General features: G+C 37.2%; 4 protein-coding genes across 6 annotated transcripts; 3 read left to right on the forward strand and 1 right to left on the reverse strand.

The window, feature by feature from the left end:
• The first annotated feature begins 15,009 nt into the window (after positions 1 to 15,009).
• ASDURF (ASNSD1 upstream open reading frame) lies at positions 15,010 to 19,745 on the forward strand. The gene is made up of 4 exons (XM_025934842.2): positions 15,010 to 15,193; positions 17,347 to 17,400; positions 18,617 to 18,692; positions 19,510 to 19,745. Exons 1-4 carry the CDS (start codon positions 15,104 to 15,106, stop codon positions 19,578 to 19,580), a joined length of 291 nt encoding a protein of 96 aa, XP_025790627.2. The 5' UTR covers positions 15,010 to 15,103; the 3' UTR covers positions 19,581 to 19,745.
• On the forward strand, positions 19,621 to 24,382 carry ASNSD1 (asparagine synthetase domain containing 1). Its single transcript, XM_025929403.2, has 3 exons — positions 19,621 to 21,108; positions 21,623 to 21,804; positions 24,015 to 24,382. The coding sequence occupies exons 1-3, from the start codon at positions 19,621 to 19,623 to the stop codon at positions 24,298 to 24,300; spliced, it is 1,956 nt and encodes a 651-aa protein (XP_025785188.2). The 3' UTR covers positions 24,301 to 24,382.
• Positions 24,383 to 25,900: 1,518 nt separating this feature from the next.
• Positions 25,901 to 100,510, forward strand: ANKAR (ankyrin and armadillo repeat containing). Of its 2 annotated transcripts, XM_086719125.1 has the most exons (24): positions 25,901 to 27,646; positions 29,743 to 30,386; positions 38,850 to 39,287; positions 40,711 to 40,874; positions 41,771 to 41,874; positions 46,349 to 46,529; positions 47,499 to 47,718; positions 49,217 to 49,252; positions 57,621 to 57,822; positions 60,529 to 60,737; positions 62,904 to 63,008; positions 65,146 to 65,387; positions 69,760 to 69,928; positions 75,859 to 76,100; positions 76,270 to 76,423; positions 76,508 to 76,669; positions 82,267 to 82,373; positions 84,024 to 84,146; positions 90,885 to 91,043; positions 91,726 to 91,843; positions 93,660 to 93,769; positions 95,277 to 95,473; positions 98,029 to 98,075; positions 99,356 to 100,510. In XM_086719125.1, the coding sequence occupies exons 2-24, from the start codon at positions 29,786 to 29,788 to the stop codon at positions 99,601 to 99,603; spliced, it is 4,338 nt and encodes a 1,445-aa protein (XP_086575251.1). In that variant the 5' UTR covers positions 25,901 to 27,646; positions 29,743 to 29,785; the 3' UTR covers positions 99,604 to 100,510. The 2 variants fall into 2 exon arrangements, with proteins under 2 accessions (XP_086575251.1, XP_086575252.1); XM_086719126.1 differs by lacking the exon at positions 29,743 to 30,386.
• On the reverse strand, positions 81,928 to 112,034 carry OSGEPL1 (O-sialoglycoprotein endopeptidase like 1). 2 transcript variants are annotated; one of them, XM_025935033.2, is made up of 9 exons: positions 111,966 to 112,034; positions 110,508 to 110,748; positions 105,914 to 106,301; positions 104,918 to 105,122; positions 104,693 to 104,841; positions 103,758 to 103,888; positions 103,563 to 103,634; positions 102,040 to 102,145; positions 81,928 to 82,092 (listed from the first exon to the last, which is right to left on the reverse strand). In XM_025935033.2, exons 1-8 carry the CDS (start codon positions 111,988 to 111,990, stop codon positions 102,067 to 102,069), a joined length of 1,290 nt encoding a protein of 429 aa, XP_025790818.2. In that variant the 5' UTR covers positions 111,991 to 112,034; the 3' UTR covers positions 81,928 to 82,092; positions 102,040 to 102,066. The 2 variants fall into 2 exon arrangements, with proteins under 2 accessions (XP_025790818.2, XP_086575261.1); XM_086719135.1 differs by lacking the exon at positions 111,966 to 112,034 and having other exon boundaries at positions 105,914 to 106,296; positions 110,508 to 110,641.
• Between the last annotated feature and the right edge of the window lie 6,761 nt (positions 112,035 to 118,795).

Genomic DNA, 118,795 nt, shown 5'->3' on the forward strand with positions numbered 1-118,795 from the left:
GAGTAAACGAACTTTTGTGTATCTTGATTGAAGTGGTCGTATGACCACACACATTTGTTTAAATTCATAGGACAGGCCACTAAAAATTGTAAAATTATACTTTAATTTTTTAATAAAAAAAGTAATGATTGTCTATAGAGTGAGGTGGGAAATAAAATGGAAAAAGCAGGAATAGAAGCAGCTAAACTTCCCTGAATATAACTTGTTTTGTGTATTTACTTTGGAACCATGTAAATTTTTACATAAATATAAAAAAAAATTTTAGGGGCACCTGAGTGGCTCAGTCAGTTAAGCCTCTGACTTTGGCTCAGGTCATGATCTCATGGTTCGTGAGTTCGAGCTCCATGTCAGGCTCTGTGCTGACAGCTCGGAGCTTGGAGCCTGCTTTGGAATCTGTGTCTCCCTCTCTCTCTCTGTCCCTCCCATGCTCATGCTCTGTCTCTCTCTCTCTCTCTCTCAGAAATAAACATCAAAAATTTTTTTAATAAAAGAAATTTATTTTATTATTTTTTAAATATAATTTATTGTCAAATGGGCTTCCATACAAACCCAGTGCTCATCCCAACTAGTGCCCTCCTCAATGCCCATCACCCACTTTCCTCTCTCCCCCACCCCCCATGAACCCTCAGTTTGTTCTCTGTATTGAGAGTCTCTTATGGTTTGCCTTCCTCCATAGGGGAAGGAAAGGGGAAATAAAAAAATTTTAAGTTGCATAAAGCATTATCTAAAAATCTGCCAAGAGAAACTATCTGAAATTACTTTAAAGCATAGTAATTTAACTCTACACATTTAGTGAGATATTCCCCAAAGGCAAATATAACTCATATTGTTGATAATAGTGTTGGTACTTTTATTCTGAGACTATAAGAATAATGAGGTTAAGTTAAAACCCTATAGTCATGAATTAATTTGGGAACTGTATATGTTCACTTTTGGGTTTTTTGCTTCCATGATGCTTGATGCTTCAGAGATAAGATAGAGATAGAGATAGAGATAGAGATAGAGAGAGATAGGTAGAGATGGAGATATTAAAACTTGTCTTACCAGGTGGCATGTAGGATTGTGTCCTTAGACACAAGATGAACTTAGATGAACTGGGCCCTAAATTACAGAAGAGCTTTTAAAACTCTAATTCCTGGAAAGTTTATTAATAACTTCTCTTTGAGTATTCCACATCCAAGAAAGTTTCAATGTTAGTTTATGTTTCTTCTTTTAATCCAAGTTATAGTTAAAGTAATCCTTTTAGGGAGCTTCATAACAATCTTACAATGACAGTGCTTATTATTATCCTTATTTTGCAGATGAGGAAACTTAGGCACAGAGCTCTTGAAACTTGCTCAGCGAATTAAAACTATCTAGTGAATTAGCAAATTAGAACTATCTCAGATTTGGAAGATAGGATTCCACATTTTTAGACTAGAATTTACTTATCCTGGGGTGTTGAATATTTCCTATTTACATGAAAGAAGAAACAATGAAATGCCATAGGATTTTTGTTAATGCTGTTGCATTCTGTTTAGTTTATCAATCAGAAACAGATAAACTTTGGGGCGCCTGGGTGGCGCAGTCGGTTAAGCGTCCGGCTTCAGCCAGGTCACGATCTCGCGGTCCGTGAGTTCGAGCCCCGCGTCGGGCTCTGGGCTGATGGCTCGGAGCCTGGAGCCTGTTTCCGATTCTGTGTCTCCCTCTCTCTCTGCCCCTCCCCCGTTCATGCTCTGTCTCTCTCTGTCCCAAAAATAAATAAAAACGTTGAAAAAAAATTAAAAAAAAAAAAAAGAAACAGATAAACTTTTATGATGAGGACCTTTAGTCAGAATTTATAATTTTAAGATCAGAAATAACTAAGCATTAAAAGTAAAAAAGGAGAGAGAGAGAGAGAGAGAGAGATACTGTAGAGCTCAGAAACAGGGGTTATCACTCCAATAAAGGGCTATAAAATATTACCCCAGCTTCAAATATTTGGTTTCAGGAGGATTTAGTTCTCAGTGAGGACACCCTTTTCCCACCAGTTCCTTTCTGGTTCCTTCTGGTTCTTTCCTTAATATGTAACCTTCTTCATATATCACAAGGGATATCATATTTAAGTTACTATGCTTAGGAAGTTTATGAAATATTTTATGTTTTTCAAAAAAACAAAATTTGTTAATAAAAGAATTCCTGAATTGAATAAATGAAAGAATGGTTCAGGGTCTTATTAGTCTCATGATAGAAATTTTCACGCCAAGCTAAGATGGCAAAGTAGTAGAAGAACCCTAGGCTTGCCTTGTCCCTCAAACACAGCTAAGTATCAAATCATTCTCAATACCTATGAAATCCAGCTGAAGACTGACAGAACAAACTGCACAACTAGAGAGAGAGAAGAGGCAACATTGTGGAAGGTAGGAAGTGCAGAGATATAGTTTGAGGGAGAAACAGATAACGGGTGCTGTGGAGGGGAAGGAGTGCTGGTCACAGATGGGAGAGAGAGAGAGAGAGAGAGAGAGAGAGAGAGAGAGAGAGAGAGAGAGAAGCCCACAGGGGATGGCACAAGGAAAACACTTCCCCAAAGCCACTGAATAGGAAAGTGAAAGGGGTTGATTCTCACGAATTTTTACAACCAGCTTAAACTCCAAAGACTGGAGTTTTAGAAGTCAGTGCTGTAGCAGGTGTGGAGGCTGGCAGAGCAGTGCTCCTGTGGAGAAGGAAGGCAAATAGCCCAAGGGGCAGATGATGTGATCTGAGGATCCCCTGGGATGCACTAGGAGAGAGGGCTCCCTCTTCTTGGAGAGCATCTGGGAGAGGTGGCATTGCCTCTCTGAGGACAAAAGAGCTGGCAGGTTCCATTTCCTTCCCCACCCCTCAGCACAGGTGCACAGACACCTGCTGAGGATGGCTAACCTGTACACTGATCTCTGACTGCGCTTTACTCCAAATCCACCCCCTTGAGCTTTGGTGTGACTGCCTTTCTGGAACAAACCTGTTGTTCTGGAACAACAAACCTACTGCAGGGAGAGCCTCCCTCAAAGGATCAGCACAGGCCTCCACAAAACCAGGTTCCTAAAGTATGGAGTTTTAAAACTCAGCTCGCCTGCCTGAGATAGAGCCCAAAGTGCACTGCACTGCTACATGACCAGACAGCCCGGATGCAGGGTGAAGGCAGGGATCTGAGGGAAACCTGGAACACAGGAGGGAAGACTGTTCACTCTTTGGGGAGGGTTTTCGGACAGGGGCAGGTATGACCTCCCCTCTCCGGGGATGAAGGAAGGGGCTGGCATCATTTCTCTCCCCCATCCCTCAACATAAACTAACTTCAGCAAGCAGCACTGGTGGCTTAAACCACTTACGTGAAGCCCCCCCCCCCCACACTCTGCTGTTGCTTCTTTGCTAGGACAAGTGTGCCTGAGAACCAGAGAAGTAGGGCTCTCCCCTAGAGGAGGAGCACAAACCCCCTCTCCACCTCCCAACCTGCACACATCACATCTACTGACAATAGAGTTCTGCAAAGCTTTAGCTCTAGTGTAGATAGTATCACGTCTCTTTTAACAAACAGACCAGAGAACACCTAGTTAAAATTTGCCACACTCTGGCCAAGGTCCAAACATTCCCCAGTGCAGAAAAGGAGAAACTCTGCAGATGACTAACCTGAGGGAAAGAACAGTCAAAACACAGCAGCAGAGTGCACACAGCACACACCAGGGACATTTCCTGAACCACCAGGCCCTGGACAGTACATTATCTCTTCTTAATATAGCCATTACTCTCAGTAGCAGGAAACATTACAGGTTTTCCTAACACACAGAAGAAGACAGAGACCCAGACAAAATGCCAAGAGAGAGGAATTCATCCCAAAAGAAAGAACAAAAAAGGTCACAGCCAGGGAGCTAATCAAGACAGATATAAGTAATATGCCTGATCCAGAATTTATTGTTTTAATTTTATTTTAATGTTTATTCATTTTTGAGAGAGAGAGAGACACAGCATGAGTAGGGTAGGGGCAGTGGGAGAGAGAGGGAGACACAGAGAATCCAAAGCAGTCTCCAGGCTCCGAGCTATCAGCACAGAGCCCGATGCATGGCTCAAACTCACAGACCATAAGATAATGACCTGAGCCGAAGTCGGTCACTTAACTGACTGAGCCACTCAGCTTCCCCAACTGATCCAGAATTTAAAGCAACAATCGTAAGGTAGCTGAGCTTGAGAAAGGCATAGAAGATACCAGGGAGTCCCTTACCACAAAGATAAAAGACCTAAAACCTCACTATGCCAAAATGAAAAATGCAGTAACTGAGATTTGAAACTGACTGAATGTAATTACCAAAAGGATGGAAGAAACATAGGAACCAATAAGTGAAACAAAGATAAAATTATGGAAAATAATGAAGCTAAAAAGAAGAGGGAAAGAAAAATATTAGATCACAAATATGGAGTTGCTAAGGAACTCAGCAACTCCATAAAGCATAATAATATTTATATCATAGAAGTCCCAGAAGAAGAGAGAAAAAAAGTGGACAGGTTTATTTGAGAAAATTATAGCTGAAAATTTCCTTAATCTGGGGAAGGAAACAGGCATCCAAATCCAGGAGGCACAGAGGACCCCATCAAAATCAACAAAAACAGGCCAACAGATGTAGAAAAAGCATTAGAGAAAGTACAGCATCCATTCTTGATAAAAGCTCTCAAGAAAATAAGGATAGGGGAACATACCTCAATATCATAAAAGACATATACTAAAGACCCACAATTAATATCATCCTCAGTGGGGGAAGAACTGAGAGCTTTTCCTCTACATTCAGGAACAAAACAGGATGTCCATTCTCACCACCACTGTTATTTAACTTAGTACTGGAAGAACTAGCCTCAGCAATCAGACAACAAAATGAAATAAAAGGCATACAAATTAGCAAGGAAGAGTCAAACTTTCACTATTTCCAGATGACATGATACTCTATATAGAAAACCTGAAGGACTCCACCAAAAAATTGCTGGAACTGATAAACAAATTCAGTAAAGTCGCAGGATCTATACACCAATAATGAAGCAGTAGAAAGAGAAATAAAAAAATCAATCCCATTTACAACTGCACCCAAAACCATAGGATACCTAGGAATAAACCTAACCAAAGAAGTGAAAGTTCTGTACCTTGTAAACTGTAGAACACTTTGGAAAGAAACTGAAGAAGACACAAAGAAATGGAAAAACATTCCATGCTTATGGATTGGAAGAACAGTGTTAAAATGTCTATACTACTCAAAGTAATCTACACATTTAATGCAATCTGTATCAAAAAACTACCAGTGTTTTTCACAGAGGTAGAACAAACAATCCTAAAATTTGTATGGAGCCACAAAAGACCCCAGACAGCCAAAGCAATCTGGAAAAAGAAAAGCAAAGGTGGAAACATCATGATTCCAGACTTTAAGCCATGTTACAAAGCTGTATTCATCAAGACTATGTTACTGGCGCAAAAACCGACACATAGATCAATGGACAGAATAGAAAACCCAGAAATGGACCCACAACTACATGGTCAACTAATCTTTGACAAAGCAGGAAAGAATATCCAATGGAAAAAATACAGTCTCTTCAACAACTGATGCTGGGAAACTAAACAGCTACATGCTGAAACTGGACCACTTTCTTACACCATACACACAAATAAATTCAAAATGGGTGAAAGACCTATATATGAGACAGGAAGCCATCAAAATCCTAGCGGAGAATACAGTCAGCAATCTCTTTGACCTCAGCCATAGCAACTTCTTATTAGACATGTCACTGGAGGCAAGAGAATTAAAAGCAAAAATGAACTATTGGGACTACATCAAAATAAAAAGCTTCTGCACTGCAAGGGAAACCATCAACAAAACAAAAAGGCAACCTACTGAATGGGAGAAAATATTTGGAAATGACATATCATATAAAAGGTTACTATCCAAAATATATAAAGAACTTTTACAACTCAACACCCAAAAAACAAATAATCCAATTAAAAATGGTTAGAAGACATGAACAGACATTCTCCAAAGAAGACATTCAGATGGCCAACAGACACATGAAAAGGTACTCAACATCACTCATCATCAGTGAAATACAAATCAAAACTACAATGAGATATCACCTCATATCTGTCAGAATGGCTAAAATCAAAAACACAAGAAACAAGAGGTGTTGGCGAGGATGCAGAGAAAGAGGAAGCCTCTTGTACTGTTGGTGGGAATGTAAACTGGTCCAGCCACTGTGGAAAACAGCGTGGAGGTTCCTCAAAAAATAAAAAAAAAACCACAACTACCTACAATCCAGCAATTGCACTACTAGGTATTTACCCAAGGGATACAAAAATACAGATTCAAAGGGGTACATGCACCCCAATGTTTATAGCGGCATTAACGACAATAGCCAAACTATGCAAAGAGCCCAAGTATCCATTGACTGATGAATGGATAAAGAAGACGTGGTATGTGTGCATATATATATATAATGTGTGCATATATACACACACATATATATATAATATTAGCTATCAAAAAGAATGAAATCTTGCCATTTGTAACAAAGTGGATGGAGCTAGAGCTAGAGTGTATTATGCTAAGCCAAACAAGTCAGTCAGAGAAAGACAAATAGCATATGATTTCACTCATGTGGAATTTAAGAAATGAAACAGGTGAATATGGGGGGGGGGCGGTCAGAGAAAGAGAAAGGCAACCATAAAACAGACTCTTAACTATAGAGAACAAAGTAAGGGTTGCTGGACAGGAGAGTGGGTGGGGGGGTTGGATTAAATGGGTGACAGATATAAAGGAGGGCACTAGTTGTGATGAGCACTGAGTGTTACATGTAAGTGATGAACCACTAAATTCTACGCCTGAAACTAACATTACCTTATATGTTTACTAAGTGAAATTTAAATAAAAACTTGAAATTACATAAAAAAGAAAGTAAACAAAAAGCAAACAAACAGAAAATGCCGAGATAAAAATTTCTTTAGTTGAACTAAACATTTTAATTAAACCATGTGCCTTATAGAAAAAAAGCCCAGTTACGGGCTTATATTCATGGAGAACCCCACCTAGTTATATTTTATCTTCATCTACATGACTCTAAGTAAAATTACAATTAGTTCAAATATTAGTACCAGTTGTATGATCATAATTTCAGTTATTTGAACAACACAGTCTCCCAAGTTCTAACTGCCTGACTTCATACTCTTTCACCTCCTCCCTCTTTCCCTGTCCCCTATATATATTCTTCTGCAAAAGCCATCCTCTGCCCCTTCTTTTTTTATTATTACTTATTTTGGGGAAAGCGCAAGTGGGAGAGGGGCAGAGAGAGGGGGACAGAGGATCTGAAGCGGGCTCTGCGTTGACAGGCCGACAGCAGTGAGCCTAACGTGGGACTTGAACTCACAAACCGCAAGATCATGACCCGAGCCAAAGGCGAACACTCAACTTCGCCACCCAGGTGCCCCTACCCCTTCTTTCAAGAGGCCTAAACCACCAGGCTGGACTGCAGTGGCAGCCATACCTATGATGACAGCAGCATCAGCAGTAAGGCTTTAGTCATCCGGAATTTAATCTCAGCCTTGTGTACTCCACTTCCACTATAAACCATTGGGAGCTATGGACACATATCCATGTGTTGTTTTGTTTTGTTTTCCTAGGGCAAGCCAATAACCACAGCATAGCAGCGCTTTTAATACTAAAACAACAGAACCTACAAGCTAACTTGTAAATTGAACTACCTTGAACTAACTTGTTTGCTTGTTTACACTATGATAATACAAATAGAATTTTCCTGGTAGTTGCTTCACAAAGAAAGAAAAAAACACCAAGGTAGAGTTACATTGTTACCATAAACAAATTTTTAGTACAGCTTTGTAAAACCTTATTATAGCTAATAGTCAGAACTAGGATAAAAATACCCAGCTATGAAGAGCTCTGCATTATAAAGAAGGCATTCTCTACAAATGTGCTTCACTAATACATCAATTAGATTTTATTTGTTCCTGTTGATTCACTCAGATGGACACATTTCTGCATGTTTTAGAAGCACCTAAATGCAAATTTGGTAACAATAAATGCCTAATCACTTTGAGACTCTTTAGATATTAAGCATTTCATAACTTTATTTCATTGACTACCATTCACTGTAGTCTAGCTCACAGAGATGGTTATGTTTAACTTTGCTTCTTCATTAATGTGGAACAGAACTTTTTAAGCACATCCTTAGTCTTTCCTAAAAATTTTTTAATGTTTATTTATTTCTGAGAGAGAGAGAGAGAGAGAGCACGAGCAGGGGAGGGGCAGAGAGAGAGGAAAACACAGAATCCGAAGCAGACCCCAGGCTCTGAGCTGTCAGCACAGAGCCCAACATGTGGATTGAACTCATGAGCTTTGAGATCATGAGCTCAGCTGAAGTCAGATACTCAACTGACTGGGCCACCCAGGTGCCCCAAGCATATCCTTAGTCTTTGAGAACATGTGAACATGTGACAGAAGTCATGGAAAAAGCTAAGATAATTTTAATCAACCTCTTTCTTAACTGTCAGACAAGTAAAGATGCATGGGCAGTATAAGAAGCATTTTTCACTGGTGTCATTCACAAGCCACACTGACCCCTACCTAGATTGTAAGATAGTATCACCAATAATGAAGTGTTCAGATCCAGTTAATACAAGACCAGGGCCGAGACCAGAGTGAGGTGTATGAGATACCTAGAGTGGAAAATCTAAAGAGGTGCTCGTTGCAGCCCCTGAGAGTGTGTGCATCCTTAAAATCTGCACCTATGTGTCTCATTTGTCTTACTCCAGTCCCTGCCCTACACAAGATCCCCAAAGTGATGTTGGCTGTAGGAACCAAGGGTGCCCGATCTCCACATTCCATAGCTGAAACTAAACTGCAGAACCAATCTTATCTCTGGTAGAAAGGGTTTACTCATCTTCAGCACAGTGCTTGGGAGACTCAGCCATTTCCCTTAAGTGACCGAGATCAGCCTGGTATGCTTTTCAACTAAGCTAAGACACTGCCTCCTTCCCCCCCCCCCCACCAAGTGCCTGTATGATAAGACCCAGGAGTCCCCCTTCCAGATACCAGAGCCCTGCTTATAAACACTAGTCCAAGATCTCAGGCCTCGTCACCTTCTGACAGAATTCCTGATGCAACACACCTACTTAGATTATAGTATTACCTCTTCCTTGATTTTACCTCCTTGTTATTTGACTCTAGAGCCTGGTCCAAATCCCACTCCATGCAATTTCCAGTTCTGTCTGCTGCTGAGACCACCCTCTAGGTGGCTGATCTAGGCTTCTTATAAGTCTGTGGCTCGATGTGTCACCTTTCAATTGGCATCCAGTAGCCCTACCCCAGCAAAGTGAACAGAACTATTTATTGTGACAACCAAAAATGCCTCCAGCCTTAGCCCTGTTGAGAATCACTGGAAGTAGAAGATAGGACCTATTTTCAATAAGAAACAGGCCAAGCATTTTGGAACCTGGTTCTTTCCAATCCATTGGTTCATAAATCTTGCTTGTGTCAAATTCATTTTGGGGAACTTCTCTTTCTATTATTTTTTAGTTTTTGGGAGAGGGTGCATGTGAGGAGTGGAGAGAGGCAAAGGGAGAGAGAGAATCTTTTTTAAAAATTTTTTAACAGTTTTATTCATTTTTTAGAGACAGAGAGACAGAGCACGAGCAGGGGAGGGGCAGAGAGAGGGGGGGACACAGAATCCAAAGCAGGCTCTAGGCTCTGAGCTGTCAGCACAGAGCCCAACACGGGGCTGGAACCCATGAACCATGAGATCATGACCTGAGCTGAAGTCGGCCACTTAACTGACTGAGCCACCCAGGAGCCCCAGAGAGAGAGAATCTTGATCTTGCTTGTGTCAAATTCATCTAGGGGAACTTCTCTTTTTATTGTTTTTTATTTTTTGAGAAGGGGGGGTGGGGGGAGAGAGTGTATGTGAGCAGTGGAGAGGGGCAGAGGGAGAGAGAGAGAGAATCTTGATCCCCCGGCCCTGGGATCATGACCTGAGCCAAAATCAAGAGTCAGACACTCAACCAACTGATCCACCCGGGCATTCATCTGGGGGAGCTTCTAACTTACCCTTTTAACACACACTTAAATAGTGCTTACTATGTGTCTTAAACTATTTTAAACACCTGACAAACATTAACTCATTCAATCCTCATAACAACCCTTTGAGTTAGGCATTATTATTATTCCCATTCTACAGATTAGGAAACTGAGGCTTGAAGGGTTAATGACTTATTTACCCAAAGTCACACATCTAATAAATATAAGCCTAAATTCAAGCTCAGCCCTTTGGGTTATAGGGTAAATGGTAAACATTATGTTATGCAGCAGACAACCATATCCCATTCCTAAAGATTTGTTTCAGTAAATATAGGGAAAGGACTGAGATATCTGTATGCAATATGAACAAAATTTTGAGGTGACTTTGTATAGTTAGAAGGGCACCCACCACCAGCACTATTCCACACCTCATTGTGGAGAGACAGAAAGGAGACTTATGTGGCTAGAAATGTGTGTTATAATATACCAAGAAAGCAAAGAAAAACAGTGGTTGGGGGCACTATTCATTCAAAACCTTGGAAGACAAGGTAATAATACACCTCACTTTCATAAAATAGTCAACAGTGAACTATGTATTGTTAAATGGAATAAAATATATTAAGAATGTAGCATCAGAGGAAGAGAATAGCATTAATAAACATGAAATTATCTTGTTAAGTAGATACATGACAGCAATGGACTTAAATGAAGGAAGAACAGCCTTGCTGGTTGTATGGTGAGATACAGATAGTCCTGAACCAGTCAGGCAAGACAAATGATAACAGGTAACCCCAAAGTGTGATTTTAAGCAAAATTATAGCAGCTGAGGGGGGAAATAGACACGACTGGATATACATGAAAAAATAAGATAAAATGTGAAAGAACTTTGAAAGCAGTTTAGCACCATACTAATATAACTATCACCACTTTGTTTAGTAGTAGGTCATCTTAAGTGGCCCCCAGGAATAGAACACACACAACAACAACGAAACCAAAACAACAGAAATATCCAAACCAGGCAGAGCCATAAGCAACAATCCACCACCAAAAGGGAGTGAGCAGCTGTAGACCAATCAGCAGTATTTCTGACTACTCAGTATGGAAATAATTGAGTCAAAGAGTAAACTCAAACCTGAACCAGAACTTTTACTCTGCCAGCCACTGCCATAGAAGGTGGAGTACAAAGAAGACCAATATACTGAGAACTTGGTTTCTAGCATTATAGAAAAGCTTCACTTTTTCCTGCAAGCACAAATTAAAATCACATCCCATGTGTCAGGAAAGGTGTGTTCCCAGGTTCCCACCATCTCGGCTGTATTAAACCCTAAAAGTGTTGGAGAACCAGCCAGGAGGTGAGTTAAAAGAATGCCAAATTTCAGTTTTTAATTAATATAATATTTGGTAATAAAAATTTTAAAAACTATTATCTGGAGCACCTGGGTGGTTCAGTTGGTTAAGTGTCCGACTTTGGCTCAGGTCATGATCTTATGGTCCATGGGTTTGAGCCCCACATCAGGCTCTGTGCTGACAGCTCAGAACCTGGAGCTTGCTTCTTATTCTGTGTCTCCCTCTCTCTCTGATCTTCCCCTGCTCATGCTCTGTCTCTTTCTCTCAAAAACAAGCAAACATTAAAAAATTTTAAAAACTATTATCTTGTGAATATGCCCTCAAAACTTTTTTCCCCTTCCCCTATGTTAATCTGTTTCATTTCTTAAATTCCACATATGAGTGAAATCATATGGTATTTATATTTCTCTGACTGACTTATTTCACTTAGCATAATACACCCTACCTCCATCCATGTCATTGCAAATGGCAAGATTTCATTCTTTTTGATAGCTGAGTAATATTCCAGTGTGCGTGTGTGTGTGTGTGTGTGTGCGTGTGTGTGTGTACCATATCTCCTTTATGAATTCATTAGTCAATGGCCATTTAGGCTCTTTCCATAATGTGGCCATTGTTAATAATGCTGTTATAAATATCAGGGTGCATGTGCCTCTTCAAATCAAAATTTTTGTATCCTTTGGGTAAATACATAGTAGTGAAATTGCTGAATCATAGGGCAGTTCTATTTTTCACTTTTTGAGGAACCTCCATACTGTTTTCCAGAGTGGCTGCACCAGTTTCTGTTCCCACCAACAATGCAAGAGGGTTCTCCTTTCTCCACATCCTCACCAACATCTGTTGTTTCCCATGTTGTTAATTTTAGCCATTTTGACAGGTGTGAGGTGCTGTCTCCTCCTGGTTTTGATTTGTATTTCACTGATGATGAATTATGTTGACCATCTTTTCATGTGTCTGTTAGCCATTTGGATGTCTTCTTTGGAAAAGTGTTCATGGCTTCCACTCATTTCTTAACTGGATTATTTGTTTTTTGGGTGTTGAGTTTGATAAGTTCTTTATAGATTTTGGATACTAACCCTTTATCAGCTATATCATTTGCAAGTATCTTCTCCCGTTCTGTAGGCTGCCTTTTAGTTTTGTTGACTGTTTCCTTTGCTGTGCAAAATTTCTTATCTTGATAAGGTCCTAATAGTTCATTTTTGCTTTGTTTTCCTTGCCTCCAGAAACATGTCTAATAAGAAGTCGCTACAGCCAAGGTCAAAGAGGTTGCTGCCTGTGTTCTCCTCTAGGATTTTGATGGTTTCCTGTCTCACATTTAGGTCTTTCACCTATTTTGAATTCATTTTTGTGTATGGTATATGAAAGTAATCCAGCTTCATTCTTTTGCATGTAGCTGTCTAGTTTTCCCAACACCATTTGTTGAAGAGACTGTATTTTTTCCACTGGATATTCTTTCCTGCTTTGTCAAAGATTAGTTGACCATATAGTTGTGGGTCCATTTCTTGGTTTTCTAGCCTGTTCCATTGATCTATGTGTCTGTTTTTGTGCCAGTACCATACCATCTTGATAACTATAGCTTTATAATGTAGCTTGAAGTCTGAAATTTGATGTCTCCAGCTTTGCTTTGCTTTTTCAAGATTGCTTTGGCTATTGACTGAGATTCCACCAAAAAGTTGCTAAAACTGATACACAAATTCAGCAAAGTCACAGGATGCAAAATCAATTACAGAAATATATTGCATTTCTATATACACCAATAATAAAGGAGCAGAAAGAGAAATCACACCAAAATCCATAAGATTTACAATTGTACCAAAAACTATAAAATACCTAGGAATACCTAACTTAAGAGGTAAACGTTCTGTACCTTGTAAACTATAGAACACTTAGGAAAGAAATTGAAGAAGACACAAAAAAATGGAAAAACATTCCATGCCCATGGATTGGAAGAACAAATAGTGTTAAAATGTCTATACTACTCAAAGCAATCTACACATTTAATGCAATCTGTATCAAAATACCACCAGCATTTTTCATAGAGCTAGAACAAACAGTCCTAAAATTTGTATGGAACCAGAATTTCTTTAATATAAGAGACATTATAATGGAATTTATTAATACTCTCCAGAAGTATGAAAACATTTTACACTCAGCAACATAGAAAGGCTATTCTGAAATATAGACACATGTACACATAGAAAGCTTATAGCTTCAGTTTTACATCTCAATCCCAGGTTGAAAGCAAAACAGAAATACAAACCTTCACCAGCCCAGATCTCAAAAAGCAGTTCTATTTCCCAGTGGGCACAAAGTTCTTAATTAATTTGAGCTCACAAAAGACAAAAAGACCATAAAACTGGATTCTCTTTCATCTCTCTTCTAATAGAGACTAGATCTCCATCATGCAACAGGTATCTTCAAATGTTTATACCATAAAATCAAATTCCCAATCACTGCTGCTACCAATGTATAATAACTTATCAGACATGCATTAATTAGAAACAAAAACAAATTTTTAAAAATCAGTAAAAAGTAAAAGTAGACAGTTAACTTAGTTCTATAACCACTTTGAATTTACTCTAAGAGCCAATAAAAGATACGCCTGGGCCTAAATAACTCTGAGGTGCACTTCCTTAGCCATACAATTTCACTCCCTCAGTTGAGTACACATCAGTTGGCATCTCCATGGAAGCTTGAGAGCTCCTATGTTGAAGTATAATTTTCAAATATACAAAATCATGTCTCTCATGCAAGTATAATATGAACATATGTCATATTACTCAATTTTATTCATTTTATTCAATCCAATTAATGAAGGAACAGATGTCAAAACAACAGAGTTTATTAAAAATTAGGCATATATTAATAAAAAATCATTATTAACTGCAGAGTTAGATGTAAAACTGATTAATTTCTTACAGAACAATCAATCACAACCTGTGGCATTATCTGGTCCGCCAGATAGAAATTATTTGCATCTCTGCCACAAAATTTACAAGTTAACCTCTGCTCCTGCATAATTGTAAAATAGCCCAGTCAATAGAAAATAACGTTCAGAAAAGATATTAAAGAACACCTCTTAATCTCTTGCCTGTTTACAACGTTTGGATAATTTTTCTCATAGGAGATACTGTAAATATTGCATACAACATACTTATACTAAAAATTTATTCATTTATCAGAAATTTATATTTAACTAGGCATCCTATATTTATCTTTTAACCCTAATAAGTAGTTAGCAAAAATTTTACCAAGTCTGTAGGGTTCCGTTGCCAAAAATGTTATCTATTAAATCTATGCCTAGTTTCATATCCTTCTTTGCCTAGATAATAAATAGGAAGTGGTATTTTTACCGCTCTTCTATTCTTTATGTTTACCACTGGGGGGCGCATATAACTCACAATCCACTGGATTCCAGCTCGTGTGGTGACCACAGGAGCTTTTCCACGTCAGATCCGCTAGGGCACCGTTCAGATACCACTCCCATTTCACGAACGTCCTAAGCAACTGTGCGCACGCGCACAACTGCTCCCAAGACAGAGCGGGTTTGCGCAGGCGCTCTAGCAAATGCGCAGCCGCTATCGGTAAGACTGATGGGAAAGTGAAAGGAAGGGGGTGGGGGCCGCTGGGAGCGCGCATGCGCTGAATTGGAGCCTGTTGGGTAGTGGGAGCTAGTGGGGTGCCGTATCCTGAGTTCACCGTGCTCTGTGGAGATGCCCGGCCGTGGGTCTCAACCCGAGGACCGCGCTGCGCTGTTCTCTGCAGATAACTCGACCCCGCACAAGGAGGATCTTAGCAGCAAGGTGAGTGTAGGACGAGTCGCGAACCTTCGGACTGGGCTCTGCTTGACTCCAAAGAAGATCCACCGCGCCACATGGCCCGCCCTCGACTTTGCCCTGAGTCTTAGCACTTGGCAGCCACAGTTAAAGGGAGATCGTGAAATTTGCCCCAAGAGTAGACCCATTTGGCAGTGGGACAGAGGCTTGGTTGAGGTCTTTTCTCTCTACTCTTTGTAAACCATTAGAAATACGGCCCACCCCAGATCCGGATGCTACAGTATTTCCCATCTCAGAAAATGTCACCACTATCCATTCAGTTGTCCATGCCAATAACCTGGAAGCCATTCTTGACGCCCATCACCTGCCAGTTCTACTTCTGAAGTTCATTTCAAATAGATCCCTTCATCACAGTGTACGCTCACCATCCTAAACGAGCCATCTTCATCCACCATCGGGAATCTTCCATAGGTTTCCTAACCACTCTCTCCGCATCCATCCTTACCTTCTTCCTATCTGTTCTCCACTGTAGCGAGAGCAATGATCCTGAAACGTGTATCTGATGGTCACTGTTCTACCCAAAAAGGTCGGGGCTGGGGGGGTGGGGGGAGGGCTAAGCAATGTAAATCTTAACTGCCATAAACAAAAATATACTGGAGATGGGAATGGTTATAGCCATTCAGGTATTAGATGTCCTAGATTTTACTTTAGTTTTGTCCTAAACTAACAGTACCATCTCAGGCAAGTCACTCATCTCTCCGTATCCGTTTCCTTGTTTGAAGTAAAGTGAAATGTATAATGTACACCTGTCATTCCTAAAATGAATGGGGAAGCACTGTTCAAACGTAAGTCTGAAGGTTATACAAATTTGGTCTTGGAATTCAACTCCAATCTAGCCAGTTACTACACTGACTGGAGAAACAGAAGAGTACACACCCACAGGGAGTGAATTTTCTTTTCATTTTTTTTAAATATATGAAATTTATTGTCAAATTGGTTTCCATACAACACCCAGTGCTCATCCCAAAAGGTGCCCTCTTCAATGCCCATCACCTACCCTCCCCTCCCTCCCACCCCCCATCAACCCTCAGTTTGTTCTCAGTTTTTAAGAGTCTCTTATGCTTTGGCTCTCTCCCACTCTAACCTCTCTTTATTTTTTTTTCCTTCCCCTCCCCCATGGGTTCCTGTTAAGTTTCTCAGGATCCACATAAGAGTGAAAACATATGGTATCTGTCTTTCTCTGTATGGCTTATTTCACTTAGCATAACACTCTCCAGTTCCATCCATGTTGCTACAAAGGGCCGTATTTCATTCTTTCTCATTGCCACATAGCAGGGAGTGAATTTTCAAACCACATACAACCTACTCCAATTACTACCATAGCAAGCCATTTATGCTGATGTGTGACAGATCTGTGAGGTGTGTGAGGTAGGACAGAGTTTATAAAACCTGCTTTTAGAGGCACTGATAACACAATGTAATCAGTCATGTTCACAGTATAACTGCCCTTGCTGAAAAGAGTTAGAAATTCACTCCCACTTAGTTGTGCCCTAGCCTACTAATAAAAAGTGAGGGCTAGTTCAGCAGTGCCAGCACTGTGCTAGTCTTTGAAATGTAAAGAGGAATAAAGCCACGATGGAAAGTGATAACACCTTAACAGCCCCAGGTAGGTCATTTAGTACTACTTGTTTGTTCTGCATGTGTGGCTGCACTATTTATACATGAATCATGGAAACCATTGATATTTGAGAGGGAAGAAAAGTAGCCTACTCCTTATGACATTTGCTATTTGTAAAAAATAATAATAATAAAAATAAAACATAACTTAAAAGAAGTCATTAAAAATACTCTTGGTGCTTATTGTCTATTTTAAATAAAAGGTGCAAACTTAGTTTAGTAACTCTGGTCCTTGCATGAATGCTGGTTACCAACACTAAACCCTCTGTCTGGGTTCAGTGGGCTTTCTGACACCTATCAAGTATAATCACTGTTTCCTTTTTCAACTTCCCCCCAGGCGCACCCTCACACACTGCTGTTGGAAAGAATCTATGTGTTCACAGACTGCCCATCTGGATAGTCAGTAAATTATAATCCCATATCCCATCTCCAATTTTAAAGGGCCCTCAATTGAACATACTTGATAGCCTCTGATTTAAGAAGTTTTTCTTTTATTTCAATAGATTAAAGAACAAAAAATTGTTGTGGATGAACTTTCTAACCTGAAGAAGAACAGGGTAAGTTATTAGAGTAATTCTGAATTGTATGTGGGAGAGTTTGATTATATTAACTATATACTAAAGTTACAAGAATTATATCTAAGATTTATATTTACATTAAAATTTGCAAGATGTCAGCATTCTTTTTAGTTACATTGCAAAAGTGAAAAGTGTCCAAGATTTTATACACATACATACTTATATGTTAATTATAGTTGATAATATTTTATTCCCATCATATACAATTCACATAACCTTTGAACTAAAAGGTACTAATTATACAATGTAATCACTAATGGTATTTATTTTATACTTGAATTTGGTGTTTTCTTTTGAAATAAATAACCTTAAAATATATTTAGGAGACTATGCCTTTAAGTGAATGTGGATAGTTGTTGAAAAACAAAAAGGATAAATTGCTTCTCTCTTCCTCACATTTTTTACACAAATCTGCCAAATATTTAACATGGTTATTTAATGACAATTCCATTAATGTATCTATAAACAAGCAAGCTACTGCTTTATGTGTAGTAATACTGTCAAAAATTACATTTTAAAGTTCAGGAAGAAATTATTTTGAGCCCTTTAAAATATTCGATACTGACAGGTTGGTTAGCCCTTTCTGATACTGTCACTTAAAGGAATTTTAGAACTTAAGTCACAACTGATACAAACTTTCTAGAGGGCAAGTTGGCAGAGTATATCAAAGCCTTAAAACTATGTAGCATTTTGACCCAGTAGTTCCCCTTATAGGAATTGATACCTATGAATCATGGGATTATACAAAGATTTAGTTACAAAGAAATTCATTACAACTTTGATTTCTAAAGTTGGTTGTACCTTCAATGTGTAAAACATGAAGACTTAACCAAATAAACTGTAATGTTATACCCATACAATAATGTTGTAAAAGAATGTTTATTGATAACAGAAACTGTTCCCAATATGTTGTTCCTTGAGAAAAGCAAATAATAAATCTGTATTTATAATAAGAGCCTTTTTTGTTCAAGAAAACTGATGTGGTATATACAGAAAAAACATTTCACTTCAGTGTTAATGGTAGCAATTTCTAGATGGTAGAATAATGGGTGACTTTTGTTTACCTGTAATTTGCTAAGGTATTGTTCTGAATATACGTTACTGAAGTTCAGGAATATATACTAAAAGGGTTCACAGTTTCGACATAACACTTTTTAGATCAAATCATAATATTAGCCTAAATTATGTTTTGCAGAAAGTATATAGGCAACAACAGAACAGCAACATATTCTTTCTTGCAGACCGAACAGAAATGCTTTCTGAAAGCAAAAGTAAGTTTATTTGGTATATTATATAGAAATGCATGGAAAGTCTTTTCTAGGCTTTCTGTAGAAAATAATAGTAGTGCCTAAATTATATTGTCTATCTGAATGTTTAAATCTATATCTGAAGATTGGATGGTGATATACATATAAGTAAGATTAATGCTGTGGTTTGGGTTTCTTCAAGTTAGCCTAAGAGTGTTAGAAAGCTATAATTATTAATGTGTGCTTTAGAATTTTAGATAGATCTAGGTATGAAAATTTTCTACAACTTTCTCCTTTTATGACTTTGAGTGAATTACTTTGGGACTCAAAAGTTTTGTGGGATTTAAACAAGAAAGGGAAAAGAGAACCTGGGTGACTCATTTTGGTTAAGCATCCAACTTTGCCTCAGGTCGTGATCTCATGGCCCCTGAGTTCAAGCCTGTGTGGGGTTCTATGCTGACATCTTGGAGCCTAGAGCCTGCTTTGGATTCTGTCTCCCTCTCTCTGTCTCTCTGCCCCTCTCCCTCACTCTCTTTCTGTCTCTCAAAAATAAATAATACATGTTAAAAAAACTTTTAATTAAAAAAATAAATAGGAAGGGATGTATAAAGTTCATAGTCCAGTGCCTAGGCCAAAGTAAGCATTTAATAAATGGAAATTATTTTCCTAAAAGTTAAACATTGTAATCAGAAGCCTGTTGTAAATGATTATTCACACTAACACAGTGCATATACTCAAGTGCTTTGATCTTGGTAAGTAGCCTATGTTGCTCTATGAATTACTAGGTGAAGGTCCAAGAATTTTTATTTTACTTGACGTATCTTCTCCCCTCCCCCCACAGATATATTGGATGAACTGAAAAAAGAATACCAAGAAATAGAAAACTCAGAGAAGACCAAAATCAAGAAATAATATTTTATTTTATCAAGAAATAACTTGATTTCACATAACAATGTGTGGCATTTGCTGTTCTGTAAGCTTTTCTGTTGAGCATTTCAGCAAAGATTTGAAAGGGGATTTACTGTATAATCTTAACCGACGGGGACCCAACAGTAGTAAACAGTTGTTAAAGTCTGATGTTAGCTACCAGTGTTTATTTTCTGGTCATGTCCTTCACTTAAGAGGTGTTTTGACTGCCCAGCCTGTGGAAGATGAAAGAGGCAATGTGTTCCTGTGGAATGGAGAAGTCTTTAGTGGCATAAAGGTTGAAGCTGAAGAAAATGATACCCAAGTAATGTTTAATTATCTTTCCTCTTGTAAGACTGAATCTGATATTTTGTCACTCTTCTCAGAAGTCCAGGGTCCTTGGTCTTTTATATATTACCAAGCATCTAGTCATCATTTATGGTTTGGTAGGGATTTTTTTGGTCGTCGTAGCTTGCTTTGGCATTTTAGTAATTTGGGCAAGAGTTTCTGCCTCTCTTCAGTTGGTGCCCAAACATCTGGAGTGGCCAACCAGTGGCAAGAAGTTCCAGCATCTGGAATTTTTAGAATTGATCTCAAGTCTCCTTCCGTTTCCGAATCTGTGGTTTTAAAATTGTACCCTTGGAAATGTATTTCTAGGGAGAATGTTATCAAAGAATGTGTTAATAGCCTGACTCAAATTTCAGCAAACTTGCCAACATTTGTATCAGTGGTAGCAAATGAAGCCAAACTCTATCTTAAAGAACCTGTTGTTCCTTTAAATATGACGTTGCCACAAGCTCCATTTGAGATTTATTGCAGTAACATTGCTAGTGTCCCACCTACCAGGGAAACGCTTCAGGTCTTTCTTACTGATGGACACATGAAGGAAGTAGTTCAGCAGTTCATTGATGTCCTGAGTATCGCAGTGAAGAGACGTGTCTTATGTTTACCTAGGGGTGAAAACCTGACACAAAGTGAGGTTTTGAAAAGTTGTGATAGGAAAGCAAATGTTGCAATCCTGTTTTCTGGGGGTATTGATTCCATGGTTATTGCGGCCCTTGCTGACCATCATGTACCTTTAGATGAACCCATTGACCTTCTTAATGTGGCATTCATGACTAAAGAAAAGACCATACTTACTGGTTTTAACAAAAAGAGGAAAAAACAGAAAAACCATTGTGAAATGCCTTCTGAAGAATCCTCTAAAAATGCTGCTGTTGCTGCTGCTGCTGCTGCTGCTGGTAACGATGATGATAGTTCTGATAAACAATTCAGTGTACCAGATCGTATCTCAGGAAGAGTGGGACTGAAGGAACTACAGGCTGCTAACCCTTCCCGGACTTGGAATTTTGTTGAAATTAATGTTTCTCTGGAAGAACTGCAAGAATTAAGAAGAACTCGAATATGCCACCTGGTTCAGCCCTTGGATACAGTGTTGGACGATAGCATTGGCTGTGCAGTCTGGTTTGCTTCTAGAGGAATTGGTTGGTTAGTGACCCAGGACGAAGCAAAATCATATCAGAGCAGCGCAAAGGTATGGCACAGAATGTCTACTCGAAGAATTTCTGAGATCTAATTTTTATCCTTTAAAGCTATTAGCATTTAGATTGCAAGAACATAACGTATTTTAATTGCATTTAATCTACAATGCAACATAGAAGACTTTTATTTAAAAAAAAAATTTTTTTTAACGTTTATTTATTTTTGAGACAGAGAGAGACAGAGCATGAACAGGGGAGGAGCAGAGAGAGAGGGAGACACAGAATCTGAAACAGGCTCCAGCCTCTGAGCTGTCAGCACAGAGCCCGACGCAGTGCTCGAACTCACGGACTGTGAGATCATGACCTGAGCCGAAGTCAGATGCTTAACCGACCAAGCCACCCAGGCGCCCCTAGAAGACTTTTTTAAAAATTGGGCATATTTTTACTACTTTATGACTTGCCGTGTGTTTTTTGTCTGAAGATGTTATTTTTGAGATTATAATTTTTTAAGCTGTGCTTTTGTCTTTATCATATATCATAAAAAGGGATTTCTGTAAACCGTTACAGGTGGTTCTTACTGGAATCGGTGCTGATGAGCAACTTGCAGGTTATTCTCGTCACCGTGTCCGCTTTCAGACCCATGGAATGCAAGGATTAAATAAGGAAATCGAGATGGAACTGGGTCGAATTTCCTCTAGAAATCTTGGTCGTGATGACAGAGTTATTGGTGATCATGGAAAAGAAGCAAGGTAATTCAAATTAAGTGTTGTGGGTAATTTTGTAAACAAACAAACAAAACATTAGCCTGTGGAGAATTTTAGGTTCCTTTCTTTGGAGACCACTCAAATGAGTAACAGTAGCAACAATAATATGTTGGCTTTATATTAAAACACCGTCAGTCAGAGGGAGAGTGGGGTGGGCGGGGCAGCCAGAAGAGCACTTGTTGTCCAGAGCTCATTCTGTAAGCAATGTCTTGGCATGACTGTTATTAGTACCACAGCGAAAAAGACTATAAAACCGAGGTAGTGAAATGCTGAGAGAAAGTATTTAATGGGTTTGGTTTTGTTGTAAATGTTTACTTTCCTCCCAGCAAGAGCATAGGCCCTACCCCCACGTTTTGCCCTCCAGTGTTAGAGAACCCAGTTTTGTCTCTAGGGACATATATGCATGCTCGATCCATGCTGATGTAAATGCTGGTTCCAGAACTGGATTCCCCTCTGCTATGTGTGTTTTGAACTCAGTTTGGTCATATGTTGCAGGTTACCTAAAACTTGCCAAGAGATCAAGGCATTTACATATGTATACTTTTTTTTAAATTCAGGGGTTTATTTTTACCTAACAGTATATTTATGGTGGTAGTGAACAAGTGCTTGAGAACACCTTTTTAAATTATTAAGGATAAAAAAAATGTGTTATAGTTATAAAAAGCAGAAGTTTGTTCAAGTGGGTTAATTTATTAAGTGGTAGTTTATTAAAAGGGTACAGCATGCGAGAACAGGGAGTCCGAATCAGCTTTGTGAGAACATCGTAATACACCTACTCTAACACTTCACCATTTCTTACCTCTATTTCAGTTTCTTATATATATTATATAATTTAAATATATACCACAGTATAAAAACTTTAAAAATATTTTCCTTTTGAAGGGTGTGTATATTTGAGAGAGAGCGATATTCAGTCCTTTATTTCAGGTAGGTCAGAGAAAAGGGAATTTATTTTATTTCGTAGAACAGTTAATTCTAAACGCCCCATATGATACCCTCAGGTAAAAGTGCATATGAGGAATGTTTAAACAGCTAATAGAGAATTGTGATTTAACAAATACCCTGATAGTGGGTGGATATAAATAATTTATTACTAAATTATTATACTTTTATTTATGATTTATTTATTTATTGTTTATTATGCATTTGGCATGCTGTTAATTCAGCGATCAATTGATTAGATTATGCTATATATAGATTTGCTTTTGCGATTAATTCATTTTTATAAAATATTTCATATGACGAATGCCTTACCTTTTCTAGTCTCTCTACTGGAGCTAGGATAAAATTTAATAAAACAGAAAGAAACACTACTGTAACAGTATTGCATATTAAGGAATTGGCAGGAGAGTATTAAAGTATTTTAGGGGCACCTAGATGGCTCAGTGGGTTAACCATCTAACTTTAGCTCAGGTCATGATCTCATTTCATGAGTTCCAGCGCCGTGTCAGGCTCTGTGCCGACAGCTCAAAGTCTGGGGCCTGCTTCAGATTCTGTGTCTCCCTCTCTCTGTGCCCCTCTTCCACTCATGGTCTATCTTTCTCTGTCTTTCAAAAATGAATAAATGTTAAAAAAAATTTTTTTAGAAAAAAAAAGTAAACAAAACAAAACAACACAGAATTTTCTAGGAAATCAGGGAAGCCAAAGGGCAGAAAGTTAGTTTTTTAAATCTAATACTTTATTGTGTTATACTGATTTGTCACCATTTAAATGGGTTGAATGTAATTAAATAATTTTGATACTGTAAGATTTTACCATAAGTAAACATTTCACAATTTCAGGATTATAGAGTGCTTCTATATTGATCTCATATTCATTCTCTTTTTATATGATAAAGAACAAACACAGATTGAATAATTGACCTAAGACCATACTTGTTTTCAAGGCACTGCTAAAGATTCCTTGTGAAACAATTTGAGATTATTTCTTACCATAGGCCTAATGTATTTATTTTTTCAGGCAAAATTTATTTTGTAGTATATGTATTAAAATTAGTCACATGAAACATTTGTCAGTGTGATTACATTTTAGGTGTGAAATTGTGTAAATAACCAGAATATTTTTAATTGAGAAAAATAGTGCCATGAAAAATTAATTTGATGCTATAAATTTTAACATTGAATAAAATGCAAAAGAAATAATCATAACAAATTGGGTCTTTTTATGTAGTGGTTATGTTTATCTATTTATTTTAGATTTCCTTTCCTGGATGAAAATGTCGTCTCCTTTCTAAATTCCCTACCAGTTTGGGAGAAGGCAAACTTGACTTTGCCCCGTGGAATTGGTGAAAAACTAATTTTGCGTCTTGCAGCAGTGGAACTTGGCTTAACAACCTCTCCTCTTCTGCCGAAACGGGCCATGCAGTTTGGATCCAGAATTGCAAAAATGGAAAAGAATAATGAAAAGGCATCTGATAAATGTGAAAGGCTCCAAGTCATTTCCTTAGAAAACCTTTCTATTGAAAAGGAGATTAAAACATAATATTTCACAATGTAACAACATTTACTGAATGATGATTATGTAAAAATAAAACACTCGGCTGCTTTATTATTATATAATGTAATGGTTTTAAGGTTCATTACATGAATTTATATTTAACTATATAGCTTAATATAACCAAGTTAGTCAAGTTGACGAGAAAAAGAGAATACTTGAAAGAATAGTTGGGATGTTTTAAACTGTGATATCAACATTGCTTTGAGCTCTTACATGGTAATGTCCCACCAGCAACAAAAGAAGGCAGCTTTTACTGACTCTTGTCATGGTAGCTACACCCAGAAATAACTCAATTTGTCATTGTCGTCAGGGGCCTGGCTTAAACAGGGCCTTCTTTGGCAGAAGAGAGAACTCAGGTTTACAGAAGCTAAGCAATTTGCTTGAGATTCACACTCCTGAGCAATACTTGGTACTTCTGTTACATCTCTTTAGGCAGCTCATTTTCTCAGTCAGAACTTGTGACTGTTTTAAGCATTCTGTCCCACACATCTGTGCCTTCCTCTCTTTGCCCCATTCTCAGCTCATGACCTGAGCTTTTCACAGATCAAAGTCATCAGGACAGGAAATGTGTCCATCCACCCATCAAAAAGCTGTGCCTCCACCTGCTTTCTGTATCCCAACCCTTGCCTGTCTCGTCAGCCCCTCTTTTATAGGATCCTTCCTATCAACGTTTAAAGGAGTCTGGTCTAACCAATGTAAAATGCACATACCTAGTTCTATATTTTCCTCTGCTTACCATCTCTTGCCTCCTATCCATACTCCATCCTCTCCACCTTTTCAGCTCCACTCCAGCCTTACATCCGCCCACATTAGTTGTGACCACCATACCAAGGTCACTGGCGTCTATCCCCAATCAGTGCTGACACCCTTTCTGGATCTGTTCAGAGTACTTCGATTCTTTTAATCTTAGTGGGAAAGCAGTTTCAGGATACTGACAAACAGAAGTCTGTTGGACACTTTCACATGCCCTGAATTTATCCCCTGGTAAATGCAATGTCTAAACCATATTTAAATACTACTTTAATGGCTTTCATCCCTTTACCTGAAGGCAGACAACTTCCAGTATCTATGTGGTCCTGAGCACCAAACTGACATTGCTCTTTATTAGAAGTAGATAAACTAAGAGGTTTGCCTAGCGGCCTAGATTTGAATATAGTAACAATTTTTAATAATAACAATATAGTTCAACACTAAAAAGATCTATCATCTATATTGTGATGACTATGTAAGCAGGCACTACTTTATGAGCTTTACATGTATTGATCCAGTTGAATCTGTAGGGAATTTCCAGGTCATCTCCAGCAGAATACTTGTGTGTAGGTGTTTTGTTTTGTTTATTCCTCAGAGGGCCTGGTTTCTTTTTAGAACCTTCTTACTACTAAATTCCATAAGCCTGGGATGAGGATCTGTGTTAGTCCTTAAACAATTTTTCCCAAGATTTGAAACAGTTGGAACAAACCATCTAGGTACCTGAGCAAAAAACTTTTAAGTAGAAGAATTTACATACATTGTTCATAAGTGCAAACATGCAAATCTCTTAAAGAAGCAGGGATTTTTTCACATCCCCTGCCCTGAACAGCAATCATAAATTTTTAATACTACCTCCGTAGCAGCTGAAATAATGACATGGTTGGACTAAGAAATTCTGCCCCCAAATGTTATAAAACCACCTTGTTGGCAAACTCTGTGGAAAAGTTGAAGTTATCCCCCTTGAGGTAGCAGCAACAGCCAATGAAGTTGGGCATTCCCCTATTCACAAAACACTTCTCTTGGCTTCTGTGACTAATCTTGGTCTTCATGACAGCTGTCTCTGTGTTCTTTGGTAACTCCATCCTCTCCACCTAACCTTTAAATATTAAATTTCTCAGGTCTCCCATCCTAGGTTCTGAGCTTTTTTTCTCAGTTCTTTCCCTCAATGATTTCAGCCACCCCCTTGGCTTTTGTCACGGTAAGACTGCCCAAATGTATGCATCTACTGCAGGCTGCCATTCTAACCCGAGTTGTATATCTACAGCATATATGGCATCTCTACTTGGGTTCTCTTACAAATATATCAAGGTCAGTATGTCCACAGCTGAACTCTTAATCTTGCCTTGATCTCCCATTTCTCCTGACAAATTTGGGTGCCACCTGGACAACCACTCTCTTTTTGAACACTCAACGCCCATTCAGTCTGTTGCCACTTCATTATTTCTCGAATCCATCCACAGCGCTGCATCTCCGCTGCCACCGCACTAGTCTGTACCTAGCATCTACTGCCACCAACCCAGCCTAAACTTTTACAATGAAGCTCAGAATCATCAACTCAGCGACCCGGGTGATCTGGCCCTCATCTGCCTCTATGGCCAGTTTTGTGCCCACGTCTCTCTAGTTCTTTAACCAAGGTTTTGTTTGGTTTCTCAAAAAGTTCAACTTTCTTCTCAACTGGATTCTTCATCACCTGTTGTGCCCCGTATCTGGAAAGCTATTTCTCCAACTCCACTTGGATAGCTCTTTTTCATCTTCCAGGCTCAGCTTAAAATATCACTTCCACTGGGCACCCCTTCCGAGCCCCTGGTTTTGGTTAGCCTTCCTTCATATGCTATCATTACATCTCACATTATCACCCTGTTTCAAAATACTTGTATGATCATCTGTGTAACTGGAAACACCTTGAGGTTTTGTGTCTGTCCTGCCCTCCAGCGGTCTCCAACTCCTGGCACAGTGCCTGGCTCATAATAAACGTTCCATAAATATTTGCTGACTGAAAGAATGATGATGGAGGTAGGATTCCAACTCAGGACTCCTTCGGGGCCTGGAGCCTTCATCTCTGCCACTCTGGTTTTGCGTTTTCATAGAGACAAATCGTGAAAGGGAAAAGTAATGGGGAAGCACGGTGCCCAGAACACGCAGCGGGACTGAGTTTTAAAGAACGGAGGGGCTGGGACACCTGTACGGGAAATTTCAGCAGTGCGGTGTGACCGCGGAGCGGGGGAAGGCCCTACGTGCCGGCGGACACGGGCGCCCCCTTGCGGCGCAGCCGGGCTATCCTCGCGCCAGAACTACCGGCTTCCACACGCAGATCTCCCGCTAGAAGCAGAGGACGCCCGGGAGGGTCGACGGAGTGCGCTGGGCAAGCAGCCCTCCGCAGGGAGTCTCCTCAGGGGGACTGCCTTCAGATCCCACCCGCAGCGGTTCCCCCCTGCTCTCGCCCACGCGGGGCTCCGGACGGTGGATTCTGGCCCAGGGAGAAGCCATTCGAGACGGCCACCGTCCCTGGCCTCCAGGAATATTCTAAGGACCAGTGTGGACGCAGTCTCCCTCTCCTGGACAAGGAAACAATCATTTCAAAGTAGGTTTCTTCCCTTCCCTTGTCCTTGCCTTTTTCTCGCGTCCATGTGGGCATAGGTCTTGGACAAACCTGGCTTGGCTCTAATTCCGAAGGTATGAAACCATAGGCACAGTCTGTAAACTTCCTAGTCTCCATTTCTGCGTCTACCTAGTGGGGATACCAACGCCTATCTCAAAGAGCTGGGTTCTCCAAGTGTCCTGCCCGAATTAGCAGTATGGACATCATCTCTAATCTTTCAGAAATGCAGATTCCCTGGCTCACTCCAACCGACTGAATCAGAAATTCTACAGCAAGTTCCAACAACCTGTTTTAACAAGCCCTAGAGGTTTCAATACAGGCTAAATGTTGAGAATCACTATATAAGAAGGGCCAATTAAATGAAATAAATAAAATACTATGTAGAAAGAACTGGACAAATAGTAGATGCTCAAAAAACAGTGCTTATGATCATTATTTTTCCAGGAACAGAAAGGCATTTAGTTACATAGAAGCAGAAAGTTAAGCAGGCTCTTCTTGTCTTTCCTTTTCCTTTAAGCAGGTCTTTATTTTCTTGCTTTTAAAAAAACTGAAAACAGGGGCGCCTGGGTGGCGCAGTCGGTTAAGCGTCCGACTTCAGCCAGGTCATGATCTCGCGGTCCGTGAGTTCGAGCCCCGCGTCAGGCTCTGGGCTGATGGCTCGGAGCCTGGAGCCTGTTTCCGATTCTGTGTCTCCCTCTCTCTCTGCCCCTCCCCCGTTCATGCTCTGTCTCTCTCTGTCCCAAAAATAAATAAAAACGTTGAAAAAAATTAAAAAAAAAAAACTGAAAACAAAACAAATCTACAAAAAGCCTTCTCCAACAAAAAAGGAATAGATACGCAACAGTAGCTTCTCTATCAACATTTCTTTTTGACATACTTCTTAGTGTCTTTTGACTTCTTTTGAAAAGCAGAATATGATTAATGTTAAAGGCATTTTCTTTTAATGTTTATTTGTTTTGAGAGAGAGAGAGAGAGAGAATGCGTGAGAAGGGGCAGAGAGATAATGGAGAGAGAATCCCAAGCAGGCTCTGCTCTGATATCACAGAGCCCTACATGGGGCTGAATCTCCCAAACCATGAGATCATAACCTGAACAGAAATCAAGAGTAGGATGCTTAACTGAGCCACGCAGGTGCCTCAAGGTTAAAAGTTTTATTATTTTATTTTAACTCAAATTTCAACTTTCTTATGGTGCAATTAGCTTAAGATTGAAAATTGTAATAGAACTACCATATGACCCAGCAATTCCACCTCTGGGTATTTAACTGCAGAAAATTAAAACACTAACTCAAAATGATATATGCACCCCCATCTTCACTGTAGCATTATTTACAACAGTCCAGATATGGAGACAACATAAGTGTCCATCAGTAGATGAATGGATAAAGAAAATGTGGGTAATGTGTACAACAGAATATTCAGCCATAAAAAAGAATGAAATATTGCTATTTGCAACAACATGGGTGGACTTTTAGGGCATTATGCTAAATGAAATAAGACAGAAAGACAAATACTGTATGATCTCACTTATATGTAGAATTAAAACACACACACACACACACACACACACACACACACACACACACACACAAGTTCATAAATACAGGGAACAGATTGGAACAGATTGGTGGTTGCCAGAGGAGAGGGTTGGGGGGTAGGTGAAGTTTGAAGGGAGTCAAAAGTACAGACCTCCAGTTATAAAATAAATGAGTCATGGGTTGTAATGTACAGCATGACAACTACAGTTAATACTGCATTGCATATTTGAAAAGTTGTTGAGATAGCAAATCTTAAAAGTAGGTATTACAAAAAACAATTTTGTTACTATGTATGGTGTTGATGTTAGCTAGACTTATTGTGATCATTTCAAAATATCTACAAATATTGAATCATTGTGTTGTAGACCTCAAACTATTATAATATTGTATGACAACTGTACCTCAATTGTTAAAAATGTTATTAAAACAAGACTGAAAATGTAATGGTTGATCATGAAACAACCTAATAAAGGTGCAGATTTATTTCTTGAGAAATCTAGCTTCATTACCATGACAAATTTCATTGCCTTTTTCTTTTTAGTCATTGCAGAAACTTCAGAAAGGACACCTACAATTAATTAGAAATGTTAAGATTGCCCAAAAAAGGATTACCTAGATTTGATCAAATTCAAGATGAAGAAACCTACCTGGAAAACTTATCCGTACAGAGAAATGCTTCTGTTTTTTTTGAAAAATATGATCGGAGTGAAGTACAAGAGTTGCTAACTACTGCCTTAGTCAGCTGGTTGTCTGCCAAAGATGATGTCCGCTCTCAGTTGGACATCCCATGTGGAATTATGAGTCAAATGAATAATGTCAGTTTCTCCACTGCAATCCTTCTGACTCCTGTGGACCCTGTTGCCCTCTTAGACTATAGAGAAGTTCATCAAATTATAAGGGAGTTGGCTGTTGGAATTTATTGCTTTAATCAAATTCCCTCAGTCAGTTTAGAAGCTAATTATGATCAGAGTTCTTCTTGTCAATTACCACCAGCTTATTATGATACCAGAATTGGGCAAATTCTGATCAATATTGACTACATGCTGAAAGCACTGTGGCATGGAATATACATGCCCAAAGAAAAACGAGCCAGATTCTCTGAATTATGGCGTACTATCATGGACATTGATCCAGATGGGAAGCCTCAAACAAATAAAGATATTTTTGCAGAGTTTAGTGCAGCAGGTAAGAGAATTTAATATGTTTTATTAGAAGCCGTCTTTTTAATTTAGTAATTTATCTTTGGCTCAGTTTTACGTATTTAGTCACATTTCTTAAAAGAGATATTTTGAACTCCAAAGAATCTTTTCAATAAACCTTTCATTTTTTTCAATGGCACCAAAATTATGTTTAAGTCTTGCGTCTTTCATCTTAACCTCCAACTTCTGCAGAACAGATCAGATTTCAAATACTTGATAGAGTTTTCAGTTTATGCCTTTTCTTACACAGCCTAAGTAGGAAAATCAGTAATAGAGTCAAGAGTAGAATTGGAATGCAATGAGAAAAATCTCTGAACTTGAAAACAAAATGATTGCCAGTTTGGTTAGTCATCTATAATGCCATTTTTGTAAATCTCAAAAATGAATGATATGAAAGTTGAAGTTAAGGATCAATGTGCATCAATGATCTAAGCTTTGGTATTTTAGTAGCATTTGGTTTAATAAGTATTTTTGGTTCACCTAATTTTTAAATTCCTTCTTTTTTTTTTTATTTTTTAAAATGTGTAGTTATTTTTGAGACCGAGAGAGGCGGGGGAAGGGGGAGAGAGACAGAGCAAGAGGGAGACAAGAGTCTGAAGTGGGATCCAGGTTCTGAGCTGTTAGCTCATGAACCTTGAGATCATGAGCTGAACGGAGGTAGGGTGCTTAATGGACTGAGCCACCCAGGCACCCCTTAAATTCCTTCCTTCTTAGGGCCTGACTTCTCTAAAGCCTGTATATTCACAATAGGTACCACTAAATCCTGTGCATCTCCTCAGCAAATGTAAATTTTTTATTCTTAAAAAAAAAAAAAAATTCCTGTAAGTTCCTTGGTAGCAGGCCAAATGGAATGGAGAGTAAAATGGAAAATGTGTGCTCCAGACAGTATTCCCGACTACTTTCGCTGATTAAATATATCTAATCATTTTCTAAATAGATTTCCAGTTTGTGGGCACAGGCTTTAAAGAGAAGTCTCAATTCAGTTAAAAATGTACTAGAATTTCACTTGACTGGAGGAAAGAGCACAGCAATAGATTTTATATAGATTTTAATCTCATTGGAAACTGGAAAAGGATGACAATTTGTCTTCAGAAATAAAATGTCACTCAGACGCTTCCTTTCTTGACTATTCTGAGAACAAATTTGTTGATTTGTGTATTGCATGTAATTGTTTGCACTTTATGGGGTTGATATTCAAAATATAAGATTTTCAATCTTTATTCAGTGTGTTTTTATACATAATCTTAATATGGCAATAAGTTTCTGCATAACCTTACTAAGGAAGAAAAGAATTAATATTCTCCCCTAATTAGCCACATTTCCCTTGGCTAAATAGATCTAATAACAGAAGCTTTTAATGATCAATTAGGTGGAAAAGAACCACTTTTTATCTGAATTGTACATGTAATTGAGGAGAAAATTACCTGAAAAAGACTTTAGTTTGTCAATATAAATCTGGTTACTAAAGCAAATGCCCTGAAAACAAAATTTATTGTTTCTTAGCGTCTCAATAAAATGTGGAAGAATTGTGATCATTTGAATATTTAATACAGTTAATGGTAAGGTAGTTTCATGGAGTTTTCTTATTTTTCCTTCTGTCATTGATAGCTAAATAAAAAATTATACATACACATACAAAATATACATATATATGTTCAAAAAGGACTCTAGTTTGATTTATTCATTTCACAAATATTCACTGAGTTTTTATTTCTAGCTTAGACACAAAAGTAAGTCTGATGTCAAGAACAAGTAAACAGGAAGCTTACATACACATAAGCTCCATGAAAAAGAAGACCCTTACCTGCCCTGTTTATCCCTATGTTTTGTGCCTAAGATAGTCCCTGATACAAAGTAGGCATCAACAGATATTTGTTAAATTGAATTAACTGAATTGAGTTTAATTGAATCAATGAAGAATTAAATGGGAACAGGGGTGTTACACAGCTTGAGGGGATTTCTACCATTACCAGTTGATCAGATTGGAAATTAAGTCTAGCATGGATGTCCCAGAGGGATTTAATAACTGAACTGAGGGAGCAAGTCCTCAGCAAGCATGTCACAGATAGATAGATCAGCTCAAAGTTTTGACTAAAGTGTCCAATCAGGATGATGTACAATGACTACAATTGGATGGTCATTCCCCAACCACCACATTCAGAACTATACACCACTGAACACTTCTGAATTTGGGCTAAGACGTAAACCACAGAAGTGCTTGTTTGCTACTTATGCTATTTACTGTATCTACCACTGGACTGCTGTGAAGTTCAAGTGCCTGAGAATAAGGTTTGCTTGATGGCAGTGAGGCAGCCTGACTCACCTGCTCTGGGTTGGGTTTTCAGAGATGTTTCAGGCTCTGTAGCCTTACTGTACTAGCAAGCAGTACAGTCTCTTGAAGATGGTATTTCTGTGTCTCAAAGGTAGTTTAGATAGCTAATAGCTCTCATTTCCATGCAGGGTAATCAACTTCTGTTGAGAGCAGTCTCCAAGAGTAGTGAGTATAAGGCAGAAATTCTCCTCTTGTGGGTGAGAATTATTCAATCTGTGGCGTTGGTGGAGTAAGGACTAATGCCACCTGGCTTGGTGCAGAGTACCATAGGATTGGAGGGTCACTGGCTTCTGAAAGATTATAGCTATAACTGGAACTAACAAATCCCTTCTTGTTGTTCAAGTATTTGAAGTGAGAAGGCTGAAGCAATGAAAAATATTGCCAGTAATATCTAGTGAATTCCATTCATTTCTGCATTCCCTTGACAGTTCCCTCTTAAAGGACACTGACACTTTGGCATGACGTAGCTGCATTGTTGAAGAGAATATGACATGGTCAAAGTCTTAAAAACACATTTCAGTGTTTTCCTAGAAGTAGTATCATTGCTGGTAGTTTACAATCTCCAAGGCTAGATCAGGTAATGTAAATAAATTAAGATGTCATTTTGGTAGTTGATGACACTTCTATCCTGGAAGTTGTCCACTAATCCATTTGCTAATCACTGGAAGACAGCAGGGAACATTGCACAAGCCAGATGATGTTTCTCTGTAATTGAATTGGCCAAGATGTGTCTGGGAAACTAAGTTGCATGGTTTGCCTTTCCTGATCGAGATGATGGCAAGAGCTTTATGAAGAATTTGAGCTCTACAGATGTTAAGGATCAGCAGATATTGATAGTGGTTTCCAATGATGTTTGAGACTTGACAATTCTGACAAAAATTGGGTTTGCTTTTCTTCCCTTTTTACGAAGATTACTTGGAATCATCATTCCCACCTGGCATTTGTCAAGCAAGGCAAGGGCCAGAGCTGAGAGATTTGACTGGTAAAGAAACAACAAGCCCTTTTGAGAGTCACATATTTAGGTGGAAACTTTCATCATAGAAGTCAAATTCTGGAGAGTGATCTGGGTTAGAGGTACATACTAAGGAATCATTCACATATGAAAGTCTGAAAAGCCTTTGGATCATTTGGTGAGAATATCAATAATAATAAGGGACAAGGCCATGATAGGAGGGAGCATATGTCCTACTGTGTAAGAACAGAGAGCTTCTGGTTAGTGGATGACAAAATTGAATATATCATGTGACTTCATGGCCCACCATCTGGTCTCTTCAGCCCAACTATTGTATCTGAGGCTACCCCAATAAGGATCCTCTCAGAGTGATGCTCCTGGTTAACAGGATCAGAGACAGGTAGAGATGTTCTAATCAAGTTGTAGGGGGAGTGGGGGAGCACCCAGAGACTAACTGCCTACATTTTCAGGGATGATATTAAAAATACTTAACCACCAGTACAGCATGATCACTGAGCAATAAGAACAGACATCAGCCATAATGTTGGAGTAGGATCTCAGAGACCTCTTGTTTGTCACAGGTAGCCTTTGCTGGATCATGAAGCTTTCCAGGAGATCCCAGGGGAGGGAGGTATTCAAACAGCTTGGGGCTATAGCAATTCAGTTTACCAAACAATAAGAAAGGGATCAATATTTTTACAACCGATGTGGCCATATTGATACATGTCAGCTAAATATCAGCTCCAGACAGTTCTACTTAATTCTCCTTTCCTGGCTGGGAACCCATGTCTAGACTAGTTGTGACTCTGATCCCTTTTTCACTGTATATGAGTGAAGCTGGAAATCTTTCCAAATTCAGTCACTCCACCACCATGTGCCCTTGGGGAAAGTGCTGTTACATTAAAGCACTTTGTAATATTGGCTGTCAGGCCATCAAAGATGAGCATCATACCAAGACAGAGATTTTTTTCTCCCTTACTATGCTTGGGAGTCTGCTGAAGCACCAGCAGCATCAGCATGCTTCAGGCACTGTAACAATGGTGTAGTGCAAACAATGGTATATGACCAAGCAGAATGCACACCAGACCTTTACGGGAACAGGAACAGGTACGGGCTCCCCATCATGCACCACATTTGGAACATCGCTGTGAAATCTTGCACAGCCCAAGTGTCAGACTTGGGGAAAGGAACCCAGACTCTTAGATTGTGGGGCTTTTTATATTTCATGATCAGGGAAACAGCAGGTCAGAGGCCAGGTACAAAGGCAATGTGTATTAGCCTAGCTTACCCCCAAATTAGAGCCTGAAATGGGGGCTTAAATCAGGGTAGATTATAGGAAATAACTCTAAGGAACAGAAGTGGGGGGCAGGAAAAGTGAATAGAAAAGGAGGAAACATCAATCCAAGGATGTGCTGCTGAGCTTTCATTAAGATCCATTTTGTAAGGACTCTGAGGAATCCCATAGAATACACTTCAGAATTGTCAGCCCAAGGGATGGAAGAGGGCAGTGTGTATCCCCTGACTCCCCCTCCTGGATTGGTCAAAGGTTGCTCCCTCACTCTCCAGATTTGTTCTTGCATTGGAATGACTGGATGGGTTCCATCAGAAGTCTAACACAGCAGTGGTAGAGAAGTCCCAGGGTAAAAATAAGAGCCATGTGGTGCATCTGAAGCAAAGCACAGTTACATCTTTGTGAAGCTGGTTAGGGCAACAACAGCTAGAGTGAAAAATACAGTCTGGGAGGAAGTGAGGTAGAAGTGTCTGATAAACAGAGTGACTCTTGGAACCTTGGCCCCAGCTCTATCCTCAGTGTTTGAGGATGATGCTCAACAGAGGGAATGCTCAGAGGAATGCTCAGAGAGGGAATGCCACTCCTCCACTGACTTGACCAGGAAACTGGGGTCCAAGCCTTGTAGTTGTGGCTATACAAGGGCAAGCTAGCAGCAAGAATTTCTATATCATCATCCATATTTGGGGAAGTGGCACCTCCTCTCTTGGCATGACTGAGAGACTGGGCTCAAGTCTTGCAACTGCCCATGTCACTGCTCTCAGAAAACGATAGCAACAGCAGTAGAGAAGGAGAATCCCAAACTCCGGTCATATTACCTAGTTTTCTGTAGGGGATTTTAATTTCTTGATCTGAATAATTCTTGGATTCTTCAATGTATTACATAAGGTTTGTAGGATGAGAGGAAAGAAGGAAAAACATATTTTTGTGATAGAAAAATGTGGGAGTGACTTTTAGTTAAGACACACACACACACACACACACACACACACACCAAAGACCTTGTTTAATACTACAACTGGAAGTGAATTGGGTTTGTTTGTTTTTTGGTTTTGTTTTTTATGCCTCTGCTTATTCCCTGCCCTTTTATCTGTAATGCCCTCCTCCTGCCACTTTACCTCACCCTTCCCCATTCTTCCCCAGGTCATTGTTTCCCTTCTCAAGACTTGATTCAGACACAGCCTCCTCTGTCCTATGCACACTGTATCATTTAGTATTGAAATTACTGATTTCATCTCTGTCTCCTGTATTAGCCCTTAAGCTCCTTCTCAAGAGCACAGAAAAAATGTCTTTTTTGTTTTTAAATTCTCAGCACCTTATAGAGCGCTTGCAGATAGTAAACTTTCAATACTTGTGGAAATTAAGTGGTTAATAACAATAGAATGTGAAAGAAAAGGTATTGAAGGAGACTCTTGGGCTTCTAGTTTGAGGAACTGATAGATAAATAGAATCATTAACCATGACAGAATGAAAAGAAAAGCAGATTGGGGGGAGATCAAGGATGAATTTAGTTTGGGAGTGCTTCTGTGACGTTCAGATAAAGATAAGAACTAGGCATTGAAAAAGAATTGAGTTCAGGAGCAAAAAGCAGGGCAGGAGATAAGATTAAATTAGCATAGTATAGAGGTTAAAACAATGGAATCTCGTGTTTCCCCTCCCTGTCCTCCAAATTCAGTTATATCCAATTTTTCTATTAAATCCTTTTTCATTTTCTACATTATTATGACTTTGTACATATCTGATTTGTATAACATGCTGTGATCACACTTCCTCTAATAACTTTTATTTTTTGTGACATGAACAACTGTGTCATTAAAACAAATTAGTTCAGTTTTCCGATTCAGCCCCAAACTTTTGAACAGCAATATCGAACTCCTCTCAGTACAGCGAAATATCAGGTAGCGCAGCAATTCCATTTTTTCCCTTAGCGATGTCTCAGTCCACACCTTCCTTCATTCTCCTATGTACGCGTGAACTGACTGGTATCTTTTCCAGGCAATTTCTCTTCCGGTTCTCCAAAATCCTTTCTCCCTTTCTCGACCCTCGCAGCCCTGCCCGCCCGCCCGTCCTCCCGCCTTCCCTCCTCCCCTCCCCATTTCCACTCCCAGTCCAGGTCTTTCACCTGAGAGGTTTTCCTCATCTGTGTGGAAACACTTGCAATTTGTTCTCATTTAGAAGTGGGGCAGGAACAGGGCTTGCTGACTGCTACCACTGCACTGTAGTGATCGGGAAGAAACCCTGCCCCTTCACTGGGGAGCTTCTCCCCACATGTTGTATTAGTAGGTCTTTTCTCTTTGATCCATCGGTTTCCCGCAGACTCCCGCCTGGAGGGAGGGCGAGACTGGGGCCAGAGGAGGGGGAGGGGCTGAAATGTCCCCCTTTCAGCGCGCAGACTCACTTTGCCGGGTTTTCAGCTCAGCCTCTCCTCCCGGCCTTCAGCGGTGCTGCTCAAACCTTTTAGAGAGGAAGGGGAGGGGCTGTGCTGTCTGGGGAAGACGATCGGGGAGTTTCACTGCACCAATTCAGACTTCGAACCAATCTTTTTTTTTTCTTCTGCTGCTGCTGCTGCTTCTGTTTCTGCTCCGGGGGCCCCCCTCCTCCTCCCCCGTTCTCCCCCCCTCCCCCCCCCCCCCCCCGTAAATCTGACGTGACGATCTGTTAGATTCTACAGGCTTCCAATTTCTAAGCCTTCCTGACTTTCTGTGGGGAGAACTGACTTGCTGCCTGTTGGCCCCCAGCCACCTCAGGCTACAAAGTTTTAGGCGTGTCAACAATACTCTGGCTTATGTTTAGATTTTTTTTTAAGCTGTCAGAAATACTTTAATTTCTTTATAATTTCTTAAATTTTGCAAAAAGGAGGTGAATCATAGTGGCCACTTAAAAATCCAAGTGAGGGGTGCCTGGGTGGCTGAGTTGGTTAAGTGTCTGACTCTTGATTTTGGCTCCAGTCATGATCTCGCAGTTCGTGACTTCCATCTCCGCATTGGGCTCCGCACTTTCGGATCTTCTGTCTCCCTCTGCCTCTCTCTCTCTGTCCCTCCCTGCGCGGGCTCGCTCTCTCGCTCTTTGAAAAATAAATATTTTTAAAAAATAAAAATGTAAGTGTATTCTGCTTTTTTTTGGAGGGTTTTTTTTTAATAGATTTGAGGAAGGAAAAAGAAAAAGGCAAATTGATGTCTCATTTACACGTCTAAAGCACGTATGTTAACAAACGCCACATTTTCTGTGAAGTCATTTTGTGATTCTAAGCAGTTTTCTCAAGCTTAGATTAAGGGTAACATTCTAAGTGTAATTGTCTTTAAGAAGACAATTTGGCAGCAAGGAAGTCCTTAATTTCATCATAAATCGGAAGAAAATGTAACAGGAAATTTGTCATTGATAATAGAGAAAAATCGAGTTTTAATTCTTATTTATTTCATCACGAATAGTTAGCAGAAAAGTTCTTATTGTATATGTTTAGCTTCTGTTATCAGCAAAAACAAGAAATGTGTAATAATATAAGGCTTGGAAAAGAAAATTATACTTTTGGCCAAGTGAGAAACTGATGCCCTGTTTAAAGGGAAATCACATTTTCTTGTTCTTCTTTAGTTAACCCTGATTAAATATGGGACTTAGGTTGTTTCCATGGTATGGTGTTTCTTTCCTCCAAAGACAACGGAAATCTATTCTAATTCTACAAGCTTCCATCTTTCTTTACTCTGCTTAGTTAGCACCAATCAACCTGCTTTTCATCTTTAATAATTTTTTCGGCATCTCATCATCACTTTGTCACTTTAGTAGGATTTCAAGATGAAACCCAGTGTTCAATACACTCTATTTATCCAGAAGCCACATATGATGTTTTCACTATCCAAAATTTTTCTTTTTTACTGTTAAGGTTTGGTTGATATTACAAAGGATCCGGACTTTAATGGAATCTATGATGAAGACATGAATGAAGATCCAACATATGATCCCAACAGCCCTGAAGAAAAAGCTGTTTTTATGAAATATGCTGAAAATATTATGCTAAAATTGACATTCAGTACCATACAAGTTCAACAGTGTGAAAATGTTTTTATATTTGAAACAGCCTATTGGCTTACTAATGCTATAAAATGTAATCAGGATTATCTTGATATTTGTACCTATCAGAGACTACAGCAAAGATTATATCTTCAGAAAAAGGTTATTCAAAAACACTTTGAGAAGAAAACAGACCTCAGAAAAGGGATAGGATACCTAAAGTTAATATGTTTTCTGACTCCATTTCTACTGAGTTTGAAAAAGAAGATGAAAGTTCCATATTTAGATAGTCTGCTTCCACTTTTTTCAGGTAAAAGTATCACCACAGATCAAATATAAAATAATTATATGTATATATATATATATATATATATATATATATATATATGTTAAATTTATATTTAAATTCAATTTTGTCTGTAGTATTTGAGTCCACTCATGTAACCTAGCTGTAGCCTGTTAGAAAGAAAAACCAAAATTTAATGTCTCCTAAGTAGTTAAAAATATTTGGTATATGTACATAGTACTTGGTATACATTTATACTAATTATAAGGGCTATTGGAAGACTTTAAACATGTTCTGAGAAAAATAGGGAAATAGGCCATGTTCATGATGGAACAACACTGTGAATGTATCATATCTGATTCAAATTACTCTATCAATTCAATGTACTTCTTTTCAAAATCCCTATTGTGTTTTTCACGAAAGTTTAGAAATTGATTCTGTAATTAATATGGAGCAGTACAGGATCGTGAATGGTCTTACATTTCTGAAAAGGAGCTGAAAACATATTTTAAAACTTTACTAATGTGTCAGCACTATTATACACAAATAAACCAATGTAAGAGAAGAAAGCTGAAATAGGACCATACTTACATGGAATTTGACAGGACTGCAGGGCATACTGTTCCTCCCACCCAGATTAACACACAATTTATATATTTTCATTGGTGCCCAAACGTGCACCAATTATGGGAGCAATTATGGGAGGATGTCAGCCATATCTGTAATGTTTTATTACTTAGATTATTGGAAGCAAATATGACTGTTAATAGTTAAATCTAGGAGGTGGTATTAGGGTGTTATATTATTCCTTGTACTTTTCTGTACCTTTTACCTTTCTCAAAATGCATTATATACTTTTCATTAATGAAACCATATTCTGCTAACAAGTCAAAATATTGAATCTAATCCTTACTGGACTTTTAGAAAATTATTATTATTTTTTTTAATAAATGTTATATGTGGATTTTATTACTTTCCAAAAAAGTGAGCTGGTTTGATTTTTTTTTTTTTTTTTTTTTTTTTTTTTTTTTTTTTTTGTCAGTGAGGGATACCCACCTATTTCTCATTAGTGTCTCTTTTTGCCTAAACCAGCTCAGGTTAAGTTTTTATTTATTTAGCCAAAGATTCTCTGAGGCAGAGTTTCAAATCTTTTCTGACAATTGGAGGTAAGATACTAGTCTTAAGCTCACACATAGAATAATGTTTTAACTAGTCTCTTGAAATGTCTGTACAATGAAACTACAGAAAATGCCCAAAATGTGTGATATATTTTCATGTTTAAAATATATACTAAGACTATGATTTTATAGACTGTAACTGCCAAGATTTTCAGTTAATATGGAGTTTTCTTCAGTTGGTTTATGTAAATGAGAATCCAGATCTCCAAAATATGATTGTTTATATGCTGTTTTCACTTTTTAAATAAAAGTTTCTTTTTATTTTGGAGATGACAAGGTCAAGACAGAGCGAGAACTGCCTCCATTTATTTATGGGCGAGATTTTAAATGCCAGCATTTTCACTACAAAGAGGATCAATATTTTCATGTTCATGGAGGAATTGAATTTGATATCAGCACACCTTCAGTTGAGAATGCTTTGGAAGACTTTAAGGTTTAAATTATTATTGTTCCTGAAATGGTTTGTCATTTCCCAGCGCTTTTATCTCATTCTCCATCCATAAAGAGTCTCTTGCTGGCACAGGCACTAGGCAGCTCTCCAAATGATTATCTTCCTAACTCACTAGTTTTTTCATACATTATGTAACACACATGAATTAAGTCCAACTACCCTAAGGTAGTATGTGAAGTGTCAGAGATAAAATGACAGATAAGCTAGGTACAGCTATCTTCATAGAATTTATAGATCTCAAATGGACTATATTTGCGCTAAAATTGTTGATCAAAGAATACAGTAGACATCCCTCAACATTCACTATACACTTTCCTTGAAGAAATCTTCCATTTTCCTTGAAGATTAGTTTTAAAACACAGATCCTCTAGAGTTTAAGAACAGTAATTTCATCTAGAATTTAATATAAACATTATACATGTGAATTGTCATTGCTTTTCTACCTTCTTTATATTTTCTTTTGTATTTTTTCCTCCCTCCTGAAGTAGGAACTGGATACGTGCAAATATTATTAGGGTTTTATGGGATATTATATTAAAAATTTATCATTTACGTGTACAAAATTTCATCTAAAATAAACCATAATTGATGGGGCACCTGGGTGGCTCAGTCAGTTGAGCACCTGACACTTGATTTTTGGCTCAGGTCATAATCCCAGGGTCGTGGGATAGAGCTCATGTCAGGCCCCATGCTGGGTGTGGGGTCTGCTTAAGGTTCTCTCTCTCTCTCTCTCTCTCTCTCTCTCTCTCTCTCTCTCTCCCCCCATTCCCAACTTGTGCATGCATGCATTCTCTCTATATATCAAATTAAAAAGAAAAAGCTATAATTGTTTAGACTTATTTAAAGATATGTTTTTAATAATATAACTCATATTTTAGAATAATTTAGAAAAAATACGGGATTGTGCTGCTAATACATTTGTTGAAGATTTAGGATACAAAGAACATTACTCAATACCAGTCATGGAAGTTAACGGAAAAAGGTAAGGAACTTTTCAGTAATTATTCACAGTAGTGACAACCTGTTGAAAGTTAGGAGAAAACAAGGAAAGTGTCAAAATGCAAAGGCTAACTTAATACCTCAGCATGGAGATCCTAGCACAATAACGCCTGTGACTGAAATAGTCAACAAAATAAATAATATATTTATTACTTCATGCACTTTGGTACATTCTGTGTAATAATCTTTAGAGATAGTGATTAGTTCTTATAATTAACATCGTTATTAAATGGGAATGGAGGTGAGGATCAAATCCTATGAGCCTACTGAAAAGCAGTGGACTCAGCAAATACCCCTTTAGTTCCATAACAGATATGATTTAAAATCCTCTTCCTCTGCTGGGTCTTGTTACGCCTGCCAATTTTTGAAGCGGTGTGTCTTTCTTAGTATTGCTAGGATCTTTATGTCTTGTGTTCTTGGGTTTCCATGTCTTGGATACTGAAGTTTATGGAAAGTAGAGTAGGGGCATTACTATTAGGAGGTAGAGACTTGAGATTTAAAAGCATATAGGAGGGGCACCTGGGTGGCGCAGTCGGTTAAGCGTCTGACTTCAGCCAGGTCATGATCTCGTGGTCCGTGAGTTCGAGCCCCGCGTTGGGCTCTGGGCTGATGGCTCAGAGCCTGGAGCCTGTTTCAGATTCTGTGTCTCCCTCTCTCTCTGCCCCTCCCCCGTTCATGCTCTGTCTCTCTCTGTCCCAAAAATAAATAAACGTTGAAAAAAAAAAAAACTTAAAAAAAAATAAAAGCATATAGGAGAGGTTTTTTTGTTTTCTGTTTTTTTAACGCATGGAAGTGGTTTAGAGACCAGGACCAAGTCTGGAACTCTGGAGAATAGCAGCTTTTAAATAGGGAGATGCAAAAGAGAGAACGAAGGAGTTGAGAAGGAATGATATAAGGAGGAGGACCAAGAAAGTACAATAGCATGGAAGCCAAATGGGGAGGAATTTTTAAATATGGAAATAGAGTAAAAGCATCAAATTCAACAGAGAAAAAGGCCAAGTCAACTTGAGACTGAAGACAGCACTCTAAATTCAGCAGTGACTTGGGAAGAGGATTAGTTCTGGCTTTAGGCTATGTTTAGTGAGCTGAAGGGTGAAGCTGGGGAGAGTTCATGTGATGTGAAGAAGACAAAGATTACACATGCATCTCCAAGATGCACGGTCGTGAGGAAAATAAGAGAAAGGAGGCAAAGGGAGAATCAGGATAAACAATGAAAGGTGGGTCTTTTCATTGAATACTGTCTGGATGCACACATAGTACTAGAGATGAAGTCAAAGACCATGTGGCTAATGACTTCCATGATTTTGGAGGGAATTAAGTAGTAGACCTCATGCCTCTAGAATGGACAGTTGGTGTGCATCTCGCTCGAGAAGGAATCCCTCATTCAGGGATCCAGCAACTGCTGACACATTCCATGTATAACACCTGCCAAAGTAAATAGTATTTCAGAAGCACCTCTGAATAACACTTTATCCCCCCAGGCTCCAGTGACTAGCTGGACACTAATGATCCTGAGGATGCAGGGAGGCAGCTGAGATAAAAGCTGTACTTGGTGAGAGGTTGTTATAGGTAAAGGAGTATGGTTGGCATAAGCCCACTGTCATTGAACAGTAAGAGATCCAGTCAAATTGTTTTAATGGGATACTATAGTAGAATGGTTCTCTAGTTTCTGACTAATGCACAACATTGGTCATCAATGTTGGTGAATTGCAGATAGATGGATTTGAATTTGCAGACTTGCAAAGGCAGCATGAGCTTGTTTCCCAGACCCAGGCAGCATGGAGTAAAAGTAAAAACCACAAGTGGAGTAATAATCAGTGTTTTCTTGGTTCCTGTAACAATTACTAGAGAATCTTCAGTTCCATAATATCCCCCCTACATAGTTATTTTAGGAATCTCATGCCAATGGATCAGCTCTCAGGTACTGTGAGATATCTTCAGTTTTCCTCTTTCCTGTCTGAGCAATCTGTCATGATCCACTCCTGGGCCCCTGGAGCTCAACAGACCCTATGAAGGCAACTCAACATTAATGCCATTGTTGTCTCTGACATCATTTCTCCTGGTTGTGGATCTGGGGTCACTTCTGGAGCTGGCTTCTCCTGATGCCTGCTAAATACCTTGTATCAACTGTGAGGCATGTTGAAGCCAATCCAGTGAAGTAAGTATTTCTTTCCCAATTTTATTGGTTTCAAGGAAGTGCTACCTTGAACTCCTAATAATTTGATGCAAAAAACAGCTCTTTTAGTCATTTTGCTAACAGTTCTTTTCTGTGATGTAGGGATCATTTGGTGAATGATTGAAAACATGCCATGTTAAAATCTCCCCTCTTTGATTTTAGGGGCATTGTTAGTGGACTGAGGTCTTGAGTCTTGATGTTCTCTTTCCTCAGAATGGTTTATCTCCTAGGAAACCCCTGGTCCATTATGAAAATAGGGTCAGTTCCACTGGCCCTCCAGGCATGCCTGAAAACATCTAAATCCTAGATTCATTTTGGTTCAGGTTGGGCCCTCCTACCATACCAGAATAAAAAAGTAGGGGCCACAGTCAGATACCCAGGATTTGGCCATTCCATTAAAGTACAAGAACTCATGAATTATTAAGGTGACAATGACTGGAGCAAAAAGATTAATTTATATCAGTACCAAAATGTCCTATTTTGGGGACAGTATACCAGCATCATGATGTTGCTGTGATTGTTAGGAGGCAGGTCAGAAATCAACTTAATGTGACAATGGTGTATCAGGGAAATGTGGTCCTAGAAGCTCCTCAAAAACTGGGTGCAGATTCCCAGGTAGAAGAATCTGAAGGGAGCTGTTATAGTTCCTGCTATAACTAGAGCTAGGGAGCTAGAAGCTCCTCAAAATCTGCACTGGGTGCAGATTCCCAGGTAGAAGAATCTGAAGGGAACTGTTTTATTTTTTTTTTTTAATTTTTTTTGAACGTTTATTTATTTTTGGGACAGAGAGAGACAGAGCATGAACGGGGGAGGGGCAGAGAGAGAGGGAGACACAGAATCGGAAACAGGCTCCAGGCTCCAAGCCATCAGCCCAGAGCCCGACGCGGGGCTCGATCTCGCGGACCGCGAGATCGTGACCTGGTTGAAGTCGGACGCTTAACCGACTGCGCCACCCAGGCGCCCCTGAAGGGAACTGTTTTAAAAGTGAGGCCCCCTTATAGTTCCTGCTAATATCTACACATAGGTTTTGAGTAAAAGCAGTGATATGTCCCTCTGCAGTACTTGAATGAATTCTCCCTCAAAGCACTGGCCATCTGGGCTTTCTATGCTTCCATAGAAAGGGGGCCAGTGCAGATAGTGTATCCAATCTTGGGGGGAAGGGGTCACAAAAGTCTGTGGCCAAAGACTTTCTCAGGGTATAGCCACCTTCACCACCTCTTGCTTCTCCAGTTTCTAGGGTAGGATAGCCCCCTGCTGGTTCTGGAAGCTTGATTTGTATTGGATAAGTAAATTGAATTTCTAGAAGAAATCAACCCACATTCCTTTGGTATTTGTTAAATTTATACATCTGTTTCATTGCCTGAGCAGTGATCTAAGAGTACATCACTAAGTACCAGAGCCCCCAAAGGTAGTCAGCAGCTTCTGACCCCATAGCAAGTTACCACAGCCAGAGGCAGCTCCCTGGAGAAGTACATGAAAAGATAGAGGTTGCTGGCACTGGGGCTCTATGATGTGGAGCTGGGCCACTGAGAGACCAAAGGACATCCTTAGTGTGATCTCCTGGGCCTGTATCCGTGGAGGCAGTCTTATGAGACTTGGAGTATCTGTTTGTGGTGTCCACTCTTAGCAGCGTGTGTGACACCAAGGGAAGGTGAGCTGTTTTCTTCTAGGTATTTAGTTTAGTCATCCAATGTGAATCAAGCATCCAGGTCTGATTCAGACAGCCCCTTAAGGTCCTAGAGCCTATCATTGCTGTGATGTGAAAGCCTTCAAATCTGAGTAAGATTCAGAATACCTGCTCCTCGATTTTAGAAGCAAGTCCCTAGTGATGAAGTTGGCACCTGTACAAGTTGAGGCCCATGGGCAGTGACAAGTTCCACCACCTGGACTGGCACTGTCTCTGCAAGGTGTGGGTAAAGATGGCCTTTAGTTTATATTTTTATGGTCTAGTTTCTCTTGGGGTGAGAGGATGGTAGACAGGAAGAATGACAACCGCAAATAAATGCAAATAGGTCCTCAAACATGCCTTTATCCGTGCAGAAGTCTATATTATTCAGAAAACTGAAGTGGAAGTAAAGGTCAAGGAAGAGAGGATATTAGCCTCTGACCAGTTCATAACATAGCATTTCCCTAAGACTTTCTTTTTCAATCAAGTCCAATTTAAACTACATTTTTGTACTTAATTATTATAGAAAAATAAAGTTTAGCTAGCATAGAAAAAAAGTAGCAAATTACTTCAAAGTCAGAAAGATTGATCTTTTTTCTTTATTTTTTTTTATAGCTACTATGTGATCTGTTTTGAACTTGAAACTTTCTATCATCAACTATATAAGACAAAGTGGTGGGGAGCCATAAATGAAATCGTGAACAATCTGAAACCAAAAAGACTTCCACTAACAGATGCTCAATTACATGAGCAATTTAAGAAAAAATTTGGCTTCAAAAAAGCTATGAAATGCAAGGTATTTCAGTAATCATTACATAATTTAGTATAGGAGGCTATTATAGATAATATGTTATTATAGGTAAGTATATGTCTCAAATTTTTATTTTAGGGATAACTATTGGGTTAAATGAAGTTTTCAATATGAAATAAAAATTCCACATTTTAGCAGCTTAGAAGCCATACAATTCTGGATAATAAATTTCTGGTAGGGTTGCAAAACAATCTGTTAATGAACTGGATTGTGACCAATCTTAATAAAGGTTAGTATTTATTGAGTGCTTATTTTATATGCCAGGCACTTTATAAATCCTTTTCACAAACTGTTTCAAGGTACTAGTACTACTGTTGTCATTCTGGTTTTACAAATGAGAAATTTGAGGCATTTATTTACCATTTATTTGTTTCAATGTCCATAAATTTAAGAATTGAATAAACTGTTCATTTAATTTTAAAATATTAAGTGGTCAGAATGTTTCAAAGAAGAGTGTAATATTTTTACCTCTCTATTCTGAGAACTAGAACAAAGACGACAAATTGTATTTCTATAGCTATGTAATTTTAGTTTCTAGATTTCTAAATTAGATTGTTCTTAAATCAGAAAAGGAACCCAGGGATCTTCATTTGCTTAAGTATTTCAGGAAGCAAATTTTCCCATTTTAAGCATCTACAAAGAAGTAGCTATAATTTCTCCCTAAAAAGTGGGGGGTGGGGAACTTCCCAAAAATATTTTTTAAACTTCTCAATGTTTCTTAATAGTTCTAACAACTTTAATCATTGCCCAGTGAGACACTTTCAAATGGAAAGTGAAAATTCTACTATGACTGAGCACCAATCATGTAATTATATCAATACATACTTATTAATTATATATTAGTATTATATTTATTATAAATATATTAATATATGTTTATCGTCCTTTTTTTCCTTAAACCAAAGTTTAGGTGTATTTTAAAGAAACTTATTCTGGTGCTCTTAATCCTTTTAGAGCATCCCATTTGGTATGAAGTCTGCTGTTGAAAGAGGATTATCTGCTGTTTTCCATACATTTAGCCGTAAAACCTCAAGCTTGACCATCAATATTTCAGATGAGGCAGGCTATGCCATTTTCCATCATGCTGCTTTACACAACAGAGTTTCTATTATATGTCAACTGTGCAATGCTAGCTTCAACGTCAACCAAAGACGCTTTGTTATGTCTAGCCAAGGTACCATAAAGTTTAAAACATCTAAACTGTTTTTCTTTTACCTGCTCCTACTCAGAGTTAAGAAGACATGTTGATTGTAGAGCAAGATAAAAATTTGGTATTGTATCTAGAGCATAGTTGAGGTTTGTGTTTCCCTTATTTCAGAGAGGCTCTTTTCTAAGTATCACTTATTGCTCTCTCATATAGTATTATTTATTTCTTTATTGTGTCTCCCTCACTTGAACATAAGCTCTGTAAAAGGCAATGATTTGCTTTACTTTGTTTGCTATGGTATTTGAACGCCTAGAAGAAAGCCTGCCATTGTAGGTGCTCAGGAAGTAGTTGTTGGATGAATGCATGATTGGATGAACACAAGGTAGCATTTGATAACCACTGGCATAATTAAAACACAATGGTGCACTATAGAAATTCACAGAAAAGGTAGATAAGTAGAGATCCCAGCAGAAGATCCATTTTTACCCCAGAGTTCTCAAGCAGGGAATAACTTCTTCACAATATATAAACTTAAATAATATTTAATAACAAAAAATTCTTATAATAATAATTGTTTTTAGTTAATGGCCCCTTTAAAGCTAACCCTAATTTTGACTTTTAAAAAGCCACTTTTTCCTGATTCTTAGGTAGGAATATATATATATATATATATATATATATATATATATATATATAATATATGTTTATATATATATATAAAATATATGTTTATATATATATTCCTATTCACTGGAATAAATTTAACCAGTATAAAAATAACAATGTTGAAAATGAAAGCAGAAGTTCTCTATAACTGAAAAGGAAATACAGATTAAATATCAGGAATGGCCGATAAGAAAATTGTGATTTTATATTTTATCTTATATTTTATATCTTATATTGTATCTTATAATATTTTATATCTTAAAAAGCTGTGTTATATTTTCACACACCAAAACATGTTCTGCTTTAATCCTACTGGCTACTAATAAATTATGTACTCTTATCAGTATAATTAATATGTTTTCATATTAAGATGCTTCTATTACTTGATTAAAATAGCACAAATTCAGTTAAATTTAAATATAACAAGTAGCTTATTGTTTAAAGATACATAATATTTTAAGCCTTTCTTGGTGTGAAATAAATCTTTGGTAAATTAAAGTCTCTCATTCATCCTGTGACTGCTTGGATTTCCATTTGCTAAGAATTGGATAGATTTTGACATACGGAAAATGTATAACTCTACTGGCAACATCCACATATGATGACTTACCCAACACAAAACTGCACCAACTGTCAGTTTTAACCAGACTCTAGAGATGCAGCATTCCAGGTCTGCTCTGCCATGATGCCGGCCATGTGCACCAAGCCCAGATGGCTTGACCAAAACCTCCACTCAATCCTGTCGTTGATATCTAAATATAGCAATTTTATTCTTATTCATATGAATCTATTTTGACTAATCTAGGGAACTCATATATGTTAGTAATCGTACTTCTGTGTGTATTCCCCTTTAAAACAGAGTCATCAAAAATGGATGTGAAAAAAGAAAGAAATGGTAAGATATAAATAAAATATTTGGTGCATTTGAAAAGGATATTGCATGTATTAAAACTCTTCTATAGTATATAATCTCCAAAATGTTCTGTTACATGAAAATGTCACATAATGATATTTTCTATATATTTTGAAGTCTAAATTTTTTCTACCCATGGTTGTTTATTCATATTCCTCTTAAGTCTTGTTTTTTTTTTCTTTTTTCTTATTTTTACTGTGGAATTTACAGTTACCTCTACTTATTTCTTTTTTTATATGAAATTTATTGTCAAATTGGTTTCCATACAACACCCAGTGCTCATCCCAAAAGGTGCCCTCCTCAATACCCATCACCCACCCTCTCCTCCCTCCCACCCCCCATCAACCCTTAGTTAGTTCTCAACAGTCTCTTATGCTTTGGCTCTCTCCCACTCTAACCTCTTTTTTTTTTTTTTTTTCCTTCCCCTCCCCCATGGGTTCCTGTTAAGTTTCTCAGGATCCACATAAGAGTGAAACCATATGGTATCTGTCTTTCTCTGTATGGCTTATTTCACTTAGCATCACACTCTCCAGTTCCATCCACGTTGCTACAAAAGGCCATATTTCATTTTTTCTCATTGCCACGTAGTATTCCATTGTGTATATAAACCACAATTTCTTTATCCATTCATCAGTTGATGGACATTTAGGCTCTTTCCATAATTTGGCTATTGTTGAGAGTGCTGCTATGAACATTGGGGTACAAGTGCCCCTATGCATCAGTACTCCTGTGTCCCTTGGATAAATTCCTAGCAGTGCTATTGCTGGGTCATAGGGTAGGTCTATTTTTAATTTTCTGAGGAACCTCCACACTGCTTTCCAGAGTGGCTGCACCAATTTGCATTCCCACCAACAGTGCAAGAGGGTTCCCGTTTCTCCACATCTTCTCCAGCATCTATAGTCTCCTGATTTGTTCATTTTGGCCACTCTGACTGGCGTGAGGTGATACCTGAGTGTGGTTTTGATTTGTATTTCCCTGATAAGGAGCGACGCTGAACATCTTTTCATGTGCCTGTTGGCCATCCGGATGTCTTCTTTAGAGAAGTGTCTATTCATGTTTTCTGCCCATTTCTTCACTGGGTTATTTGTTTTTCAGGTGTGGAGTTTGGTGAGCTCTTTATAGATTTTGGATACTAGCCCTTTGTCCGATATGTCATTTGCAAATATCTTTTCCCATTCCGTTGGTTGCCTTTTAGTTTTGTTGGTTGTTTCCTTTGCTGTGCAGAAGCTTTTTATCTTCATAAGGTCCCAGTAATTCACTTTTGCTTTTAATTCCCTTGCCTTTGGGGATGTGTCAAGTAAGAGATTGCTACGGCTGAGGTCAGAGAGGTCTTTTCCTGCTTTCTCCTGTAAGGTTTTGATGGTTTCCTGTCTCACATTCAGGTCCTTTATCCATTTTGAGTTTATTTTTGTGAATGGTGTGAGAAAGTGGTCTAGTTTCAACCTTCTGCATGTTGCTGTCCAGTTCTCCCAGCCCCATTTGTTAAAGAGACTGTCTTTTTTCCATTGGATGTTCTTTCCTGCTTTGTCAAAGATTAGTTGGCCATACGTTTGTGGGTCTAGTTCTGGGGTTTCTATTCTATTCCATTGGTCTATGTGTCTGTTTTTGTGCCAATACCATGCTGTCTTGATGATGACAGCTTTGTACCTCTACTTATTTTTTAAAAATCAATCACCTGGGGCACCTGGGTGGCGCAGTCGGTTAAGCGTCCGACTTCAGCCAGGTCAAGATCTCGCGGTCCGTGAGTTCGAGCCCCGCGTGGGGCTCGGAGCCTGGAGCCTGTTTCCGATTCTGTGTCTCCCTCTCTCTTTGCCCCTCCCCCGTTCATGCTCTGTCTCTCTCTGTCCCAAAAATAAATAAAAAACGTTGAAAAAAATTAAAAAAATAAAAATCAATCCCCAAAGTAGTTTTTATGCCAAAAAAAAAAAAAAAAAAAAAGCAGTTAATATTATTTAGATATGCTGCCACCTAGTGACAGTAACAATGTATGAGGACTGAGGAATGAGGCATTCTTGACTGAGGTGAGAGATTTTACCTAAGTAGTTTTTGTTAAATGTTAATTTATTTAGTGTGTGTGGGGGGGGGGGGGGCGTCTGGTGCTGAGAGAGAGGGAGAGAGAAAGGATCCTAAGCAGGCTTCTCGCTTTCAGCACAGAGCTGGACACAGGGCTCCATCTCACAAACAGATCATGACTGGAGCAGAAATCAAGAGTCAGACACTTAACCGACTCAGGTGCCCTTGACCTAAGTATTGAATATGGAAAATCAGAAAAATTTTTAAAGGCTGTACCTTCCATATCTATATCTAAAAGACTATATACCTTCATACTCTATATAGGATAATTCAAGGAGGGTTTTTTTTTCTTTCAGGTTTTAGGCATGTTTAATAGATCAACGACAACCAACTTCAGCTTGATTTATCCCCAGAATATTCAGCTAGCAACACAATGAACCTGACATGAAAGTGGTGAATCCTAGCATGATTTAGCCATTCTTCCATGTCAAGAGTTTAACATCTTTTTTAAAATTCCAGTATAATTAATGTACAGTGTTATATTAGTTTCAGGTGTACAATACAGTGATTCTACAGTTCTATACATTACTCAGTACTCATCATGATAAGTGTACTCTTTAGTCTCCATCACCTATTTCACCCATTTCCCCTCCCCACATCCCCTCTGGTAACCACCAGTTTGTTCTGAATATATGAGTCTATCTTTTGTCTCTTTTTTCCTTTGTTTTGTTTCTTAAATTCCACGTATGAGTGAAGTCATATGGTATTTGTGTTTCTCTGATCTACTAATTTCACTTTGCATTATATCCTCTAAATCCATCAATGTTGTTGCAAATGACAAGATTTCATTCCTTTTTCTGGCTGAATAGTATTCTATTGTGTATACAGTAAAACCTTGGTTTGCAAACATAAATCATTTTGGAACCATGCTTGTAATCCAAAGCAGTTGTATATAAAAGCAAATTTCCCCGTAAGAAATAATGGAAACTCAGATGATTTTTCCACAACCCAAAAATATTCATACAAAAATGATTACAATACTGTAATATAATACAAAATAATAAAGAAAATATAAAATTAACCTGCACTTAGTTTGAAAACCATCGTGGCTGGTGTGAGCGAGATAAGAGAGAGGAAGGTTATTGTGTAGGACAACTTTTACCATCACTAATGGAATCACTGCTATCTATTGACTCAATGAAATCTTTTTCTTTCCATGCAACTTTAACAAGGAACCTATCCAATGACACTTGATTTTGCCTCCTTTGAGAATTTTGTGGAAATGTGACGTTACATTGTTGTTAAACAGATTCATCGCTGGTACTCTTACAGCCTTATTCAGGTGGTGCTTTTCTACATAATTTTGCACTGTTTCCAACACTTTACACATCTCCCTAATCTCATTTGAAGTGAGGGATTCCTCTGCCTTTTTCTCCTCCTCTTCACATGAGATGCAGGCCTAGACTTCTTATAAAATCTTACAATTTTGGCCACTCACATACCTCATTCATACTTTTCGATGATTTCCTTCTTAACTTCCATCACAATCATCTCCTTCTTACCGCCTTTCTTTTCAACATTTTTCCACACAGGGACCATTGTATATGCTTACACAGATGTTGAATATAGTACAGTATTAATAAACTTGTCATATACTGTATTTAATGTAACTGGCAATAAGGCAGCAGAGGAAAGTGTCTATATCTGCAGGCAGGCTGACCTAGAATGAAGCAAAGTATCCATAAGCTTACTATTGGATGGAAAAGCAAAGGACTGTCCATAGGTGCTTTGAAGTGACAAAAAAATACACTGTTGGTGCCAGTTGTGGGCACCTTCCAACATTCTGAAAAATCACTGATTTCTGCCAAACACTGCAGCCTGAGACTGAACATCCGAGCATGGGAGATGATCACCCACAATCCCACAGAGAGAGAGAGAGAGAGAGAGAGAGAGAGAGAGAGAGAGAACCATTGGCTTAGTTGTGATCATGTGATATTCGACATCACATACTACTCGTATTGCAAGACATCACTTGTTTATCAAATTAAAATTTACTAGAAATGTTTGCTTGTCTTGTGGAACACTCACGGAACAAGTTACTCCCAATCCAAGGTTTTACTGTATGTGCATACCACATATTCTTTACCCATTCATCTATCAGTGGAGACTTGGGCTGCTTCCATATTTTGGCTATTGTATATAATGCTGCAGTAAACATAGGGATGCATGCATATTTTTGAATTAGTGTTTTTGAATTCTTTGGGTAAATACCCTGTAGTGTGATAACTGTATTATATGGTAATTCTATTTTTAATTTTTTGAGGAATGTCCATTGTGGTTTTCATTTGCATTTCCCTCATAATTACTGATGTTGAGCATCTTTTCATGTGTCTTTTGGCCGTCTGTATGTCTTCTTTGGAGAAATATCTGTTCATGTCTCCTGCCCATTTTTAAATTGGATTATTTGTTTTTTTGGTATTGAGTTGTATATGTTCTTTATATATTCTGTATATTAACCCCTAGATCAGAGTTTTCAACCAGACAATAGTTTCTTCAGACAACATAAGCCCCTCCAGAACTTCCCTAATTCTAGTATGTCTTAGGCCAGTGTTTCTCATCCTCAGCACTGTTGACATTGTGAGCTGGATAATTCTTTGTTGTTGGGGGCTTTCCTGTGTACTATCAAATGTTTTGTAGTATCCCTGACTTCTCTACCCACTAAATGCAGCAACCTCCACCCCAGGTCTTACAAACAAAAATGTCATCAGACGTTGCAGATGTTGTGGGGAGGGCACTTCATCCTACTATTCTGGGATAAACTTTCAAGTACAAAGGAATCATCCAGGGATCTTGTTAAAATGAAGATTCTGTTTTAGCAGCCTGGGTGGGTGCCAAGATTCAGCATTTCTATTAAACACAATTTCAAGTAGTAAGAGGGGGATATAGGATAGTACTCCTGCCGCTGGATTGTGCTGAAATATTTTTTGGAGGGAGGTGGAGAGGAGAAGGAGAGGGTGAGTGGGGAGACTTCTGTGTGTGTGTGTGTGTGTGTGTGTGTGTGTTTAAAAAAACAAAAAAAATGTTGAGGTCATTTTGATTTTTTTAAGTTTATTTATTTATTTTGAGAGAGAGAGTGAGAGAATAAGCAGGGGAGGGGCAGAGGGAAAGGGAGATAGAGAATCCAAGCAGGCTCTACACCCTCAGCACAGAGCCCTATGTGGGGCTCAAACCCACAAACCATGAGATCATGACCTGAGCTGGAACCAAGAGTCAGATATTTAACCAACTGCACCACCCAGGTGCCCTTGGTGTTTCTCCTGCTGAGAGCAACCAACAGCCTTTCATTGACTGAAATAAACCAACATATTCTATAGTCCTATGATTAGGTCTCAGTCTTTTGTGAGAGCCTGTGCTCCTGGACTGTGAACTTCACATGTCTTTGCTAGTCCTCTCCCTGACCTTAGCTGTGTCAGGATGGATGAAGAGTGGCTAGAGTTGGGTATTTCCCTTCCCCTAGGTAGGTTAGGCTCTGATAAAACCCAGCAGGTTAGGCTCTGGTATAACAGTTTCTCCTGAGGCCAAACCTTGTTAAGGAAAATGGAATGCTCTGCTGTATCTCAAAATGGTTCCTTTTTCCCTCCCCCTGCTAGAAGCATGAGGGGATTTTTCTCCAATATCCATTGTGAGATCCTGGTCAAACTCCAGGAGTTAAAACTCACTAAAGCATGGGGGCCTCCTGGGACTGGGGCCCCCAGAGTTTTAAACTCTCAGACTTATCACAATGAGCTGCCAGCAATTCGTCAATTATAGTTCAGATTTCCCTACTGTTACTGAAACCCAAATTCAGCTGCCTGCTGCTCGAAAAGCCAATACTTGAGGGGCACCTGGGTGGCTCAGTCGGTTAAGCATCTGACTCTTGGTTTTGGCTCTGTCATGATTTCAGGGCTTGTGAGTTCCAGCCACACATCGGGCTCCATGCTGACAGTATGGAGCCTGCTTGGGATTCTCTCTCTCTCTCTCTCTCTCTCTCTCTGTCTCTCAAAATAAGTAAATAAGCTTAAAGGAAAAAAAAGCCAATACTCAGAGACAGTTTTGATTGAAAAGGAATCTGAGCTTTATTCAGGAGGCCTGCCACTAAGAAAGCAGACTCTTGTCCCCCAAGGCCAACTCTGAGGTTTCTACCTCACCCAGGGATTTTTTTTAAGGAGTCTATGGCAGTTAATCAGTAAATCAACTACAATTGTCCATAAAAGTTCTTAATTACACACAGACACAATGGTGTCAGTGACAGATGTTATCTCAGTGCTTGAAGGTTGTGCAAGGTAGTTGTGCAAAGGGGTCTGGTTCCTTACTGCTCAGGGGTTGTACAGGAGGGTCTGATTTCTGTTTTGTGATGTGCAGAAGCCTCTGTTTTTTCTAAGAAAGAATGCATGATCTATAGATTACAAAGAAATGGCAATCACTCACATGGGCTAAGTAAGGGTGATTGCTAAAGCTTAAAGACTACTTGGTTGGCTGGAGGGGCCCAGGGGGCTTTACTACTCACTGGTTCTTGTGGAAGTTTCTTTTCAGTAAATTTTGATTCTCTGTATCAGCCTGTCCATATCTTCATTTTTGGAGGCAGTGTTTTTGCCCTGAGACCTCACTTCTCTATCGGATCTAAGAAGCATTGTTGATTTTTCAGTTTGTTTAAACTTTTTACTTGCTCTTAGGACATAGTGATGATTTATGCGCCTTCCATGCCTGACCACAAACTGGAAGACTAAGCAGTGACTTTAGGTAGATAGATCAGAGCAAATACTGTAGATTACCAAAGGCTGTGATGTAAAGCTTAGATGAATAAGGCAGGCCAGAGGTCATTGGAAGTGTCTTGAGTTGGGAGAAAACCAGTGCTTCACTGAGGAATTACCATTTAGGCTGAGAAATAGGAGTTAACTGGACCCTGGTCAGAAAAGCGTGTGGGAGAAGGAAGCTCTCAGCAGGAATAGCCCAAGGTGACTGGATCATTCATCATCCAAATAAGGGAGACTTGAAAATGGAAGAGGCACTGTTAATCATTATGCTCAGGCAACAGGCATAGATGAGTACTTTCCTGGGCAAGCTGGGTCGTGTGGCTGATTACCCCACATTTGAAGAGAAGAAGAAGGCCCAGATGAAGAGAACAAGTTGTGTATGTCATGGGTGTTTTGGGGTGAGGGAGGTAGCTGTTGGTTCAGGTGAATTGGAACCAGTGGATCCTTTTCCTGTATTCATGATCGATGACGTTTTGAAACCTCTGAAGCGTTTTAAGCAAGGAGGTAAAAAGATCAGATTTATAATTTGAAATAATGGATTGGTGAAGGGCAAGAACAAGGTGGGGTACCAGTTGGGCGGCTTGGAGTGGGGAGGTGGTGGCAATAAAGATAAGTTCTAGAGATATTTAGTCTTGGCAATGGACTGGTTATGGAGATGAAATGAGAAGAAGACACTAAGGAGTCTTTCAGGTGTCTGATTTGTAGAACTGGCTGGATAGTGATATCCTTCACTGATTTAGGTAGCAGTGAAAGAAGACCAGGTTTGGAGGGGAGTTCAATTCAGAACATGTTAAGTTTGACGTGGTGTGTGGAGACACCTCGTAAGAGGTTAGAGATAAAGATGTGGAGCTTGGAGAAGAAACAAATCTAGAGACATAATCCTGGGAGTCACCGACTTATAGGTGGTAAATGAAGTCACTGCGAAGATAAAAAGGCCAGGACAGAGCCCTAAGGCTCATGTAGGCATTGGGATAATGAGAACGTCCCAAAGGAGACTCGAAAGGAGTAGCCAGAGAGGTAGGAGAAAAATAGGAGGTTATGGTATCACAAAAGCCAAGGGGGGGGGGGGGGGACATTTTAAAGAGGAAGAACCTTACTGTTGAGAGGTAAGATGAGAATTGAAAAACACCCACTGGATTTAGTGACATGGAGGGCTTTTGTGAGCATATTTTTCTTTGAATTTCAAAGGATTTTACCTCTTACTACAAAACATTTAAGTAAAATGGAAAATAAACAAGAAATAGCTTATTTGATATCACAAAACTATTTTACACATTGACTGAATTTTTCAAATATTTAATATTTTCAATGTTATTTATTCTTCATTTATAAAGAAGTACTAATTTTTAATGGTCAGACATCCTGAATTAAAGAAATCTAGAATTGCCTAAAATTATACTTTTTAATGCTTATCTTGCTTATCTTTTATGATATAAAAGCTCCAGATAAGCACTAAAAAGCTCCACAGATGGATATCAAAAAGATATGTTTTTAGATGGACATTTTAGATCTTGACCGCCTAAATAATTGTCCATACATTTTAGGTCCAACACCTCTACACCTGGCTGCACAGGCTTGCTCACTGGAAACAACCATCTGTCTCCTCTGTTTCAAAGCTGATTACACACTTTCTGAAAAAAGAGGTTGGATGCCGATTCACTTTGCTGCTTTCTATGACAATATTGGCATCATCATTGCTCTCTGCAGGAAGGATCCTAGTTTGATAGAAGCAGAGGCGACAGCTGAGTAAGTTATTAAGCATTTGTAAAAACATAAACCTCTGCTCTCATGGCTTGCCCCAAACACTGACAGTAAAAGGAATGGTTGATATGATCCATGTGAAAGGCTATGTAAGGCTTACCCTCTGGTCCCTATCTTCTTCATCTACCACTTACCTCTACAATGTATAAAGAGAGAACTGCCATTGACCTATCCATGCTATCTGAAAGAATAAGAAGTAAACCCTAGGAAGTTTTTGCTAAACTTTTCTTAGTGGTTTTGTTCCACAGACAAGTTTATCAGGTTAATTACTTAGTGCTCTGGAAGAAGCCTGAGACTAAGGAGGAGAAAAATTGCTTTAAATTGGAATCTACTCAACCAGGAAACAGCACAAGATTATCAAAGGCTGTAGATTACCAGATTATCCAGACCAGTGTGGATAGGCCTCAGATAACAGGAGAAACATCTAATGGTATACAGAAGAGAAACACATTAAAAAGAAGAAAATAACTATGGGGGCACCTGGCTGGCTCATTTGGTGGAGCATGTGACTCTTGATCTCGGGGTTGTGAGTTCAAGCTCCACACTGGGTGTAGAGATTACTTAAAAATAAAATCTTAAAAAACGTTTTTTTTTTTAAGAAGAAGAAAATAACTTTGAAATAGAGAAACACCCCAAATACAATTTCACAATTTAGCTTCTATTTCACAATTCTCTTTCATAATTTAGCAGAGGACCAAACTTTAAGATGGAGGTGTAACTTCTCCTGAAGGGTACATTCTTGGTTATAATTGAAACACAAAGTTATCATTTTGAATCTGAACATGGTTTAGGCATAGTTTCATTCAGATATTTCTGGGTCTTCAGATAACCTGGCCATTATGATTAAGTGAAGAAATTAATCCTCCTTCTAGGTTGGGGCAAAGATGTATGTAAAGAAAGCTTTCAGGAAGCAATGGTCTCTGGCTAATAGTTTCTCTAAGAGACTCTGGAAAGAGCCATGGAATATAGAGACCCGAATCAGCTCTCCTCAGTCATATTGTGACAATGTCTTTGAGTGGAGGGGCATAATGATTAGTGGGTTGTAAAAGCTCAAACAATTGGATATCAGAGGTGGAAATAAGAAGCTATCTGTGAACATAAGGAAAAAGGAAAGGATTCATAGAGAGGACAATTACCGAGGTTGGGATCTGTGTGGAGTTAATGAAGAGTGCGACCATGCAGGTGTGTATGAATATGGAGCCCAAATGAAGGTATGACAAGGAACTGAGAGATCAGAACACAGATGGTAATTAGCATGGATGTTAAAGTCACAATCCAAGGGGCATGTTGGTGAGGCAGTTCAGGAGCTAAGATGCTGGAAGAGCACCCTGCAGGGCAGGGGGAATGGCAATATGGAACTGAAAAGAGAAATACAATTTATTGGGTAGTATGCTTTTCATGAGGAAAATCAGAGTGATAGTGTTAAAGTAGAAGTAATCTTTATCCCTACCACTGAATAGGATAAATAAAGCAATAGAACAGTCTTATTAAAGAACAAAAGGGAGAAAGTGAAGAGATGTTTACTCATAAAAGACAAGAGTTTCTCTAGGACCCAGGGAAAATGAGATAGAGGAGAGAGAGAGTTTGGGGGCTAACTGGGCAAAGGTGAAAGAAAGTTCAAGGACAGGCAGCAAGAGAAAGAGGGCTTCACAAAGAGAGAGGCATGGGTATAAGGATAAAAAGTAGGCATGTGACAGTGAAAAGACAATGAGAGGGAAACTATGTATTGAGACTGTGCTAAGCACCTTATTCATCCCTTACACTAACACTGTGAGCTGAGTGATGTTATCCTCATTCCTCGACAGATGAAGACAATAACCCAATTTGCTTAAAGTCACACTGCTAGTGAGTAGATCTGTTAAGATACAATCAAAGCCACTGTGACAAACATATGCCAAAATATTGTAGTTTAAACAAGGTAAACATGTAACCTTCCTCCTGTTGCTTCTTCACATGTGGCTTCTGTATCCTGATACAAAATGCCTACTCTTGCTTTCATCGTTATGCCTGTATTTTAGCCATGAAGAGAAACAGAAATGCAAAGTAATGGCACATTCCTTTTCTCTTTAGGGAATTGCCCAGGTCACTTCTACTAACATTACATTGGCCAAACTTAGTCATCGGCCAATAGGTATCCATAAAGGAAGCTAGGATGTAATATTTGGCTGGACAGTCATGTGCCCAACCAAAGATCTTCAGTATCTAAGAAGTAGATAGTGGGATTTTTGAGAAAATCTGTTAGTTTCTGCCACGATGAGGAAGCTGGGATTTGAGAACTGGACATGAAGAATAAAGAAGTGGCTTGGAACACTCCCTGGGCTCAGTTTCACTATGTGTACAATGGGCTGATGATACTTGCCTTGCTGTTTCCTTCGCTCATAGAGTTGTAAGGATTAGATGAGGTGGTGTATTCTAAGAACTTTGAACGTTATCAACTTCTAAACAAATTATAAGGTGTGATAATTAAGTTGGGAGGGAAAGTAGGGGCAAATACTAAGGACAGCCAAGGCAAGGGAGGCAAATCTATTTACATGTGGAATATATAGAATAATACCATGTACTGAAGAGAAGGTGATGATATAAATCAATATAAATCAGCCTTCCTCCAACAGCAATGTGAATGGCTTCGCAAGAAGTAAATTTGACACTCTACGTGTGCTTAATTATCATAATATGTTCCTTGATTTTTAGGAATCAGTGTACTCCACTATTGCTTGCTGCCACTTCAGGAGCACTGGACACTATTCAATACCTATTTTCTCTTGGTGCTAACTGGAGAAAAACAGATATTAAAGGAAACAATATAATTCATTTATCAGTGCTAACCTTTCATACAGAGGTTCTCAAGCATATAATAGAGTTAAATATTCCTGAACTTCCGGTTTGGAAAACTTTGGTAGGTGAGTGCACAACACATAATCTCTTTATAAATAAATGTTCTCATTATTATTCAGCTTAATCGTTGATACTCTGAAATAGAGCAAATAAAATAATACATGCATCATATTTTAAACAGTTAAAATCAAAAACTGTTTAGTTAAAAGCAGAAATACAAATAATACTGAACTATATTTTGTGTGTTCAAAAGTACTTTTATTTCTAAATTAAAATCAAAGAATAATAACTCACACTGTACTTTACACAATTATATTTATTTTTATTTTCCAACTTCCTCCAAAAGTCCATCTATCCTCCTTTCTGTCAAAAAAGCAAATTAAAACAAACAAAAAACAAGGAAAGAGGAAGAAAATTAATTAAAGTGAAGAAAACTCCCTCCAATTTATTCCTTCCTAATTTAAAAGACAGATTCAGGGGCGCCTGGGTGGCTCAGTTGGTTAAGTGTCAGATCCTTGATTTTGGCTCAGGTCCTGATCTCAGGGTGATGAGATCAGGCCCTACATCAGGCTCCATGCTGAGTGTGGAGCCTGCGTAAGATTCTCTCTCTCCCTCTTTCTCTGCCCCACCCTGGCTTGCATACGTGTGTGTGCACGCTGTAAAATAAAATAAATAAATAAATAAATAAATAAATAAATAAATAAATAAATAAATAAATAAAACATAGATTCAGCAACATTTTCCCTCATATATTGATATATGTTTTATGAAAAGTTTTGCTTGAGATGTTGCTCCAGATTTTTGTTTGGTCTAGCCTGAAATATTATAAGGATAAGGGTCTCTAAGCCAATTGAATGCACACATCTGATTTTACTATCCCTCAAAACCCCACTAAAATTACACGGAGCTTAACTAATAACATTAGCAACAGTAGGAAATAAGCATTCAAGAGAAAACAGGAAAGGAGAAACTAGCAATAAAATGTTGGAAACAGGCAAGTCTTAGAATTTAGCAGACTGGACAAATCATCCCAAGCTGACAGTGGGAAATCTGAGGACCTCTCAGACTTACACCATAAATCCTCACTAGGCACTCTGACTGAGAGCACCAGGCTAGGCCAGAAAGACCGAAAGATGCCAAGGCAGGAATTCTCCTCAACAAACAGGAAACTGGGAGTCTGCACCAAGAGAAAAGCAAAGGTGATTTCAAAGATGACAGCAAATGAAGTCCCCGAATGGAAACTGTGTACCCGGGCCAAAGGGATGTGGGAGGAATTACCGACAGGTACAAAGAAAACTAGGCAGATGGAATAAAATAAGGTTCCCAAGAAAGACAAAAGTAAGAAAGGAGACAAAACTGTAGTATGCTGCAATGCTTACCTGTGAATAATACCTGCATAGGCATTATAGTATAAGTATGGAATATTCATTTAACTGAATACTATAAATGTGGGGAAGGGGAGGGAGAGGGGTGGCAGCACAGTGGTGGAAGAGCTTACTTCTCATTTACCATAACATGAAGTCAGTCGATGATGTCCAAAGTTGACAGAGCAAATGGTCATAGTGTATATAAGCATTTAGAAATATGGAGGTATATTGAAAGTCCAAAATGGTTATATCTGGAGAGATGAACTCAGAAAAGCGGAGGGTAAAGAGAGACCAGAAAAGAATACTTCTATGTGGTTTCTTCTTGTACGATAGACGTTGTTTAAAAGGATATATATTTATTTGCATTACCTCCACATGAATTTATAGTATAAATGCATTTAGGATTTTTTGAAGTTATCTTCTTCATACTCAGGAAATGTATAAAGCTGCCTATATGCTTTAATAGATATTACATTTTTATTGACAATAACGTAGTTTACTTTGCCTTTCTTGAAAGCTTACGCTTAAATTTTATTGAACAACTGATTTCAGGCAAAAGAGAAGTGTACTGTTTCCCAAGTAAATTTGAACCATATGACCAGTCAATCCAAGTCATTCAGACCAAGTATTAAACATTTCAGGATTTTTCTACTAACTGTATAGATTATAAACCTCAGAGATTATGGGCATTTGCAACCTGTTCAGCACCCCTCAGAAGGCCGTGCACAGAGGGAATTTAATGAATGCATTTGGTGTAATAGTCGTTATCTCAACTCACAGCTTCACTTGGCCTGTACAGAAGCAGATCATTACATTCCCTCTTCTAAAATTACAATATGCATTTTTCTGTTGAATGCTTGCCAGAAATGTTGCAGTGTGAAAGCTATAAACGAAGGATGATGGCTGTGATGTCCTTGGAAGTAATTTGCTTGGCAAATGCTGGATACTGGAAATATATTTTGGATGCAGGTGACGTAAAATCCATTTACTGTCTTTTGCTTACACTATTTTATGTAGCTATAATTATATTCAATCGGTTTAAAATCTATTTTTAATTGTAGAGAAAACTTTTTAGTTGATTTTAAGTTTCTATTTTTCTTTTTTCCAAGGTTATTACCTTTACCTGACGATATATGTAAAATTTTTAATTCGAGTATAGTTGACGCACAGTGTTACATTAGTTTCGGGTGTACAACATAGTGATTCAACTACTCTATACATTATGCTATACTTACCACAAGTGTAGCTACCATCTGTCATTGTGCAATGCTATTACAATACCATTGACTATATTCCCTACGCTGTGGCTTTTATTCCTGTGACATATTCATTCCATAACCGGAAGTCTGTGTCACTCACTCACACCTTTACCCATTTTACCCATGTCTCCACCCCCTTCCCCTCTGGGAACCATCAGTTTGGCCTTGTATTTATAGGTCTGATTCTACTTTTTGTTTGTTTTATTTTTTAGATTCTACATATAAGTGAGATCATATGGTATTTGTCTTTCTCTGACAACCTTATATTTTATTTCTCATGTGGAAACTGCACACAATCAAAAAACTATATAAATTCTACTTCTCTAAAACTTTGTAAACTTAAAAATGATACTAAATTACTGTACTACATTTTATATTTACTTTCAATTAGAAATTATTCTTATTCTGTATTTACACAATTTATTTTTTAAATTAAAATGGGGCAGCTGGGATGGCTCAGTCTGTTAATCGTCCGACTTCAGCTCAGGTCATGATCCCGCGGTTTGTGAGTTCAAGCCCCGCGTCGGACTCTGTGCTGACAGCTCAGAGCCTGAATCCTGCTTTAGATTCTGTGTCTCCCCCTCTCTCTGTTCCTCCCCCAATGCACTCTGTCTCTGTCTCTGTCTCTGAAAGATAAATAAACATTTAAAAAAATAGCAGGGTTTTGTGTATGGGTGTGTGTGTGTGTGTGTGTGTGTGTGTGTGTGCTGAGCACCAGGTATCGTATGGAAGTGTTAAATCATTCACTATATTTACAACTGAAACTAACATTACACTGTATATTAACTAACTGGAATTCAGATAGAAACTTTAAAAAATAGCAGTTTTTGTGTCAACCCTGGGTTTGTCACTAGCTCTGCATTTAGAATTTAAGTTAATTGCTCGCCCTCTATAACCCTAATTTCCTTGTTAATCAAATGATTCCTACCTCATTTGGTTGTTTTGAGAATAGCACTTTCCAATATAACTTTGTGAAATGATGGAAACGTTCTATCTTCATTGTCTAATATGGTATCCACTACTCTAATGTGGATATTGGGCATACATAAGATGCTCCATAAATATTTGTTGAATGAATAAATGAATAAAAAAATTACAAGTAGTACCCTAAAACTAACATTTAGTATTCCTAAAAACATGTACAAAAATCTGTGTCCAAAAGGTAAACTATAGATAAATAAGTCATGAGGGAGGTATCATTTCAGGTAGATAAATAAATAAAGCCCTGGTTATACGGTTATATTTTCCAACATTTCTTGTGTCTCCAGAGTGTGCTCTCTTCTTTCATAGTGAACTGATATAACAAACATCTGACTGAAGCCAATTTTCTTTTTTCACCATGCCCAGTGATTTCCATCCTTGAACCAATTATAATTAATGAAGCTAAGGTTGCTTTTTACTAGATTCAGCACTTTTTTTCAGTTGCTTGTAAAAACTATAGGTAAAATATAATAAAATGCTCAAATAATTGTACAAATGCTGCCACACAAATTTAAAGAATATCCAAAACTGAACTGTATCATGTGGTGGCTCAAAGAATTTATTCATCTATCATTTGAAGCTGAAAATCCATGGTTCCAAGGTGGCTTAGCGTTACCAACATGAAATAATAGGTTTGTGTGCTGTGTGAAAATCAGACGTGTGAACATGAGAGCTGCTTGAATTATGGAAAAGACAGACAGATGAATTCATATGGTTTCAAATTATAATTTTATAAACATGTTATAGAATTATTTGCTAATTGTTCATATGGCGATGACCACAGCCATTATTTAAATCTTATCATGATAAATTAACTATAAATGGTTACAAATAATTCATGCTTTTTCTTGATTTCTTTATTGCAGGTACCATTCCTGCCTTAATTAATCTATTAAAATGTTCCAAAATAAAATTACAATGCAAAACAGTTGGGTTATTGAGTAATATCTCAACACATGCAAACATAGTGCATGCTATAGTAGAGGCGGGAGGCATTCCAGCTCTGATCAACCTACTGGTTTCTGATGAACCTGAACTACATTCTCGCTGTGCTGTCATTTTATATGACATTGCTCAACTTGAAAACAAGGATGTTATTGCCACATGTGTAAGTTCTTTTCATAGAATATAGTTTTGACTGACGTTCCCTGGGTGTCTCAGTCGGTTAAGCATCTGACTTTGGCTCAGTTCATGATCTCATGGTTTGTGAGTTCCAGCCCTGTGTCGGGCTCTGTGCTGACAGCTCAGAGTCTGCAGCCTGTTTCTGTTCTGTGTCTCCTTCTCTCTCTGCTCCTTCCCTGCCTGTGCTCTGTCCCTCTGTCTCTCAAAAATAAACAAACATCAAAAAAATTAAAAAAAAAAAAAAAAGAAGCTAGAAAGGTACATACCCATTTATTATGCAGTGGTGAAATTCCCAGGGAAGAAATCCAATCTCAAAGAAGATGGCAAAGAACAAACCTGCCACAATCCCATGAGTGCTAAAAGTAAACAATAGCAAGATAGTACCAGAGCAAGCACAGCAAAGGACATGAGCTTCAGCAGAGGTATCCGGGTCCCCTCTCCCTTTCTCCCAAGCAACACAGTAGGCCCCAGTGGATGCTATCCACACATTGGGTTTTTGATGTACCTGAACAACCTCGAGCCTGAGAAACCTATCACTTTGGTAGCAACCAGTAAGCAAACCTGTTGTTTGTCTAAAGGGAAATGTTATCACCACACCTTTCAAGATTACCAGCTACATAAAAATCCTGAGGCTTGGCCTAGGTGAAAGAGCTGGTATAGTCTTGATACGCTCCAACATGGGTAGGAATGCAAGAGGCCCAGGGAGGACTGTTTCTCAACAGAAAGGATCACCCAAGATAACACAGAAGGCTGGGCAAGGGCCTACTTAGCTCTAGGGTGTGGTTGCTTCTTTTTGTTTATGAGAGGGTATTACAAGAAATGCTACCACTTTGGCTATTTCTGTCCTGGCTGGAAAATGCAGTCCAACTGTACCAGAAGGATATTTTTTGTGAACACCAAGCAATCTTTGCCATGCTGCATTTCCTCAAATGAAACCCACTATATTGTGTCTGCTTATGCTTGATTTAAGATCTTTTATGAGATATTTATAAGATTATTTTTATTGTTTTCTTCAGTAGATGCTTCTTCACCATGGATTGAATAATTTAGCATCATAAAATGTACCTTTTTTGTCGAGTGTAATACTTTTTCCCTGAATTCTATATTGTCCAGAATTATGTTTGTGATGTTTCCTTTGCACTCTTATGTTTAATTTGGCTCTGCCCATCCTTTTTAACTTTTCTGAGTCATTTCCTGTTGGTTGGTTTGTTATCTTTGGGAAATATATTGGAAATATAGACACCCCAGACTCACCTCTAGAGTTGGTCTTTACTTATTTAGAATTTATAATCTCTGGCTAATCTAATAATTACCCAGAATTGGGATAAATGTGTCCCTTGAATCAGCATATTTAGGTTATGCTTTGTCACTCACTTTGTATTGAGTGTATGTATTGAGCTCATTTATACTCATTGACATGACATGTTTAACCTTAGTTCTGTCATAGTTTGTTATTACTATCTTTTTAACTTTAATCTATTGTGTGGTCAGTGTTTTCCTTCTCTTTTTATCTTTAAAGTGCAGGATTTACATGTCAACATTCATTACCTGTATTTCCTGGGACTTGGTATAACTTTTCAACATGTATATTCATCTTCTTTTATTTTTAGAATGCTTTCCTGAATTCATATCTTTAAGTATTTTTTTTCTGTAATATTCTTTTAGTCCATTCACACGAGGACTTTTTGTAAGTTTATTAGATGGCAGATTCTATTCTAGATGTTGGGGTTATAACAGTGAACAAAACAAATAAAACCCCAGTTTCATGGAAATTGTATTCTACTTGGGAGTAGCAAGACCATGAGCAAAGCAAATAAAACAAACATATATGTTAGGTGAAAATAAGTGGTAAGGGGGGCAATAAAGCAGAGAAAGGGGAGAGGGGAGCGTGGTGAAAAATACTTCAATAAGTATTTGCATTTGAGTGCAGACTTAAAGTAGATGAGAAAGTGTGTCATGTTTTTCTGCTGGAAAGAGTATTCTAGGCTGAGGAAACAAGTGCAAAGTTAATGGAAGTTGGAATGTGCCTGGTATGTTCAAGGAGCTACAAGAAACCAAAAGTAGCTGAGGGGAGAGATACAGGAGATGCTCAGCTGGGTTGGGTAACGGTGGGCCACATCACGGTTGTGGGGGCAACTGTCAGACACCTTGCTTTTGCTCTGAGTATGTTAAGCCATTGAATGATTTTGTTCTGGGAAGTTCCATGAAGAGATTTAGATCTACCCTCTATTGAAATAGGTGGGCAAGAGTGGATGTGTCAAGACTAATTCAAAGCTATTATAGTAATCCAGATGACAGATAAAGGTATCTTGAACCAGGGTAATAATAGTGAAAATGGTGAGAAGTGATCACGTTCTGTATTATATATTTTTTAATGTTTATTTATTTTTGAGAGAGAGAGAGAGACAGAGTGTGAGCAGGGGAGGGGCAGAGAGAGAGAGAGAGAGAGAGAGAGAGAGAGAGACAGAATCTGAAGCAGGCTCCAGGCTCTGAGCTGTCAGCACAGATCCCAATACGGGGCTTGAACCCAAGAGCTGTGAAATCATGACTTGAGCCAAAGTCGGACGCCAAACCAACTGAGCCACCCAATCGCCCCTACATTCTGTATTATATTTTGAAAGTTAAGTTCACCAGGATCTGTGGGAAAGTTGAAAGATATGGAGGGACCTCAAAGGAGACTAAGAAGGAATGGCCAACAAGGTAGGAGGAAACCTGAAGAATCTGTATCAGCCAAATGAAGAAAGTGTTTCAAAGAGGAAAGAATGATCAATAGTGTCAAAGCTATTGTAAGGTGAAAGTCAAATACTGACCATTGCATTTATTTGCCTGAATTAAATGACCAGCTCTCTTTGGGAACACTAATTATTTGCATATTATATTACCTTTTCCTGCCTTACATAGCTATCATTTTTTCTCTCGTCCTTTTCCACTCATTGTTTCATTTTATTTCATTTTTTCCCTTAATCCTGTCCTTGTCCCTTGCTATGTTTTTCAGCATTGTTTATTTTTGTGTGGATTACAATTTGGCTTTTATATTTCTCCACATCTTTCCTGAGCTTTTCCAGCTCTCATTTCTTCTCCCCTATTTCAAAAATATCTTCCCTGAGCTCTGATGTATCTCCTGTGCACTCTTGTTTTATAGAAGTGATTGTTTCATTAATTTTTTTCATTGATAATAATGTACCACTTTAAGTTAAAATCTCATCTATTTTTGTGGAAATATTTTTTTGATGAACATTAACCATTTGTCGTAAATTTTTCTACTTTTTTTTCTTAAATATATTTGGACAGATGCTGTTCTAGTTCTGTTTTGATCATTACTCATCTTTGAATTAAGTAAGTTCTTTCTCGTCCTGCTACTTGCAGGAAGTATATGTGGGAAAGGGTCCAGTTCTAGGCTAGCAAGCATATGACTTATGCCACAGAGTTGTATGCATGGGTTCTTTCAGCTTTACTTTTCCCTAAGCCAACAGAGACTGGTGCATAGTACCTCACAATGTAAGATTCTATTTCCTCCACAATGCGGAGTCCATCTCTTCCTTTTTACCTCACCGAGAGTCTACTTCTTCCAAACATATCTTGTCAGTATGATTCCTTGTCAATCCTTGCCTTCCTTCATTTTTGAAACATGCCAAATTGACCCAGGAAAGAGCCTGCTTCCATCCTGTATATACCAATTCCTATTATTTCAGACAGGGAATTGTGTATTTCTTTTTCTGCCCCTCAAGGTCAAGGGGCAGAAGGTCAAGGTCTGCCCCACAGACAACTGTGGTCTGCCAGCATTTCCTATGGACAGTGGCCATGGGAGATCTCTCTAATTCTTGCTGGTAATTCACACAAACTTATTGTGGCTCAATATTACAGATGTCTCCTAACTTTATTGAAAATGAGGTTACATTTCTGTTTATCTTCCTTAGTATTCTTGCATTATTTCTGTTAGTAGAGAGAAATGCCACCTTTATTCCATTTAAAATTAGGAATTTATATTTAAAAATATTTTGTGTTGCACAAATATAATTACCAATTACCAGTACGATGTTTACAATGGCAAATATTTCCAAATTGGCAGTGTATTTAATTGATCTTACTCAATTGCTTTACTTTTTAGACATTTATTAAATGTTACAGTGAACTTGTAGCCTTAACTTATTTTGCTGTAGAGGAGACTATTTTATGCTCAGAGTTAACTGTCATTTAATGTGACATGCCAGTAGAGACATTTGTTTATGGGCAACCATTCTCTCCTATGTAAGCAGATATTTATAGCAAGAAAGATTATAGACTTACATTTTTAAATAAAGATTGCATAAATCTTAAATAATTCTATTGTAATTAATTTTTTGTTTCCTTATCTTTAGAATGGAATCCCAGCTCTGATAAATCTCTTGAAGTTAAACACAGAAAATGTGCTAGTAAATGTAATGAACTGTATACGGGTATTATGTATGGGAAATGAACAAAATCAAAGAGCAGTGAGAGACCATAAAGGCATCCAATATCTTATCACATTTCTGAGTTCAGATTCAGGTGAGGCTCAATTTCTATATTATTTTTAAGTGGCTGGATATACTGAGTGAAGCAAATACAGGTTGGACTTGCCTTATATGAAGACATGTCCTGTTATCTTAGAGTGCATCTAAACATATATAATATAAACTAAACATCTCAAACACTCAAATTCAAACACCAAATTTATAAAAGGAATTGACTCTCAAAGGTATAGTTTTTATAAAAAAAAAAGTTTAACTGGATTTCTCTATAAATGAAAATACTGGCATAAATAATGAAAATCATGCAGTTAATATGCCCAGGGACTTGAGTAGATGACTCCTTGTATGAATAATACATATATTGATCATTGGAACGTTTTATAAGTTACAACAAAAACTTCAGGTTTTCTGTGAGATATTGGTATCAAAATTCAAAGTCATCACATCTTTAAGCTAATTATCAGACTCTGAAGTACATATCAGTTCTAAGAACATCACAGGCTATGATGTACTGCAGGTACTCTTGCAGGTACTGCAAATGATCTCTTAGGTTCCATAAGTATTATCTCATCCCAGTGAGCATACACATACAGGGTAAGCTTCAAATCCATGGTTTTCCCCAAATTTGAGGGGATAAAAAATTGGGGAAAAGCTTGTCCTTTTTTTTTTTTAAAGGAAATAGAGCTTATTGGGGAGCCTGGGTGGCTTAGCTAGTTAAGCATTTGACTCTTGATCTTGGCTCAGGTCATAATCGCAGTGTGTGAGTTTGAGCCCCACATGGGGCTCTGTGCGGACAGTGCCGAGCCTGCTTGGGATTCTGTCTCTCTCTCTCTGCCACTTCCCCACTTGCTCTCTCTCTCTCTCTCTCTGTCTCTCTCAAAATAAATAAACTTTAAAAAGCTCTTTTAAAAAAAGTTTATTGAATACACCATAAAGGAGTGGCGGACAGGACAGCAAAGGAGAGACTGTCTGCCAAGCTTGCCCGTTTGTCTTCCTGCTTAGTTTATCATCTTTCTGGTCTAGTTCTCTAGGAGTAAATACAGAAAAAAAATACATTCGTTGATATGTAATACAAGGTTATGGATAAAGGGGTTGTTGCAGAAGACTTTCTTTTACTTTAGAGCTTCAAAGTTAAGGAATTATCATCTTCTAAGAACCTCTCTCATATAGGGAAATCATTTGAAAGTCCTTTCCCTTCATCACAAATTCCTAAGTCATCAGCTTGCCCTCCATCAGTAACTATGCTCTACTTTATCATTTTTAAGACTAGCATTAGAGATTATGTATAGAATCGTCCAATCACTATGCACTATGTTGTACATCTGCAACTAATATAACATGGTATGTCACTTATACTTCAATTTAAAAAAGAATAGCATTAAAGAGAGCCAGCTTTTATGCATATTTTAGCCATAGAATTTCTACTTGTTTATAATTACTCTTTAGTTTATTCTTTGTGTTTTATCACCTAAAATTTAAATACAAGGACTACTTTTTCCCTATCCTTTTTCATCTTCCCAACCCCAGATGCTAGAACAAAGCACAAACTGTAGAGAGAATTTGAATGAATAATAAATACAGTCATGAAAGAAACCTATAGAAATAAATTGTTGAAATTGTTTCTTTTGGTGCTCTTGCCTTATCTAAATGAAAGTAATTCATCCTACACTATAATCTATATTATCTCTGCATTCCAAGGAAGATAATTTTTGGGAAAAAAAGGAAATTATTTTTTTCTCTTTGTTTATAACTTATAAGTACTTCATTTATAATTTTAGTGCTTCAACAAGTAATTCTCCTGACTGTTAGCTGGTTTGGCAAGTTGTAGGAGATCACAAAGGAATTTTGTTAATTCCAATATCCTCTTAAACATTCTCAACCACTCTAAGATCTCATGCATTAAAGTAAAATGGCCCCAAAGCAGAGTCACATGCAGTTTCTTGAGACTATGGATTCATTAACATCTCCTTAGTCTTGACCCCTACCTCCAGGAGTTCCTCAACCTTTGCTGAGTTTGGTTTGTTTTAAGCCTTTGCTTCACCCATCTTTAGCTGCTTATTTCACACTCTTCCACATATGTGTGTGCCTGCATGCATATTCTCATTCCTACAATGTGTCAGATTTCATCTTTTCTGTGGCACACAGTTTTCCTGTTCTGTGTCATGAGGCCACTATGGCAATTGAAATATGTAACAGAAAGTATACAAAATACTTTTCAACTGCCAACTATCTGAGCAAAACTTAAAGAGCACCTCATCCTTCTTAGAATGGTTATTCACACATTTCACTGCAGAAATGTTTTCTCCAGACTCTCCCGGATGTTATGTAATACATAATATATGCACTCATTATCTTCTAAAATCTGAAAATTTAGGAATTCTGTTTGCAAGAGTTTTAGATAAAGATTGCCTCTACCATTAAGCTTCTTGCACCTCTTTTTTTTTTTTTAACATTTTAAAAATGTTTACTTATTATTTTTGAGGGAGACAGAGCACGAGCGGGGGTGGGGGGTGGGGCAGAGAGAGAGGGAGACAGAGAATCTGAAGCAGGCTCCAGGCTCCAAGCTGTCAGCACAGAGCCAGACGGGGGGCTTGAACCCACGAATTCATGAGATCACGACTTGAGCCAAAGTCGGACACTTAACTGAGCCACCCAGGCACCTTCTTGCACCTAACTGTTAAAGTTGGGAGTTCCTTGGGCATCTGCTCTTGTTTTGCTGCTTTTTCTTTTCTTTTCTTTTCTTTTCTTTTCTTTTCTTTTCTTTTCTTTTCTTTTCTTTTCTTTTCTCTTTTCTTTTTTCACACAGCATATTCTCTCAAGCAATTCTATTTACTGTTCAGAATTTTGTTATGGTTAGAATCTATTCTTTCTAGTTCTGTATCCAAATCCCTGACCTCTCTGAGCTTTAGAGCTAGTTTGGATTATTGAGGAGCTAAGACAGCCCTTCTTCCTTTAGAAGAATTGATAATAAACACATGAATCAAATAGAGATCAAAACTTCAGCCTTATTGCTTGCTTTGAGAAAATAGCAAACAAATAAAAACAGTTCCCAAAAGAACCCAAGGCATGCATTTGCAATGACTCATTTTCCAAATTAAGAAATTATGTTAACTCACTATTCCTTTTATGGGGGAAATGAGTAACATGCCTGAGTGGGATGTGAGAGAAGTAATTTCCACTTTTTGAACTGACATAGCAGTAAGGGGTAAGAGAAAGAATGATCCCCCCACATTCTCTTAATTTTATTAACCTATTGGGCTTAACAACATTCCAAGTGTTACTAGAGTGATGTATGTAAAATGCAAATTGATCATATCTTTTCTCTCCTTTATTTTTTTTTAAAGTTTATTTATTTATTTTGAGAGACAGCATGAGTAGGGGAGGGGCAGAGAGAGAGAGGAACACAGAGAATCCTAAGCAGGCTCCACATCATCAGCACAGAGCCTGATATGAGGCTCGAACTCATGACACTGTAAGATCATGAGCTGAGCTGAAACCAAGAGTCTGACACTTAACTGACTGACTGAGCCACCTGTCCCTCTTTACTTTCCTTTAAGTCATTCCCTAGCTCTTTGTCACCTAGGATAAAGTTCAACTTTCTATCATAGTCTATAAGTCCTTCTAACCTTCCAACTCCAAAGGGAAATGATCTTCCTATCACTCCCTTCCTGTCTTATTTTACTCTAAAGTAGTATGGAACCTATTGCTGTTTCATACTTCTGGCTTTTGGCTTGCTCCACAAGGTCAAGAACTTTTGTCTTGTTGGTTCATCACTGTTTCCCAGTGCCTAGGACAGTGCCTGGCATATAGTAGCTCCTCAATAAAGTATTTGCTGAAAAAACAAATGACTGAATGATGAAAATATTCATAGCAAAAAGTTAGTATATTTGATATTAAGTGATATATATAAATTGATATGAACAATAAGGGCTTACTAGAGAGAGAAAACTAACCCAAATAGTCTATGAAAGAACAAATGCTGGATTGAGTCTGCCTGTTTGGATACAAAAATGACTTCTGTACATTTTTTGACTTTTTGAAACATATGTCTTACATATTAAAACACACACACACACACACACACACACACACACACACACACACACAGGATCTATAAGGCTACCAGGGGGAAACTAAAATTGAAACCAAACAGAATCAACTGTATTTCAAATTGATGACATAAAGATTTTAAAAGAAGAAAAAAATGAATACAAGTGAATTTTGACATAACACTTCACTATATAGCTTCAGTCTAGGGGAATAAAAAAAAAAACTGCAAACATATCTTGAATTCTTCTTAGTGGATTTGTATTTCATAGTGATATGGATGAAACAGCTCTGAACTGTTAAAGTATTAAAAGTATTGTAGAAATGAACATGTGAATAAATATGTTGATAGTTTTGGGTTCTCACTGTGAAAAGAACTGTAAGAATGTAGGAAGGCAATAAAGAATCCTGTGAGGTTGGATTGGAATTGGAACATTGGAAATACATACATTTTCCTAATCTTGTCTAGTAAGAGTCTAGAAGAAATGATACTTAAGTAGCAATGAACACATCTAGTACTCAAATCTTGATTTCTAAGTACCATTCCTAATTAAAAGGAACCAGAACTTCTTGGAAAAATGGTTTATTTCAGGGGTAGAGCAGAGCAGGAATTGGTGAGTCTGAAACATCATACTGTGACAGAAAGTAAAAAAAAAAGTTAAAAAAAATGATGGATGTCTATCAATTGTTGCTAAATCTTGAGAGAGCTCTCAGATTTATTCTTGAAACTTTCCTGTAAGTTTTAAAGAGAACAAGTACAACTGGTTAAAAAGTATATGTGAAATTCTGTAGTCTCACCAGTAACCAAAAATATGAAATAGGAGATACAATTTTTTGCCTATCAAATTAGCTAAATTTATGTATTTATTCTTAATGATAATATCTATATTTAAAAAGATACAGCAACATTGAAACGCTCATACTCTGATTATGAAAGGCTAAGATGCAATGGTCAATTTTGGAAAGTAATTTAATGTGATATATTAAATTACTCCAGGAATTCCTGGGACACTATACTAAGGGAAGAAACAGGAAGGAAAAATACCTTATGTGCCAACATTTCTCCTAAACATTGTTTAAAACAGTGAAAAGTTGGAAACACCATGTATTTTTTTTTTTTTTTTTTTAATGTGAGGTTTTCCTACCACTCAGTGTGGCTCAGTCAGTTAGGTGTCCGGCTCTTGATTTTGGTTCATGGTTCATAAGATTGAGCCATGTGCTATCAGTCAGGAGCCTGCTTGGGATTGTCTCTCTTCCTTTCTCTCTGCCCCTCTCCCATTCACACTTGTTCTCTCTCAAAATAAATAAACTTAAAAAAATGTGAATGGCTAAGGAAATGTAATACATTCATTAATGAATATTTGAGAGACGATGTTCATAAAGAAAGGGAAAATGTTTTACTTGTAAATTAAAATGCAGGATATTGTGCTTATAGTACAACTATATAAAATATGTCCAGAACATTATTTAAATATGTCTTTTCACTTAAAAAGTGAATGAGAATAGGGCACCTGGGTGGCTCAGTTGGTTAAGTGTCCAACTCTTGAACTCTGCTCAGGTCATGATCTCAGCATTTGTGAGTTCGATCCCCATATCAGGCTCTGTGCTCTTAGCACAGAGCCTGCTTGGACTTTTCTCTCTCTCTCTGCCCCTCCCCTGCTCTCTCTCTCTTTCTCTCTCTCTCTCTCTCTCAGAATAAATAAGTAGGCTTTTTTTAAAAAAATAAAAGTTAATGAGATAAACAAAATATTTGTGTTTGGGTGGTGAGAATCTGGGTGGTTTTATTTCTATTTTTCTTTATTTTCTAAATTTTTATACACTCTATAAGTTTGATTCTATAATATGAGAATCCAATGACAAGTTGCATTTTTAAAATATTTTTAAAAGATTTATTTAACTGTTCCTTGGATTGATTTGAAGATGTGTTGAAGGCTGTATCTTCTGCAACGATTGCTGAGGTGGCACGTGACAACAGGGAAGTTCAGAACGCTATGGCTTCAGAGGGAGCCATTCCTCCTCTGGTGGCCCTTTTTAAACGGAAACACCTTAGTGTCCAAGTGAAGGGTGCAATGGCTGTGGAATCACTGGCGAGTTACAACCCATGCATACAGAGAGAATTTCTGGAAAAATCATTAAGTAAATATCTTTTAAAACTCCTCAAGGTAGGAATTTTTGTGATTACTTGTCATTTTTCTTAGACAAAGTATTCAATATTGAATTTTGTAAAGTGAAAAGAAAACTAAAACCAATTCTAGAATAAACATTTTATAAAACATTCCTACAGTGTTCAATCGATGCTCATTGAAAGAATGGAATATATTTTTTTAATAGGCATTTCAAATAGATGTTAAGGAACAAGGAGCTGTAGCCCTTTGGGCCTTGGCAGGACAAACCCTGAAACAACAGAAGTATATGGCAGAACAGATTGGATACAACTTTATAATAAATATGCTTTTGTCACCATCAGCTAAAATGCAGTATGTTGGTGAGTTCTTTTCTATGCATCCATTTGCACAATGTAAAGCAGCACACTGAAGTGTCGGACATGTTTCTTGCTTTTCTTTACCAGGAGGTGAAGCAGTCATAGCTCTAAGTAAGGACAGCAGGATGCATCAAAATCAAATATGTGAAGGAAATGGAATTGCACCATTGGTTCGCTTACTAAGGAGCAATAAAATAGCTGAAGGCACACTTCTGAGTGTCATCAGAGCAGTGGGGTCCATTTGTATTGGTTTGTAATTATTTCCTCAATTTTTAAAATATCAATAAGATTCCTCCCTTCCTCTCTGTTCCCACTGACAGAGCCCTAAATCATATTTAATTTATTCAAGGATTACCATTTTTTTTATTTCTCCAAGACCTTAATGAGTAAAAGTGGTATAATTAATAATTTTATATCCATTTTCCCCTTTAACTCTGGTTATAAAGGGTAATGAGGACAATGATCCTTGGCTATTTTGAGTTAAAAGAATCTCATTTTTTTTTTTTTTGAGTGTAAGAGAAAAATATTTCTTCTTTTGAATTTCAAGAACTGTATTTTATACGGATTCTTAATGTTGGGGCACATTTTTCAATTCCAGTCTTTTTCCATAATGATTCTTTCTTTATAAAGTGGCCAGTAGGTCTAGTTCCTTTCATTGCAAAGGAGTTAACCTTTTGGGATATCTGTAAAAGTGCTGTCAGTGGTTGATCAACCAAAAATAAAAAATTTGGGTTCTTTGCTGACCTTCATGAATGTGTGGGGCTGACTGTAGACTGTTTCTTATAGATAAGAAAAAAAAAGCCCCCCTTTTTTTTCTAGTTGATTATATTTCCTCAAAAAATAGTCTAGCTGAATGAAGAATGTAGGAATTGGTTCCAAAAAGATTTGTTTCTCCTCACTTGAAAAAACTACCTTGCAGAAATTCATTAAACTCCAAGGCAATCAGTCAGACAAAATAATGTGTCTTTTTTCAGTCCAAACCTCTGGTATACATTATAGATCTTTCTAAAATTTTAATAGATGATAACATATATACAAAGATACCTTGTGTGTGTGCGCGCATGTGCAATTGCTTCTCATTAGTTCACTTCAAAGCTATCTACATTTGCCATAGACAAAGGATTCTCCAGTAGAACTACAGAAGAAAACTCATTTCAAATTTACTAGTTTAGACTGGTTATATACACACACACACCTTCTTGTTTCTTCCTTATCATGTTCATGTTTTCTTCTATGGTCTTGAACATATGTAATATATTTAAAATGGCTGTTTTAACTTCTCTGTAACTAGTTCTAGCATCTATAACATCTCTGGGTCTCTTTCTTTTTTTTTTTTTTTTTAATTTTTTTCAACGTTTTTTATTTATTTTTGGGACAGAGAGAGACACAGCATGAATGGGGGAGGGGCAGAGAGAGAGGGAGACACAGAATCGGAAACAGGCTCCAGGCTCTGAGCCATCAGCCCAGAGCCCGACGCGGGGCTCGAACTCATGGACCGCGAGATCGTGACTTGGCTGAAGTCGGACGCTTAACCGACTGCGCCACCCAGGCGCCCCTCTGGGTCTCTTTCTATTGGTTGATTTTTTTTTCTTGATTATGAACCATATTTTCCTACTTCTTTACATACCTAGAAAAATTTAAATGTGGGTGTTTAAATATTGACATAATTTACATACAATAAAATATTTAAATAAAATATATAATAGCATAAAATATAAAAATACCTTCAATTGGGGGTGTCTGGGTGGCTCAGTTAGTTAAGCGTCTGACTTAATTTTGACTCAGGTCATGATCTCACAATTTGTGAGACTGAGTCCCACATCAGGCTCCGTGCTGTCAGCACAGAGACTGCTTAGGATTCTCTCTTTTTCCCTCTCTCTGCTCTTCCCCTGTGCATGCTGTCTCAGAATAAATAAATAAACTTTAAAAATACATTAAACTGTACAATTTGATGAATTTTGACATATGCTTTCAGCTGTATATCCATCACCACAGTCAATGAACATAACCACCACCCCCAATGGTTTCATTGTGTGCCTTTGTAATCCCTCCCTCTTTATACTCCCATTCCCAGAGAACCACTGATCTGTTTTCTATCATTAGAGATTAGTTTGTATTTTCTAGAATTTTATGTAGATGGATATACAGGTATACTTTTTTTCTTGCTTCTTTCACTCAACAGTTATTTTGATATTTATGCATATTATTTTGTATACCAATAGTTCACTTTTATAATGCTGAGTAGTATTCCATTGTATGGTATGATGGATAATTTTATGCCTTATGATATACATACTTATTACCTACCTACCTAACTACCTACATACGTATCTTGTTGGTTCTGTTTTTCTGGAAAATCCTGATTAATACAAATGGATATTCTGTGATTTGTTTATCCATGCACCCATTGATGGACATTTAGATTGTTTACAGTTTCTTGCTATTGTAAATAAAATTGCTATGAACATTTGTGTATAAGTTTTTGTACAGACACAAATATTTTCATTTTTGGGGGGTAAACACCTAAAAGTAGGATTGCTGGATCATATGGGAGGTGTTTGTTTAACTTTTAGAGAAACTGCCAGATGGTTTTTCAACATTGTGTTTTAACTTTGCATTCCTCCTAGCAGTGTGTGAGAATCCAAGAGCTTCACATACTCACCATCACTTAGTATTAGGATTTTAGCCATTGTAGTTAGTGGGTGTGCAGTAAATCTCATTGTGGTTTTAACTTGCATTTCCCTAATGATTAGTGATGCAGAACATCTTTTCATGTGCTCATTTGCCATTTGTATATCCTTTTTGGTAAAGTGTCTGTTCAGATATCTTGCCCATTTTAAAAATTGTGATGTCTTATTGAGTTGTAAGCATTCCTTATATATTCTAGACACAAATCCTCTGTTAGATGTATGTTTAGCATATATTTTTCCCAGTCTGGGTGGGTCCTTCCATTTTTGGGACAGGGTCTTTTTATTTTTTTATATGTTCATTTTTGAGAGAGAGAGAGAAAGAGCATATGTGAGATGGGGGAAGGGCAGAGAGCGAGGAAGACAGGATCAGAAGCGGGCTCTGCACTGACAGCACTAACAGCAGAGAGCCTGAAGCAAGGGCTCAAACTCATGAACTGCGAGATCATTACCTGAGCTGAAATCAGACGCTTAACCAACTGAGTCACACAGGTGCCCCTGTAACAGGGTCCTTTGAAGAGCAAAAGTTTTTAATTTTGATTAAGTCCAGTTTATTGATATTTAAAATTTTTTAGTTCATAAGTTTTGTGTTCTCTTTAAGAAACCTCTGCCAAACTCAAGATCATAAAGGCTTTCTGTTTTCCTCTGTTTAGATGTATGATCCATATAAGTTAATTTTTGCATATGGCTGACATTTATTATTTTTTTTTTTTTTGCATATGGCTATCCAATTGCTTTAGCCCACTTATTGAAAAGATTATCTTTTCCTCCACTGAATTTTTGTGGGTCTATTTCTGGACTTTTTATTCCATTCTATTTACATATTTGTCTATCTTTATGCTATACTCACTCACTGTCTTAATTATTGGAAGTTTACAGTAAATCTGGAAAGCAGGAAGTATAAGTCCTTCAACTTTGCTATTCTTTTTCAAAGTTGTTTCAAAGTCTCCCAATCCATAAACACAGCGTTTCTCTCTACTTGCTTAGGTCTTCTTTAATATATCTCAGCAATGATTCCTAGTTTCCAATACACAGTTTTTGTACACATTTTATCTTAGGTATTATTTTTAAATCATGCATAATAAACTTTGATTGAATGCTGGACATTGTGAGTTGTAAACTGATAGATGCTGGATTTTATGGTCTTCCTGTAAACAGTTAGGTTCTGTTCTGGCATGTGATTATCTTACTTGGGATCAGTTTGATCCTTTTTCAGCTAGCTTTCAAGCTTTGTTAGCACAAGTCTAGAGTAGCCTTTACTCTGGAACTAACTTTACTCCACTATTAGGATGATATAGTTCCAAGGACTCAATTCCTTGTACAATCCCTTGAGTTATGACATATCTGAACTCTGGCCATAGAGCACAAACCATTCTTAGCCCTGTGTGAGCTGTGAGAATTGTTCAGCTTACTTCTTATAGGGGTTCTGTTCCCAACCTAATGGAGTTTCATCTCACTATTAACATGTGAAAATTCAAAGATTTGAGGGTATTCTTCTTTTCACACCACCATCATCTTATCATAATCATTATTATTAAAGCTATTCATTCTGAGGGGACCTACCTACAGCACCTTAACCCTGGGAAATCTCCCTGCTTACTCCTTTTCCACCTACTCTGAAGTGAGCAATCCCCTTTCTGTGATTCCAGTGTATTTTTCTCTACCTCTGTTAAAGCACTTACCGCATGTATATAGTTGCTTCCCCTATAAACTCCTTGGGGGCAGACATTCTAATTTCTCTTTTTAGCCCTAATTCCTACTTCAATTCCTGGTACATTAGGCATTCAATATCTGTCAGCTGAATCAAGAATATTCATGTGGGGCCCCTGGGTGGCTAAGTCAGTTAAGTGTCTGACTCTTGGTTTCGGCTCAGGTCATGATCTCAGGGTTGTGAGATCTAGCCCTGCATCAGGTGCCATGCTGGGTGGGGAACCTGATTAAGATTCTCTCTTTCTCATTCTCTCTCTCTCTCACCCTCTTTCCCTCCCTCTACCTTCCCCCTTACTCTGCTCACAAGTGGGCTCTGTCTCTCTAAAAGAAAGAAAGAAAGAAAGAAAGAAAGAAAGAAAGAAAGAAAGAAAGAAAGAAAGAAAGAAAGAAAGAGGGAGAGAGAGAGAAAGAGAGAGAGAAAGAAAGAAAGAAAGAAAGAAAGAAAGAAAGAAAGAAAGAAAGAGAGAGGAGGGAGGGAGGGAGGGAGGGAGGGAAGAAGGAAGGAAGGAAGGAAGGAAGGAAGGAAGGAAGGAAGGAAGGAAGGAAGAATATTCATGTAATCAGTGTCTGTGTATATTCCTGGGTGGTCAGTGGGGGACTAGGGACAAGGAAACAAACATGTTCTTTGCTCTTTCTATTACCTGCAGTTCCTTCAAACTTCCCCAGATGATACTAAGTAGGTGACTTCCTTCATTGTTCAGAGACAGGTCTGATCTTGTATTTATATTTAAGTATATAAACCCTCAGTGTATGTGTTGTGATTTTTGATGGCAAAATAAAAGAATTACAATTATTTATACATGTTCACTAGACAGAGATGACTTTTAAATTGAAATTAGGCCTACAATTTAAAGTATTATGTTATAAAAGGAGACAGTAAGGTTATCTTTTTAGTATGTGTATTTAAGGAATCTAGAATTTTTAACCAGGTGATTTACTCTAGTCATTTTTATAAAAATAATTTTTTATGGAATACAATAGCACCTGTAAAGTACTTTGCAAATAAAAATCTTCAAAAAGTGATAGCTATTATACTTTTATTCCTTGATAGTCTAGCATTCTTATTTCTTTGTTTTGTGACTATTAGAAAAACATCCACACTTCTAATAGTAATTTTTCCATGTTTATTCATTCTGCCTTTTAAAAAAATTAATTCAGGGGGCACCTGGGTGGCTCAGTCCGTTAAGCATCCAACTCTTGATCTCGGCTCAGGTCTTGATCTCAGGGTTATAAGTCTGAGTCCCACATTGGGCTCCATGCAGGGTGTGGTGCCTACTTAAAAAAAAAAATAATTCAGGTAAAATAGTGTTGACACAGCATTTCCTTTTGTAACTTATTAACCATATTATGCTAGAACACTTTATCAACCAAATACACCAAGCTATTTTTGACCTTACCATTTCTAAGATAGAAAGAAGTATTATCTTATTGACATGTATGTTCTTATAGGTGTTGCCCATACAAGTAATCCCATCAGTCAACAATTTGTTGTAGAGGAAAATGCCTTTCCAGTACTTATTCATTTACTGAGAAATCACCCTTCTCCTAACATTAAGGTATATAAATGGTTTTAATATTTTTTCTGATACAGTAAAAATTAACAGAAATATGACTTTCTGAGAATAAACTATCTTCATGCAAGTTCACAAGTATACTAGAAAAATTTAACCTATCCTAAAAGTTTAAAATAAAAGAGTTGCTTTATAAATATAGTAGTAAAGATAAAGTTAATTTTATTAAAATAATAAATTTTCGAATAATTAAGTCTTGTGTCCTTACTCATCAAAATTTTATTCCTCAGATATTTGGTTATTCACAGAATTTCTTCCCTACTTCCTCAGATATTGATTGCTAAAACTGGGTGGGGATGATGAGGATATGTGATTTATGTAGCAAAAATTCTCAAATTTAAGTGATTCCTGTCAATGTTAACCATCAAAACAGTCCTACCTCTACCAACGTGAACATTACAAATATCTTACAAGCTGTTTAAGAGTCATTCACTCTTCTATTTACTTCTAGTGAACTGCCTTTAATAAAATGACATTCGCATATATTCAAATCCTTTGGATATTTATGACATCTAGAGTTGGCCAGGCAGGAAATTATAACAACAAAAAATACATTTTCTCTTCAAAATTAGGTATGAGTTCTGCTGGAAATGAGAAAACAGAAATATGTAAGCAAATACAGAATTATTTCTTTTAAGGAATGTGTTATCAGAAAAGATGTTAGAAGTTATGCAGCTTTTCTGGTTATGAAAGAGATTATTCTATTATAGGAGTTGATTAGGGAAACGGAAGGAGCATATTCTTGCAATTTTTTTGGCTTGAATTATATGAAAAACTACACTGACTTTCAAAGTACAAATAAATTTCAGAAGACCATGGAATTTGCCACATAAAAATACATTTTTATTTTAAAACATGCATTTTCATGTTTTAAACAGTTTACTTTTATTGTGCCCATCCATATTTCAGTATATGCTTTCAATGAGTTCTTCAACTTGTTAAAAACATAACATCAATACATTTCAATACTTTTCTTCAAATAAGATGCGATAGTAAACAAAATACTTTTGAAATAATAAGCATGCTGTTCAAATTCATAACATTTTTCATAGAAGTGCATAATGTAATCTTAAAAAACTTATCTTGAGTCCCGAAAATAAACAAAGTTCATTTACATCCTCCTAAAAGGCTTCAGAATATGAATTAAATGACCCTGGAACTAGAGCAAAACTATTCTTCAGGACTACTTCCCAGTCTTGGGAATTTTTTCCTTAATTGATAGGCCTTCCATTGAAGCCTTAGAATTCAATGGTCAACAGCTAACAAGCAGTTCAAAACAGTTTTTTATTCCAGGCCAGGATTTAAAAAAAAAAATTCTCTTTTAGATGTGGAAAGGATACAACTATGCACTTAAGATAATACCTCCTCACATTTCCTGCTGGCTCTGGTTGCTCCCCCCCACCTCTCAAACGGAGCTTTGTGTTGGTGATGGCACACTTAGGAAGGATATTTTCTCAGCTGTTAAAAATTGCTAGGGACATTGCTTCGGACATTGTAAATGCCTCTCTATTATTAGAGAATTGGAATCAATGAATTACACAGTTGAGTTAGTATATCCCATATAAATGTTTGTATAATGAAATATGTCATTTGATAAACCATGAGTGAAAAATAAACTAATTTCTACATACTTAGGTTGAAGCGGCATTTTCCTTGGCATGCATTGTCCTAGGGAATGATCTGTTACAGAATGAATTACAAGAAAATGAAGGATTTAAGTATGCCAATGTCCTTCATCTTCTTCACTCACAAGATAAGGTAATGCCTTTACAAAATGTTAAAGCTCATGTAGAATGGTTTTTAGACCATATCCTCAAATTATGTCTTTTGCACACCAATATTTAAATATATTACATAAGAAATGTAAAATCTCTTTGGTAGATCATTAGTTTGTAATAATGAAATATTGTTCCATATTTTTCATAGTTGACTTATTTCATCTTTGAAAGGTAGCAATTTTTTCTATTTATTTATATTTTATATTTTATTTTTTATTTTTAAAAATTTACATCTAAATTAGTTAGCATATAGTGCAACAATGATTTCAGGAGTAGATTCCTTAGTGCCCCTTACCCATTTAGCCCATCTCCCCTCCCACAACCCCTCCTGTAACCCTCAGTTTGTTCTACATATTTATGAGTCTCTTATGTTTTGTACCCCTCCCTGTTTTTATGTTATTTTTGTTTCCCTTCCCTTATGTTCATCTGTTTTGTCTCTTAAAACCTCATATGAGTGAAGTCATATGAGTTTTGTCTTTCTCTGACTGACTAATTTCACTCAGCATAATACTCTCCAATTCCATCCAATTCCATTCCATTCAAATTTCTTCACCAGATTATTTGTTTTTTGGGTGTTGAGTTTGATACGTTCTTTATAGATTTTGGATACTAACCCTTTATCTGATATGTCATTTACAAATATCCTCTCCCATTCTGTCAGTTGCCTTTCAGTTTTGCTGATTGTTTCCTTGTTGTGCAGAAGCTTTTTATTTTGATGAGGTCATAGTAGTTCATTTTTGCTTTTGTTTCCCTTGTCTCCGGAGACATGTTGAGTAAGAAGTTGGTATGGCCAAGATCAAAAAGGTTTTTGCCTGCTTTCTCCTCTAGGATTTTAATGGCTTCCTGTCTTATATTGAGGTTTTTCAATCATTTCGGGTTTATTTTTATGTATGGTGTAAGAAAGAGGTCCAGGTTCATTCTTCTGCATGTCGCTGTCCAGTTTTCCCAGTACCACTTGCTGAAGAGACTGTCTTTATTCCATTGGATATTATTTCCTGCTTTGTCAAAGATTAGTTGGCCATTCATTTGAGGGTCCATTTCTGGGTTCTCTATTCTGTTCCATTGATCTGAGTATCTGTTCTTGTGCCAGTACCATACTGTCTTGATGATTACAGCTTTGTAGTATAGCTTGAAGTCTGGGATTGTGATGTCACCTGCTTTGGTTTTCTTTTTCAAGATTGCTTTGGCTATTCGGGGTCTTTTGTGGTTCCATACAAATTTTAGGATTATTTGTTCTAGCTCTGTGAAGAATGCTGGTGTTATTTTGATAGGCATTGCATTGAATATGTAGATTGCTTTGGGTAGTATCGACATTATAACAATATTTGTTCTTCCTATCCAGGAGCATGGAATCTTTTTCCATTTTTTTTTGTGTCTCCTTCAATTTCTTTCATAAGCTTTCTATAGTTTTCGGCATATAGATTTTGGTTAGATTTATTCCTAGGTATTTTATGGGTTTTTTTGTGCAACTGTAAATGGGATTGATTCCTTGATTTCTCTTTCTGTCACTTCATTGTTAGTGTATAGGAATGCAACCGATTTCTGTGCGTTGATTTTATATCCTGCAACTTGGCTGAATTCATGAATCAGTTCTAGCAGTTTTTTGGTGTAATCTTTTGGATTTTCCATATAGAGTATCATGTCATCTGCAAAGACAGAAAATTTGACCTCCTCCTGGCCGACCTGGATGCCTTTTTATTTGTGTTGTCTGGTTGCAGAGGCTAAGACTTCCAATACTATGTTGAATAACAGTGATGAGAATGGACATCCCTTCCTGACCGTAGGGGGAAAGCTCTCAGTTTTTCCCCATTAAGGATACTAGTGTTGGGTCATTCATATATGGTGTTTATGATCTCGAGGTATGTTCCTTCTATCCCTACTTTCTTGAGGGTTTTTATCAAGAAAGGCTGCTGTATTTTGTCAAATGCTTTTTCTGCATCTATTGAGAGGATCATATGGTTCTTGTCCTTTCTTTTATTGATGTGATGAATCACTTTAATTGTTTTGCAGATATTGAACGAGCCCTGCATCCCAGGTATAAATCCCACTTGGTCGTGGTGAATAATTTTTTTAATGTATTTTTGGAGCCGGTTGGCTAATATCTTGTTGAGGATTTTGCATCCATGTTCATCAGGGAAATGGGTCTATAGTTCTCCTTTTTAGTGGGGTCTCTGTCTGGGTTTGGAATCAAGGTAATGCTGGCTTCATAGAGTTTGGAAGTTTTCCTTCCATTTCTATTTTTTGGAACACCTTCAAGAGAATAGGTGTTAACTCTTCCTTAAGTGTTTGGTAGAATTCCCCTGGAAAGCCATCTGGCCCTGGACTCTTGTTTTTTGGCAGATTTTTGATTACTAATTCGATTTCCTTACTGGTTATGGGTCTGTTCAAATTTTCTATTTCTTCCTGTTTCAGTTTTTGTAGTGTATATGTTTCTAGGAATTTGTCCATTTCTTCCAGATTACCCATTTTATTGGCATATAATTGCTTACAATATTCTTTTATTATTGTTTTTATTTCTGCTGTGTTGGTTGTGATCTCTCCTCTTTCATTCTTGATTTTATTCATTTGGGTCCTTTCTTTTTTCTTTTTGATCAAACTGGCTAGTGGTTTATCAATTTTAATTCTTTTAAAGAATCAGCTTCTGATTTCATTGATCTGTTCTACTGGTTTTGTTGTTGTTGTTGTTGATTTGTTTCAATAGCATTAATTTCTGCTCTAATCTTTGTTATTTCCTGTCTTCTGCTGGTTTGGGGTTTTATTTGCTGTTCTTTTCCCAGCTCCTTAAGGTGTAAGGTTAGGTTGTGTATCAGAGATCTTTCTTCCTTCTTTAGTAGGGTCTGGATTGCTATATACTTTCCTCTTATGACCTTTGCTGCATCCCAGAGGTTTTAGGTTGTGGTGTTATCATTTTCATTGACTTCCATATACTTTCTAATTTCCTCTTTAACTGCTTGGTTAGCCCATTCATTCTTTAGTAGGATGCTCTTCAGTCTCCAAGTATTTGTTACCTTTCCAAATTTTTTCTTGTGGTTGATTTCGAGTTTCATAGGGGTGTGGTCTGAAAATATGCATGGTATGATCTTGATCTTTTTGTACTTACTTAGGGCTGATTTGTGTCCCAGTATATGGTCTATTCTGGAGAACGTTCCATGTGCACTGGAGAAGAATGTATATTCTGCTGCTTTAGGAGGAAATGTTCTGAATATATGTTAAGTCCATCTGGTCCAGTGTGTCATTCAAAGCCATTGTTTCCTTGTTGATTTTTTGATTAGATATCTGTCCATTGCTGTGAGTGGGGTGTTGAAGTCTCCTACTATTATGGTATTACTATTGATGAGTTTGTGATTGTGATTAATTGATTTATATATTTGGGTGCTTCCACATTTGGTGGATAAATGTTTACAATTGTTAGGTCTTCTTAGTGGATAGACCCCTTGATTATGATATAATGCCCTGCTGCATCTCTTGATACAGTTGAAAGGTAGCAATTTTAACGCTTAGAGAGCCAATAAACAAATCTCTTCTGTCCTGGATGCATCAAAATTTTTCTTTTTGAAATTTTATGAAATTTGAAACTTTATGACCTTTCAACTCTCAGTCACCCACTATTCTAGTGGTGCTTCTCAAACTTTGTGATAAAGGAAAGCCTTCCCCCAGCAATCTGTAATGGGTAGGATAATTAAAACAACAAAAACTTTAAATTTTGCAATAATTTTAGGTTTTCCAAAATTTTGCAAAAATAGTAGTGTTCTAGCATATCCTTCATCCCGCTTTCCTGGATGTCAACCAGCAATTAACATTGATACCATACTATTAACTAATCTGCAAACTTTATTTAAATTTTGCCAATTTTCTCAGCAGTGTCCTTTTTCTGTCCCAGAATGCAATCTAGGATCTCACATTACATCTATTTGTCATATCCCTTTAGTTTCCTTCAATCTGTGAAACTCGGTCCTTTGTTTTTCATGATTTTACATGTCTCCCATGATTTTGACATTTTTGATGAGTCCACACCAGTTACTTTGTAGAATGTCCTTCAATTTGAGTTATCTGATGTTTTCTCATGATTAAATTGAGGTTATGCATTTTGGCAAGAATACCATAGAAATGATGTGGTCTTCTTCATTCACCTGCCTAGTGCATCATTTCAGGAGGTACATGGTGCTGTTATGTCTTATAACTGGCAATGTTAACTTTGGGCACTTGGTTAAGGTAGTATCTGCCATATTTCTCCACTGTAAAGTCACTGTACTTCCCTTTTTTAATAAGTATCTTAAGGTGAGACATTTTGAGCCTATGAAAATATTCTGTTTTGCATGTACTTTTGCTCAACAATTTTAGCATCTACTGATGCAGCAATGATTACTGTGGTATTTGGCTAACGACAATTTTTTTTAAAAGTTCTCCTTTTTTTTTTAAATCAAATTTATACTTAAATTCCAGTTAGTTAACATGCAGTGTACTATTAGTTTCAGGTGTACAATGTAGTGATTCATCACTTACATACAACACCGGTCCTCACTACAAGTGCCCTCCTTAATCCCCATCATCTACTCAACCCATCTCCCCACCCACTTCCCTTCTCGTCACGATCAGTTTGTTCTCTATATTTAAGAGTCTGTTTCTTGGTTTTCCTCTCTCTTTTATTCCCCTCTATGTTTGTTTTACTTCTTAAATTCCACCTATGAGTGAAATCATATGGTATTTGCCTTTCTCTGACTGACTTATTTTGCTTAGCATACTACTTTCTAGCTCCATCCACATCCTTGCAAATGGCAAGATTCATTCTTTTTATGGCTGAGTAATATACCATTGTATATATACATATACACCACATCTTTATTCATTCATCAGGCAATGGACATTTGGGATCTTTACATAATTTGGCTATTGTTGATAATGCTGCCATAAACATCTTTCTAGATTTATTAGTTGGTATTTAACTATAAGGAAGAGCTGTTCCTTTTAAATTCGAATTCCCAGTGTTTGTAATCCTGATGTCAACCATTTTGTCAACTGTCATTGGTCCATGGGCCATACTTTGGATACCACTAACCCTAGAGAAATTTGAGAACTTTTGTTGTCTATAGTGCATTTAGCAATTAGGGAAGAAAACTGCCAACTGTCAGCTTTAGATTTGGGAGGAAGAAAAGAGGGCTATGGGGGAGAAATGAACTCAAAGCATTATTTATTAATATATAGATTTCTACTGTACTGTGGTATATGAAAAAATGGAGATGTGCTGCTGTAATAATATGGGGAATATAGGGTGAGGAGACTGAATTTGTGTCTGACTGGCTCTTTAAGCCACCTTTCTTCTCTCTCTGTTCATTCCACATTTTATTCTCATTGCTCATTCCTCAGGGACACCCTTCTCCTTTTTCTTCTACTACTCATTCTGCTCTTAATCATTCTCCTTTTCTTCTCAGCCTGTTCCCACCTGCTTCATTCACTGGACCCTGTTCTTTTGTGTATTCCTAATACTTTTCTTCTTGCTTATGACCAGGTGACTACTTTGTGTGTACATAATTTTTATTATGGAAAATTTCAAACACATACAGAATAAAAGAGTAGCACAATGAACTTAAATATTCCTATGACCCAGTTTCAGCACTTATCAATTCATGGCCAGTTTTATTTAATCTATATATCCACTTGCTCTTCCTATATTATTTTTCAAGAAAATCTCAGGCATCATATAATTTTATTGGTAAATATTTTAGTATGCACATATAGCACTTTTATGTAATGATTAACACCGAAAGAAGAAAACTCGCTAAGATTAATGGTTCTCTCTGTACTATACTGTTCAAGCAAAATATTAAAAATTAGATTTAGTGATAAAGTTCTATCTTTTGGGTCTTTCTGGAAGATCTACCATACTTGTTCATCTTTGGCAAGTGAACAGACTCTAAGAATTGGCTTTTGCTCTGTTTGCCAAGTCCCAGAAAATTAAAATGTGATCTGTAAATCATCTTTCTTTTGTTTCCCTCTTAGGATATAGTACAGAATTTTACAAATGAACTTATTTTGAGAGATGATAGAGACCATCCCACAATGCATAACATGTAATATATAGTATGCTATACAAGGAAGTTTTGACTTATCAAATTCTACTTTGAAATGTTGAAATGAAAATAAAAATATGTTAAAACAAAAAAGTTGAGGGTTAGTGAAATTATGGAATTTCCTATTTCTGTTTAGGTATTTATTTGCACAGTTATTAACTAACATTCCCTCTGAATATGAAAATTACTTCTCTCTTCTCCCTGAAGCCACAACTTACTTCTCTATTTAATCTGTTCAATGACATCCTGGGTTGACTCTATTACCTGTTTTCCCCAATGATGTCATGTTTTACTCCCAGAGATAAGAATGTAATGTATTTAGATGGGCGAGAATTCAAAATCTATTACCTTGAGTAACATAATAAATGAACTAAGTTAAAGATAATGCATGTGGGGCACTTGGGTGGCTCAGTCAGTTAAGTGTCTGACTCTTGATTTCAGTTCAGGTCATTGTCTCACCGTTCGTGAATTTGAGCTCTGCATCAAGCTTTGCACTAACAGCAGAGAGCTTACTTGGGATTCTCTCTCCCTCTCTTTCTGCTGGCTCTCTCTCTCTCTCTTAAAAATAAATAAAAATAAATAAACCTAAAACCTGCCTTTTTGAGTTAAAAAAAAGAAAAAAAGATAACGCATGTTTCTCCTATTTCTAGGATGTTTGTTTAAGAGCAGGCTATGCATTAACCCTTTTTGCCTTCAATAATCGCCTTCAACAATACTTAATATTGGAAAGTGGAATAATGACCATATCAATTTTTGAACCTTTTCTTGAATCAACAATTGAAACTGAGAAGGCAATGGCAGCATTTCAGGTACAAAACTGAAGTTAAAACTTCAAATCCATAAGTGTCTTTTTAGTCAAAAACTTGAAAATTAGAAAAAATTTTAATCTGGAAAAGTGTTTACTGATTTGTAAAATTTGCAGTATTTTTCACACCAGCCCTTTCCACCTCATAAAATCCCTGTTATTTATGAGGATATCTTCATTTTACCAGCACTTTTTGCCTTTGTACCTTACCTGATGCTTATAAGAACCCTGTCAGGTTGATGGGCAGATAGTATTATTTTTATCATCCACATATTACAGGCAGAAAAACATGGTAGTATCCAAGACATGTTTTCTAACTGCAGATCTTTACCTGATCACACTGGTTCTTCAACCCATGACAACTAGATGTATATGGGTTCTTCTTATTCTCTCTCTTCTTTTTCTAGCCTATAATATTTAGGAGAAATATTTGCTATGAACCCATACTTCAAGAATGGAAAACCTGCAAATATTGTAGGAAGAATGCAATGGCCTACCATGTTCACTGCAGTAATCAGATAGCGACAAGCACTCTAACTCACACCCCTGCCACTTGCTTTTCTTCTACTGAATAATACCAAATTACCCCTCTAACCTTCCTGAGAAGTAGCCAAAAAACATTAAAGCTTAATTAGAGAAGCCAAATAGAAAACATTCAATGATTCTATGCTTCTTTTTGTTTTCAGATTATTATATTAGCTAAAGTCATTATAGACATGGACCATATTACTTTGTCTGCAAGAGGTGTCACTATTTTAGTTGACAGTCTGTATTCAGTTCATTCTACCACTATTGTCTTGACAGGTAAGAAATAACTGGAAGGTAGTTACATAAAATAACTACATAAAACTATTTTCAAAAATAATTTTTTGTAATCTGAGCAATAATAAAATAATAAGCCTGATACTATGCCACATGGTTTGAAGAATGAGCTGGTACAAATCTACATGAACTCCACAGTAAGCCTACATGGAACAATGGGAGTCTACTCTGCACCCCAAAAAGCAGCAGGGTAACTCTGAACATAGCCTTTTTGATTTCTTACTTTTTCAAACCTCTAATTATTTTTTCCAGAAAGAAAATGAGAATTAAACTATGAGCTACCACCAACAAAGTTTACACACTGATTTATGAAAGTAATGGCAGATTTATACTGCTATACTTCTGTCTGGTTTTCTTTTGATCAATTGTTCACATTTTGCTAACATTTAAAGAGTTCCCTTTGTTGCTATGCAATATAGCAAAGCAAAATAGTCCAACAGAGTTCTTGGCACACTTAACGCTAGTTGTGTAACTGTATCTCCTCCAGAGCTAACTTTCAAAATTAATAATAAGCTAATTGACTTGATATATCACTTTTTTTTTTTAAACGTTTATTTATTTTTGAGACAGAGAGAGACAGAGCATGAACAGGAGAGGGGCAGAGAGAGAGTGGGAGGCACAGAATCTGAAACAGGCTCCAGGCTCTGAGCTGTCAGCACAGAGCCTGACGCGGGGCTCGAACTCACGGACTGTGAGATCATGACCTGAGCCAAAGTCGGACGCTTAACCGACTGAGCCACCCAGGCCTTGGTTTATAAAGAAGGCCAGAAAAAAAAAAAATACAAGAACAAAAACCCAATGAATACCTCAATAAAGTATCCATCCACATTTATATGGGTGGATGCCTTTATATTTTAAAATTTGTGTTGCACTTTTTCCAACACAGCAACAATATTGTGAAACAATATCACATGAATGCTTTAAAAATAAAACACATATTTGAATGAAACAGTTGTAGCCTGGTAGCTGCACATTTATTTTATTACTGAATTACCTTATTTTCAACCCCCAAACATTTGTTTTTATGGCAAAAACTTCAATGATTTTAAGTTTAAGTTAGTAATACATTGCTTGCTTTTAAAATACCATTAAGCTCTTAACTCAAAGCAATCTGGGCTACAAAGAGGACATACTAACTTTAAAATTTTTTTTTTTTTGTTTTTTAACGTTAAACTTCTGTGCCTTTGGAGCCACCCAGGCGCCCCAGAGGACATACTAACTTTTTATGGTAGTTCAATCATTATGTTCATAGTCATTAAAAAAGTGCTAAACCTCAGGGGTGCCTGGGTGGCTCAGTTGGTTAAGCTTTCAGCTCATGTCATGATCCCATGGTTCATGAGATTGAGCCCCACATCAGGCTCTGCGCTGACAGCAGAGAGCTCTGAGCACAAAGCTACTTGGGATTCTCTCTCTCCCTCCCTCTCTGCCCCTCCCCTGCTCATATGTGCTCTCTCTGTCTCTTAAAATAAATAAATAAACAAGCCTAAAAAAATGTAAAAATGTTAAAGCTCAAAACAAAATATATTCTGAAGCCATGGGGATAAAAACCTCTGATTTTCAAAATTCCCCACTCTTAGATAAAGCTAATTAATTTTTACTGTTTGTGACAGAAAACCAAATCACAATTTGGGGGAAAAACTTCCACATTTAATATATACATGCTTTTTCTCAGATCTTCTTCATTAACAGAGATGTCTTGTGACTCAACCCTTTTTAACAATATGTGCAAATGAACAAAAGTACAGTATATCAGTTTATATCATTTAAATAACACAAGCATTTTTTTTCTTATTTGTAGGAAATTTAATAGCTAGCCTGGCTCATTCTAGAGCTGGTATTCCAGAAGCATTTGCCACATTAGGGACAATCCAACGGCTCTGCTATCATTTGTATTCAGAAAAAGAAGAGGTAAAAACAAAAGTCTTTCTATAATTGAATATTCTAAAAATGTAAGTTGCCTCTCACTTTTGTGGGCTAATTTCTCCACAGGTTAAGTATGTTATATAATAGTTCATGTTACTAATACAAAATTAGAGGAGTTTTCTAGTACAGTATCTGCCATCCACAATTCTGTTCCTACAACATGTGCACATTTAACTTCAATAACTTAAGATTCAATCTACAAATAAGTACACTGATGATATAGAAATTGGTAATTAAAATATTTATAAAATCTCTCACAAAAACTGGTTAGTTACTAACCAGTGATGTCACTAAGTCATTTCTATGATTTGGAATGCATGAAAATGGAATCCATTGGAGTTTTCCTTATCTGCCAAACAGGATTAGAGATGACAGTGTGAAGAAGGCTGGGCTGGCTGTAGTAGTGGTTTGCCTCTAAGTATTCCCCTGCACTTCCCCCCTCCAGGTCTAAGGTAGTGTTTCTCCAACTTCAGGGAATATAGGAATTACTTGGAAGACTTGTTACACCATAGATTGCTGGGCTCCATTCCCAAGGTTTCTGATTGAATATATCTGGTATAGGCCCTACAATGTGCATTTCTAACAAGTTCCTAGAAGCTGAAACTGATGGATAGGGACCATACACTGAGAACCACTGTTCAAGGTATGGAAGTTATATGGGCATATAAAGCAGTCAGATGCCAATGTAGAGACCAGTATATGAACCCTCTGTTACCTGGGATGTGTGTGGTTTTTGTTCATTCTATGACAGTTCTTAGGCCACCACTAACAGATTTTCTAAGAACTGCCCAGGAATATACTTTAATTAATCATATGAGTAACTTAATTACTTCAGGGTCACAGACTAAGGGTATTCCCTTTAAGAAAGGAAAGATCTACTTTTTCTGTTTTTGCCAGTGGAAAATTGAATTGCTTTCCTGAGTGTCTTATTTTAAACTTGTTTTTATCTTATCGTCTCTTATCTGGTTTCCTATTATAATCAACTGAGCTGTTTTGAAAAATTCCAGTGTCCAGACTGCACTCCAAAATAATTAAATCAGATCTTCTAGGGGTGGTAACTAGGCACGAGTAATTTTCATAACTATCAAGGGGATTCCAATGCACAATCAAGACTGAGACCCACTGTCCTACTTCAAACTCAATGGTTCTTACTCTGGCTGCATATTAGAATCACCTGTGGCACTTTTAAAAAACAATACAAAAGCCCAGATTCTACCCCCAAGCGAGTCTGATTCAGTTGGTGGGTTTTTGTTGTTGTTGTTTCTAACTGCTGGAGATTCTAAAATGCAGTCCGGACTGAGAACAACTACTGGTAATTAGTGGCAGTTGACATCTCTCTCTCTGAAAACATCGTTGTTATGCGTCCATGTATAGATTGCCATTGGTTGACACACGTTTGTTAAACATAGCTACAAAGACTGTCTTAGGAAATGTTTAATGAGAACATGTGTTAGATGTTTTTGCTCAATGGAGGAACTGTTTCTTCACTTAGGTTCGCACAGCTTGCTCCTGTGCTCTTGGCTACTTAACTTACAACGCAAGTGCTTTCCGCATCCTATTAAAGGAATGCAGAAATAAGCCTAATCAGTTCCTTCGATTAACAAATAATATCAGCAGAGATGCAAGTATTAACCCAGCATTTCTAAAGGAATTTCAGATGCAACAGCGAGTGGGACTTCCTGCATTAAGGTATTGTGTCTGTATTTGTGAAGTTGAAATTATTGATAAAGGAACTTGTAAGAAAGTTTAAGGAAGCTCAAACAAGGGGAACTATTTTTGTGCCTTGTATACCAAGAGATACACTTCATTCTAAATGTCCACTGCCAAAGCCTGTTTTAATTCTGATTTTGCAACAGAACCTCTTGTGCCGGCATGAACACAACCAGATCTTGGGGATCCTGTTTGGCCAAGATTATTCACATTTCAGAAAGCTTTTTGGGATTCTGGTTGCCTCCAAGTCTGATCCAAGAAGCCATTTTGGGGATATACTTGAGAGATTTGAGCTGACCAGGAATGCCACCATGACCTTGGCATCAGATGGGACTTTGGAACCTGATTCAAAGTTAGGCCAGACTCCCAGGATAGAAACAGCTAAATCAGACTCGGTGACTGGAGTTATGGCAAAGTCTGAAAGGCATTTATTTACTCGGAGGATTTTGCTTCAGTGTTATAGTTTCATTATAGCTTAAGCTTCTGCAAAAGGGAGAGGAGAATCTCCTTAGAATGGGCACATTTTCTTTTCTTTAGTAGATATAACTGCATTACAAGTCTCTGCAACTAGCACTATTTATGTGTAGGAAACAGAACTATTCAAGGTACAGTATTAACTCTATAATAATAGAAAAGAATAAGATCCAATACATCATGGTTCTATAAACCAATTTTTAGTACATCTTCATTTTAAGTCTTTGAAAAACTGAAAACCCAAAACTGAGTACCTAATTTTATATAATAAGCCAGGGAAATCTAAATTAAATTGCTATAATTGACTTTTTTTTTTTAAAAAATTAATGTTTATTTATTTTTGAGACAGAGAACATGAACGGGGGAGGTTTAGAGAAAGGGAGACACAGCATCCAAAGCAGGCTCCAGGCTCTGAGCTGTCAGCACAGAGCCCGACGCAGGGCTCGAACTCAGGGACTGTGAGATCATGACCTGAGCCGAAGTCGGATGCTTAACCGACTGAGCCACCCAGGCACCCCTATAATTGACATTGTTAAAAATAATATTTACTGGCTCAAAAATCAATTTAGGATAAATAATGAAAAGTATTATTTTACACAGTCACTCCCCCAACTAGCCTACATAGCAACTTTTTGAGAATTACAAAAAGATGTCCCTTCCTTGGGTACTTTACTGTCATCTACTGGAAAATAGGTGTAAAAACTATACCAATCTACAGTGACCGAGGATGAATGGCAGCCCCTGGAGCTGTGAACACCCAACTTTTAGGATTCTACATGTGCTACCGAAGCGAGCACCCAACTTTTAGGATTGTAAGTAGTGACCAGTGGTCAGTAAACTTGTAAGAATGATTACCAGGTGAGGTGAAGCTAGTAAGCAAATAATAATTACTCCCATAACTAACAGTGTTAAGAACTCTCCTTAGAGTATTTATATGGACTATTCCCTTTAATTTTCATAACAACTCAGTGAAAATGAAACTATAGGAAATGTGCTAAAAGATTATTAAAATCAGTTTGGAAACTTTGGGATAGACAACAATACCCTTCCACAAAATATTCCTTGATACCACTACTGGAAAGTACAATGATTGTGGTTGGGATCATGATAGCATTTTTTTGGTGCACATATCACTTCTCTATTCCCATGCCCCCATCCAGCCCCAAGAGTAGCAGATTAGAAAAGTCTTTGTATATGGAAATTTTGAAATATGGAGAGAGAGACATAATTTTACTGGTGTTAACTGAACCTGTATGGAAACACTCTGAGCCTACATGCTAGCCTAAATGTTACCCTGTAGCCATCAAGTTGGCATATGAACAGATTGAAGCCTATGCCTCATTAAAGTGGACGGCAGCAAATGTTCCTCATCAAATTAGCCAGTTATACATTTGTGATAACCACCTTTAATATATTAGCTTAGGCAAGACTTAAATATTATTACCAGGGAAATTCTGTAACTATGTTACACACACAGGATGATGATTTAAAATAATTGCTTTTAAATCCCTACACACACACACACACACACACACACACACACACACACCCCTATATTAACTAGGTACACCTTGTTTGGCTTGAAACACTTCATTGGTAAACCATTGTTTTGAAAAAAAGTTTAAATTTTGTTGTATTCTTAATACCTAAAATGACCTTTCTCCAACCTATCTTCCATCATATATCTCTAGATACCTTTAATTCCAACCATGCTAGACTACTTAGTATTCTCTGAACATGCCATGCTGTTTTATAGTACTATAATTTTTCATATCCTATTCCCTCTGTCTCATTCATTTGAAGACATATTTTCTTCAAAACCTAGCTGAAGTGTCTCTTTTACCATGAAGTTTTCACTGATCACTTCAAGCAGATTTAACGTTCCAAATGTTTGAATGATAAGTGGGTAAATGAGTGACTGAATATAAAATACCTACAGGTAACATGCATAGTTAGTACAGGTAACATATAAGTTAGGCCACTGGGTATGGAATTTATTGCCTGGGTGTACTAAAGTCTTTATATATTCCTAGTTTTTGTGATACATGTTTTCCTTTTAGTCTAGAGAAAAATGGAGGACCATCCATAACTCCTGTCTTTAAGAAAGGTAATTGATTTTTCTTTCATCTCTGAGGTACCTCCTAGACCTGACACTTTACAATTCTGTGTTCCATTTCTAAAAATTCAAACTGTAGAGGTTTACCCCCTAAAAAGTTTACCTGTAAACTCTGCTTTTGTCATTCTGTATACTTAAAATACCTTCCCATTTATAAGACCATGTTAATCATTTCTTTCAAGGCCTTTCCTACTATATCACTTGACATAAATCCTTCTCTGTTTGCTTTTTCTCATAAGCCATGCATAGAAATAGGTCATTATTGAAACAACATGTAAGTATGGCTTAAATTACAATATTTCTATTGTTTTGTTTCATGTACAACTTGTCTGTGGGTTCTTAGGGCAGAGATCACATTTTTTCCACTGATACTCTACAGTTTTATATATATTTGGCAGATGATGGCTGAGTGACTTAGGCCTGTAAAATCAGAGCCCAGATCTTATAAGGTTACTATTAGATATGAAAGAGGGAAAAGAAATTTACTTTTTTATTTCATTTATATACTTAGTGCTTGTTCATGTGTGTTTAGTGTAGGACCAATATCAGCCTTGGTATATTATCCTATAATCAAAAGCAAGGATAGAACCATTCAAAAGTCACAATCAGTTTGTAGGTGTCACAAATGGAAAGCGAGAGAAAAAAAGAGAATACAAGGACAAGAGAGAACTTCACTTATTCAGGGAGTTTCTGAGGAAAGCTAGATGTGTGGGGGAGGCTATATTTCTGAATATCATGGGTAGAAGAATATTTTTTGTATAGCTTCTTTAGTGTAAGAGTAATTTACATAAAGGAATAAAGTCAATCCCATTTTTTTCTTCACTTTAATATTGGTTTCTAAATAGCAATCTGTGTACCAATAATGGTCTGATAATGTTTTCACGGGTTTATGATAACATAAGAAAAAATAAGGACAATATAGCAAGTTTCTGATAAAGTTAATTTCATTCAATATAAAATGTGTCATTTTGAGATAGCGCCTTTTATAGTTTCTTTTGGGTATTAAAATATCTCTTGTTTTATAAAATTGTGTTGCTATTTGTTCTTTTATTAGTCTCAACTTGGCATAATAACAAGCTGGAACCATATTTTGGCCCCCACAAATTTTTGCACTCTGACATCTACAAGTCTGGAAGCTACTGATCCATTCTCTTATTATGTTTTAGTGATTTGGACAGAATAGAACTATACAGAACCAAGAGCAATGAGAATGTATCTAGGGCTCTTGGGCTTAAGAAAGAGACATTTAATTGTGCCTCTCTCATTTTTAGGGAAAGAGCACCGAAGAAAATTAAAACCTAAAATTCAACCAAGAGATTCTTTGACTTTGATACCTCCTGTAACAAATTTCATGGGACTCTTCAACACAACAAAGAAGACCACTGTTTCTCACAATGTTTTTTCCTTTTCATCTGCAACTTCATCAGATATCACAGAAGTATCAAGACCAAGAATAGTGTTCTTGAGCCAACTAGGGAAACATGTGCAGAAAGCTAATCCAGAGCCTACCGAAGGCTAATAAAAGCATTAGAATGAACGTATAGAAGAATTCCTGAGCAATCTTTTTAATTTTTTTTTTTTTTAAGATTTTAAGTAATCTCTATATCCAACACGGGGCTCAAACTCACCACCCTGAGACCAAGAGTCACATGCTCTGACTGAGCCATCCAGATGCCCCCCAATTTTTTTACCTTTAATTTTAATCTAATTGTGGTAAAATACATATAACATAACTGAGTAAACAGAGTATTTCAGCGAATTGCCTTTTACCTGTACTATTAGCTAACTTTGGTAAATATGCTTGCCCATATAGAGTTCAACGTTTTTCCCTTCCTTTTCCTTTTCACCTTTTCCCTTCTTTCCCTTCCTTCCTTCCCTCTGGCCAAGTACTTATTGAGAGGCCTACAGATATGGAATGTTTCTAAAAATTGCTTTTTATTTATCTGTAGTTTCTCTTATTTATATCATGAACTCAATGTTAACAAGTATGCTTGTATTGAAGCACCTGTAGCAGTTTTGATACTTAAAAATTTTAAGAACTTAGATTATAGATATCCCCATTTTATAATATTTGTGACAGCGGGAAGAAATTTTGGTCAATTTCTTTCCATAGTTTATATGCACTCTGATTGTGTGAGCCACAGGAAATACTGATACTGCTTCTTTGTGAATTCAGGTTCATATGATACAGAATACAAATTTAAATGAAAACTGTGAATTCACAAACTAATAGTTTCTTCCAAATAATATTTACAAACCAATTCTATCATAGCTATACTTCAACAGCAAAGAATGCAAAGTTGTATAAATATTGGCTGTTTCTATATGTTCCCTCATATAAAGTATATTTTTTTATTCTCGAATGGATGATCCAAAAACAGTATTCTATGATTACAATTCTTAAAAAAAAAAAAAAAAAAAGGAATTACTTATGGAATTTCCCAAGAAAGAGGTCACCTTAAGGCAGGATTAAAGTAAGAAATCTTTTCATTTTCGATTTTTATCCTTACCCCCTAGTTTCTGAACAAAGCAAGTCATTGAGTAGAAAGCTAACAACCTGGTCCAGTATGGATGATGTGACATAACTCTTTACTGGTAAAATCTCTCAAAGGACATTAAAGTCAGCAGCATCATCTTTATATTCAAAGCACAGTACATTTAGTTACTTTAATCTAGGCAGAAAAAAAGTGATAAACTGGTATAAAGATTCAAAATCAGAGGAAATTATCTAAAAACAAAACCAAAAACCTTTACATTTCATTTACTTTCATTGATTAAATACAATTTCTAAAATAATGGATATAAATATATGTGGTCAACTAAAAAGTACAGTACACACTAGAAGGATTACTTAAAATCTCAGTGGATTTTAAGAAATGTATAGATATCCCAATTGCTCCAGGGAATATACCTAATAACATATATTTTCATAATTAATAACATGCATTCTGTTAGAGTCACCTTTTGTCTTCATTTAGAATTCTCTGATTTGACATGACTTTGACCTGGCTACATTTCTAAAATTTCTCTCTCATTAGTAAAGTTAGGCTAATGTTTCAGCAGGAGTCAAAAATATAGCTTCTACTGGTAACCACCTTTTTGCCAGGGGTGAGGGTAGGGGCAGGGTACGCAGGAAATGGGTGAAGTAAGTGAAGGTGATTAAGAGGTACAGACTTCCAATTATAAGATAAATTTGTCAGGGGATGAAAAGTACAGCCTAGAGAATATAGTCAATAATACTGTAATAACTTTGTATGGTACAGATGGTAAAACTATACTTATCATGGTGTCATAATACATATCGATGTTGAATCACTATGTTGTACACCTCAAATTAACATAATGTTGTATGTCAATTACAGTTCAATTAAAAATAAATACATTTAGGGGCACCTGGGTGGCTCAGCTGGTTAAGCGTTCAACTCTTGATTTCGGCTCAGGTCATGATCCTAGGGTTGTGGGATCGAGACCCACGTTGAGGTCTGTGCTGGATATGGAGCCTGCTTAAGATTCTCTCTCTCCCTCTCCCTCTGCCCCTCCCCAACTCACACGTGTGCTCTTAAATAAATAAATACATTTAATAAAATAAAATAAATAGAATATAATGTAAAAAAATAGCTTTTAGTATCCTGATATGAGAAGATAGAAAGATTTAGGCCTGTATAATATGGGGCCAGGATTTAACAGAATCATTGTATATCGTCCAAGGTTTTCTTTCTACCTACCAATAGCAGTACATTCTTTTCCCCACAAGATGTTTTATTTTACTTTTGATAATAAAAAACCTATACTACCTTATAAGACTATAACATACTATTTGTCTCTCAGAAGACCAGGTTAAACATCAAATATAAGAAAAGGAATAACAAAAGAAAGTCTTGATGAACAATTAATATTATGTATCTTCCACAATTTGATATACAAAAAAAATCACAACTTAATGTTGAAATCCTACCTTAAGAGATTGTTTGAAAAGCAAAAATCAAATCTTCATTTTTAATCGTGGTACTTTTATGGCAGCTTCTCCAACTTCTTTTGATATATCTACTCCAAGAGGACATCTGCATCACAATCAGATAAATCATATTATTTCAAATATTTGCATCCTGATCTGTCACTATTTGCTTTGAATTCTGACAAACAGTATACATATCTAATGTACAGTTAATCATATGTGATGATGGTTCTTGAATATAAATATAGCAGAAATAATGGGTGAAGAAAAGGCCATTTCCTTTAACAAGAACGCTAAATTTCATAATTTTTTAAACCACTTTGAGGTATAGTTGACATGTGAAAAGCTATACATCTTTAATGTATACAATTCAATGAGTTTGAGGATTGAGAAGTTTTTGAAAGAAACAGTTCTGCTCTCATACTGTAAATAAATAAAAACTTAAAAACAACAACAACAACAAAAATACCTTATAATTCTCTACAAAGCTGAAAGGGTAAAAACAGTTCACCATACAGCTAAAGTCAAATCTACATCCATTCCTACTTTAGAAATTCTCCAGGTTTTTACTGATTCTTCTTTGAGGTTTCAAAAGCTGGGTTGTTTCTTTTTCCACGTTCCTCTGTCGCTACCGGCAGGAGAGGTCTTAGATCCAACCCTCTTTCTCTGTGCTTTCCCAGTAAATAATTTTGGCCTCAGATTTCTGCTTTTTAGCAACGTTGCCCAATGTAAGGCTTCAACTGGACCCTAATGTGAAAAAAGTCATCACCTCCAGCCTCAACACTGCCACAAGAAGGCAACACTGGATCAGACATTATATTCTACCTGAGGGTAGGCCATCATCATAGGAGATTCCTTCTGACACAACTAATTAAACTCTGTTCGTTTATAGTCTTAATACTCTGTGGTTCATGTAGCAATAGTTATGGACTAAAATACTGAAAAGTTTTAAAACATTAAATGAAATCATGTGGAAAATAGAATTATAGATTATGAAACATAATCATTCTTTACTATTTTTACTATTCCAGAAATAACTTAGACCAGAACTTGATAACAAATTGAAACACTGCGCTATTCTTTGGAACTCTGATTTGGTAGAGGAAATAAGGCTTTCAGAAAGTAGCTATCTCTTGGCCATTTTCAGCTGCCTGTGGAGGAGCATACTCACAACCCAGTCTCAGACCTGACTGCTTTTTACACATTTTTCTGAAGTTTCCCAGCATACCAGCTGGTCCTGAGATTGCTTTGATATTGCAAAAGTCCAGGCCATGGACATGGTTTCCATTCTGCTAGTAAATGAGGGTATTCATCATCCCTACCCACCCACCTATTTTTAACCTATGATTTGTCAAAATGTTTATGATTTGATACTGTAGCAAAAATATTTATTAAGAAGAAATTTCATGAAATAATATAATCTTTATTCAGGTACCACCAGAATATTGATGAAAACCTCATATATAAAAGGCTTTGAATTTTATACTGCAACTTGCATAGAGATTATAAACGGTACTACATACTTTGGTTCATAGCGGATGCCTTCTGTGTTGTGTAAAATGCCCAAGCCAGCACGCAATCTTTCAATACCATTCCTAAATAAGAATCATCAAAATAAAATAAATAGACCAGGGTTTAAAGGAAGAAGACTTAACATGATGAAATAGAAATTAATATTTACATAATTATGAGTGAAGCACATATATCCTGTGGCTTACCATGCAATCATAATGCCATTGTCAGTGCACAGTCTGGGAGGAGGACATAACAAAGTGCATTGTGTTGCATTTGTTACAATTTCCAGAGCTTTTCGGATATATAGGTTACTTGCAACACCTCCAGATACAACCTGAAGGAATTGAGAAGACCCAAATCAACAAATACTACATAAGGATATGAGCCAAACTGTTAGCTAAACCTGGGGAAAATACAAGCATTATACAATAAGAAAATATTACATTTTGATAGGTGGGGAACAGGCAAGTGATATAGCTATATGATAAAAATTTGGAAGAAAAGAAAATCAATAATTTCAATACCAGCATCACTATTATTTTTATATATATTCTTCTAACATTTTTCTAATTATAATCATAGTACAACAATATGTTAGACCCTGTTGTTTTTACTTATAAGCATTTTTTTCATTTTATATTATTCTTAAAAAGCTATTACCTTTGATATTCACATAATATTCTATTTTGTGAATCTATCATCATTTAAATATTTTCTCATAAGTTTCAAAAGGATGAAGTTTAAGATACAGTTAAACAGGAAGTTTACCAAGGCTTACATGCAGATTTAAATGGATTTCATCAAAGGAACATAAATTTCAAGGAAACTAGCTTATTTTTCTAAAATAACAGTAACAGTTACTGTATTTCATTTCTTATTGCAAACCCACTTTTAAATTCAATAAGAGGCAGCCTTGGAGTTTTTTGCCACACAGTCTGTAAAGATGTCCCATAAAGCTGACATAGAAGCTGTACGAGAAATGGCTGTTAGTATTTATTCTGCATAATTTCATTCTGTCAGGGCTAGCATAGGACATAAAGATATCATATTCTATGCACAGGATCAATTAAGTTCCTAGAAGAAAAATAACATACTATAAAGTGTTACTATTATTGTTAGAGGCCATAACAAAACTTACCAGCACTGCATTACTTTGAGATAACAAATCTCTCTGCTTGCAAAACAGAATGGCACGATGTGTTCTTTTTGCAATGTGGCACGCTGTTGTGTGCTGTACTGCCGCAGCAATGTGTGCAGCCGAAGACAGGATTTGCCCCTTCTGGATCCCTGCAGAAACAAATAGGTGTTTTTAGGCACATTCCAGGATTACTTATTTTTCCAACTCTACAAATTAGAAATATACCTTCCTCTTTTTCCTTTTGTGTTATTATCTTATCAATAACATGTTGAAGTCCAGTAAAAGAAAAATCACAATTTTTAGCTCGTTGCATGGGAGGTTTGAAATCAAAATGCAGTTTATTTCCTTGTTTGGCCAAATGTTCTATAGCTTTCCCACCACTCATGGTAGAGCACTCGGGATGTTTTATCAAAGAAAGTCTTCTTGCTACCTTTCAAAAACAAACAAAAATTTTGTAATGAGTCATAAAATGGCACATTTTGAAACCAAGGTACAAAGGAAATGAAATTTACTAAAACAAAACAAAACAAAACTGGATGAATAAGACATGCTATACTTGTACAAATATGAACTATAGCTAGCAAGCCAGTAAACACAGACTGACTCCTGACAACCTTATCAATAGTGGCCAATCACTGCTTCCCTATCTACTCCTGCTCTTCTATTGGGGATAAAAAATAAGTTTGAAGTTCACAATGACTGCTTAATGATAAACTTCAAATATTAGAACCTGCCCATTTCTTCTAATCATTTCTGCTGTTGGCAGCAGGATTTTTGCATATAGCAGTAGGCTCTGTACAATTCAGAAACAAAGAAAAAAGAAACCTGCTTGGTAGTGGTCTCAACAACTGTGATGTTTAATCACAAAACTTTGTGCATCTTTAATGTCTTTATGTTATCTTTATATATCTTATTTCACATTTTTATAGTACTTGGCAATTTCTTTCACGTCTTTTTTGATTAAAAACATAACTGCATCTGCAAACTATTTGAGCCTTTATGTACTAATTTAAACCTCTTATCATTTTATTAATAATGGGTAAGAATCTTTTATAAAACTATGTACTACTCTTTTTCTTTTTTTCTTATTGCATATAAATTTTTTTCAGTCTAATATGTTTATCAGAAATATTTAGATAAATGGTAGTGTAGTGCATCTCTTAATATTTGATTGAAACAGACACCATAACAGAAAAGAGAAATTAATTCTTTAATGATTACCTTGTCAAGCATGTCACCTGGTGCTATGTCCAAAGATTTTCCCAGAAGCAGAAAATCTGAAACTCCTCTAACTAATGCCAACAGACAATGACCTCCAGAAATCAAAAGAACTAAAAAGGGAAATTCTACTTTATTTAATAACCTAATAGTAAGTGCATGAGCCTCCATATGATGAATGGGAATAAAGGGTTTCTTTAATTGGTCTACCAGTTGTAAGCTAAATGATAAGCCTACGCCCAAGCTTAAAGCAAGTCCTGGTTTGACGGTAGTTGCAATTGCTGAGAGTTCACTTGGAGAGACTTTACTGGTAGAGAGAGCTTCTTGCACTATTCGTTGAATATTTTCTCTGTGAAGCTGTTGAGCTACTGGAGGAACAATTCCACCTGTTCTGGGGAAAAAACAAACAAACAGCTTTTTGTAATTTTAAGATTGTGAAAATAGACTAAGAAAAGTTTTGTATTAGGGCTGAAGGCATGTTTTCAAATTAATCATTATATAGCTAAAAATGTTAGTCATACATTCAAATATGTGTGCCTTATAATGCAACACAATATAAGAATTCAATATGCAGGGATTAAGGGTGTAATGTCTCTGACTTCAAAATTGTACACAACAGGGGCGCCTGGGTGGCTCAGTCGGTTAAGTAGCCGACTTCGGCTCAGGTCATGATCTCGCGGTCCGTGAATTCGAGCCCCGCGTCAGGCTCTGTGCTGACAGCTCAAAGCCTGGAGCCTGTTTCAGATTCTGTGATTCTCTCTCTCTGACCCTCCCCCATTCATGCTCTGTCTCTCTCTGTCTCAAAAATAAATAAACGTTAAAAAAAAATTAAAAAAAATTGTACACAACAAATTCCTATGGATTTGTTAATATACGGAATCACCAAAATAATCTTAAGAAGCATTCTAATGAAGATGTCTTGAACAAGAAAAGGCCAGGATAAAATTGGATTTTAGAAAAATTATCTCTCTGAAGACAGGGAGATTTTTTTTTTTTTTAAGGTTATTATAAAAGTATTTGTGTAAGATGATTACATCTTATACTATGTGATCATGGGAAGTGAAAGAATGGGGAAGAGAGCCCTGAAAACTGTTAAGTTAGACTGGATATAAGGGGAAAGGGGACCAAGGCATCCAAGATGATTCAGATATTCAGCTGGAATGACTGGGAGAAAAGAAATACTAACAGAGAGAAACATGAAGACAGTTTTGTAAAGAAGGTGAGTTTATTTTTAAACATGTTGCACTTGATTAAGGTCATGGCAGGACAGTAGACAGCTTGCAACCTTGAAATACAGTGTGGGAATCTAGTGCTTAGAGCTGATCGTTTTGATTTTTGGTCTATGTAGGACAAACAGTGGATAGCCACTCCAAATGTCAAGAGTAAATAAGTAGTTGCTAGAAAAAGTTTGCCAGAATGAGACTGACTTACAATCATAAAGGCAGAGCAATAAAATATAGGGTCTACAAAATATACCTCTAACCTCAAAAAAATCTTTGAATATTTGATGCTGCTAGTTCTAGACATAAAAGTGAAAATCCTAGGGTGCCTGGGTGGCTCAGTCAGGTAAGTGTCTGACTCTTGGTTTTGGCTCAGGTCATGATCTCATGGTTCATGGGTTCAAGCGCTGCATCGGGCTCTGTGCTGACAGTGTGGAGCTTGCTTGGGATTCTCTCTCTGCCCCTCCCCCACTCTCTCTTGCATGTGCACACTTTCTCTTAAAATAAATAAACTAAAAAAAAAAAGAAAGAAAATCATCAGTAAGAACATCCAATTAATATTTATTTAACTGAGATGCCTGGGTGGCTCAGTCAGTTAAGCATCTGACTTCAGCTCAGGTCATGATTTCGTGGTCTATGAGTTCAAGCCCTGCGTCTGGCTCTGTGCTGACAGCTCAGAGCCTGGAGCCTGCTTCAGATTCTGTGTCTTCCCCTCTCTCTGCTCCTCCCCCTCATGCTCTGTCTCTCTCTGTCTCCCAAAAATGAGTAAACGTTAAAAAAAATTTTTTTTAATTTACTTAAACAGTTATAATATGTATTGTGTCAGGTAATGAGGGAAACAAAAGAAACCATCTTATTTCAACACATCCACATAGTAATACTATTTTCTTTAATTTTTTTTTTTTTTTTTTTTTTGCTGGTTGTTTTTAGTTTGTTTGTTTTTAAGTTTATTTATTTTGTTAGAGAGAGATAGAGGCAGGGAGAGAGGGAGAGAGAGAATCCCAAGCAAACTCCATGCTGTCAGTGCAGAGCCGGACATGGGGCTCAAACTCATGAACTCTGAGATCATAACCTGAGCCAAAATCAAGAGTCAGACACTTAACTGACTGAGCCACTCAGGCGCCCCATATTTGCCTCGGTTCTTCAGAGCTACTTTTTCTCTTATATTCTTCAACTCTGTTAATGGCATCAAACCTCCTAATCACTTGGGTTTCAGGTTTCATCTTTATCTCCTTTATCTCACTGTCCACATTAAATATATCACCATTCCCAAGTTCAAAAACTCTCATTATCTCAGTCTATTCAAAGTCTACTAACTGCAGTTCCCCCAGACAGATTTTCTGATCCTTGGAGTCTATTCTATATTGTATTACCAGAAAATAAAGCACAATGCTGACCCCATAACTCTCCTACTCAAAAGTGTTTACTTTATTGAAATTTAGGTGACTTTAAGTGCAAATCCTCTCCCTCCCACTTCTTTCTTCCTTCTCCCACTTGCTTACCTCCCTTCCTTTCTGGGCATCTTCTATATATTTTACCTTCAAAGGATTATGCTAGCTAAGGACCAGAGACAATAAGACCATGGCTTTATTCTCAAAAGAATTAATTTGTACACAGTATGGAGAGTAGGTAATTGAGTGACCAAAAAGCTAACAAAGAGGCAGGAAAACCATCTGGCCTCAAAGCTGGAGCCAAATGTTGCCAGGAAACTGTAGGATTTCAATAAATGCAGAGATGAGCTGTGCAGATGGTACCATAGTTTGCTTGCCTGTGTATTCCTCTCAAGTAACCTATGCACTAACTAAACTGAATGTCCGGTATTTTCTCACCTCTTTGCCTTCACTATGATGCTTACTCGTACAATAATATTTTTTTCATCTCCATTCATTGAAGGCCTATTTTTCAAGGCCACTAATATCAGATGCAACATATCAGATGCTACTCTGGGTATCAAGACATGGTATAGTGATTAATACAGACACAGCCCCTGTCACCATAGAACTTAGAGTCTATTGGGGGAAAGAGTATACATAAGTAAACAAATGTAAAAATTATCAAAAGGATGATGAAGAAGATAAGCAGGGTGAGATAACATGCAATAAACATGGTAGGAGTACTTAATTTAGATAAAGTGGTTAGGAGAGGCCTTTCTGTGCAGTTAACATTTCCACGTTCAAATGTCCAGAACTCTTGGAAATACTGAAAGAACCATGGAACTGGGGCATGGTAGTAACACTTACTGTTTGCACTGGTTTCATACTTTATGCTGTCTTGTACTGTATGTTGTATGTTTCCTTTCAGGTCTATATATGATGAGATTAGGTGAGGCTCCTTGAAGGTAAGGACTTTCTAGTACTTCACCACGCCTTATTATTGCCTGCTGCAGTCCCTTTTACATAGTGTGTAACTCTTAGAGGCCTATTCTGTCTCTTCACATGTATTATTTCTATTATGCTCCCCACAATCCTATAAGAGAAGCATTATCTTTCCCATTTTACAGATATGAAAACATAATCAGAGAGGGTAAGGAACTTGCCTAAAATCAGAGCCAATACAAAGCGCCTAATTCATAATTCAAATACAGGTCTGTGATCTCAAAATACCAACCTTTTTCACTATGCAGATGTTATAAATTGGTGGCCTGAAGGCATATTTTATCTGTTCAGTATTTTAATATAGTTCAAGCTAGCTACTAATTTTAAAAATCTGGAGATATTACAGTTACATTCTGGATTTCCATTTTCTCTAGAAAATTCTGATGATCAAATAACACAGGGCCTACATTTCTGCATGGCAACAATTGGCTGGAGCTGAGTAGTGACCCCCTCCAGATATCTTCCACTTTATATCCAGCCCACTTATCTATATAACCCGACTAGTGGTCCTCTGCAAACAGATGAGTTTATAAACCTTGCACCATTCTGTGGTTTAATACAGCAGTATATTATTTATTTAAGTGTCAACATGAGTTTTATGTATACATGTGAATAGGAATTTTTTTTTTCCAGTGATCAACACAGGTTAGAGGTAGGGTCATACTCTCCAAGGACTTCAGTCGAGACCAAGAAACATACAGGTGAGCAAAAAAAGAGAAATTACTGAGGAGAAATTATGGATAAATATCGGAGTTGGGAATGAGTTTAGGTTTTTTTGGCAACAGGATTAGCTAAAGTTGGACTTTATTGTGGAGAGCCTTAGAAACCAGGTTGAAGGGCTTCAGGTTTTCTACAGCAGTTATTAGAAGTTTTCACACAAAAGAAATGAGCTCTTAAAACTGAGCTTTTATATATACTGAGCTTTTAGAAAAGAATTATTTTATTTTACTTCCCCCCCACCCCCCCAAAAAATTGGGAACTACAAAGATAATGTCTACTTACTTTAAATGAACTTCAGTTTGGGAATGTATTGCTTCTCCCAAAACATTTCCAGTTTCATCCACCACAGCAGCTGCCGTATCATCACAACTGGTTTCAATCCCCAATACTAGTTTATGAAGAAATACTTTTCCAGGACGAAAATTAAAACTTCTTAAAAATTCATAAATTTCCCTTCTTGATGGTTTAGAAAAAACTCCTGCTGCCTTATTCAATATTAGCATACTTACTCTATAGATAATTCCTGGAAAAGAAATGAAGAAACAATTATTGGGAATGGACATTGACCACTAACCCATTTAGGTAAGCAAAATTCTAAAAAACTTGATTTATTTTTCAATATAATAATTTTGTAAAATTATAGGAAAGTTTTGGGAAAGTTAGCAAAAATTTTTAAAGGCTGTAGCAACCCATTAATATCAATGACAGTAGGAATGAATATAATGTTCTTTAAGGGGGAAAACAGGGAAGTCAGATATGAAATTTTTTAGTATTACTATCACGCTGTTCTTAGCAAACTGTTCATTATTCTTTATAAAACAGCTAATAGTCGCATGGATAGTTATCTGAAAAGTGCTATTTATTGTTTGATAGCTATTAACTAAGATAGAATTGGTTTTAAAAAATAATAAAGGCAAGACAGAACAAATAAAAATAAATGCATTCTATTTCCTGAAAATATCTTTCAAAATAAAAATTGATAATTTAGTTTGAAAACAAGAATTCACATTAAAGACACACATTTTAGTCATCTACTTTGGAAACAAGTGTTCTTATGAAGCTCATCTTAAAAGAACCACTTCTTATCTAAAACAACTGCAACCTAATTTTATCCATTAATTTCAATTTCTCTAACTCAATCTCCATTTTACCACAAGTTTATCATAATAATGATCTCCCCCAAATCCCTTTTCCCTCCTCACATAAAAGCAGTCCATCACTAAAGCACCCTGGTATCTTCACACTTCCAAGTATCTAGTTTCATGACTCTAAATCATCTGTCCTAGAACTTTCTGGATGCTTAAGGAGGTCCTTTCCCTACACACTAATGGACAAAATGGGTAAATGAGAGAATATTGGAATTTTTATTGTTCCACTGGGGCAAACGGCATCCAGGGATGAGAGTGATGAAAAACCTTGCAGAGGGGGGGAATGTAGCACAGAAAGACACACCTGGAGAACTTTGCAGTCACAAAACCCACGCAAGGCTGCCTGTGCTGAGCATTTGTCTTTGGGCCAAGAAGACTCCCAAGTGAACCCAGGGAACTTGGCCAGTACCAATCTCTGTTGTAGGAAGGCGAAGGGCTTCTACTGGAATCGTTCTTCCAGGCACACGAAAGAACCAGTAAGAGAGGGGTGAGCAATTTCACCCACCTTCCTCGTGAATGGACAGTAGCTAGTAGAGGCGTCCTTTCCCTAGCAAAGTCAGTAGCTGCGTTATTGCAGGAGGCAGAGACCGACCTTGTCGCCCCGGAAGTGATGTCATCAACACAGTCCCGCGTCTCGTCTCCAGGACTAGCTGCTATAAACCTAGAGGGCGTTACACTTAATTCAGTTAAAAAAAAAAAAAAAAAAGTATAAATGCTGTCTTTGTCCAAGATTCAGTGCGTGTACTCACGCGCTTCCCTTAGATTTGTAGTAACAAGACTTTTACAACATCACACGGCTAATGACCGATCTAGCGGAGGCCGAACGCAGATTTGTCTGACTACACAACATTAAGTTCTAAACACTACGCTACACTAAAAGACAATTTTGTTTGTCTTTGGCTGGAATTTGGACGCCACTGTGAGAAAAGGATGGAGATTATTCGTCATTCCATTTTAGAGGAACTATCATCAAATCTAAAAGTTGTGGCCTGAAACAGCTAGTACTTTCAGAAGCAGAGTGGAAAGTAGGGACGACACCAAGGACTTGATTGTACAAGGTTCCGAGGGAACGGAAGCGCTTCTGATCGGATAGTCTAAACCGTTACTCCCGCTTTTTGGAGTAAAAGGTGTGGGGCTAGTCTGTTTTTGTGATTAAAAAGAGGAGGAGGAGATGGTACATATTCACTTAACATTAAAAAATTATCCTATTTTCGCAATGCATTGGATGGTTTTTGCTTACTATGTATGCAGACTTCAGAGTAATATGTACTCATATTCTTGGACCTTTTTCAGTTTTTTTTAAATTACTATTATTGGTATGTGAACTTGTTGTCATTTGTATGAATAGATTTATCCCCAAAGCCTCTCTTCTTCCCTGCTAGACCTTAAGTTTTACTAAGCAAGGACTTCATATATGCAAGGTTCGATAGGCTGTCACGTATATCTGCATCTTGAATGGCAAGAAGCTCTTGGTATAAAAGAAGTGAATCATGGTTGGGAAGTCACAGAGTCTAGCAATAAGACACAAATATATATATTCATAATTACCAGAATGTTATTGAGGGTTTTTTTTTTTTTAGGTGGAACTGATGCTTTCAAAAATTTCACTTATGGTAATAGCAGCTAATTAACAATAAAGTGGCACTTTTGTTTTACCAGGCAGTGTTGCAGATTATTTAATCCTCACTACAATCCGGTGAGGTAGCTACTGTCCTTATTTTATAGATGAGAATTTGATGATTTGCAGGTCACACAGCTAGTAAATGCAAAGCTAAGAAGTTAGGCCATATGGTTCTGGAAACTTGTTTCCTTAATTTCTAGAAGAAAAAATAACCCATACTTTCTCTAGTATATGTGGCTGACCCACAAAAAGGAAAAAAGAAAAATTAAGACCAAAAGGTGAAGAAAAATTAGTTATCCTAATTGCAAATGATTTGTTAGAGGTTATTTTATATGCTGAAATCTAGTCTGAACATAAAAACTTTCACATCTGGCATTTTTTTGCAATTTGAATTATGTTCAGCAAGTGTGTCTCAATGCCCTCCTGTGCAAGAATGTGTCAGGAGTTAACCCTTTTGTATGTGTTGGAATCACTGGTAGATTCTCATCCAGGAACTTTTGGCTAGTGTTGAGTCTTAATGCTGCATTATGTGAAACAGCAGAGCTCTAGGACACAGTAGGAAGGAATTTTATTCTTCCTTTGATTGATTTCATGTGAGTAGCAGAAAGAAAAGGCACTTATACTAATACCACATATTTGGCAAGTGAAGGTACACATTTTCCATCTTCTTTATTGTACTAGAGGAAAAATTATTGGTGGAAAGGCATTTATGCTCTCTGAGATCTGAGCTTCCATACAGATCATTTCATAGTTTGAATGCCACTGGTAGACATTCTCAACAAAATATGACCTAACTACTGTAACTTCCACTTGAATCCAGAGTTCCAACTGAATCGAAACATGCTATTTTGTCAATGCTATTGCCCAAGTTTTCATTTGTAAGCTTTTGAGGAAAATTACATACAGAAGAACCTTTACAATATTCATTTCCTAATTATGTATTACTAAATAGGATTTTATTTTCATTTACCATGTATTTATTGGGTTCTTCCCTTTCAGCTGGGAACTTTATTAGTTGTTGGGGATAAAAGATAAGATTCACTCCCTATCTTCAAGGAACTGAGTCTAATGATGTAATTACAATACAGCATTATTGTACGCATTGAGAGTGGGAAGTTGCTGGGAGAAGGTGGTGTAGCTTGCCACAGATGTATCCACAGCCTAGCAGGACCTGGGTGTGATTACTGGGTTTCAACATCTCATTGTCTTCTAGGTTTGAAATTGGTTTATCAGATCTGGAAGTGACTGGACTCTGGGGTGCTGAGTCCCATGCTCCATCTGCTAAGAAATTGTAAAAACCATAACACTAATGTGTTAATGTATGAGAAATGTAATGATGGAGCTAGGTTACCTAAGCTTGCTGGTCCTTACCTTCTCTGTATTGAGCAAATTACAATGAAAGCAGAATCAAATTACAATCAGATTGTTTGGTAAATATGGAATGAATGCAATAGAAATGAGTTTGGTGCTTCTAATGGTTAATGTTTCAGGCCCGATGCATGTTTCCATTTGAATCACCTGTCTTACATGCTTCATGGGTTGGATTGTGCTAAAAATACACTATCATTTGCTTTCTTCCTTTTTAAAGAGCTTTTTTTGTTGAAAAATCTTTGATGTGGAACATTCTTTCATTAATGGTAATACTGTCAATCAGGTCTCATCCTTGGAAGATATTTTGCTTTTTACCTTAGTTGCTTAGCCACTATGCTTATTTTACAAATTTACTCAGCTGATTTATTTTATTGTGGTGAAATACATGCGACAAAATTTATCATTTTAACCATTTTTAGGTGTACAGTTCAATGGCATTAAGTATAGTCACGTTGTGCAACCGTCTTTACCATCCATCTACAAAACTTTTTCATCTTCCCCAACTGAAACTGTACCCATTAAACACTAATTCTCCATTTCCCCTTCTTGCTAGCCCCTGGAAACCACCGTTCTTTCTGACTACCAAGTACCTCATATAAGTGGGATCATACAATATTTGTCCTTTTGTGACTGGCTTATTTCACTTATTAGCATTAATGTCAAGGTTCAGCCAATGTGGTAGCATGTGTCACGATTTCTTTTAAAGTAGACTAATATTCTAGGGGCGCCTGGGTGGCGCAGTCGGTTAGGCGTCCGACTTCAGCCAGGTCACGATCTCGCGGTCCGGGAGTTCGAGCCCCGCGTCAGGCTCTGGGCTGATGGCTCAGAGCCTGGAGCCTGTTTCCGATTCTGTGTCTCCCTCTCTCTCTGCCCCTCCCCCGTTCATGCTCTGTCTCTCTCTGTCCCAAAAATAAATAAACGTTGAAAAAAAAAATTAAAAAAAAAAAATAAAGTAGACTAATATTCTATTGTTTGTATATACCACATTTTGTTTATCCATTCATCTGTCAATGGTCACTTCGGTTCTTTTCACCTGCTAACTATAGTGAATAATGCTTCTACAGACATGGATTGTATAAATATCTTTTCAAATCCCTGCTTTCACTTCTCTTGGGTACATATCCAGAATTGGAACTACTGGATCATATGGTAAATCTGTTCAATGTTTTGAGAAATTGCCAGATCCAAATGGTCTCAGTTTTCAAGTGTGTGGGGTATGTATATTTTCGGCAGGGGAGGGAAAGGGTAAATTTTTTTGTTACTCCCATATGTTAAGTGCTGTAACAGAAACATAGGATTTGATAATTCATAGGAGGGACCTATGTTTCAAAGCAGAATCACTGTATAAGGTTTTTATGTAGTATGTGGTATACTGGTATTTTCTCAGAAATGCCAGTTAAATCATCTGGCTTTTCTGTTCCCATTTAAGAAATTGTAACATGAATAATGCATGCTTATCTTCTTGATAATATGCTCAGTTTTTCTTTTTGTTTTTTTTTTTTTTTTTTTTCAGAATCTGAATGTTTTCCAAAAAGTGTTGTCAATAGAAATTTTTTAATACATTATTTGGAAAATCAGAGATTTAAATACTATAAAATTCCTGTCATAAGAAGAGTTCATTGTACAGTGTTAATGCAGTTTACTATAGTTCTTATAATTGAGAACTTATTTTTATCAATATAATTATACAGTTAGAGTGAACATAGTGATAAACTTGGCCTATCTGCTAAACTTAGAATTATATAGAACTTCAGTGCTACAGGCTGAGCCACTTCCATAATGATTAGTTGATTATTAACGGCTAAAACGAGTTAAGAAATGGAACTAAACTACTATGCTTAACATAGAATCTGAATATATTTCTACTAAACTGTTTTAGTTATGAAATATTTCAGATTATGAAAGTGTCAAGAATACTATAATCAACTTCTGTGAACCCAACCCTCATTCAAGAGAAAAAACATCACCCAAAGCAGTTGAAGCCTTCTGTATGCTATTTACCTAAGATATTCAGTATTCTAAACTTGAGTTTATAATTCTCCTGTGTTCATTTGAAGTGAAATGAAAAATTTTAAACCCCAAATATGAAACTACCTGCTGAATCATTTTTAACTGGAACTGAAATTGTGGACTAAAATAAAAACCTGAGGCCTTTCATAGATCTTCTTTTTGACATTAGGCAAAATGAAGGTTTATCTTTGCTATTCTCTTACCTACCTTCTTTCCCTGCCCAGTGCTACTCCAAACTCCCTTCTAGATTGTTTTACTTAGACCTGTCTTCCCAGTACTGCACCTGTTTACCTTTTCTACATCAACATGTAATATCCATGAAAGTAATTTTAAAATTACTTTTAGGGGCGCCTGGGTGGCGCAGTCGGTTAAGCGTCCGACTTCAGCCAGGTCATGATCTCGCGGTCCATGAGTTCGAGCCCCGCGTCGGGCTCTGGGCTGATGGCTCAGAGCCTGAAACCTGTTTCCGATTCTGTGTCTCCCTCTCTCTCTGCCCCTCCCCCGTTCATGCTCTGTCTCTCTCTGTCCCAAAAATAAATCAACGTTGAAAAAAAAATTACTTTTATATCTGTCCTATTAGAAGGATTACAAAACTGCCCTGGTCTATACTGGGTTGCTGTATTTGTCTTCTTCAGGATTAGCACGAGTATTCTGGCGTCATATTTACTGGTAATATATTAATAAAGAAGATATAGGAGAAATATATTGCATGGCGGTCAAGATTCAACTTGAGCTAGACAAGATAAATTAACAGGTTAAAACCTAACAAGATGGGGTTCCACAGGAAAAAGAAATCTTAGACTTGGCTTAATAAATCCATTAAGTATGTGAAGGGAAAGCCATCATTTAATGATACTACATGTTGGAGAGTTGAGGTTTTTGTGACTGTAAGGTGAATCAGTGGTATGTGGCTGTCAAAATAGCTAAAGTATGAAGTTATATTAAAAAGGGCGGGAGGGGAGCGCCTGGGTGGCTCAGTCGGTTAAGCGTCCGACTTGGGCTCAGGTCATGATCTCGCGGTCCGTGGGTTTGAGCCCCGCGTCGGGCTCTGTGTTGACAGCTCAGAGCCTGGAGCCTGTTTCAGATTCTGTGTCTCCCTCTTTCCCTGACCCTCCCCTGTTCATGCTCTCGCTCTGTCTCAAAAATAAATAAATGTTAAAAAAAAAATTTTTAAAAAAAGGGCAGGGGGGAGGAAGGGAATCCAGAATATGGAAAGCGGTACTGTTGTAGTGACACCACATCTTATCACCTCCTGTAGTTAGCTCTAGTGCCATATAATATTGAACTGCAACTCAGAACAGCATTACCAGGATAGCAGGAGAAATTTGAAACAGTTATCAGTTGGAAAATGGTGAAGGCTCTGGTAATGTTTATTCAGTGCTGCTGATAACAGTTTAAAAGTTAAACAATTGAAGCCTTATGTAGAATAAGGATAGATTTGGGCTCAATTTAAAACGTTATAATTTCCATTACAAAAATGCAGCCTTGTAAGTTTAAATCCTCTTTTATTAGCATTAATGCAGAAATGAATGGTGGTGTGGCAGTTAATGAAAACTCAAGGTATGGTAAGGGGTTGAAATTACATAGCCTCCTAGGTCTTTTCCAACTCTTAGCATCATGTAACTCCACAAGGGTAATTCATGCAAACATTAGTTAAGGAGATATTATGCCCTTTAGGATCCTTATAGTTTAATAGACCATAGTGCCATAAACCTAAGAAATACAGTCCTATGCTTAAGAAAAAAAGAGGGGGAGGGAAGGTGGGGCAGGTCAAAAAGACACAGAAGCCAACCTGGAAATTACCATTGCAAACTCTGACTTCCAAAGGCCAAATATGGAGGACAATTTAAACAACAAATTAATAATGATGATAATGGATTGTAAACCAAAGAATAAGATATCTGTAGGTCCAAAATTATATAAGTGGTTGAATAAATAAATGGAGAAGAGAAAAATCTTCCTTACAGAATCCAATAAATAAATGTAGGGGAAATGAGGCAAATAGAAAATCACCATGGAACTCCACAGTAATAGATGTTGCAGGAAACATTCATCAATGAACGCTGAAATTAGTGGTACTTCTGAGCTCATGCATATTTAGAAACTGCCACTGTTTCCTGACTTGAAATTAGGAGCAATTACAGCATTAGCAGTTAGTTTTGTTCCAAATAACAAGTCATTATGGAATTTTTTTTTAAAGTTTGTTTTTTATATTAAACTGTTTAAACTTGTGAAATTGGGAAGTCTGCATATTTAACACAACCATTCACCTAGTGTTAAGACCAAAAAAGCATATCCCAAATTTGACCACTACTCACCACTTCATCAGCCATTCCCCTAGTCTGAGCTACCTGTTGTATGTAGTTTGCCAACTATTCCTCCTGCTTCCTATTCCTTTACACTCTATTCTCAACATTAGC

Source organism: Puma concolor, chromosome C1, assembly GCF_028749965.1.
Source record: "Puma concolor isolate L17-30 chromosome C1, mPumCon1.1.hap2, whole genome shotgun sequence".
Classification (NCBI taxonomy): Eukaryota; Metazoa; Chordata; class Mammalia; order Carnivora; family Felidae; genus Puma; species Puma concolor.

What these genes read in the sequence shown, in the direction of transcription:
- OSGEPL1 (XM_025935033.2), bottom strand. Translation starts at nt 111,990, where the DNA reads ATGACATCACTTCCGGGGCGACAAG. An exon ending in ACAAAAGGAAAAAGAGGAAG is followed by an intron (nt 104,842 to 104,917) that starts GTATATTTCTAA and finishes TTGTTTCTGCAG; the next exon opens with GGATCCAGAAGGGGCAAATC. An exon ending in GGCATCCGCTATGAACCAAA is followed by an intron (nt 102,146 to 103,562) that starts GTATGTAGTACC and finishes ATTGTGATGCAG; the next exon opens with ATGTCCTCTTGGAGTAGATA.
- ANKAR (XM_086719125.1), top strand. Translation starts at nt 29,786, where the DNA reads ATGTTAAGATTGCCCAAAAAAGGATTACCTAGATTTGATCAAATTCAA. An exon ending in TCTGCTTCCACTTTTTTCAG is followed by an intron (nt 39,288 to 40,710) that starts GTAAAAGTATCA and finishes TTTATTTTGGAG; the next exon opens with ATGACAAGGTCAAGACAGAG. An exon ending in ACCCTTCTCCTAACATTAAG is followed by an intron (nt 82,374 to 84,023) that starts GTATATAAATGG and finishes CTACATACTTAG; the next exon opens with GTTGAAGCGGCATTTTCCTT.
- ASDURF (XM_025934842.2), top strand. Translation starts at nt 15,104, where the DNA reads ATGCCCGGCCGTGGGTCTCAACCCGAGGACCGCGCTGCGCTGTTCTCT. An exon ending in AGGAGGATCTTAGCAGCAAG is followed by an intron (nt 15,194 to 17,346) that starts GTGAGTGTAGGA and finishes TTATTTCAATAG; the next exon opens with ATTAAAGAACAAAAAATTGT. An exon ending in CTAACCTGAAGAAGAACAGG is followed by an intron (nt 17,401 to 18,616) that starts GTAAGTTATTAG and finishes TATGTTTTGCAG; the next exon opens with AAAGTATATAGGCAACAACA.
- ASNSD1 (XM_025929403.2), top strand. Translation starts at nt 19,621, where the DNA reads ATGTGTGGCATTTGCTGTTCTGTAAGCTTTTCTGTTGAGCATTTCAGC. An exon ending in CATATCAGAGCAGCGCAAAG is followed by an intron (nt 21,109 to 21,622) that starts GTATGGCACAGA and finishes AAACCGTTACAG; the next exon opens with GTGGTTCTTACTGGAATCGG. An exon ending in GATCATGGAAAAGAAGCAAG is followed by an intron (nt 21,805 to 24,014) that starts GTAATTCAAATT and finishes TATTTATTTTAG; the next exon opens with ATTTCCTTTCCTGGATGAAA.